The following is a 130,779-nucleotide window of genomic DNA, read 5'->3' as shown; positions in this document are numbered from 1 at the left end:
GTCAAGGATTCCCCTAGGCATAACCTATGACAAACCAAAACAACTAAAGAGAGCACTCCACGTAACGTAAGCCACATCGCAGTGAAAATGAAGATGATCCGCTAATTTCCCGTTTTGTTTGCACATGCAATATCTATCTATCAAAATAACATGTTTTTTCCTGAGGTTATCCATTGTAAGGATCTTATTTAGAGCCACCAGCTACTCAAAAAAGCTGCCTACGAAGGAGCTTGAGTCCGCCATACGCTCTTCCAAGGAAAGTGACTCCCCACAGAGCAAGTCAGAGAGCTAAAGAAGGACCCGACAATGAACAATCCTTTTTTGGAGGAGACCCACCACAGCCTATCTTCACTACCTCTTCTGGCAATGACTGAGTACAACACCTGAAAAAAAAAACATCCACAAAAGAAGCATACTTCGCACGAGCAATCCCAAATAAAACATGAAAAACTTCTTTAAGAGCTGTATCCCTACACCACATATCATGCTAAAATTTGGTCATAACTCCATCCCCTACCTCAAATTTAGAAAGGCCTAAAAATTTCTTTCACAACCCCATCCCAAATGCACCTGCATGTACTAAAAAGCACCAACCTCCTTATAAACTGCCAAACTTGGAGTCCATTGCAATTCTCCACCAAGCTTACCTCTTAATCACATAACGTCGTAACCATTTACCTAACAACCTTTTCCTTTTCTTCTTGGTTTTTTTTTGTTTTTTTTTTCTTCCCGGGCCTCAACACAGCGCCGTCTCCTTCTCAAGTGGTTCCCTTGGGTTTTCCCTCCGCCCTCCTCTTTCTTTCCGTCAGACCCAACCTCTCCTCCACCCCCTCCCTGCTCACTGTTGCCTTCTTCCTTGGATTTGCTGGGTTTTTCAGATCTAGTTTTCTAAAAACAAGATTTGCTTCTCCACGCCAATCTTGTCACCAGACTCGCCTTGCAACCTTTTTCCTCCGGCCTCTTCGCCCCTCGCTGCTGTTCTCCTCGTCTTCTTCGGGCTCCCATGTGTCGGCACGTAGCTTGTACACCCAAGCTAGATGTCCCTTGCTGCTCTCCAATGCGCCCCACCTGTACCCCCATCGGTCGCCCTGCTCCTTGTCGTTCTCCTCTGTGGCTCTTTCTGGTCTACATGCACCAGCGCGTGGCTTGCTCGCCCAGTTTAGGTTTTTATTTGTATTTCTGTTGTAATTTTTTTTTCCTGTTTTTCTTATTGTGTCTAGAATCTCGTTGTTTTATTTTGTGTGGGAGACCTTTTATTCTAGAGTTTTTGTTATGTTCTTAGCAGTGCCCTCCCCTCTTCGACCCCTGCAAGGGGATTGTTGTTTCCATTTCCTTAGTAGTGCCCGCGCCTCGACTCTCGCAAAGGGGTTATTGTTCTTGGCAGGTGGAAAGGCACTTTCGAAGGTCATGCCCCTGCCTTTCACTGTTTTGGTACTTTATCCACTTTATGCATCATAATCCTTTGACTTTATTCAAAGTAAAGAGGATCAAATTTTTTTTGATTTATTTGGAGTAAAAAACACTTGTGGCGTTGTTTTTTTAATTTGGGTTTATTATTGAGAGCCTACCCTTCTTGATCTTTCATTGTAACCTTGTTCCTTTGATGAATGAATATTATATTTACAAAATAATAATAATAATTAATATTTGCCGATCATTATCGTCATAATAGCCAATGTTGATGGGATCGGATCCTCTATAATTATTTGTTTGAATTTAAAAGAATTTGAACTTGTAATTATGAGAAACTACTTATATCACTCACCTGACCAAATGAGTAATTGAGTAATCAAATTTTTATTTAACCTAAGGAGTCTCAAAAATAGTCTACCAAATAAATAATGGTAGAAGATCGTAATATGATGATGACGGTATCAATAATGTCATTTTTTCAAACAAAATGTGATGCAATACGGCCATCTTGTCACATGAAAAATCTGTCCTTTTGCGTGTGGTCTCGAGACTTTGTGGCCAAGCATTAGTAGACATCATCATATCTTTCGTTGCTTCTATGCTTCTATACCAAATCCTTGGCCCATATCTCCGCCAAACCCTAATTAATGTCACTTTATGATAATTACAAAATATATATATATATATATATATATATATATCCAATCTTTTTCACATAATAACCCAACCGACCTTTTGTCTCACCGGCCTGAGCCGGAGTATCGTAACCCACAGAAGCTGAGGATCAAATGCCCCCGTCGAAAATTCCACGTTGAAAACGTTAATATAGCAGACCACCAATATTTAACCTAAAAATAAAAATAAATAAATAAAATGACAGTCACTAAAATTGAGGCCTATTAATACAGCCAAAGAAGACGTTACTAAAGCCTTAATTTAATAATAAGGTCATCACAATTATCCTCCTAAGTCCCAAACTTGCAAGCAATTTAGTCAACTAACAAAGATGTTAATTAAATAAATTTTATATCTAACGAATTTTGTGATAATTTTATTTAATTAACACCAACCTCATTTTATTATTATTTATTTTACTTCTTCTTTTCTTGATCAGATATTTTGTCTCCAAGAGATAATTCAATCGGCTGAGAATCACGTCTCGTGAAGCGAAGGTCACTAGTTCAAATTCCTCTTTCTTCTTGTGTGGACATATAAAAAAAAATTAAAATAAATATTTCCTAAAATAAAAATTGCAATCATAAATGCACCATAAGAATTTAAGTGGATATTTCCTAAAATAGAAGCCATTGTTGACGGGAACGTAGTTTGACTGTCTCCCTCTACAGTCCACACGCCAACCAATACACCATTTCTCTTTGACTCTCTCTATAAAACCCTCCGTTAGCTCTAATCAAAGAACCAAAACAAGCATTTCTGGAAATAGAGCTATCACCTATGGCTTCTTGTTCAACTTCAACCACCACACCTCTCACAACCGCCGATCAAGGTGGTGGCACGGCGATCTCGGCCGTCCATCCCGACATCATCCAGACCCACATCCTCACCCGACTTGATGGCCCCACTCTCGCCTCCGCGGCGTGCGCATCGTCCCACATGCACGCCCTCTCCACCGAAGAAAAACTCTGGCGGGACATCTGCGCCGCCACCTGGCCCTCCATTGACCACCCCCGTATCCGCCACGTCATCTCCTCGTTCCCATCCGGACACCGCTCCTTTTTCTCGGATTCATTTCCAGCCCTCGATCACCGCTCTCCGGCGCCGAAGAATCGGCCCCACCGTCCATCTCTCCCGTCGGAGTTAATTTCCGCAGTCGATATTCACTACAAGCACGAGCTTATCTTCTCCAAAGTCCAAGAGTCCGAAACCGAGACTGCCTGGTTCCTCTGCTCGCCTTTCCGGGTCGACCTACTTGACGAGAAAGAGTCCGTTCGAACGCCGATACGACACGTCGGAGAGGGCGAAGCGTGGCTCAAGAGCCTCGAGGAGAACTTGACCCTGACCTGGATCGTCATCGGCCCGTCCCGAAATTGCGCGGCAAACGTGTCCAGCCGGAGACCCGTGTCGGTGCAACGGCACTGGTTGACCGGGGAGATACAGGTCCGGTTCGCGACGATCATGGCTGGCGAAACGTCGTCGTCGTCGGAGTTGGTACAGTGCGGGGTGGTGGTCACGTGCGGGGGGAAGGTGGGAGGGGAGGTGCACGTGAGGGAGGTGAGCTTGCAGGTGGAGGACATGGAGGGGAAGCATATGAACGGGAGGGACAGTTTGGTAATTTTGCAGGCCGCCATGGAAAGCGGAAGGAGAAAGAAGGAGAGGACAGGTGAAGGGAAAGAGAGGTTCGAAGAGTTTTTAGAGATGAAGAGGGAGACAAGGAAGAGAAAGGAGAAGAGAGAGAGGGGTTTGGACATGCTTTTCATTTTCACTGGGGTTGCCATTTTCGTGGCCTTCTGGTCCTATGTTTTGTTCAGATAGGGAAGGGAAACCGTTAGTCCTACAGTTACTATACAGTTGAATATCAGTAGCACACAGCAGACGAAGAAAGAGAAAAGAAAAAGGGAAAGCCTTCATTATATGATTAAATTTATTCACAATTTATGATTGGATCAGGAAAAAGAAATAAAAAGTGCAATGCAATTGGAAGATTTTCTCACCATTGTATCTCATTTTTAATAAACCATTTTACTGGTTTATTTAATTTGAGTATTAATTTCATTATGGATTTTATTGTAAAAGGGATTTGAGTTTCCTACAATATGCCATAATTTTTTTTTTTGCCTTTTCTTTTTGGTTAGTTGCACGCTCCTTTACTGTGTCGAATCACATTCAAAGTACTGCCAAAATAAAAAAAAGAAAAAAAAAAAAAAAAGGCCAACATTAGAGGGTTTAAAATAGCTGGGCTAAGTTAAAAAAAATTACACTTCCTATGCCTTCCAACTAAAAAATATTAATCAAAATAGTACTGTGTAATCAGCGCAGAATAGAGCCTTATGTAGATTAGGCGGCCACCTAAAGACCTCAATTTTTTTTTTTTTTTTAAAAAAATCATTTCTTAAAAAAAAAAGGCCTTAATTACCATTAATACACTTTAATAAGGCACCAAATTATGGTAAAAATAAATTTAAGAAATGAATTAAAATTAAAAAAATGCTAAGAAGATATAAAAAGTCCCAAAAGTTATGAATGCCTTTATTACTAAAATTGAAGGCCTTAAGTTAAGTCTAAGGATGTGTTTGGGATTGCAATTTCGTAGACAATAAGTGCGATTGTAAACCAAATCGAAGAACATAAATCGTTTGGGAACTGCGTTTTTAAAAATTGCGATTTGAAAATGCTGAAAATCTGTTTTTTCAAATCACAGGTAAGATGGTGCTTTTTTGAAAACGCATAATTTTAAAGGTTAAACTGCGATTTTACCAAACGCTTAACTGCATTTTTAAAAATCACTTTTTTCAAATCGCACATTTTAAAATCTTATTTTAAATCGCACTTTCTGAAATCGCAAACCCAAACAGACCCTAACATTCAAAGACAAAATAGAATGAAAAAAATAAGTGTGAGGAAGATATGAAGTCTCAAAAGTCTGATTTTTGAGGCTTTAATTACTAAAATTAAATGTTTTTTTTTTTTTTATACGTCCACACAAGAGGGAAGAGAAGGATATTTGAGCTAGTGACTTTCGCTTCATGAAGCGTGATTCTTAGCCGATTAAGCTACCTCTTGAAAACAATTGAAGGCCTTAGCTTAAGTCTAACGTTCAAAATTTCTTGATAATAAGATGCTCATGCGGCGCTTAATTAAAATATTAATTTATATTATATATATCCAATCTTTTTCACATAATAACCCGACCGACCTTTTGTCTCACCGGCCTGAGCCGGAGTATCGTAACACGCAGAAGCTGGGGATCAATTAAGCTCGGCCTTAATTTAATAATAAGGTCATCACAATTATCCTCCCAAGTCCCAACTTGCAAGCAAGCAATTTAGTCAACTAATAAACATGTTAATTAAATAAATTTTATATCTAACGAATTTTGTGATAATTTTATTTAATGAACACCAACCTCATTTTTATTTATTATTCTTCTTCTTTACTCGGATATTATATATTTTATTATTGTTCAGCTTTAATATTTGAATTCCAACTCATTGGGATTATATTATTAACTCTTTTTCTTTTGCCTTCTCTTTGCTCTGGACAGGAATGCTAGTGACACAGGGAGAGAGCAGGCAAAATGTGTTATTCGTAATGAAAAGAAAGATTCAATGATTATGTATCACTTTTCTGTGCTTCCATGGTTGGATAAATTTTGTTTTATTGATGATGAAATGCGTGTTTCTGTTTCAACATGCTTGGACCTGTTTTATTTTTTTGGAACTTGTTAGCCGCTAAAATGATGTGCATTGCATTATCCTTTTATGTGTGCATTCATGTCAACATTTTCCTTTATCTTTAAAGGTATTGAATGTTAACTTTAAAGTAAAAACATGATTGTTCACAATTCACTCTTATTTATTGTAGATATGATTTAAACCTCAGAGTGAATTGTGTGATGCAGTGAAAGAGAAATTTTGTAGAATTTGAAAAATGCTATTTGCAAGGGATTGAAAGTAATTTTGGTCATTAATCTCTAGAAAGGGTGTATATGATCTGTTGTGTCACCTTATTGATCTTTGGGCTCCACCTTCCTAACTTCCCTTCCAAAATGTATACACTTTTTAGGAACACAAATTAATCTTTCTTTTACGTAAATTACGTGTAATATTATTTAATGAGTTTGAATTTGTTTTTAGATGGGCATTTGGCCAAATGGAATTGACGTCTTCCCCAAAGAGCCCGATACATTTGGAGGGTTGGTGTCTTTAATATTTTAGCTGCCAACAGCTACTGTTGACTAAAGTCAGGGGCGGATGCAAGGGAGGGCGAGCAGGGGCGCCGGCCCCTGCATGTTATTTTTTTAAAAAGAATTTATACGTCTAATTTAGGTCCATTAGCACTCTCGCCCCTACAAATTTAAGCTCAATCAATCGGTATAACCTTTTAAAAAAGGAAAAAATACACATAATCCCCTCAAACTACCACTCAATTGTCAATGTACCCCTAAATTACCAATTGTGTCAATGTCCCCCTCTTAAACTATCAAAAAATGTCAATGTCCCCCCTAAGACCAACAAAAAGACAAAAATGACCCTAATTTTTTTTTTGAATAAGACAAAAATGTCCTCATAAATTCAAAAAATTAAAACTAAAACTAAAAAACTTAAAAAATAATAAAAAAGAAATAAAAAAACTAAAAAAGAAATATTTTAAAAAAATTAAATAAAAAACGATTTTTTTTTTTAAAAAAAAAGAACAAATTTATTTAATTTTTTTTTTTAAAAAAAGCAAACAAAAAATAACTGAAATTTATTTTATTTATTTTTTTAAAAAAAAACAAATGAAAAAAAGAAAAAAGAAAAACCAGTTTTTATTAAATTAAAAAACAAAAAAGAAGAATTTTTTTTAAAGAAAAAAAAACGAAAAAACAAAAAATAACTGAAATTTATTTATTTAAAAAATAAATAAAAAGAAAAACCAGTTTTTATTAAATTAAAAAACGAAAATTTTTTAAGGAAAAAAAAAACGAAAAAACAAAAAATAACTGAAATTTATTTATTTCTAAAAAAAAAAAATGAAAAAAAAACCTGTTTTTATTAAATTTTTTTAAAAAAAAGAACAATTTTTTTTAAAAGAAAAAAAAAACGAAAAAAAACCTGAAAATTATTATTATTATTTTTTTTTAAAAAAAAAGGTCAAAAACAGTTTTAATTTTTTTTTGGAATAAATTTTTGTTATTTTATATGTTTTTAATAATTTTTTTTTTTAGTTTTTATTTTATTTTAATAATTTTATGAAGGGCATTTTTGTTATTAGGGGGACATTGACATTTTCTGATAGTTTAAGGGAGGAGATTGACATAATTGATAGTTGGAGGGATACATTGACAATGATGTGGTAGTTTGAGGGGGTTATGTATACTTTTCTCTTTAAAAAATTAAGTATTTGGGCTGATCTCTCATAAATCAAACACAAGTTATCCAAGTATCTAACCAAATTTTTTTACCTAGCTACAACCGTATAATATTCTAATTTTTACACCAATCTGAAAAGTGAAGACTGAAGCAACCAATGAAAGTTATGAAACAAACCTAAACCTTTTCATAATCTTATTTCTGTGAGCCTTTGCTGCTACCGTTATGCTGAAAATTGAAGAAAATTGCTCAAGAAATTGGTTGTTCAGCAGCTCCGCTCTTCTTCTTTGCCTGTTTGTATCGCTGAGCCTGGGCTAACTATGGTGATTGCCTGACTGCCGACCGGTGAGTTAAGTCTTTGAGTTTATGGAGATAATCTGATGGAGATGGAAGTACAGAAAAAGTACGGAGTCATGATGATACAGTCATAGAGAGTCGTGTAGTTTTTTTTTTTTTTTTTTTTTTTTTTTGAAAAAGGTGTTGTATTGGCGTACTGTTGTGCTGCCGATGCCTGTGCAAACTCTTGATTGATTAATGTTAAAAAGTTATATTTTTCATTTGTCATGTATCATCGGCAGTCAGACTCATTAAGAGTGGTTGAATATTGAATATATAAGTCATATTTTGTCTTGTTCACTTGTCAATTTGTAAGATGTGTCTCATTGTGTCAAATATATAAAATATTAAAACTTATCTTTTTGTTTAACACCATTACTCATACTGCCATACCCCACTCATCATACATCAATTAATTATTTTTTTTCTTTTCTTTTTGTGAGATTACAATTTACAAATATGTAAATGTGTGTAATTTTGTTTAATGGGTAATTATTTATGTTTAATTACAGATGTGGATTTTTTATTTTATTTTTTTATGTGTAGTCTTGTCTGTGTGTTGTAGATGTAGAGATTTAGTGATTATTTGAATAATCTTAATGTTGACTACTTGTGTTGTGTCATGAATTTAGAAATTTTTTTATGCTAACAATGTTTTGGATTATTTATTTTACATTTATGTGATTAGAAATAAATTTATTGACTATTATTTTTTATTATGATTGTTTTCTTATTCAAACAAGAACAACATTAGCATCTTTGGAGAAAGTTTTCTTCATACTTTAGGATTTTGTTAGTATCAATAAAGTTCAATAGATTTTTGCCACTTTCAAGTACGTTATTTGTTATTGTTTATGTGCTTTTATTAAGCTATTTTTTAAAAGTTGGTTAGATTAATAGTGAAAATTATATTGTAATAATTTAATTATAATATCATTGGAATATGTGTCATAAGTCATGAGTTTTTTTAGTGTAAAAACACTTAAAACTAATAGATAAATAAATTTTTAGGTTTCCGAAAAATCTTAGATTACATCATGGGCAAAGATAAATTATTTTATTATTAGGATAAATTCCTGGCTCCGCCTCTGACTAAAGTTTGTTCCTTTTAAGTTAGGATACTTCAAGGTCAGACAATAACACAACTAAGATTTGAGTTAAGAATGTTTGAATTTTATGAGTCCCAAAAATATAGCAAGATAAAGATCAAGAGATGTGTTTCCATGTATGAAATATATTTTAATAAATTACAGCCCATTAATCAACATTAGGGCAAAAATAAGAGCCCATTCGACCCTCTAAAGAATGAGAAATGATAGAAACTTTAGTTTGTAATAGATGTTTTATATGGTGATCTTACAACTAATGTAAATATTGTTATTCCCTTGCAGCCAGTTTCTTAGTTTGAAAATGAAACTGGGAAACGACCAACGTACCCAAGTTATTATTCTCTGCAGGTGCTTTTATGCTATGGGACATACACAAATCTGGAGCTTCTTGAACACTACGGGTTTCTACTAAACGAAAATTCAAACGACAAAGTTTTTATTCCCTTGGAACCTGAAATTTATTCCTCCAGTTCATGGCCAAAGGAGTCGTTGTATATTCATCAAAATGGAAGGCCATCCTTTTCCCTATTGCCGGCTCTGCGATTATGGGCAACTCCATCAAATAAGCGGAGATCTGTAGGACGCCTTGCTTATTCAGGTTCTCAACTCTCAAGAGATAATGAGATTCATGTTATGAAATGGATATCAAAGAAATGCAATGCCATTTTGAAGAATTTGCCAACATCAATTGAAGAAGACAGTTTGCTTCTAAGTTCCTTTGACGAAGTCCAAGATCTCCATACCATTTTGGAGCTCGGGAAGGTGTTGTCGGCTTCTAGGGAGATTTGGGCATTCTTAGATGCCAATAATTTGCTAAATGTAGATGGTATATTGATGAGTTAGTGTCATTGAAGATGGGTGTATATTGATGTATATTTGACGCACATTTTGATGGGCATTTTGATATAAGTATTTTGATATACAATTTGACGGGCATTTTGATATATACATTTTTTGAGATCTGGTGTATGAATTGAAGGCAGAATTTTTTCCCAAGTTGCTTAGAAGGCTTTGCTGTTTTTAGTAATTTTTATCTTCACATAACTTATGATTGAGCTAAGATAGCATAATGTTACTATTGGGGTACATGTTGTAATGTTAAATTCTCCTCCATGATTTGGAGTTTCATTAACATTTGAAAGCAGTTCTTTATTGGGTACATGTCAAAACTAATAGGATACCAAAAATTTGTTGATATCAATATTATTATCAAATGTTTTTCAGTTATATCTAGTGTAATACTATCTCATGTTATTTTATTGCTTAAGAGGTAGGAGATTACACTTTGTCCTATTTTACATGACTGCACTAACCCTAAATAGAATGGTTTAACATCTAGCAAAACCTTAAGGTAGTAAACTCTGCTTCAAGCTATTGTCGTTCATGTTACAATGTGCAAAATGGTCTCTCCCTTTTCCCCTTCTGTTTGCTTAGGGAAAAAAAAAAGTGTCAAATAACCAATAGCACCACTTATATCCCTCAACATGGAGAGAACATAGGTGCATAATGGATTGGACAGTGTGGCAAATGATTAATTGATTTTTACTATGTGCCAAATGATCAATAGCACCACGTATTCACCAGAGAATATTAGTAATAAAACAAGCTGTATACATTAGCTGAAATTCAAATATATCAAGTATTTGATGAGAATGGTAGGCAATAAGAAAGACGTCTTCTGGTACCTAGTCTTGCATCTCGCCAGGTTCTCTCACTGCAAACGTGAATCGCAACCTGCATTGGTAGCCAGCCTATCTGAAGTTGATTATGAACAATGCACTGATAGTAGTTCATGAGCTGATATGGAGACCACTCTAGGAACAAAACCTCTGCAGTTGATGAGAATAAACTTCAACCAACAAAAATGTAACAAATAACAGCTTCGAACAATCATATCTAAGTTAAACAAGAAACACATAATCATGACTCTTCTCTGAGCAGCTTCCTTGGCAAGAAGTCTCTCTTTGGCCTTAGTTTTAGCCTGAGATTTGGAACCCATGATTCCACCACCCCACTTTTTCCTGTACTCGTCATACTTATCATTGAAGTTGGCCTAGAATAGCAAAAAGAGAAAAAATAATGGAAGTTAAATTAAAACATCCAAAAACAGCTTCAATAGTTACACAAAATACACAAGACATGTAGTTCCGCATCACCTTGATAGCCTCTAAGATCTTGCTAAACTCCAACTTATCTTCATTTTTTACAGTGGCCACGCACAAAACTGATGCAGTTTTCTTGTGGACAACCTGTCAATAATGCAAGGAGTCGATTGCATTAAAATAGCCTGACTACCATTAATAGTATTCAGTTACCAACCATTGACACCCACATATATTAGATAATATTCAGTTGCGAACTACATATACCATTAATATAATTTTCAGTTACCACATATGAAATGCCTTTCAACTCCAAAATCTCCCCAAACACTTCATACAAACGGTAAGCACTGCCTAATCTTTCAAACTTTTAACACCATGATAGATGATGTTCAATACTTTGTAAAAGAAAACAAAATCTGGAACCTCAAAATCTGGTTTCTTTCCATTCTTCCAATTTACATTGATAGACAACATTTACAAGCCCAAGGGAGGGAGAGAGATGAGGATGGGATAGAACGCTTTTAATGCATATCCTGAGAACTCAAACAGAATTGATCTATGTCTAGCATTCAGCCTCCTCAAACCAATAACAACAAAAATTGAGAAATATAAAACGGAAAACATAAGGGTTGAAGCAGAAAAGAAACCAAACATATGGACATCACATGCAAAGCATTTCAATATTAAAATCCCCAAAATAAAGTGGAACAGAAATTGACGCTCACAACTCCAATTTTTGTAACATACTATTTTCCTCTATTGCCTATCAGACCTTATAACTATTGTTACTAAAATATAAATAACAGCCTTTAATGACAAATGCCACCTAGACTTCTTCAGCAGAATGGTGAATCTTACACACATTTACATCAGAAGAATGAACTCATTTGGAAAGGACTGCGAGCTACTAATATAATGTCATTAGCACATTATGATGGTATATATGTTGTGAATACATGATATTAATGTACTTTCCACGTTTTTGTATGAAATGCTCTCACATTTACAAATAGTAAGATGGTCCCGGGAATCATGGGTACTCAACTTATACCTTCTCTACTACCATCATGGTTAAGAAACACAATATGTATTTGTATTTTTACATAATCAAGGTTTCTGCTGCTTCTCCTTCGGCATGAATCTATCGAGATTAACTTCTATTTTCTTTCAATGCTTACAAAGTTTTGGACTACATTTAGAATACAAAGTCCCTGCGCCAGTTGCATGGGAAAAACAGCAAAAGATACCATAATATAGCCATACCGTGATGAAGTTCCCAGTGTTTTGACCATCTGCCCGCATATAGTTATTTGAAGAAGTACTGCTGATACTAGCAGGAACCTGCTTGGCAACATCTACTGGAACTGGTGGAGAAGCAGTAGCAGGTTTGGGCAGTTTCAGCATTAGTTGCAGCTGGTTTAGGAGCCTCTCCACTCCCAAACAGATAGCCCAATGAACTCTGTCCTCCATCGCTGCTAACTCCTCGCCCATGCTCTCCCAGATCTTATAAAAAGAACTCAAAAACCTGACATCCAAGCAAATAAAAAAGAAAAAAAAAAAAAAAAAAATTGGAATCCAGACCAAAATGTAAAGAAAATAACATAAATCGTGCCATTTCATGCATACACCATCCAGAAATCATGCCTCCTCATGCCATAACACAAATCATGCCATTTCATGCCTCCACTGTGTGAAGCAGACAAAAATTTCACCCCTTTTTCTTTGTAGCAACAGATCCGGCCAGAGAGAGAGAGAGAGAACCTGTTTTTTTAGCGTCGCCGGAGACAGATCCTGCCGCCAAATCTGCCGGAGAGGGAACGCCAGACGACAGAGGAGACCGACCGCCGAGAGGGACGGGGACTACCTGAGCTACGGTCGATGCAGAGCCGGAGAGAGAGAGGAAATTTGCCGGAGAGAAAGGAAATCTGCCGGAGAGGGAGAGAAGATCTGCCGGAGCGGGACGCCGGACGCCGAGAGGGACGGGCACTGTACGGAGGAGAAATTTCAGAGAGAGAGTGGGGCTGCGTTGGAGGATCATTTCCGTCCGACCGGTTTTCAAGCAACAAAAGAAAAATTGAGAAAAAGAAAAAAGAAAAAAGAAACAGCCTTTCAACGCCAGCTGTACTGCTGTTGTTGTGAGAAATGAATACGGCCTTTTAACGTCAGCTGTACTGCAGTTGTTGTGAGAAATAAATATACCCTTTCAACGTCAACTGTATTGCAGTTGTTATGAGAAATGAACGCCGTTATTGCGAGAAATGAATAGTAGGAATCATGAGCTCGTTTGGCAAATCGATTTCTGGTTTTGTTTTTGAGAATTGCTTTTGAGAACAAAAACAAAAAATCATTTTTTGTTGTTTTTTCGTTAAACAAGTGTTTGGCAAGTTGTTTTCGAAAATAGTTTTTGAAACAAAAAACAGTATCTAAAGCATTTGGACAATTGTTTTCAAAACAGTTTTCACTTAGGAAGAAAATAGAAAACTGTTTGGCGTTTTTATATATTTTTTGTTTTTTCCATTTATTGGGTGATTTCCAAATAGTATTTTGTCTAATTTATGTCATTAAATTTGTCTTCGTTTTATAGGAGTAGTGCTAAGAACCAATTTTTTGTCTTCTTTTTATCCCCTTAAAGTTGATGTTGCTTTCAAAATTATCATTGGCTCTGGGATTGATCACTATTAAATTTTGACCAAAAAAAAAAATAAAGATTTTTAGCATTACTCCCAACATACATTAGTACACAAATTGAGATAGTAGTAATTAATAAATTGAATTAGATTTTGGCAGAATGAATTTTCTATTGCATTCTGCCATTCTTATTTAGTATAAATAGATAATTACAGAGTATGTGATAAGTGTTAACAATACAATCGAGAAAGCTTTGATAGATACAGTTACTGCAATTGCAAAGATAAAATGCCATCTTATGCTATCTTCCTCTTTATCTCTATCTTCAATGCTTGTGTTGATAAGTCTTGAGGAGATAACTCTTGAAGAGTTCAAATTAATGCGATGACGTACACAAGCCGAATGTGTAGTTGTTGTGGAAAATTCTTCTGCATAATATTATGAAATTGGTGCCTTTGCTACAATATTTGAACCAAGCTAGTGTGGTACAAATGTTGCTGATGAAGATATCTCAGATGGAATTGCTGATGAGGTCCACAAGAGCATCCTGAACAAGCCAGCCTTCCAATGCCTCAAAAGAACCATGCAATTTGGCATATGCCTTCTCCAATATAGAGAACCAGATATATATATCTCATGCCAAGACCCACTCACCCTAGAAAGAGAATAAGAAAACCACAATATGCAGTCATATAAATGCTTGTCATATCAAGAAAACTAATTTTGATGCTTCAATACCTCATAAGACAGTATATACATTGAATCCATATATAGAAACAGTACACACTAAACTGCCTATTCCACAAGTGTCACAGTACAATCAACTACAATTTAAAACAATTAACCAAGTAAATAGCCCATCAATTATAACAACTTGTTTTAACTAGTCTAAACTACATCCTAAGAATAATGTAGATAACAGCAATACTAAAGATAGAAATAATAATAGTAATGACAATAACCACGATCCTAAAAATAATGTAATAGTTATAGTATCAGGCTAATCCAACTCTAAGCCCTTTGAACAAGAAAACCAACTGTGTATGTCACATTATTTACACATTCATGACCAATAGGTTCCTTCAACACTCCTATATTTATTGTCGTTGAATTCCTTCTAGGAGCAATCCCTTGGACCAAAGACATCTTCATCACTAAAACTCCACTGGACAATTTTTACCCAAATAAAAACAAGCAAAAGCAAATTACTAAGGAAAAATCAGAACCCAACAACAAAGAAATATACAGCAAACATGAGCATTACTGTTCACTGTCAGGATAAGGCTTTTTACATTCTCATTGCCATTCAAAATGAGAAGCACAAAAATCAGAAGCGTGGATTTAAAGCTACAACACCATACAACAAGTATTTTTTTTTTTTGGATGACAGAATTATTTATATATAAAACCAAACCAAGCTACAAGCACACCACTATAACCGGTTCAAACTACCAAAAGGGCAAAGAAAAGCTACAAACAGTCCCCTCAAAGCCCATACAACCAAGAACAAACTGCAGAATACAACCAATAAAATCTGCAGCAACAAACAAAATATACTTTCTAGTAAACCAACCCCTCAATCAGCTTCTATCCTCCCCGCCAACCACCAAAATCAAAACCCACATTCAATTAATCACCCACACCCACCGATTCCCTCTACTCTTTTCATGCAAATAACACCCACTTGTGATCAAATTGGTGTAAAAAGAGAGACCCATTTGCACAAACCATACACAAACCATGTCCCCTGTAGACCCATTCGCTCAAAATCATAGCCGACAACAGAAAAGCCGCGAGAACCCAGTTGGATTCTTCGGCTTTGTTGCCCAATTTGGCGTTCAACGACGCTGATTCGGGTCACGACTAGAGGGTTTCGCGTAGTTTAGGGAGCAAAGAAAAGGGTTGGAGAAATGGGGTTTTGTTGGTCTCGAAAGACCCAGAAAATCGGTGTAAGATTGCGTTTATGTAGATCAAGAACGAGCATAGGCGGCATGATTCACGGCACCAATATCATAAAATCAGATTATGTAGATCACGAAAATGAAGATGGAAAAGACAAACGAAAGTACCTTGTTGTGGGTGATTTGAGCTGAGAGAGAGATCTGTCGGCTCCGTCCCAAGGCATCTACGATGCAGTAAAGGTGGACGCGTGGTATGCAGTGGCGGAGTTGGAGATGAAGATGGGGTAGTATTTGTGCAGATGGAGAGTAATGGCGAAAGGAAGAAGCGAGCTCCTCCCCATTTTGGTGAATGAATGTTGAGGAAGAAGCGAAAGGAAAAAAAAAGAAGGCATCAGGAATCGAACGTCCAACCTGATGCATTATAGGAATACTGTGCACTTAAAAAGAAAACGATTTCACTTGTTTTCTCCGTGTGTTTTGATGACTGTAGATAAAAACATGAAATCTGTTTACGAAAACAGGTTCAAGTTGTTCTTTGATTTCGTGTTTTAGCTGTTTTCGTTTTCATCTATTTCGTGTTTCAAAACAGCTAACCAAACGCATTGCTACAGTGACAAAAACGGTTTTGCTTGTTTTGGAAACAAAAACTTGTTTCCAAAACAAGCAACCAAACAAGCTCCATTTCTCTAATATTTATTTAAAAAGGAAAACAATAAATAATTTTTTTTACAAACGGAGCCTATATTCTTTGACTACACATTTAAAAATAATTTGATCACAACGTCAGCTGTACTGTATTTGTTGTGAGAAATAAATACTGTTGTTTTGAGAAATGAATTGCTGGAATCATTTTTTTAATATTTATTTTAAAAAAAAAACAATAAATAATTTTTTTTTACAAACGGAGCCTATATTCTTTGACTACACATTTAAAAATAATTTGATCACAACGTCAGCTGTACTGTATTTGTTGTGAGAAATAAATACTGTTGTTTTGAGAAATGAATTGCTGGAATCATTTTTTTAATATTTATTTAAAAAGAAAAACAATAAATAATTTTTTTTACAAACGGAGCCTATATTCTCTGACTACACATTTAAAAATAATTTGATCACCGCCGGAAGCTGCTCAGAAAACAACATAAAAAGAAATCGCCAAAGTGCCAACAGATTAATTTTTTTTTTAAAATGATAGTTGCGTGAAATTAAGTGGATATTTCCTAAAAAATAGAAGCCATTGTTGACGCTTGCGTAGTTTGACTGTCTCCCTCTACGGTCCACACCAACCAATACACCATTTCTCTTTGACTCTCTCTATAAAACCCTCCGTTAGCTCTAAACAAAGAACCAAAACAAGCATTTCTGGAAATAGAGCTATCAGTTATGCCTTCTTGTTCAACCACCACACCTCCTCTCACAACCGCCGATCAAGGTGGTGGCACGGCGATCTCGGACGTCCATCCCGACATCATCCAGACCCACATCCTCACCCGACTTGACGGCCCCACTCTCGCCTCCTCGGCGTGCGCATCGTCCCACATGCACGCCCTCTCCACCGAAGAAAAACTCTGGCGGGACATCTGCACCGCCACCTGGCCCTCCATCGACCACCCCCGTATCCGCCACGTCATCTCCTCGTTCCCATCCGGACACCGCTCCTTCTTCTCGGATTCATTTCTAGCCCTCGATCACCGCTCTCCGGCGCCGAAGAATCGACCCCACCGTCCATCTCTCCCGTCGGAGCTAATTTCCGCCGTCGATATTCACTACAAGCACGAGCTTATCTTCTCCAAAGTCCAAGAGTCCGAAACCGAGACTGCCTCGTTCCTCTGCTCGCCTTTCCGGGTCGACCTACTTGACGAGAAAGAGTCCGTTCGAACGCCGATACGACACGTCGGAGAGGGCGAAGCGTGGCTCAAGAGCCTCGAGGAGAACTTGACCCTGACCTGGATCGTCATCGACCCGTCCCGAAATTGCGCGGCGAACGTGTCCAGCCAGAGACCCGTGTCGGTGCAACGGCACTGGTTGACCGGGGAGATACAGGTCCGGTTCGCGACGATCATGTCGGGCGAAATGTCGTCGTCGTCGGTGTTGGTACAGTGCGGGGTGGTGGTCACGTGCGGGGGGAAGGTGGGAGGGGAGGTGCACGTGGGGCAGGTAAGCTTGCAGGTGGAGGACATGGAGGGGAAGCATATGAACGGGAGGGACAGTTTGGTAATTTTGCAGGCCGCCATGGAAAGCGGGAGGAGAAAGAAGGAGAGGTCAGGTGAAGGGAAAGAGAGGTTCGAGGAGTTTTTGGAGATGCAGAGGGAGACGAAGAAGAGAAGGGCCGGCTCGATATATTTGATGGCCTTATGCGGCCTTAGGCCAGAAGATGTTTAAGTGAAATTTTATTTATATTTTAATATTAAATAAATATATTTATTTTTTAACATATCCACACAAGGAGCGGATGACTCGAACTAGCGACTTTCGCTTTATGAGGCATAATCTCCAGCCGATTGAACTACCCCTTAAAGACAATAAATATTTTTATTTTTATTTAAAAATAATTCTTCTCAGATTCAATATTATATTGTTAGTACAACCGTATGTATTTGTATGAGTCTTTGACTCAAGTTGAATGTACAATTTTAGGGTGGATGAATGTTGTAACGTTGTTTTATTGTATCAAAGAAAGTTCAACTTTCCTTAAAAAAAAAAAAAAAAAAAAAAATTATATTGCTAGTAATAAAATCTATATAATTTTATTTTTTGCTACATAATTTTATTATTCAATAAAAATTAAATTTTTCACATTTTCTTTTGATTATTGAAAATTTCTTCACAAAAGTTGAAGCACATCCGTGTTTGTATTTTTCTTTTAAGTACATAACAGTGATTTTTTTTTTTTTTTTTTGACAAAATTATCATATAAAGAGAGGAAAAAGAAAAGAAAATACCCCCAAATTGAATTAGTATCACCACTCCCCAGTCCCCAACCGATGAAAAAAGAAAAAGAAAAAAAAGAAGGATAAACGTGGCTGTTCAACAGCCATGCTTTGATTGCGTTCCCATCAATAATCAAAAGGATGACCAAAAAAATACAAAAGGAAAAGGTGTGACTGTGCGTGCTGCCTAGCCTGCCTTCACGAGAACATAAAATCTTGTGGAAGAAAGGTCTTGAAGACCTCTAAATATCAAAAAAGAAATCGAAAATAAATTGCAGATTTGACCTTGGGTATGAGAGATTGTCGAAGGAGGGGCAGAGATGAGGCGAGAGGTGGCTACGGCGATCTTGGATTCTTGGGCTTCTTATCATATGGCTGCTGGAGGAAATTGTAGAGCATTTCAATTAGTAGTTTTGGTAATTTGTTGGAGAGATTGTTCAAGTAGGATTTGTGTCTTTTTTTCTTTCAAGAAAAAAAAGTTCATATTTGTGGTTTTTGAGCCTTTTTTTTTTGGCCAACTTTGTGTTCTATCTTCTGATTCTTGATTGGGTTAAATATATGCTTCGATTCTGACTCTACAAATTATCACTTTTTGATTTTTGAGCCCCATCCGTCAATTTAAGCCGTCAATGCCAATGGAAACCGGGTCATGTGCACGGCACGTGACCCTTTTTGCCCAAAAACCCGAGAATGCCCTTCCCTCTACACACGGAAATTCTCATGGTGCCCTTTGAAATAATGCAATTAATTACTGAAATAAATAGCCAACTTAAAAATAGTTATTACAAGAATGTCATTCGGTAATAATGTGATTTGGATTTGGTTTTTTACTTTGGGTAGATCGTGGCTTTTTACATTGGTTATTTTCTAGGGTTACCGAACAGACTGTGTCGTGCCGACGAGGGGGTTGAAGATGGGATTGTGTCGACCAATTGTGCCTTACGATTGTGCCACTGACTGTGCCGGCCGACCGATTGTTATTTGTGAACCGACTGTGCCGACTAATTTGTGGAGAACGAACCGACGCGAGGGTGTCGATTTTTGGCCGATTTCTAGGTGCATTTCTTGCCCTTTTTTGGCCAGTTTCTGGGTGCATTTCTTGCCGGTGTTTTGCTGACTGAAGACGAGATGCTGGGTTTTTTTGCTGATTAAGTCTGGGTGGGTGACGAGTGTGTTGACTGTGCCAAGCCGAAGGAGGAACTGGGTGCCGAGGAATTTCCAAGCTGTTGCCGAGTGATTTCCAAGCTCCTCTTTCAGCGGGTTGCCCTGCCTTACCAAACCTACTAGCATTGTGAGTTTTTTAGACTGCCCAAACCCATGACAGTATGTATAATGCCTTTTATTTTGCCGTGTTGTTTGTTTATTGGGGTATTTTCAATACCAACATGTTCATGTGGGTGGGGTTGTCTTATTTGCTTGTTTGTTCAATTGGTTTGGTTGTAATAATGGTCCACTAATAATGTAGACATTGTTGACAATTGTTGTAGTGGATAGAGAGCTATGCCTCATGGTGGGTCACAATGACCCAAATTGTTTAGTGGTCCACTTCTGCAAATATTTAAATCACCTACTTTTAACTAAATAATTTCATATCTATGGCTGTTTTAGGGTACCTCTTCTCCTCCATAATATTAATACTGTTAATTAGGTATTTTAATAATGTTGTCTCTGTTGAGATCCTTAACTTAATGGGGCCACATTTCCTCCAACTTGTGTGTACTAACCAATGAAAGCATGCCAAATGAGGAACTTAAACCGAATTAGACTCAACTATCCTGAAACATAGAAACGTGTCAGATTCATATGGGAAATAGTATTTTCCAGTATACGATAGATTGGCAAGCTGTGATTTGTTGATAAAACTGAGGGATAATACCATAATTAATTTACCATAGAGTAATCATTGACACCATAAAACTTCAAGGGTTTATTCTTGATTGTTTTAAAATTTTAAAATTTCTGATCTTTTAAAATCAACATCGTTTTAAAATGTTAAATGATCGTTGAATAAAATGAAATAAAATCTTGATTGTTTTACAACATGCTTTAGTTTAGTGTATATTCTTTTTCTAGCTGAGTCACTTTGACCTACATATACAATATATTTATTGGTTTATTTACTCTTTTTTGTTGTGTAGATGGCTAGACGAGAGTTTTTGTTCGAGGTACATTATGGAGGGTACATTGATAGGAGGTTCACGAATACGTATGTTGGTGGAGATATTGATGTGTACAAAGAGGGTATTGAGCATGACAAGTTGTCATTTTCAATTGTTGAAGGTATTGCAAAAACTTATGGGTACAAATCTGGGGACTTAATTTACTACATACTGTCGGGTTGTACACTTAGAAATGGCTTGAAATTAATTACATCAAACTTTGATGTACATGAAATGGTTAAAGCCCACTTAGGTCTACCAATTGTGGAGTTATACATCAATTCATTTAGTGAGTCCATACCTGACATTGGTGAGGAGAATAGTGATGATGGTAATTGTGATGATGAGAAGGGGTATTCTATGATCGAGAGAGACGTTCATATTGGGATGAGGTGGATGAACCTGATCTGTTCGTTGAGAATAATGATGTTCTTGGGCCATCTATGGGGGGGGGGGGGGGGGGGGGGAGAGAAATTCTTTTGTAAGCACTCAATTCACCATTCATTTATATCTGTTGGTTTATTAATAATTTGGTATACCCTAATTAACAAGATTTTATAGACCCAGGGCAATGTTAACATAGTAAGAATGTATGGACCTCCTATAACAAGAAGTCGATCTTAGCCTCAAAGTAATGCTACTGTGAGTAATCAATACAATTGTTATTTTTGTTGAATTTTATTTCAATTGTTAGCTAACAACATTGCTTTAATTTGAATTTACAGTTTCAAGGTACTTTCAATACGGTGAGATTATATGGACCTCCCCAACCATCAACGTCTACTCTGTCATTAGGGTCTTATGAGGCTGGAGGGTATAATCAGGCATTAGGGTCATCTCAGGTAGGATGGTCTTCTCATCTAGTAGGGTCTTCATCAAGGCCTTTAACTAGATTGTAGAATATTGTCCCGACAGTGGAAAAGGCCATAGAAGTATTTGAGGCAAATCAGAGAAAGAGGAAGAACCCAAAAATGGAAAAAACATTAGGGCCTCAGTGGCTGATTTATTGTTGTGTTATAATAGTATGTTATTTGATATTTAAGTGATGAACAAGTTAGTTTTTGACTTAAGTGATGGATCACAACATGTTATTTGATGCTAAAATGATGGATTTGATATTTGATGCTTAAGTGATAGATATGGTATGTTATTTGATACCTAAGGTGATGAACAGGTTATTTGATGTTTGGTGCTTAAGTAATCATTCCTCATGTTATATTGGATATATATGTTATTCCTCATGTTGCTTTACAGGAAGGTACATAACATTCAAAACATACAAGTTTGAAATCACAAAAAGTAGTACAACTGTTTCCATAATTTCATTATAACATCAAGATAGTACCACTACTTCCACTATAACCACTAAAATAAAATACTAAAAGCAAAATGATTACTAATGTTGTAGCCCAAAACATCTTCCCATTATTTCAACCCAACCCCAACTCCCGCCGTAGTTGATCATAATATTCTTTGCATTTTCTTTCAATCAATTCCTTAACTCTGTCATTATCTGCAAGTCTTCTCTCTTTCATTTGTTGCAGATGTTCCGTTAATCTCTTCTCGTAAGCAAACATCTCCTTAAAAATCACAATCACCGGCTTTCTGCATTAAAAAAAAAAAAAGTAGGCAAAAATGTCATAAACTACTAACGATGAAATATAACACAAAGCTAAATTCAAAAATTACCTTATAGTTAATACATTCGTACAACTTTTTACCAGGATTGGACGTAGTCCAAGAGTTCCTAACACGTGCAGGAAATCCACAATAACATAACGGAGGACTACTTGACAAATCAATAGTCGTAGACATTTAGTAATGCACACACAAAATATTGCATGCAACATTTCATCAAACACCCATCAAACACCCATTCATGCATTTCATCAAACACCCAGTGTGGCATTACATCAAACACCTACTCTGCATCATCAAAATCCCATCAAACACCCATTCATGCATTTCATCAAACACCCATTGTGGCATTACATCAAACACCCACTTTGCATCACTAAAATCCCATCAAACACCCATTTATATGCATTTCATCAAACACCCATTGTGGCATTACATCAAACACCTACTTTGCATCACCAAAATCCCATCAAACACAAACTCATCAAACACCCATTCATGCATTTCATCAAACACCCATTGTGGCATTACACAAACTCACTCTGCATCACCAAAATCCCATCAAACACAAATCCATCAAACACCCGTTCATATGCATTTCATCAAACACCCATTGTGGCATTACATCAAATACTTACTCTGCATCACAAAAATCCCATCAAACACAAATCCATCAAAGACCCATTCATATGCATTTCATCAAACACCTATTCAAACAATGGGTATGAATAAAAGAAAGCAAAGAAAATGGACTATAGAGTAACCGGCGTGTGGGGGGCGAAGGCGAAGTCGACCGGAGTCGTCGGTTTCTTGCTGGGAGATGATTGGCAAGGTCTGCTGAAAATCGAGGGCGAGCGACGTCGCCAGCGTGTGGGGAGACAACATGCAGGGTCTGCCGAAAATGAGTGTGATGAAGACTATCGAGGTCGTCTTCAACATGTAGAAGTCGAGTTCCCATGGTTTTAGCCGTGGGAATTTCAGTGTGTAGATGGAGGGGCATTCTCGGGTTTTTGGGCTAAAAGGGTCACGTGCCATGCACATGACCTAGTTTCCGTTGGCATTGACGGCTTAAATGGACGGATGAGGCTAAAAAATAAAAAAGTGGTAGTTTGGGGGGCCAGAATCAAAGCATTGGTATTTTGGGGGGCAATCTGGAGAAAGAGTGGTAGTTTGGGAGACTAAGATATATTTAACCCTTGTTGATTTTTTGTGGGAGTGAGAATCTTCCAAAATAGAGATAATTAATGACTGTTTGTTTTAGTATTAATTGTTTGGTGTTTTTTGCATCTGAATTTTTTTATGGCGGTTTAAGAGACTCCTAAAGAAGAGATAAATAGGGGACAAAATAGATAATGAATTGTTTTTCCTCCTTTCCTCAATAGACTATAATTTTACCTTTGACAAATGTAATTTTTGGGGCCTTCTTCTTTGGGGGCCTTAGGCAACCGCTTAAGTCGCCTAAGGAAAGAGTCGACACTGATGAATAGAAAGGAGAAGAGAGAGAGGGCTTTGGACATGCTTTTCATTTTCACTGGGGTTGCCATTTTCGTGGCATTCTGGTCTTTTGTTTTGTTCAGATAGGGAAACCGTTAGTCTTACAGTTACTATGCAGTTGATATCAGTAGCACACAGCAAACGAAGAAGAGAAAAGGAAAAGGGAAAGCATTCATTATATGATTAAATTTATTCACAATTTTTGATTGGATCAGGAAAAAGAATTAATAAGTGCAATGCTATTGTAAGATTTTCTCTCCATTGTATCACAATTTACTAAACCATTTTACTGGTTTATTTAATTTGAGTATTAATTATATTATGGATTTTATTGTAAAAGGGGTTTGAGTTTACTACAATATGCCATAATTTTTTCTTTTGCCTTTTCTTTTTGGTTAGTTGCCTGCTCCTTTCTCGATTCCTCGTCAGAGCCCTCCCGGAGATGGTTTCCCTCTAGCTTTTCTAAGGCTAGGGGAGTTTTTTGACCCTCCATGGTGTGAACCAGTGGAGGTTAGATATCTCCTAGCCACTAGGGCTGTGGAGTTTTGTTTCCCCCGGCTTTTGCTTGTGATGGTTGGTGGTCCTCCTAGCCTTTGAGCTATGGAGTTTTTTTCTTTCCTTTTCTGTCTTGCTTTCTTTTTTAGTTTTTTTCTTATAGAAGCTTCACATGTAGTCGGTTGAGGGGAATGGACGTTCTTGGGTTGTCTCCGATGAAGGCATTTTGGCAGTGCTTTTTGGGTGATATTTTTTTGGAGCTAGATTTGTGGTCTCCGGCTAGTTTTCTTAAGACACACGCCCTTCTTTAGTGGTCGTCGGCTTCCTCTGGTCCGGTAGCATCAAGCCACGGCCGTGATGGGCTGTCCTGCTCGGTGCGTGGCCAGCACGCGCCAGGGCGTTCTCTCCCTGGATCCGTGGGTGAGGGACACGACCGTCGTTTTTTCGGTTGTGGTTTGGCGGAGTTTGGTGGCTCTGGGGGTCGTCCGCTGCTGGGAGGGTTTCTGAAGACGGTGAGTGGCTTGCACGCACTGGCTCCAGCGACGACGTCTCCCGACACTCTTTGCTTTGTGGTTTCTGTTTTGTGTTATTCCTTTGTTTCTCATGTCACAGTTTGCCTTGTATTGCTCAAATTTTGCTGGGATATCTGTTGGCTTAGCTTGGAGTTAGATCAGTCATCTTTTCTATTAGAGTGTGCGTTATTGTAAAGAGATGCTCAAAATGTTTGTTCTTGTAAGATTTGTGTACTGCCTATGCAGCTGTTTTTTAAGTCAGATTCTTCTAGTTTAGAGTGTAGGGAGTCTTGTACCTCTATTCTCAAGATGTATGCCTTCGGGCTTTTTCAACAATTTATAATAGCACATGCTATTTGTTAAAAAAAAAAGAAAAAAGAAAAAACTTGCCTGCTCCTTTACTGTATCGAATCACATTCAAAGTAATGCAAAAAAAAGAAAAAAAAAAAAAAAAAAAAAAAGGCCAAGATTAGAGGGTTTAAAATAGCTGGGCTAAGTTAAAAAATTAATTACACTTCCTATGGCTTCCAACTGCAAAATATTAATAAAAAAAAGTACTGTGTAATCAGAGTCGGCTGGAGCTATAGGCGGATTTGACGACCACTTAAGGTCCCCAATTAAAAAAGAAAAGAAAAGAAAAAGAAGAAAGGCTGATGAGTGCCAAATATTGTGTATTTGGACCCCTTGATTTACATTAGTTAGACCTTTAGCCTTATTATTTTCTGATGCTTTGGTTAATTTTTGTGTTTTTTATGTTTTGTAGGTCAATAAGTGAGAAATGACAAAATTCATGTGGAATTGCTTGGAAAATTTGGAAGTTCTGAAGAACTCGATCGATCGAATTTTGCCCGAAGTCGATCGATCGAATATTAATCGATCGATTGAAATTTCCCAGAACTTACTTTTGCAGAAGCGCTCCAGAACATCTAATCAGGAGCTTCTCCATGACAAAAAGCAGTTCTCCCTCTGATTTTCGCAGCAAAACACGCTGGTTTCGTGTTCTTGGTTGTCTCTAGCAAGAGAGGAACCCTAGAGGGGGCTAGAGGAGTCATTTTACATGGGTTTCTAGCCCTAATTTCCTTCTATAAAAGCCATAGCCATGCCTCCTTGTTGGAAAGTTCAGAGAACAGTAGCTAGGTTTAATTTCGTTCATTTCATAGTGTATTTCAGTAGCTTTTATTCTTAGACACTTTCTCTTTATAAAGCTTTTCTTTTATTTCCATGTTTGTTCTTCATTTTCTTGTGGTGTTCTTAGTCATGGAAGGCTAGTAACCATCAATTAAGGTTGATGATGAAACATTTCCATTGATGACACTCACACTCTTGTTATACTACTTGCACATTTGATGATATATCATATTTGTTGTTCAAGTTCCATTCATTTAAATGCTTTATCTTTTGCAATGAATGTGGTTGTTAGTAGATATAAGACATTTAATGTGTTTCAACCGATGGATACATTGTTTTATCGATTTGAATGATGATATCCATTGTGATTTGTTCATTGAATGGATACATTGGATAATTTGAATTCAAATGGGTACTCTTTGTGATTTATCTTTGAGTTGGATTCATTTAATGGTTCTAGAGTTTGTGGTTAAGACATTTGAATGACATCCAAAACTTAATGTTCTTTGGGTGTTCAAGTGGAAACCAAGAGTGTGAGTTGTTAGATTTGGTTTGGTAGATTCCTTAGCCTTAGTTCCTTTTAATTTGCATATTTAGTTTCATCTATTTTATTTAGTCTTTTACTCTTGAATCAATCCTCAAACTTTTGGAATTAGGTTAAAATGAAGTTGATTAAACAAGACACTAACATTTGACCATTTCCCTGTGGATTCGACCTCGCACTTGCACACACTATATTGCAAACGATTTGTGCGCTTGCGAGTACTCATTAAAACACACATCAAAGGCCTTAATTTCCATCAATACACTTTAATAAGGCCCCAAATTATGGTAAAAATAAATTTAAGAAATGCATTAAAATTAAAAAATGCTAAGAAGATATAAAAAGTCTCAAAAGTCATGAATGCCTTAATTATCAAAATTGAAGGCCTTAAGTTAAGTCCAACGTTCAAAAAAAATAGAATGAAAATAAATAAATGCTAAGAAGATATGGAAAGTCTCAAAAGTCTTACTTTTGAAGCCTTAATTACCAAAATTAAAGGCCTTAAGTTAAGTCTAATGTTCAAAGATAAAATATAATGAAAAAATAAAATAAAATAAATGCTTAGAAGATATGAAAAGTCTCAAAAGTCATGAATGCTTCAATTATCAAGATTGAATGCGTTAAGTTAAGTCCAACGTTCAAACTTCAAAGACAAAATACAATGAAAAAAAAAAAAAAAAAAGCTAAGAAGACGGAAATACCCTAAGTTTCCATTTCAAATTCTACTTTTTATAAGATCCTATCAAAAATCCTACTATGCAACTGAGATAACGTGACAATAAAAATTAGTATTTAAATCAACATTGCCTTATGAGAGCAAGACTCTAACCACTGAGCCAAGTAGGTAAGATTTATACCTGCCACATGGAGATTCCCTGGAGGAGCCCTTGCAGATAGACACAAAGAGAAATCGATAGTAATCGAAGTTGTCATCTTCTAGCTTTGCCACGCTTATCAATTACGTAAAAGTCTTATAGCAATTTATTAAATAACATTAATTACTCTTTTTTTTTTCTTTGTTAATTAAACGTCACCCCTTGATTCAAACATGTTAATTTATTTCTTGGTTAGATACATCCATTAATGAGCAGTCGCAATATATATATATATATATATATATATATATATATATCCTTTTCAAGCAAGTTGACCATGAGGGGGTTGCTTTGAATAAAAGGATCGATAGGAATGGTGCCTACTCTTTGAGACTAATCCTGCATAATTAGGCCAAGAATTTGAGCAAATTTTCAATAAGGGCCTTGAAATTAATTATGACACGGCTGTGTTTCAAAAATTGGGTCAGAAAATGTGACATGAGGATACCATTTGTACGTGTCATCATGCCCCATTTTCTCATTCAAAAATTATTTTATGCTGTTTATTTATTATTTTATAGGGAGGCTGTTTAATAATACAAAGGGTTGACTAGGTGTCTTGTAACAGAAGTGAGAGGTGAGTTGAAATACTTTTCGGATTAATTGTAGCAACTAGCTAGCTAGTTGGACTGGGAGAGAAAAATGTATGGGAAAAGTATCATCATCTCACCAAACACGCATAAACCGCAATGCATAAGGCGTTGCCCAACGAGGCATCTAGTCATGGGTGGAATTTGGCCAGCCATCTTACTCATCATCCATTATCCATCATCATCCATTATCCATCATCATCCATCATCACCCATGTCCCACAAAAACGATTTTTCCCACCGCCCAAAGAAATATAAATATGATTCAATTGGTTTCGTCGATCGCGCATTGGAATTGACCGAATTAAAAGCACTTTTTAAGGATAACAAATGTAAGGATAGAATACAGATTTTTGGACGATTAAACTAGCGACGAGTCGCCAATAAAATAAAAGTAAAAGCTATTGGGATGATGTACGTCGTCCGATAGGGCTAGCGAAAAACTTTTGATGCTTATGTCAAAAAAAACTACAAAAGTTAGTTTGAGGAAAAGTACCGTGTACTGCTTTTTTTTTTTTTATGAGATAGACTCTTTGTCCGACATGGTAACACCGGCGGCAATAGTAAGTGTGTTTGACAAAAGTTTTTAAGGTGAGTTTTTTGTTTTAAATAGTAATAAAAAGTAATTGAATGTTGTGATAAAAAATATAAATAATTTGTATGGAAAAGTGAAAAAGTTTTATTTTGTAGTATATTTTTTTTTTTAATTTTAATAGTAATAAAAAATTATTAATGTGATATAAAAAGTAAAAAGAGTTAGAACGTTTTGAAATTAACTTCTTTTTTTTTTTTTTTTTTTTTGAGAATTGAAAAATAAGAGGAGGAGAGGGGAAGAAGGTTGCCAAATAGAGCCGTTGGTTTTATTTCTTTATAACGCGTGACATACCATGTTAATTATAACACCCCAGAAAAATTTAGCTTTTTAAATAGAACCCAAAATAAATAAATAAATGAGATTAAAATTATTTTGTAAGATATAGTATAGCCCATGGGTTGTAAAGGCCCTTTCATTCAGACTAGTTTCTTGGCCTTTAATTATTCTGCTGACCCATTTATGTTAAGGCCATGGACAGCCGCATATAAAGCCCATGATTTAAAACATCATTTTATTTCCATCCACATGGAAAATAAAAGAAAACTCTAGAAAACAATTATATTTTTTTTCCCGACTTAGCCTTCAAACATAAGTCAAATTTTAATACCTCATTATACACGTAGCAGCAGCTCATCTTCTATCTGCCACTTTTCAATCTCCTTCCCACACGTTTCGGACATGCACAAGTTTTTGCAGAAATTTGCCAACGCACGACCACTTCTATTTCTTATTTTCTTTTTCTTCCCCTGCCTCGGCTTCTCCTTTCTAGTTCCTTCTTTTCCTTTCTTTTAAGAACACAACCGAGAGGAAGAGATGTGGGAGAGACTGAAAGAGGGAGAAGAAAGAGAGAGCCAGTGGGTGAGCCACCGGTTGGGGCGGACGGGAACGTTGGGCCGGTAGGCCACGGCTTGGCTTCGGCAAGGCCGCGGGGAGTCTGATTTTTGGTACTTTCTCAGTACCCAAACCAAGAGGAAACCGTTTTAGGTTAGTAGAATTCTCAAACATTGATTTTAAATTGATTGGGTTTGATTTTTCTGCAGGTTTTCAGATGGGTTTTGTTGGATATTTTTTTTTGTAAATGTTTAGATTTGGGTATTGTTTATGGAGAAATTTTTTTTTCCTTAGAGGCAGAATGGGTTTCGGGTAATGGGAAACAAAAATCTGGGTTGGTTTGGAGATGAAATCGGTTGGGTGTTGTTGATTAATTGAGAAAACTTTTTGCTTTATGAAGAATTTTTGGTAAAAAAAAAAAGAAAAAGGAAGACAATCAGGGGTTTATAATTTTTGGAATTGTTTTGAAGAAAATCTATGAGTAGGCTTCCAGGTATGAACCTTCTTGAGAATTTAATTTCTGGGTTTGTTTATCTCTGATAGTTTAATGGTTTTGAAAAAATAGATATGTACTAATGGTGAGAAAAGTGGGGTTTTTTTTTTGGTCTTGAATCTAGGTTGTGAAAATTATTCTGGAGTGTTTCTATAGGTAAACCCATTGGATATTTTTGGATGATGTGTGGGAGAATTATGTCAACTATTCTATGTTTTAGTGATGAAAATTGATATATGGTTTGTCCTGGATTTTGTTGAAATATTAAAGCTCCATTTTAAATCTGTCATAGGTATCTAAGATTGGTAGAATCTCTTTGGGGTTGATTTCTGTGGTTTTTCCAAATTGACACTGGGTGGGTGTTGATTTCTGTGGATTCTACGTCGGTTGATCTCACGAGTAAATTTATGGGTTGTTTTGATGACAAAATGAATGGTGTTTTATATTTTTTTTTTGTAATAACGGAATGTATAGACAAATTTAAGAAAAAGCAAAACTAAAACATGACTTAGTATGAGAGGGTATTTTATTCTGGTCGTCAATAAGTTCCTGACCTTATTAAAAAAAAAGAGATTATGGGCCATGTCAAGGTTGATATGTATAGCTACTGATTTGCTTTTAAATTAGCCAATATCTGCTGCATTTCTTGGTCCCTACTAATTTATTGTGCCTACTTCAAAATTTGTACCTTGAGGTGTTAATTTAATCTTCTACAGAGTATGTTAATTGAGCCTCTTAATGATGACAAAAAGATGTACAGATTTTAAGCTCCATTGGAAATTTGTCACTAAAGCCGTGTAGTTATTCTAGTCTAATAAACTAAAGATCATTGAGGAGGAATCTCAAATACAAATAGAAAATTTGAGAATTATTAGACATAGATGTAGAATTTATCTCCCTATGCTATTAAATGAACATCATTGGGTTGAACCCATTTTTAATATCATTAGCTTGCTTCTTTGTGCAAAAAATGGTTGCATGCCCGGATGACTACTACATTACCAGCATGCACTTAATGTGGTAGCAAGAACTGATAAACTAGGAGCAATGAATGACATTTTTTTTAGGTTTCATATGCCTAAGTTTCCATTATGTTTTTCTTACAAGTTTTATGTGTGCCAAGTTGGATTATCCTATTGAGTATCCTCTAAATATTTTTATGATCTACTCTAGGTAGATGTAACAAAGAATCCACTCAAGATCGCCAGGTAAGGGAACACAACTTTAAATCTCGGCGAAATTTTAAATAAAACCTTTTTAAAAGAAAAACGTAGGGAATTTTCAAAAGATTCTTTTACTTAAATATTATTTGTTCTATTATCTCAAGTATGAAATAATGAATATGCTACCTGTGAATCACATGGATGAATGAAGCTGACGATTATATGTTACGTGTGCACCATATGAATGAAGAGAATGATGTAATTATGATTTTCAAATATGTATATGATACATGTGCACCATGAAAATGAGGATGATGATGACTCTCAAAATCTATATGTGTTACATGTGCACTATATGAACAAGATGATGAAATTATGTTGAATATTTGTTTTATGTGCATCACACAAAGTTTTGTCCCACGGTACCATAATGCTGTGATCCGGATCTTATGATGATGAGTAGCGGGGCAACTACACCAAAAGTGTGGGGCTATCGGCCGGGGGGTCCTCACCTAGGGAACTTCCTAACCCGGCAGCTCTCCCCTATGACGACAGGATGCCTATGGGTCCTTCGGGATCAGTCCTTTGGACGAGCCCAACGTGCACCGCTAATGGTTAAAATGCGGAAGTGGGCCAGTGGTAGACAAAACTTACACACTATGAATGATGATTACATATGCATATTTATTATTAATGCTGATATTTCTATATGTGAACTCTGAAAATTCTAAGTATTTAAACTGAACCTTTTATACTACCTTGTACTATGTTGTGTTACTTACTGAGTTGTCAAACTCACCCTTTACCCCTACAACATTTTTCAGGATGCAATAATCAGAGTCATTTTTGGTAATGGCATAGACCTCGCTAAGAGCAATAGATTGTTGGGGGACTGATGTAACCTTTGTTTTGTACAGTATGTTTTCCTTTTGATATTTATAGCATTGTAAAGAGCTACTTTCATGTTCATATAATTTAAATAGAAGATGATTAAGATCTCCGTTTAAAAGAGGTGTCTCAATGTAAATGTGTTTTTAGGCTCAAGTTCGCGTTTCCTCTTATTTCCCAAAACGGGGGCGTGACAGTATGCTTATTAGGATGTGTTGTAGAGTAGTAAGTTAGGGAGCATTAATTACTCCACACCTTTAGTAGAGTAAACGTTTTTCAATTATAGTTTAATCTTTACGTGGAGTTGATTAATGTAAATTTAGGTGCTTTATAACTAAGTCCTAACGAAAGTGTTTTCATGTCGAGGTCGTCGTAATGGTTGACGTCCATTACGCGCTCATATCATGCATGTTAGGAAGATCCATATAGACTTTAATCATTTCATTGGTTGAGGATTGGATGAGATCAATACCCTAAATTTCCCTTAAATTTGTTTTCAAATTCTGCTTTCTTTTACCTTTATTGTTGTAGCTTCAATTCTACAACTTTTGCTTTTATTTTTACCTTTAAGTTAAGTTAAATACGTTCATTCGAATATCTCGTTACGTAAAACAACCCACAATCTCTGTGGTTCGATTACCCTTATTGTAGTACAATTGATTCGTACTATTGCGAGTGGTAAATTTATAAATTTAAAATCTACGTAGTCGATTAACGCACTATTACCATGCAAAAGTGTTCTTTATCCTCCTTGGTCCTTCCAACATCGTCTCGACGTGTCTTGTGACGAAAAAGGGACCTTGATGATTCTGGGTGGGTAGCTAGCCATATAATAATAGGCATGTTTTGGGGCACGTATTTTTAAGCTTTTTGTTAATAAATAAGAAATAAGAAATAAGAAATAGTTTTTATTTTTTAATTTTTTTAATTTTATATAATACATTAAAGCTTGAGAAATATATATATATATATGGGTTATGAAAATTGGTAATTTTCATCTGAGAAAGTCTTTTCCAAAAAAGGGAGCCTTGGAGTGACCATGACGAATCTACGTCAATAGCTGAAACCTTACCCAACTGAAAAGAATGATTAAAATAACCCAATCTACTATCTAAACAATTTTATTTTATTTTATTATTAATGTCAGGAAATAATTCTCAGTCGTAAAAGAGACATTTTGCTTTTCCATATTTTCTTTTTAGAAAAAAAGAAAAAAAAAAAGCAAAAGGACTACGACCACTAAACAATACAAAAGGAAGTAACAATCCAGGGACGGAAGGGGAGGCTAGCAGGGGTCATGCCCTTTTAATTTCTTAAAAAGGCTATGGCCCTTTTAATTTCTTAAAAAAAATAAAAATTAAAAAATATAAGGTAAAAATAAAAATTTAGCTTATTTGGCCCTTATCAAATTTTTTTTTTTGGCTATTGGCCTTGACACATAAGAACTTTTGGCTTCGTCCCTGTAACAATCCATTCAATAGCTTTGCCTCGAGAGAATCCTCAAGATGGAAGGAGGATGTGGGAATGCTGCTAGCGGTGCTGGTTGTAGCCGCCTAAAGTGAAAATTTGAATGTGTCATGAACGACACTCGAAAGGTTCTTAACTTTAAACTAGTTGCAGAATAAGCTATGAAGACTAATAAATATATCTATAAGTAGATAATAAGTGTCCACCTTAGACTGTGAGACAGATGACTACAAAGTCAAATTAGTCAATATATCCTACAGTCAAGATTTGGATCTAAATTCTTCTTTGCAACAAAAGGCTTTACCGAAAGAGAGCTAGAGGACCAAGGGTAAAGGTCAGATTTACCTGAAGAAAAAAAAGAGACTTTTGGCTCTTCAGTGTTCTTTTTCTTTTTTTATTTTTTTTAAAAAAATAAATAAAATGACTACAACAGCATAACAATACAAAAGAAGAAAGTTACAAAAACCAAATAAAAAAACCAACTAAATAACACTGCCCATGTAGAGTCCATTTAATGGCCTTGCCTCATAGTGGATAGACATATTAGACCGGTCCATGGAGAAGCAATTTTTTTTTTTTTTTTTTTTTTTTTTTTACATGTCCACACAAAAGGAAAAAGCCTTATCTAGAAACATAGTACGTGTATATATATATATATTTGCGATTTTATGAAATTATAATATAATCTGCAATTATTTTAATTAGATATCAACCTTTACTGAATGTATAAATAGTATACACTGATCTCCTTTAACGCACTAAATAAACTAACATCTTGTCATCAATATAAAAATATTGATTATAAATTAGCTAAAATATTTAATTACTGGGAAAAATTTCAATTTCTTTGAACTTTCATAACTTTTATAATTACCCCTCTAAAGTTCAAAAACTCTTAATTTAGTGTATTGATCTTTCAATTTTTTGCAATCTCACATCTCTCGTTAGGGTGAGGTTAATTAAGTCAAACTGTTAAATGGTAAAATGAAGCTCATACCTCTATAAACTTTATACAATAACAAAATTACACTTAAATTACAATAACATCAGTTAGAATTTAACAGAAAATCCTAACGGAAAGTGAGATTGATTTTTTCTTTAAAGTTCGATACACTAAATTGAGAGTTTTTGAATTTTGATAGGTAATTACAAGAGTGATGAAAATTGAGAGGGCTTAAAGTGAAGTTTTTGAACCCGGGGGTAATTGTAAAAATGATGAAAATTAAGGAAAGGTTAAGACTCCGTTTGTTTCGGCGTAAAATATTTTATGTCAGAAAATAATTTCAAGGAAATTATTTTTCAAGAATAAGTTTTCTGCTTAAAATATTTTTCGGCGTTTTCAATCATATGGATGTAACAAATATTTTTTTTTTTTTTTTATTTTTTTTTTCATTCAATCATACTAGCCTATAAAAATCAATTCTCATCCACAACATAAAATATCAATATAATATATATAAACAACATAATAATTTGAGTTCTAGTTGTGGTCTGGCTGAGGCTCATCAGTGGTCCGGTGGTGGCACGACGGTGGTCCAAGGGTTGCTGGGTGGTGGTCTAGGAGTGGCTCGGTGGAGGTTTGAGGGGTCTCAGCGGTAGTCTAAGATGGCTCGATGGTGGTCCGGGGTGGCTCGTTGATGATTCGACGGTGGCCTAATGCTTGCTTGTTGGTGGTCCATTAATGGTTCGAGAAGAAGAAACTCAAAACCCGAAAATAATTTAAATTTAAAGTAGAAATCATTTTTTGAAACTAAAGAAGTTTTTTTAGTAAAAAAAAAAAAAGAAAAAAGAAATACTAGAAACTTTACTTAATCTCTCTGAACTTCTATCACTTTTACAATATTTCAACGCACTCCCCAAAGTTAAAAAATACTCAATTTAGTATATAAAGCTTTAAATTTTTTGCGATCTCACCGGTCGTTAGGATTTTATGTAAAATTCTAATCAAGGATGTGGAATTGCCAAAATACCCTCCTTTTTTTTTTTTTTCCCTTCCTAAAAGGGAATGGTTTGATAATTTTATGAGCTTTACAAAGGTATGATGGTAATTTTACCCTTTAACTGTCTGATTTAACCTGATGAAATTATTATATTTTTAAAAAAATTTAGAATGCGCAGCATTTTCCTTTCAGAAACTATCTTCAAAAATCAAGGCCCACTCAACAAGTACTGACGGTCTCACGGGCATGTGAGCTTAATATTCCCTCAATATCAGCATGAGATCAAACGCAGATCCCACTTTATCCACAGAACTCCGACGTGGCACAATATCATTGAACTGCACCAGATCCATGCAATCTATCTGCCACAAAATATCCATCACATTCCACAAAGCCTACCACCATTGAATTACGATTTACATTTCTGAGCCGGTCAGTCTCTTCAGCTTCAGCAAAACCCTCCGACTGAAAATGGCTGCAACCTTTGCCACCGCATCAACCGTCGTAGGCCTGGGCAGCTCCTCCTTGTCATCACCTTCCCGGGTCTCCGCCGCCGCTAAGAGAACATGCCTCACTTCAGGTGTTGCTCCGATCCAAAGCTCTCCGGCCAGTCTTAGGCCATGTTGCTCATGATCGAAATCAATTCTTTTAGATATCTTAATCATTTGCATATATAACAAGAAAAGCAATTTCGGAATATGTTATTAATTAATTGTTTAGTTTTGTTTTAATTTCTGAAACTAATTAAAAAATTCTTTCTGAAAATAAAATTTTCACAGCAGTGTTTAAAAATGCGTTCTCAAATATGTATTAATTGGTTGCTATATATTTGGGACCTGATATGTAGAATATTTTAATTAAAAAAGAGCTAAAGTAAATTGTGAAGTAAGGATCAAACTAAAAACCTCTTATACTATTTTAAATTATCACTTAATTTAAGAGTTTAAGCAATTTTAAAAATAGAAATTTTAATTTTTAATTAAGTTGCAATGGTTCTTTTTTTTTTAAAAAAAAAAAAAAAAAAAATTGTAATAGCTATAACAGTTATTGTTATTATTACTAGAAAAAAATTTCACTTAACCCCCCGAACTTTCATCATTTTTATAATTCCCTTAAATTTAAAAAACTCTCGATTTAGTATATTGAACTTTTAATTTTTTGTAATATCACTTTTGTCGTTACGATTTGGAGTTAAATCAGTCAAAAGGTAAAATGGCCCTTATATCCACCGTAAAATTTATAAAATTACAAAATTACCTTTAAATTACAATTTTTTTTTTTTTAAAGGAGGTTATTTTGAAAATTCATCACTCAATCTTTTAAGATTTAACGGAAAATCCTAGCGGACGGTTGATATTGCAAATTTTTTTAAAACTTTGATACACTAATTTAATAGTTTTTGAACTTTAGAGGATTGATTGCAAAAGTGATAAAAATTTAGGGAGATTTACTGAAGTTTTCCATATTATTAGTGTATTTACTGTATAAATCGTTGATATATATAGCATTTATTTATTTATTTTTCTTAAGGTTTTGTGAGGTCCTCTGTGGGTGTTAGGAATCCTCTGAGGCAGGCTCGTGCTTCGGGAGGAAAGTTTACGTGGTAAGTAGTAGTGGGAGTGAAGTCTGATTTGGTTTTAACTGATCAAGACCGTTGGTTTTTGTTGATGATGGTGGTACTGATCACTGATGATGGTTGGCTTTTTGTTTGGGAAAGTTTTGAAAGAGATTGGCTGCGCAAGGATCTGAATGTTATAGGATTTGGGTTAATCGGATGGTTGGCGCCTTCCAGCGTACCTGCAATCGACGGCAAGAGTTTGACGGGTCTCTTCTTTGAAAGCATTGGAACCGAGCTCGCTCACTTCCCCACCCCTCCTGCTCTCACTTCTCAGTTCTGGTGAGTACCATTCCATTTAAACATCTTTCATTTTATTAATTAAAGCGATTTTATATGTTTCAATTTTTATTTTATTAATCAAGTGCACACCCAATTGATGTAAAAATGGAATGATGACTTTTAGGAATAATAAACAAACTAAACGACGGAATTATTCAATTCTTGAATCTTTTCCTACATACCAAATACGTCCTAATTCTTGCAATACCAAACGGTTGAGAAATTGCTACAAGCATTTTTAATTGTATAGTCTCTGATATGACAGTAAAAATTATCATTTGATAAAAAATTTAATGGTGATTCATCCAAAATTCAATAGTGATTTTGACTGTCATATCAAGAAGTATGAACTTGAGCATGCATGTAACATTTCTCTTAAGAGTTTAATCCCGATCGATTAATTAGTTGGATTTTGGATCAAGCTCTGTATGATAACTGCTGAGAAAACTTAATTAGTTTGTTTAAAGGTTTGGAGCCACAAATTTGCTGAAGAAACTAAACCCAAAACTTTCTAATATCCCAAAAGTGCAGTGAAAACTAAAACAATTTGATTTAGGGCAGGAGAAGAGTTTGCTTCGAAAGTGCTTTTCCTTTTTCTCTGTTTTCTGGTTGGGGCTTCGAACGTGTAAAGCCTTGAGGCAGCTAGCTTGGCCCAACTCGAATATTCCTGCATCCAAACGTGTCCTAATTCAAGCCCGACCCAGTTTGATCCAAAAATACTGGATCGGGCTTGAATGCTGTAGTATTTTCAAACTTGCTGGTAAGTGGTTAATGCCCAAAAATAGAAAGATTATAAAAGAGGTCCCACCGAGACTTGAACTCGGGTTACTGGATTCAGAGTCCAATGTCCTGACCACTAGACCATGGGACCGCTATGTTCGGATTATTTTATTTTAGAACTACTACTATTAAAGGCTCACAATGTTTTCTTTTTATTTTTTCGGGTAAATACCAACATTCCACAAGAACCTTAATGATTTTATATTCTTTTAAATAATATTTAAGAATAATGCTATTTAATAAAATATTATTATATAATTATCATAGAAAATATCAAGTATTTATTGTCATTGTCATGTTCTTGACACGTTATCTTAGTAGTATGTGTTTAATGTTTAAGGAGTGTTTGGTACACAACAATGTTGTATAATAATCATTTTTCTTACAGAAATGTCTTTTACACAACGGTTGCACAATTATTGTGTAAAAGACAAAAGACGTAGATTGGATTCTACGTGGGACTTATGTGGTGAGACCCACCACATGAAACCCACCCATATCTCTTGAATCTACATAACAGTTGTGCAGAAATCATATATCTTTCTCTTATGGGAAGTGATTCCTGTACACCAAGTGTACAACAAATGTACAACACCCCTTCACATGGGGTGGGTCCCACAGTGTGTGGAGCCCACCCCATGTGAAGGGGTGTTGTACATTTGTTGTAGGAGTGATGTACAACTATCATTATTCTTCTCTTATTGTTTGGGGGGTTTGAGCATGTGGGTTGGAAACGTGTTGTGTGCAGGTTGTGGTTGATTACGTGGCACCTCGGACTGTTCGTCGTGCTTACTTTTGGGCAAATTGGGTTCAAGGGAAGGACAGACAAATACTTTTGAAGCAACTTCTGTCTTTTGATGTACCCAATCCTGTCTAAAATCTATTATGACTTCAACTCCCTTTACCCTTTCTTCCCTCTGTTCATAAGAAAAACTGTCTATTGTTTCCAGGCTTCTAGCATATATGCATGCCTATTTGTACCTCTATCTTCTGCCCAGCACCCATGTTTTCTTTTTTTATTTTTTTTTATTTATTTTTTTTTCATTCCCGCTCAGTTCTCATTTGAATTCGGCAAAGAATGCTACTACTTTTATGCCTTTCAAAAGTGTTTTTTTTTTTTTTTCTTTTCTTTGAAAATGGATGGAGAAGGATGATTGAGACATAATTGATCAACAAAAGCAATACTTTACTTTTGAGTTTTGAACATCAAAGAAATAGGAAGACAAGAAGGAAGAGGTAAAACATCGATTTATTAAACCTAAATGTAATCAAAACTTTTTTTTTTTTTTTTTGTTCCTTTCATTGTAAACTTTCCAAAATATCATTAACGTAGGATTAACAATTTTTAACACGACACGAATCTAATATAAAATTAAAGGGGTTAAGGTTGATGAGAATGACCCATTTAATTAAATGAGTAAGATTATGATTGACATAAATAGTCTTATACATATACCTCGACACGACTTGAATCAGACATGTGACATTTAAAGCTGTCAAATTTTAACATTACCAACGAGTTTGACACATTTGGATCCTCTCCATTTGAAACGGAGAGGATCCTTGTCCGAGTTCAACACGAACCCAATACGTGAACATAAATTGTGATCCTAAAACGCAGCCCTCCGAAAATATAAATAAGAAACTCAAGTGCGGCCGAACGAAAGTATATACCATAAAGCAAAGAAAAATTGATGATATGAGATACCCCAGCCAATCCCTAAGATTGAGCCGGTTTAAGGGCCCCACCTCATGCTAAGAGATTGATTGAGTAAAGGAGTGAGATGCGTTGGCATCGATTAGACGGTTCACATTCATTACTCCCTACTTTAAGACTTCTCAAATCCATAGTTTGTAGGAAGAAGACATAAATAAAAGATTGCAGAGTCTACTTGTCTCGGGTAGGTGGGCAAGTTGTGTCAGAGCAGGTAGGTTTTGCAGCCTCCTTTCTTAGGGACGACAGCTCAAATTTCTAGCATATTACATGTTATGAAATAGTAATATGATAAAATCACGCTAGGTCATCAACAAATGTTAAACATATATAATTGTCTTAACAGCTTAGGCTGTCGCATCTATCTTCTCTTAGTCCTCTTGTCTAAATTCTAGCGTCGTCTTCTTTGTAAAATAGATGTTTTACATACAGAAAAATAAGTCGACTGCTTAATAAGTAAGTCACACGTGAAATAATGTTTTATGAAGTAAATCCATCATTTACAAAACATGTGAGTATGCTTCATTCAATCGGACTTCTCAACAAGAAAGGAAGACATAAAATCACACGGATATGCTCAAATGTACATATAATTGCATTTATATAACAAAGGTCACAACTCTCCTATGTTATCTATATATATATATATATATATATATATATATATATATATATATATATATCATTAACTCTCTTACAATGATGGTTGCGTGTCTTGCAGGACCTCTGATACAACTTCAGTGTTCTGGGTGGCCGGATGTACGTTGCACATAGCGCGATATCTAACTACTTGATCGATTGGGTCCAACCCCAGGTGACATCACTTAGCCTAGCGATACTAGCAAATGACGACCCCAACCTTGTAAGTAGTTGCACGGGTCAGAAATAACATTCATATCCAATGCACAATTTATCATCTTTAGTTCCAAAACTAAAGATCAAGCATTTTTCTTCCATTTCATTTATTCCATTTGAAAGCTACCTTCAACACCACTCATATACCCGGAAACGACATTCTCATACAACACAACAACTCACTCACTATGTTTATCAACTCCTCACTATTCATTTGGCACGCTACTCCTTCAAAGACTTTAGTTTTTTCAAGAAAAGTTGAGTTTCCGTGGAAAAGCTTCTCCCTCTTCTTTTACCCAACCACTACAATACACACACTATTATGAAAACAAAGGAAAGGCTGATGATTCTTACCCCTGGCCTTGAGCTCAAAGGATATCCCAAGTCACCTCTCTCTAGCTCTCTCTCTCTCTCTCTCTCTCTCTCTGTGTACGTGTTGTTGGATGAGTGTGAAATTTTGGACGCATCTAAATCGCATGCAAGAATGTTTACTTTCAAGCGGTTCATGTCTTGTTCAAACAGTAGTTTCAAATTATTTAAGAAATTGTGTCCTAAGTGACACGTTCGAACAATGTTCAAACATATTGACTTGTTCAAACAGGTTGTCTCATTCGAATGTGAAACCTTATCCAAAATTTTCCCAAGTGGTATAAACTTTTTTTCCTTGCATTCCGATCACATATCACCTAATCCCTTCTTAATCATCGACCCTAAACATTTTATTGCCCTAATCTTGCTTCTTCTAATTGTTATATTGTTTTGATTTATTTTCAATTACCACGTGTTTGGGCAGCGTGTCACATCTTAGGGTTAACCCATAATTGGGAAAGGACACAATAATATTAGATCTAATAAGAATATGATTTATGACATGGTATCACGCTATTACGGTCAAAATTTTGTTTTATTGTATCTAATGATGTATATGATGTCATGTCATTTAAACGTGGTGATACATTATTTAAACTTTTAAATGATGTGACAACATATATATCATTAGATCTATAAAATTTAATCTGATCAATCATAAAATAAATTATTTCGATTTCATATGAAATGGAAGAGGATCCTTACACTTTAACCAAAACGATTATTTTATTTTTATTTTTATAATTACTTTCCAATATGATTTAATGGATAAGTACATGAGTAAGAAAATAAGTCAGATATTTGGCATATGCATGTTGAAAAGACTAGGAAAGATAAATTGAATTGTATAATCTTAAAATGTTTATATTAGATGTATCATCGAATTTACTACATTTTGTTTTTAAATTGAGATGGCTGTTGACTTGAGTTGGGAATAATCTCCTTACTGAAAACTATACCAACAACTTGCTTCGTTGCGTGCTTCACATAAGCACACTTCTTGTATATTAGATGGACGAGGTATAGCAATTGTTTTTCTAACATGGCATGGCACCACCATAAATGTTAAATTATCAATTATTTTAAAAGTTTAAATTGATAAAAAAAAACTATTAATTTAATTATTTAATTAATATTTTAACACTTTTTTTTCACGTATGAAATCAAACAACACGTGTCATATTTTAATTGAAATATGAAGCAAATTGTGAGAGTAATGATTCAAACTCGCAACTTCTATTATGATATCATTTTAAATCACTACTTATCATAAAAACTTAAGTTGATAGAAAATGATTGATTTAATCATTTAATTAGTATTTTAACAATAAAAATACATCATTTAGGAAAAAAAAAAAAAATTGACAAAGAGTCTTACTGTACTAACATGCATGCAACACAAAATGCCTTAAATACACAATTTAATTACTCTATTATACTTAAAAGCAATTGGTGAGGGAGGCAGCTCAAGCATCATATCATAAAGGCTAGGACTAGGAGACAAGTTGGTGCATGTAAATATATAATATAATAGGTTGAATAATTCTTTTCAGCTTTTAAATCATTATGCAATCATACTTGACGCGGCAATTAAAGTTTAACAAAGATTAAAACGGGTTGGCCCAATTTCTCTGTCAAATTCATCTCTCACAAGGTCAGAAGGTTAGTTAACAAGTTCTTTTCACCCTCCTTCCCCCCTACCCTTTTTCTTTGTCAAATTAAGTACATAAAAAATCTAGTTTTTTTTTTTTTTTTCTTATTTTTTTTCCTCATTTTTTAATATTACGTTAAGCAAAATTTTTTATGGTATTCGAAATCGCGCCTTACAAGGCATGTTTTAAGAGTCGTTCATATGAGCAGAGCAGATACTGTTGCATCTCAAAAATTCCCCACTCAACGTGACGCTTTCACGACTCAAACCCCATGACCCTGTCTCTGATACCCATTATTGGATCGAACCTTTGACTATCTCATCTGAAAATCATTTGTTGTCTGGTGATGGAAGCCAAAAGCTTTTTATGGCATTCGAAATTGTGCAATGAAAGACATGTTCTTGAATAGACACTGTTGCACCCCCAGCAAAAATCACGTGTTTTTTTAATTAATGCTATTAATAAAGAGTAATATTTTTTAATTGACTATCATACAATTAGGATGACGTAAATTCGCTATCACATCATTAAATTATATGATCTTCATATAACTGTCTACTAATAAAGAGATGACCCTATATATTGCTTGACTCTAATACGAGTAATACTACATACTACACTACTATCTCATTATTATCTCGCTATAATAAATTATTTATGTGAGAAATTTTGGTCAATGGTTCTACTTGTATCCCATCCACGTTGTTTCCCTCACCCATGTAATGGAACGTGGGTTTCTCCCCTCCCGTTAGGCAGAAACAACAATGTGCTTACAGAATATTTAATTATTAGACAACACATTTTGTCGATAATCAAGTTATTCTCATTAATTAAAATACTAAAAGATATGCGGTGGCGAAAGCGAAAGAACATTCCAGGGGAGAGAGATTAGGAAGGGCAATCAATAATTAATAAAGAAGTATCTCAAAAAAAATAAAAAATAATAATAATAATTATAAAGAAAAAAAAAACATACGCAGAACCGAGTCAAGATTCTGACCGTCCATTCTATGGATCACATGCTACGTCCCTGATTGATTGCACTTTGGCTCACGTGTCTGCCACGTCCTCTTATCGTCTTTTAAAACCATTAACCCAACGAACAACGCTGAACATATCTCTCTCTCTCTCTCTCTCTCTCTCTCTCTTTCCATCACATTCTGCTTTTCGTTGTGTTTCTGTTTCCCTCTCAAGATTTCTGAAACAAAGCGAAGTCCTACCATTTCCAATCAAATCCTGTCCACATTCCATTTTTGACACTTCTTAAAAGGTCCTCAGATCTTTTAAAGACTGCCAAATGCTCCACCACAAGCAGAATCTTTGACAGCCACTTTTCTTCGCTAAACTCAAGACCAACAGTCCCAAACTTACCAAACATACGAAAAAGATCAGCATCGATGTACCCTCCATGAAACTTTTAATACCAACCCAAATCTTGAAAATCTTGAAAATCCCAGAATTGGGTCTTCAAGATTCTCAGTGAACATTCTAGTATAATTTTTGTTTTTTGGGTTTTTGTTTACCTATAATGTCTTGGCAAAACCACAACTTGGAGGGAAAGACAGGGAAGGTTTGCAAGATCAGAAAGCGAGGCTGTTCGTCGTCGTCGTCCTCTTCGTTGGTCCGTAAATACCGATTCAAGCGGGCGATTCTGGTCGGGAAGCGAGGCGGGTCGAGCACGCAGGTCCCTACGTGGAAGACTAGCGCGAGATCGAGATCGAGATCGCCTTCGTTGGCGATGGAAAACGCAGAGTTTCCCACTTCTAAAGGTGGCGGTGGTGGTGGGAGAGGGAAGGAAGTGTCGGTTTCTGCGAGGAAATTGGCGGCTACCTTATGGGAAATCAACGAGGTTCCTTCACGGCAAGAGAAGAAAGGCTTGGAGGTGGTTAAGGATCATAAGAAAGAGCTTACAAGCCGAGAGAGAGTGGCTAAATTATCCCACCAGTTGTCAGATCCATGTCGTAGTCCTATTTCAGAGGTTGGTTTCGTTTCACTTTTCGACTTAGATTTTAGATTTAGGAATTGGCATTAAGATTTTCATTTTTTTTTTTTTTTTTAAAAAAAAAAAATGGAGAAAATTCCACTGCAGGTTTACACTAATAAATGAGTGTCAGCTCGACCAGTGGAATTAACATTCAAATAAATTTTCTCTGCCATTCAGTTGGATCTTGTAGATGCATTAATTTTTCTTTGCTGGGGAAGTTTTGAAGTAACTCTTTGTTGTTTGTCTATTTGTCTATTTGTCGTAAACTGGGCAGAGGATGGAGGGATCTGGAGGTGGTAGTCACCAGAGAAGAAAATCAGCCATTTCTCAAAAGCTCCAGCTGACTGACTATTGTTTGGTTGGATTGGACTCCACCAGCAATGCTAGTTTGATAGAGGTAGAACAACTCTGTTCATTTATGGCATGTTGTGCGTCATTTTGAAAAGCCCCCCCTTTTTTTTATTAGGAGAAAATAAATACGAAAGTGACATAGATATCATGTTGACAGTCATTTTTCAAAGTCGGTCTCCAAACTTTTTCCTTTGAGTGGTCCATTTGACTAGATCTTCGCATTGTCATTTTCAACCGTTTTTTTTAGTGAAGTGGAAAAAGTAGCCGCGAGAGAGAGACAGAGACAGAGAAAGAGAGGGAGAGGAAATAGTTGATATCACCACCATTTCAATTTCTAAAGCTTTTTTTTTTTTTTTTTTTCCCTTTAATTTTCTCTGATTTTGTTGACATGTCCACGATATGTGTGCTATTTTTGAGCTTACTTTCAATATTTGTTATTTGTGAGGTACATGTATTGAATGTTGATGACATGTTAGAATAGTCTTTGGTTGTTGTTAGTAAGAAGGATATATGCTTCACAAATGCAGATGGAAAGCCATTCTCTGGGAAAGACTCATCATAACTATTGTTTAACTGCAATCCAGACTCGTTTAAAAGAGGTCAGCAATGGCTTAAACACATCTAAGGAGCTTCTGAAAGTTCTGAATCATGTATGGGGTCTTCAGGAGCAGCATTCATCAGGAATACCGGTCGTCTCGGCCCTGCGCATTGAGCTCGATCGAGCACGCAACCAGGTGGACCAGTTGATCCGCGAACAAAGGTCTAACCGCAATGAGATCGAGTACCTCATGAAACATTTTGCAGAAGAAAAGGCAGCCTGGAAGATCAAGGAAAGAGATAGGATTCTTAATGCCCTAGCATGCATGGCAGAAGAGCTTGAGGTTGAGAAGAAGCTAAGAAGACAGACAGAGAGATTGAACAAGAAGCTTGGTAAAGAACTTGCAGATACAAAAGCATCCCTGTCAAAGGCAATGAAGGAGGTTAGGAGGGAGAAGCGGGCAAAGGAGATTTTGGAGCAAATTTGTGATGAGTTAGCCAGAGGTATTGGTGAAGATAGGGCTCAAGTAGAAGAACTAAAGAGAGAGTCGGCAAAAGTTCGGGAAGAAGTGGAAAAGGAAAGGGAAATGCTTCAGGTGGCTGATGTTTTGCGCGAAGAGAGAGTCCAGATGAAGCTCTCAGAAGCTAAGTATCAATTTGAGGAGAAGAATGCTGCGGTAGAAAAGCTTAGAAATGAACTTGAGGTGTACTTGAAAACGAAAGTAGGTAAAGAAAATTCTGATGGGTCTCCAAAGTTTGAAAAGATCAAGGAGCTTGAGGCCTACTTGAAGAAGATCAATTTTGGGTCATCTCAAAATGCAGAGAAAGAAGAGGATGAAGGGGAAGTGGCAGATGGAGAAGACTCAGGTGAAAGCGATCTTCATTCCATTGAATTAAACATGGACAATACCAGCAAGAGCTATAAATGGTGTTATGTTCATGAAGATGATGCTCAAGATGATTCAATAAAGGTTTCAGTTGATAAAGAATCAAAAGGGAGGAAGTCTCTCTCTGAGAAAATTCAATGGGGAAGCATTTGCTTTAACAGGGGAGCTTCCAATGGGGACTTTGGTTCAAAAACTCGGGAAAATTCAGAAAGGTTTGATCAGGAAAGATTATCTGAGATGCTTTCACAAGCTCAAACACAAGATCATGATGATGAAATTAGAAGATCTAGATCTCTTTTGGGTCTTAGTGACCGCATTTTATCCGGTTCAAAAATAGCTTTTACAAGATCCTTGCCTTTACTAGATCCTGGAAATGATGCTTGGGAAAGTTCAATGGTGTTGCAGGGAGATGATTTGAAGCCTGAGGTAGCAGGAACAAGAGGCAAATGTCAGACTCAAAACTAGTTCAATACAATAAACATTTCTGGCTTAGTATTTTCTTCCCTCTGGCCTATGCATTGCTTGCGTCTTCTTGAAGGCATTCAAATCATCCTCATGGCTCAATGTCTCATTTGTTTGTCAGCTCGATGAATTGCCGATATATATATAAAAAGCAAAAATGTAAATATCATCTCATACGAATTAAGTTGTATGGACCCAGTTCAATTCATCTGTACAAAGCCTGCTATATCCCAAGGCTACCTGAATTTTGCAGTATGTTTTCATTTATAGTGTGTCCTGTGTAGCCTTGATTAGAGGAAAATTTTCTTTCTAATTAAGTTGGATGTTAATCAAAGGCATCTTTTATGTGTACAAGAAATTCATGAGCTTCTTTTGAGTGGTTAGAGAATGTTGATCTGGGGAATATGAAGATCTTTTCATTTATTTGAGAATTCGAGGGAAGAAAAGTAGACCTGTAGAGTGACCGATATTGATACTTGGAGAGTCTTTCAGCGAGATCATAATATAGTTTACTATCTGTTTAGACATCACTCAATCCAAAAAATTTTGAATTTATAGATTTTGCTCAATTATGCTATATTAATTACTCAGACTTGTAACTTTTTTTTTATAAAAAAAAAAAAAAAAAAAACATGGAACTCATTATTTTTACACTCACGCGTGTATATTCAAGACAAAGTCAGGAAGAAGTGATTCTTTAAGAAGAAGCATTTTCCTTTTCACTAAGCTGAATACATGAATACACATTTTAGGAGGATGCCAAGGGTATTCACATCCCTGCCAAGCAAATTTCTTTTCATTTTAACTAAAGAATATATATATATATATATATATATATATATATATATATATATATATATATATATATATATTTCTTTTTGCTTTCCAACAATCACATTTTTCAAAATTTGTCTTTTCTTGACTGTAATATTTTCAAAAAAAATTGACTTTTCCAAATGGATATATTTTAAAAAATTTGTCTTCTTCTAACTGTCATATTTTTCAAAATTTTTTTATTGTTTTTTTTTTTTTTCCTTGGTGGTCATTTTTTTTCTTCACAATTTGTCTGTTCTAATTTCTAACGGTCATATTTTTAAAATTTTATCTTTTTTTAACGGTCATATTTTTTAAAAAAATTCATCTTTTCCCAACTGTCATATACTTTCAATATATATAGAAAAGATAATTTCTTTTTCAATTTTCATTCATCGCAACCCAAATTTCTTTTTCATTCAATCTCTATTCTTCCTCAACTCAAGTTTCTTATTTATTTGCTTTTTCAAAAAAGAAAAGAAAAAAAAGAGCCCAATAATACGTATACATGTAGGCAGGTTGGACACCATGTGAAGGGTGGTATGGTATAGGCGTGAGGCGTGACATGCGGGTTGAAAAGATTTGTTAAATTATCATTCTTTTTGGTTCCCCAACAGTTAAATTGATAGTGTACTTCTTGTGATTGATCACCGCCACAAAGTGATTGCTCAACGGTAAGACGTTTGAGGGATGGAGTGAATTATTGTCGTTATAATGTTATGTAGAGTAGACCCTACAAATACTTGCTAGTGGATATGTTCGGTAAAGAATTTGTCGTGAATTCTTTGTTTGAATATAAATAAGAAATGATTGACGTGATATTGAGGTTGTGAAATGAGATTTGAATTTTTTTTTTTTTTTTTTTTTGAGAAGTAAAAACAAAGACAATTATTTGCCAAACAGGTAAACACTGTCATTGATTGCTGTCGAGTGAAAAGAATGAAAGACTTAGCAAATTGTAAGGGTCATTAATTGTAAAGGATTTGTGTTGGACCATCATTTTGAGGTCGTCGATCACTCCATAAATATGATTGGGTGGGGGGTTGGCTAACTACCTTCTTACCATTTGAGGGATGGTCAGCCACTTCCTTATCGGCTATGCTTTGAGTATGGTTGGAATGAGCTAACTGCCCTAAGGAAGTAGCTGACCTCCCGCTCAAAGGGTGAGAGGGTGATTAAACCACCTCAATCTCTTTTATGGGGTGGCCGACGAATTAACTTCTTTTAATTAATTTTTTTTAAAAAAAAATTCACTTAATTTTTCTGAACTTTCATCGCTTTTATAATCTCTTCCTAAAGTTTATTAACTCTAAATTTAGTGTATTAATCTTTCAATTTTTTATAATTTCATCTCTCACGTTAGGGTTTGAGATTAAATTAGACGATTAAAAGGTGAAATGACCCTTATACCCTTATAAACTTTATGAAATTAAAATTGAAGGAATTTGGATTGAGGTGACCCAAGGAGGTGTAGTGGGCGTGGTGAATGAATGAATGAGAGATGTTGGAATTTGAATTGAAGCAACCTCAGATTCAGCCAAACAAAAGGTGGGGAAGATGTTGGGGTAGAGTGTAGATATGCTACACAAATGCGTGCGAGCAGATACTTCTTCTGCCCATCGATGTCTCCTTTTTCTTTTGTCTATTTCCCAAGATCCCTGCCCCCAGGCCAATTGCCTTTGCCTTGCCCCCCTACCATTTTTCGTCTAGTCCATTTCCACCACTAATAATTGGGGGCCCTCACTTTTTGGGCAAATCATTTCTTCTTTCGTCTTGGGATTCCATCTTTAGCTTTGATTAATCCTCCATTATTTAAATTGACAGTTGATATAGAATTTATCTGGACCTAGATCCATAATAATTAGGGATCGGATTCCCTTCAATTTTAAAGAAATTTTTAATTTTTAATTTTTTTTTAAATCAAGCCGTTTTATTCATTGAATGGCGTGAAAAATGTCACATATTAAATATATGAAATGTTAACAATGGAACCAAAAAAAAAAAAAAAAGAATCATTCCAAAATGCCACTTTATGTCGTTTAAAAATTTTGAACAAAAAACTGTCTTTCGGTTTAATAAAAAAGAACCATCTCTTCAAAAGTTAAAAAAAAAAAAAAAAAAAAGCCTTTTGAAATGAATTTTTTTTTTTTGATTTTATTGTTAATATGTCGTATCTTTAATATGAAGCATTTTTAACGTCATTCAATGTAAAAAACGGCTTGATTTCAAAGAAAGGGGATCCTAATCCAATAATTAGTTGTCCAAATTGTTAACTTATATGGAATTCAATTGCCCAATAAATTTTGGGAGGTCGGCTACTAACTCAAGCAGCAAGGTCTCATATGACATAGGCTCTCTCACTTAGCAATCACCTAGCAATTAATTGGGCAACTAATTATTGTGTATACTAGATCTCAATCCGATCTACATGCACAAAGTGGATCCTTTTTATATAGGCTCATAATTGTTGTCCAAATAACTAGCAATTTAGACAATTAATTGCAGAAGATCCCGATTCATATTTGACACCCATCGACAGTTAAGAAAATTGATATAAAATTACAGGATTTTTCATAAAATTAAATTAAGATATTGATATACACTGTGCACTTATAATCACCACATAATATTTTCTTTTATCTTCTGCTGCATAGTTTTGCATGGTTTTATGCTCTCTCTTTTTCTTTTTCTTTTTGAAGTGCATGGTTTATTCTCACCCAAAGCATAGAAGGAAAATGTTTTAGGGTACACTCCCTTATAAATTTATGTCACAATCCATGTTTTAAGCAAGAAACTAATATGATAAATGCTGCTTTAATTTGTAATAAAAATTATAATATCCTTAACAATATTTGCCTTTTGATTTTATTAAATTATTTCTATGCTACGTTAGAGTAATTTTTATTATAGCATCGACAGGTTGTCAGACGTAAAGAATCAACTCCGACCAAAACAAACAAGAATTCAAATTGAGAGCAGAGGTTGTTTGTTCTATGAAAATTTACCGAGGATGATGAAATTGTGTACCATATTAACTGAGTGTAAGCCAAAGCAGTTTTGACAGATTGTCATCAATATGTGAACCCAATGAATAGACATCCATACAGAATCCAAGCATGCATGGCTACATTACTCTGTTTAGAGATTTTATTTTTTATTTTTTTTATTTTTTATTTTTTTGTGGAGACAAGATTTTAGTTTTTAAGGAACAAGATTAAAAAGATATAGTTGAAGCATGGAGCATAGCATCCTTTACTTTACAGTAGCATAGAAATCTACATATTAACTAAAATCAACTTTGTAAGACATTTTTATAACTGGACATTCACTAAATGATACAATTAATAGGAAAAAAAGAATATAAAATGTGATGTTCTTTTCTTAATGGACTGTTTGAGAACATACCTTAAGGTCTATTCATTGACCATTGTCCTTCAGTATTATGTTTATCAAATTCCATTTATTTTTCCAATGCTTTTGAAAGTCGATCACATCTTGAGAGGTCATTTACTTATAAAATGTTATTGAGAAATGATTGAGGGAGACCTTTAACTGGCCCCTCTCCCCCCATTTTTGAATATAAAAAAGAGGGAGAGGAGCCGGTTAAAGGTCTTCCTCAATCATTTCTCAATGTTATTTGGTTATAGAATCTTTGATTTTTTTAATATTTTTAAGTGGGTTAGAGAGATGATTTGGTCTTCTCGCCCACCCCTTATTCCATCTATAATTTGTTATTAGGCCACAAAAAGGAGCAACCCTTACATTGTAAAAGAAAATCAATTGGCAGCCACCCTCAAAACAAGAAAAATAAAAAGGACAAAGTGGCTTCCATCCTGTAAAATTTTCAATAGAAATCTCCTGTTAAAAACTGAGTGGACAAGATTGCTTCTAGTGAAAAAAATAAGTAGACAAAGTCCTCCAATTTTGCAATCTTGCCCATTCATTTTTTAACCAGAGAACTTCATTGAAACTTGTTGGAACAAGTGACTCATATTCTCTTGGGTATAGAGAGAAATACAAGAGTATTTTGAGGTTATTCATATCTATTCGTACAAAAGAATTTTGTAATAAATATGTTATGCTGTAACTCTAAATCATTATTGAAATAGTCGTACTTTCGTAAAGGTAGGCACATTGCCGAACCACGTAAATATGTGTCTTGATTTTCTCTTGCTCTCTCTCTTCGATTTTATATTATTCATCATTGTTAATTTGTTATGCACGGATAAAAAGAAAACTTTTACAGAATGTAAGCCAAATATAACTTGTAATAACACCAGAACAACATATGGTATGCAAGAAAAGGATTGTTTATGAAGGAAGACACAACATGGACCATAAGTCTGCCAACAGTAAAGAAGATGGTGTCAAAACTAGTGTCCTTCGATTGATGACAAGGCCTACATTTTGCAGAAGTGTACTAATTGCTGGCTGGTGAAAGTTATACAATTAACTAGCCTTCAGTTTTCTCTGATGCTGATGTGAAAGTAACTGGCTTTGTTGGATGGTCCCTCACAATCAAGCTTAGGACTTCTGGCCTTGAATAGTGTCCAACAACATCAAAATCAAATTTTGCCCGAGCTATTTCACCCAGATCTGCAACATTTTCACATCACCAGAATCAGAGGTCGACTATCAAACCAAAAACACAACTAAATGTACCAACCCACAAAAAAAAAAAAAAAATAATAATAATAATAATAAAATAAATAAAAAACACCACAGCTAATGTGATACACTCTCATTAATTAGTTATTTTGTTTAGTTGGTTCTGTAATCTTAAATTACCGTCCAAGTAGGAGTCTAGCAGTTTATCTAGTTATGGGAGTCTAGTTATCTGGTATATCCAGAATTTTACCATTAAGTAAAGAGAAATGATTCTTCTACATCTTTCATACACTTCTTACACACCTCAATAACCTCATCCTACATAACATCATTTTTTCATTTTAAATTTATGTCATTAAAAGGAGATATGATATGTTTACAACTTCTGAACAACTCTAACAATTTTTTATTTTTATTTTTAAAAAAATCAACCATTAGATATGTAGAACCCACATGTAAAAAATAGATCCAATGGTTAGTTTGAAAAAAAGTTGTTTGAGTTGTACAAAAGTTGTAAACGCATCATTTCTCCTAAAAATTGGTTGATAAAAATAGAAAATGAAAAAAGAACGTCACGTAGGATGAGGTGGGAGAGAGGTGTATGAAAGATGTAGGAGAATCATTTCTCCTAAGTAAAAGTAGTTATCTAGTTCTAGTATTTGGTAGCAGTGGTTTACCTTAATATCAAGTAGTCGTTGCAGGAGTAGGAGTCTTAATTACAGTTGTTATGGGACTCTTAGTTCCAAACGTGTATAAATGAGTGCAAGAGGAATAAATAAGTATCATCGAGTATTTTTCCAAAATTACAGCTTGCTGTATTAGGAGGCCCGGCTCCCTCAAAGAAGCCAACAACGTTATTTTTTCTTCATCTGTCTAGTGAAGCTATGCGTAAGAAGCAGGAAATTCTTGATGTGAGACACTCCTGTCTTTACATTTGGGAGAGAACATTCAAGGACCATATCAGGAGGGGGTTGGACACAGCTAGAGAGAGGACCAATTAATAATTCTACTGCCTGACTTCAGTCAGGACTTCAGCTGTAATTTTCAACAGCCATAATGACAGCCTATAGTTTTACCACAAAAGTGAGGTAAAATCAGATGGTGAAAAGAATCGGAACCATGTGAATTTCCAATGAGATGCACAAGTTGTGGTCCATCGAGAGCAATAATGTTGACACTGGTCACTGCACCGTCCAAAATGAGGATTTAAAACACTCCCCCCCTTTCAAAAGTCAATGAAAACCAACACTACAGCACGCAACTCACCCAAATACTGCTGAGCTGGTATCTCTAAAAAGCAGGCTGCACCTTCTCACTTGAAAAAGCTAAGGATTGGCTGAGATTTGCAAAAAAGGTGTTTTCTTTTCATGCCTTCGCATTTATATTTCATGTTAAATCATATTTCAACTAAAATATACGCACACATATTAACAGTATTTCACCTTAATTTTTTTTTTTTTCCCTTAGAAAGTACTTCTTAAAATGGGACAATTAACTCATGTAGATGCTAAGCAAGCAAAAAAATAAAATAAAGGAAAAAGGCTTGAAGTTCATAGCAAAGGCCATAATCCAAATTAATTTGACCCTTGAATGCAAGAGTATGCAAAAAGAAAATGAAAAGAGCAAATAAAAGCATAGCATACAACACTATAGATAGCTTCTTTAGGTCTTTCCGTTTGCATTCTAACACTCCATCTGGACGGAACACATTCTAGATGGTTGCTTTCGGTCTCTTACAGTTGCTTTCTTGGAATCAGTCTATGCAATGGTAGTTTTGTGACTAAATTTGTTTTCTTTATTTTTGTTGTCCCTTCAAACTATATAAACAATTTATCTCAGGAACCCATCAAATTGCTCAACCATATTGATTTCTCATGAATATTACTACAAAGAGAAACTACTATAATTCTGCAAAGACTTAAGAGACACCTTGAAAGTTAAGGAAAGTACATATAGTAGACAAGAGTGTCGAGATACCTAGATCTGCTGAGATGAGTGCCTCCCCGTCATAGTTGGGTCCTGCCAGAACAGTCCCTGAGGGTGATATAATGACACTGCCTCCAGCACAGACAACAGAATCTGGTGCGAGGCCCTCTTCTGTGCCTGAAAATTCATACTCTGAGGGAGGTGGGTAATCTTTCCTTCGACAGAATTGGTTGGCTGATAAAACAAAACATCCACCCTCAAGAGCGATGTGGGTCATTGATGCTTGCCATACCTCCCTGGCATCAGCCGTAGGTGCACAATATATTTCAATGCCTAAAAACAAAGACTACCATAAATCAAACCTAAATATATAAGATGATCTAAAACTAAACATCATGAAACAAAAAAAAAAAAAAGATATAATTTCCAAGCAGAAATCCCATGTATCATAATCATAATCATTATAGATAATCACATTTAGTATTCTCAACCAAAATTACTTAAGATGGCATTCAATCAATAAGAAGCAAATTCAAGGAGCTGGGGCACATAATTTAAGAACAGATATCAGATAATACTCATAATATAGGAAAGACTTTGCCAACAGAAAACTAATCAATTAAACAAAGTTTTTGTTAGGTTTTAGTGTGTTGGCAGTTTCTTGTGTCAAAACATGGTTTCTGGGTTGTAATATTTTAGGCCTTGGTTTAGGGATGAGTCGGTTTTATTTTGGTGCTGAAATTGAAGATTTGAAAGCTTCATTTGAAGCCTGTTCAAACAAAGGTATACATCAAGTTTCATACAAAAATCCGAGAGCCTAGTTTGTACTTTCGCTCGAAGCTCGTTTGAATGAAGTGTTGCATCAGGACTACCAAGAATTCGTTTGAACAAACTTAACTCTCGTTCAAATGAAGCAGCTGCAAAGTGTTTTAATCCTAAACCAACTTGACTTAAAAGCATGTGTTCTACCGATATAAGCCTAATAACCTACGATTTTCATAAGACCTAGAGCCTTTTATTCATTGTTCTTGGAGACAAACTTAAACAGTTTTGACCCTAAACCAATACACGTCATCTCCTTGTTCTTCATCAATTAAACTGTAGAAAAACCTTCAACTACCAGAGTTCTGGTCGCAGCGGACAAGGTTTGTTTGTGAAGGTGATCCTTGTAGAAAAAGGCCAGAAGTTTTGAAACTACTGCAATGGAATGTGTACGAGTCGTTTTTCGGGGTTTGCAAATTGGGTCTTGCGTTACAAAAGTTTTTTAAGTTGACTTATGTGTAACATAAACCTTCTATAGTGGATATCTTTGGGGTTGATTGGCCCCCAAATTGTTTTACTTTTGAAGAGTTCTTTCAAAGGTTTTCACTTTGTAACCAAATTCTTGTGTTGGTTTTATTTTACGTTTTATTGGATTGTAGTGACTTTAACTGTGATAATTGACTTAACCATTATTCTGTTTGATAATATGGTTTGTAACAACTTGGGTTCTAAAAAGAATTTTTTAGTTTTAATATAAAAACTATTAATATCTAACAAAAAAAAAAGTATACCGATATTGGAAATGAGAAATGAAGGTTTTAACTTTGACAAATCAAAAGTAACCATCACACAAGTATTGCTAACAAGGGCTTGTCTGACTAATTTTTTTTTGGTAAGATTAAGATTCACTAACAAAACAAAAACAAGATACACATGGAGGGGGTGGGGGACCTCAACAAGCTCACTAGTACAGTGTCACAGCTCTTCGAAGAGAGAAGGAATCAAGCTTGAAGCTTGAAGAAAGATAGTTGAGGAGTTGTGTGGTCGAACAGGAGGGTTACGTGGCTTCATCAGAACGTTGTAGTGGGCGGTCCAGCTAGGCATTCAGCTAGGCGTTCTAGAAGCCTCATGCGGTGCGTTTTGGGGTCCTAGGACGGCTGATGCGGTGCGTATCACTAACTAAGGACCTGCCGTTTATCCCTAGAGCTAGTCGTTTATGAGTCCTTAAGTACTGTCGTTTTAGTAGGGTTGGAAGTGCCATTGTAAGAGACACTATATAAGTCTCGCTTAGCACAGGATGAGGGCATCTGGAAAATTGGACTTGTTCCTTGGAGGGTGGCTCCTCGAATCTGCCGCTTATGTTTTCTTAAGGGATTTTCAGTATAATTACAGCATATTTTCTCTCCATTTTCTTCCTAATTTCCATCTAAATTCCATAAAAAACCCTAAACAGTAATCTACGTGTAACATAAAGATGATACAGTACCCAATAAAACAATTACAAAAAAAAAAATGAAAATGGGCCTAGTAAATGATCCAGTCCAGTAACTTCTTGACCCAAGGACCAAGAATGGGCTGCTAAAAAAGGAGGTTCTTGTAGCAAACCAGAAGATTGGCTGTTGGTAGGCACACCTGTGGTGGCAACAAGGAGTCCTAGTTGCCACAATGGGGAGGATTGCACTAAAATCAATTGAGTTAGAGTTGTCACAGAAGAAATCCACTCTGATGTCCGGTAAGTCCAACGGTTGGTACAGCAGACATCTATTCTTTGCAAACTTCATAGACAAAAAGGAGGCATCAACTATGGTGATCTGGGAGAGAGGTGAAAGAAGAAGGAAACCAACACAGAAGCCTCAGATTTGCTGCTTGGATGGGAAGATGTGTGGTTGTGGTGGTGCGTGGGACACATGTGGTGGGGGAGGGATGTGCAGGGCAGGGGTGGGGCTAAGGAGGGTGAGGCCCTGTGGGAGAAGCGTGTGGAAGGTGAAGGTGGACGTAGAGCAGTAGATCTACATCTTAAAAGATGTAGATCTTCCACCCTAGGCAGCGTGTGTGACTCATATGAGACGAAGCAGGGGAGGGAAAGATGGAGAAGAGGTCGGCTGGGGTGGGGGAGGGGGACATGGGCGAAGGCTGTGGGTGGGGAGCAGTAGATGTGGGTTACAAAACACAGAAAGGAAAAAAAAAAAGAAACTAGGGAGAAACAGGCGACAGGAAGAGGGGGTTGGAGAGGAGAGAGCCTCTTCCCTCCTCCCCAAGCACTCAAAGAGGAGGCCAGGGGAGATCTCACTTGGGAGATAGTACGCTTTCACATAGGAGATGGATGGTTTCTTAGCACCGATTATCGCAAACGGCCTGAGCTATTTAGCACTCTGGCAGACTGATGCTGGTCTCCGGAGTTGCACATCTCAGTTTTGGTGCCAATTTGAGCCAGCACAGTCAGGCAGACTGATGTTTCTCTCCAGAGATGCACATCCCAGCTTGGTGGCAATTTGAGCCAGCACAGTTGGGCCCTAGAAATATTTATTTGTCAATTTCATTAGTTAAGAGCATGAACACCTAGGACCTAGTTAGGATCCAACAAATGCATACACACACAGAGAGGAAGGGAGGAAGGAGGGGGGAATAAACACTAACTGGGCCACCAAGGTGGGCTACAACTTTCTTAAAATTCTTCAATTGCTCCTGGAATGATAACAATTTAGCTCTGCGAGATTCCACAAAACCAAAATACATAAATAAATAATCAAAATACGATATTACTCCCCAACCAATAAGAGGGAAAGAAATGGAAAAAGAAAAAGCAGGTTGAAAAAATGTTATACATATTTGTATTAATATGAATTGCAGTAAGGATCAAAGATTACTAACCTTTAGCATACATCGCTGTCCTTAGCAAAGGCATTCTGTTTTCCCAACAAATGGCAGCACCTATTTTTCCAATTGGAGTTTCAAAAACTGGAATTGTTGATCCATCTCCAAACCCCCAGATGATACGCTCCAATGCTGTTGGCATGACTTTCCGGTGCTTTCCCAGGTAACGACCTTGAGAATCAAAAAATAGAACAGTACAATAGAGTGTATATCCATCCCTCTCTATCACACCCATCACCAAATACACCTTATACTTTCCAGCCATTGCAGCTAACCGGTCAACTTCAGGACCTGCAATGTATCAAATATTTTAGTGAAAAGTGAGCATAATTAAACCTATACAGATTCAATATGAATTTAATTAGGCTCCCAAATGGCATTAACAATGAAAGTACAGGTAATTTCATCACACGTATAATTACTATTATTTTTAGTCAATAGATCTGCTGCAACTTGATAGTGTCCATTTGAGCTACTCAATACTTGCCCATTCCATGCAAGATCTGAATTCCAAATTATCATGATGTCAAAATGGGTTAATCTTACGTTGCATGCTGACGGTTAAAAAAATAAAAAATAAATAAAATTCTTAAGTTGCAACACATCAACAAAAAGATTCTCAAAAAAGGACGAAAAGTTCCACATATTTGCATTTTTTTCAGGTAATAATATATATAATGCTATTTTCGTCAGCCATACTGCATATTACATTTTTCTTAAGTAATATACTATTTACATCAACATGAGTATGATTTTGTAATGCATAAAATATTGTGGATGTAAGGCCCAGCCAGAAAGAAAGCCATGAACACCAGACTTGTTCTCCTAGTTGAAAAGATGCTGTAACTTAGTCTCCAAAATTTTGAAACATACATAGGATTTCATTTCAACTCTGATACGATTTTTTAAATTTATTCATATCTGTCTCTTAAACTAGTTTGAATCCAACCAATTCAGAAACTGCATTCTGGATGCAGTTTTAGGCGAAAAACCAAAGGATCCAAGTTGTTTCAGGATCTTTCACATATAAAAGATTTATCTGAATTGTGTTTCAACCGTATTGTTCACTAGTTGATTGCACTTGTATACATAGAGAATCGGTTACAAGAGTTTGAGATAGAGAAGGTTTCTATCTAGGAGGGTTTACAGAGAAATAGAATTACACTATAGGATAGACTTAATTTAAACCTATTATGATCTAATCAAATACAACCGGTTAGAGTTCTACTCTAAGTCTAACCGGTTTGTTTACAATTCAAAATTTAGAAGTTATCTCTTATCTTCAGTTGAAGATAAGAGACCTTTAGCACTAGGACTCTTTGACAAGAGTCCGGGTGCTTTAACATCCCCGCTCAAGGTCAATGGGGAAGCTTGCACGTTGAGCTTGGAGCTAAACCATGGAAACCGATTTGAAGCAATTGGTTTGGTTAGAACATCAACAATTTGCTCTTTGCTGGGAATGAATAGAATTTTTAGAGTTTTGGCAGCAACATGATCCCGAACAAAGTGGAAATCAATTTCCACATGTTTGGTTCTAGCATGGAAAACCAGACTGGCTACCAAGTTTGTGGCTCCAATATTATCACACCATAACTTTGGAGGAAAAGAAAGATGGACATCAAGATCTCGAAGAAGGTATTGAATCCACAGCAGTTCGGCATTGGCATTGGCAACGGACTTATACTCAGCTTCTGTACTCGATTTGGACATTGTCGGGTGTTTCTTAGAACTCCAAGAAATCAGGTTGGATCCCAAAAATACACAATATCCGCCAATAGACTTTCGATCATCGGGGCACCCGGCCCAATCCGCATCAGAAAAGACTTCAAGTGTAGATGTATTCGACCGAGTGAGTAGAAGACCATGAGAGACCGTGTGCTTTAGATAGCGTAGTATCCTTTTGACAGCTTGCCAATGAAGTTTAATGGGCATGTGCATAAATTGACACACTCGGTTTACTGCAAAGGCCAAGTCAGGGCGCGTGAGAGATAAATACTGCAGAGATCCCACGGTACTACGATAGAGCAAAGGACCATCCATAGAATCACCATCAAAAGCTGAGAGAGAACTTGAAGAAGACATTGGAGATGAAATTGGCTTAGCTTCAAGCATATTGGTACGCTTGAGGAGATCAAGAATGTAGCGTCTATGTGAGAGTAGAAGACTAGATTTCAGTGGAACAACTTCCACATCGAGGAAGTAGTTGAGTTTGCCAAGATCTTTGACTACAAAAGACATCTGAAGCTGCTGCAAAAGATCAGAGATAGATGCTGGAACAAAGGCAGTGATGATGATATCATCAACATAGACTAAAACAAACATAGTTAATGATGTAGTCCGTAAAAGAAAAAGAGATGAATCTGCCTTAGAACTAGTAAAACCCATATCATATAGTTTGGTGTTTAGTTGGGCAAACCAAGCTAGTGGGGCTTGTTTCAAGCCATAAAGGGCATTTTGTAGTTTACAAACATGATTCAGTAGACTTGGATGAGAGAATACGGGTGGCTGAGACATATATACTTCTTCATCGAGAAAACCATGTAGAAAGGCGTTTTGAATGTCAATTTGACGCATGTCCCAGCTGCGAGAGTAAGCCAAAGATAACACTGTCCAAATGGTTGTAGGTTTAACAACTGGGCTGAAGGTCTCTTCATAGTCTAGGCCAGCCTGATGATGAAAGCCTTTAGCTACAAGACGAGCTTTATGCCGTTCAATAGATACATCTGCCTTTCTCTTAACTTTGAACACCCACTTGCAGCCCACTAGGTTTGTAGCCTGTTGAGGAGGAACTAGAGTCCAAGTCTAATTCTAAAGAAGGGCATTAAATTCTGCCTGCATAGCTTGTCTCCATTCGGGTATTTTGACAGCATTGGAATAGCAAGTAGGTTATGCAAATTCGGAATCTTGGACAGCCAGTAGAGCCCGGGAGATAGGATACTTTATTCTGCCATCTGTGAAAACTCGGGGGAGCACAACTTGATTATGTGCACGGGTGACCATAGGGTGAATTCGAGTGGGAGCAGGACAGGGAGTGGCAAATAGGGAAATAGGTGAACTAGAGACTGAAGGAGAGGCTGAGGAGCTAGAGGCAACACTGGATGGAGAAGAAGCAGAACCGGAAGTAGGAGGAACAGTACTGGAAGAAGGAGTGGATTCTGTATACGGAAGTTGGAAATAATGCTTTGGCAAAGTTAATGAAGATGGTAAGGCAGTAGAGGAGGACTACAACTCGGGTTTAGACACTGAGGAAGGAGAGGAAAAAGGAAAGATTGATTCACGGAATACAACATCACGAGACTGGAAGTCAAATTTATGTTTATTGTAAGGACGAAGGTTGGGAACACATGCACAACCAAAGATTTTTAAAAACTCGTAATCGGGACTGCGATTAAAAAGTTTTTGAAAAGGAGATTTGTTTTGCAAAGTTGGTGTGGGAAGTCTATTAATGAGATAGCATGAAGTTTGGCAAGCCTCATCCCAGAAAGGTTTGGGAACATGACTTTCAGCAAGAAGAGCAAGTGTTGTATCAATAATATGTCGATGTTTGCGTTCGACATTGTAACAACCCACTCTCAATGACACAATATTGTCCGCTTTTGGCTCCTCAAACCAGACTTCCCAAGAGGTCACCCATCCTGGGATTGCTCTCGCAGAAGCACGCTTAACTGCGGAGTTCTGATAGGTTCATAACCATCACGGCTTTAAAACGCGTTGTGTTATAAATGGTGCATTTATACATATAACCACATCCTCATTCACAGGCGATGTGGGACGTCACAATCACCCCCTCTTTGGACCCAGCGTCCCCGCTGGCGTCCCTCATTGGGCTTGTGCACGCTCCCACCATCTCAGGCTTTAAAACGCGTTGTGTCATAAATGGTGCATTTATACATATAAGCACATCCTCATTCCCAGGCGATGTGGGATGTCACAGACACAACCTTGCTGTTGATGTGTGTGAGGACAAGACACACGATGCATGATGCCAAATTTATGAAAAAAGGTGTTGAGAGAACGAAATTCCCTACCCCAATTAGTTTGGACTTGTTGAATTTTAGTATTGAATAGACGTTCAACCATAAGAAGAAATTTATTGAAAACTGAGAAAACATCAAATTTGCATTGAATAGGAAATAACCAAGTGAATTTGCTAAAAGCATCAATAAATGTAACATAATATTTATTTCCATTTGATGAAACAACCGGGGAAGGACCCCAAACTTCAGAAAATAAAAGTTCTAAAGGGCAAGTAAAAATTGAACTGGAAGTCGGAAAAGGAAGCTGATGAGCCAGGCAGGAAACACAGGAAGCAGCTGACTTATTAGAGGAAACTGGAAGGGAAAACTTGGATATCACGTGCTTCACAGTGTGGAGAGCAGGATGACCCAAGCATTTGTGCCATTGCTCAGCAGAAGTCCTTTCACCAAGAAGAGCAGTAGGAGATGTGGAATTGGTGAGGGAGGGCAGCAGCTGATATAGGCCATGCTTAAGAGGACCCCGGTGGAGGATGGACTAGTCCTTGATAACAAAAAAGGAAGAATGAAACTCAAAAAATATAAAATTGTCATGAGCAAATTTACTGACAGAGAGTAAATTTTTACACATAGAAGGAACATGAAGTAAGTTTTTAAGAATAAAGGAACGACTTGGACACGAGATATGTGCAGAACCTATATGATTTATGGACAAACCTGTACCGTTTCCCACACGAATCTGGTCAGAACCCGTGTATGCATCTGAGGATATGGTGAGGTTGTTCAAGTCATGAGTGAGGTGGTGAGTAGCACCTAAGTCCGAGTACCAACTATCACCAGTAGGTAGATTGGGAGAGGAGTAAAAGGCCTGCAGTGGAGACTGAGAATCATTCTGACACGATTGATCAAATCGTTGGTAGTAGGTGTTGGCATAATGGCCAAGCTTGTTACAAATCTGGCAGATGGGTTTGGCGGAACTAGCGCCATGAGACTGCTGACCTCGGCCACGTCGGCCAAAGGAGGAACCACGTCCACCAGGCAAGGTGCTACGGTAGCCACGGCCATTGGGGAAACCATGACCACGGGCAACATTGAAGCTGCGGTCACGCTGGCCAGAATGGCTAGTGTTGCGAGCAGTTACATGAACAGTAGCATTGGAGAGATCAGTGGTGGCCATTTGCTGCTCGAGTCGTATCTCATGGGCCAGGAGAAGACCGTAAATGTCATTACGATAAATGGGATCGATGCGAGTAGTTACGGAGGTAACCAGGGGATCAAACTCAAATCCAAGACCGGCCAGCAGGAAGGAAACAGCCTCAAAATCATTGAGGGGTTGGCCATAGGCAGCAAGGGTGTCACTGAGAGTTTTCAGTTTATGAAAATAGTCGGTGACAGATGAATTACCTTTCTTCAAGGTAGCAAGATGGAAATGCACTTGCATGATGCGTGCATGAGCTTGGGAAGCAAACACCTTCTCCAGTAATTCCCATAGTGCACGAAAAGTGGTGTAGCCAACAGCATGGGATACATAAGAATCGGATAATGTTGAGACCAGGACGCTGACGATAAGCTGGTCTTTTTGGTACCATGAGAGGTAATCCGGGTTGGCAATCATAGCAGGAGAGCCAGGAGCAGTAGTGGGATTGACAATCAATTGAGCAGGAGCAGGAATCGTGCCGTCAATGAAGCCATAAACATCTTGACCGCGGAGATATGCCAGAAGATGAAACTGTCAGGCCATATAGCTGTCATTGGCTAGTTTGATTGAGGGAGAGTGGTTCATGTGCGGAATATTGAAGATTGGAGCAGATTGAGCAGAGTTAGAATCAGCGGTAACACTAGATTTGGCCATTGAACAATGAAAGGGAAAGGGAAAAAAAGATAGACGTTTAGTCTTTTATTGGCTTTGACACCATAAAAGATTTATTTGAATTGTGTTTCAACCGTATTGTTCACTGGTTGATTGCACTTGTACATAGAGAGAATCGGTTCCAAGAGTTTGAGATAGAGAAGGTTTCTATCTAGGAGAGTTTATAGAGAGATAGAATTACACTGTAGGATAGACTTAATTTAAACCTATTCTGATCTAATCAAATACAACCGGTTAGAGTTCTGCTCTAAGTCCAACCGATTTGTTTACAATTCAAAATTTAGAAGTTATCTCTTATCTTCAACTGAAGATAAGAGATCTTTAGCACTCGGACTCTTGTCAAAGAGTCCGGGTACTTTAACAACATATTACTAGCTGGCATACACCTTACTTGAAAGAGAATGATGACGCTTTTGACTGAAAAAATAAAAAGCTTTTCTTTCCTGGAACCATCGGTCATAAAATGCCATCAATTCATTGGAAAGTACCTAAATAGCCACAATTAAAATACAATGATATATCTCATCATATGTCATGCTGAGCACTAAAATCTCTTCAGGTTAGATATAAATGGAGATCAAAATTTCCTTAAGATAGAAAAATGCCCGTTTTAAAAAATAAAGTAAAGCATTGTCATATTATAATTGAGAATAACTTTTATAGGGACCTGGCATGAATCAGGTCCTTTGTGCTCTTCAATGAGAGACAGACACGTCAGCTATAACAACAAAACTGAGTTAACATGAAAATACCAGATATTTTTCTTCTCTTCAATGGTTCACTCATCACAAAATCCATATTCCCTCATTCAAGAGAAAAGAAATGCCACCACCCTCTCCACCACGAACAACAACCCCCTTGATCCTCCACCACTGCTCCCAACATCTGTAAGTTCTTAAATTTCTTGCCTTTCTCTCTCTACTTTCTCAATATGGTGGAGAGCTCTTGCCAGAAGTTCATCATCAGTGTGGACGAGTCCAAGCTCGTCAAGCATTTGGGTGGTAGTGGGCTCGCCATGCCGATCGAGATTGTGCCCTTTTGTTGGAAGTTCAAGGTGCAAAGGCTGCAGGCCCTGTTTGAGGACTTGGTTGCGTTGAGAAGCTCAAAACTTGCAGTGAAAACAACAAAACCTTTGTGACGGATAAAAGGAATTACATTGTGGACTTGTATTTCAAGAAGGATATCGGAGATTTGGAGGTTGTGAGCGATGAGATTTTGCAGCTCCCAGGTGTTGTGGAGCACGGCATGTTTCCTGACATGGTCATGGTGAACACGGTGATTGTGGCGGGGGAGCTCAGTGTCATGGTGAAGAACAAGTTATAATTGATTTTTATGATCATTATCTAACAATTTTATATCTAGGAGTATTGGAATTTTTGGTTTTATCGCGAAATTGGGGAAAAGAAGGTTAATAGGTGATTATTATAATAGGGAAAAAGGTCTTGGTTGCTAGTGTCATTTATTTGGTAGAATGGTCTCCACAAGTTTTGTTATTGTTTTGAGATAAAAGATTATCAAGAAAGAATTAGGAGTTCTGGATTTTGGTCACAGCTGAATGACAAGCCTTTCGAATGTTGGCTGTAACTCTCTTCTTAGAAATGAAATTCTACTTTATTGTCATATTTGAAGTTGTTGGTTTTATGGGTGCTGGAGTAACGGTGGAGGAACAAGGGGTTGTTGTTCGGTGGTAGCATGGGCGGGGCGTTTCTTTTCTCTTGAATGGTGGAATATGGATTTTGTGATGAGTGAACTGTTGAAGAGAAAAGAAAAAATCTTGTTTTTTCTTCTTAACTCACTTTTGTTGTTCCAGCTGACGTGTCTGTCTCTTATTGATGGGCACAAAGAACCTGATTTTTTCCAAGTCCCTATAGAAGTTATTCTCATTATAACAAGAAGAAAGAAACACAATCAGAAACTTTTTGTGTTGCACCCAAGAACAGCAAGTAATTATCTTAACTTCATCCAACTATACAATTAATTACAACCAATCATTAGATTGTTTAAGAAGTTATCCGATTATCTACAGTCGAACTTCCATTAGGTCAATTACAGGCCAAGCAATCAGGTGGCCTAGAACACTCCAAGTCCAGATTCTAACACAATAAATCCATCCAATCAGCACAAAATGAACACGAACACGGAGTCTTACCAGGTACATCGATGGCCGAAGCATGATACTTGCGGAACTCCTCTTTTCCCTTTGCTGTTCGGCTCCCAATGGTAACACCGAAATTGGAACCACGCGGATAGCCACCCACAAATGCTTCTGGAAACACTACCAGCTGGGCTCCGTACCCAGCCGCTTCAGCCAGCAACCTTTCAGCCTTATCTATACGTTCAATCAGAAATTAAAAAAACCAACATCTACACGATCATGTAAAACAAGCAACACAGTAGAAACCCAACAAAATTTCAGGTTCAAAACTATAGCTTAGAACAATCAAACAGATTGGAACAATAAAATTCTCTTAAACACACATGAAAAATAATAGAGAATCAATTAGCAGCATGGAATTATCCTCCGATTAGTTAATGGCTGATGGCACAGAGAAAAATACTAACAGAGCAGAAATCAATCACTGAAAGTTATACTCATCAATTTAATTAAATTCTAATAAATGGGTACACGATCATGTAAAACAAGCAACACAGTAGAAACCCAACAAAATTTCAGGTTCAAAAAACACAAGTGGGGAACCTAGAGTGGCAGGGGTGTCGTAGAAGACAGTGGAGGCCTGGACCACGGTGGCTCGGACCGTGGGTGCGGAGGAGTCGGCTCCCATGTCGACCTCCGCGAACACGGGGTCCGAGGGTACAAGCGCCATGTCTCTTTGGTCGTTTTGCTCTTCTGTCTGAGATTGGTTCAGTGAGCTTTATAACATTGTTCGTTGAACTTGGCTGTTTCGGAGGTTGGGCTTGTGCGGGATGTATCTATTGGATAAGTAACTTCATGCAAATTTGCCACGTGTTATTTAATTTTCGATTTTTTTTTTTTTTTTAGACCAAATTGCTTTTTATAATAAGTAATAATATATTTGTTTCGACGTAAAATATTTTTTAAAAGCATGTTTTTCTTTTATCTTTTAGTGTTTAATGAGACTGAAAATAATAGTTAAATTTAAAATATTTTTCGTTTGACAATTTTTATTTAATTTTAAAAAATAATTTAAATTTCCTAAATCATTCGGATCTAACACGGATCATGGAGTCAAATATTAAATATTACTTGATATTTTGGTGTGGCTGGATGTTCTAGTGCACATTCTACATTGTTCACCTACAAACAAAGAACTAGTTTATTATGTGCAGTGATGAGGAAAAAAGAACGGACCACTTAAGTGATCCCACGCATGGCCCTGCCTCAGTAAAAACCAAGACCACGTGGACTCAAAAAGGAAAATCATGGATTCATGGTCCGTACGAACAGTACAACGTGCCCTTCCCTCACGACCTACCCAAACCAAAGCAACCGAAAGGACGAAACGAAGAAAAGAGAGCTCTAGCGATAGAGAAACGAATAATCCAGCAACGGTGGAGGGGGTTTCGAATTCGAATTCCCGGGATTTCAGTTTCCGCGGATTCTGTTTTCCTCTAATGAAGTTGCTTAGACTCTATTAGCATCCCACACAGAGAGAGAGAGAGAGAGAGAGAGAGAGAGAGAGAGAGAGAGATGGAGGGGACTTCGAGAGAGAGGGAGATGGAGGGGGCTGAGAAAGAGAGAGAGATGGAGGGGACTTCGAGAGAGAGGGAGATGGAGGGGCCTGAGAGAGAGAGAGAGGTGGAGGGGGTTTCGAAGGAGGCGCAGATATCAATAGCGGCGTCGATGATGTTTCCGGGGTTTCGGTTCTCGCCGACGGACGAGGAATTGATTTCCTTCTACCTGACGAAGAAGATAGAGGGGTCTGAGAACAGCGTGGAAGTGATTTCCGAGATTGAAATTTGTAGACACGAGCCTTGGGACTTACCAGGTTGGTTTGTTACTTACTTTGGTCGAGAAAGCTATAGGAACAGATATCATACTACTCTCTTTCTTCTGTTTGTATTTTGTTCAAGAACCACGTTTTGTGTTTGCTTGGTGAGAATTGGAAAATATGTGGGATTTGTAGAGCTGACTTATCGTATTTTAGCATGCTGTATGCGTTGCGTTTGGTCGCTGAGAAAATAAAAGGAAGTAGAAAGAACTACAAGTTTTTTTTTTTTTTTTTTTTTTTTTTTTTTTTTTTAGTTTGGAACTTTTGAAAGTTTATTTAAAACTTCACTCTTTTATTGCTTTTACAATCGTACTCTTAACTTTAAGAAGCGTTAGTGTATCATTTTTTTTAAAAAAAATTTAATTTTACCACTCTATTAAAATTTTTTGTTAAATATTATCAGAATTGTTTTAAAATTTTTAAAATACTCAAGAATTAAGCGTTGTACCAGAGTTTGTAAAAATACTTCAAATTTTTTTATTTTATTTTATTTTATTTAAACAAAAAATCGGATATTTTGAAAATTTTGATCGAATTTAACGAAAAAATCCTAACGGAATGGTAAAATTAAAAAAAATTAAAAGATTGATACATTAAATTAATACTTTTTAAATAATTTTAAGAGTATGATTTTAAAAGTATTAAAAGATTAAAGACGGTAAATAAAGTTTTTTCTTTATTTATTCGTGAGACCCCAGAAAACATATACTAGCGTATTGTTTTGTTTGCCCTCAAACATATGCGGTACGTGAGATACAAACTGTGTAGTGTTACTTCTGTCTCAAAATCAAAGTTTTTATTTTTAAGATTTCTTTGAAGTGTTACGCGAACAAAGTATGCAAGTTGGTGTTGGTATTTTGTTTTTTTTTTGGCTAAAAGTCATCGACAACTTGCTTTTAGCGGTAAAACCTTTAATTTTTCTGAAAACAATAGATTTCTCATTCAAAGTTATGTAAATTTAGGCTGATTTATAGATAAAAATATTACAGTTATTTTCGTATATTTATATTTTGAGAGTCAAAGCTAGGAGTCTAAGATAGACTCTGGAAGATTTTAACTTGAAAAGTTTGGGAAATTAAATTAAGCCATTTATTACTCTGGCTGGGTTGGAACATAGTGACATTTGTGCTGCATGGGGTCTATCTATCAAGCACAAAAAAAGTGGAAAATAATACCAAGATAATATTAGACTCGAAAAAATCTATTACTTTTACATTTGTACCCTTTCCTCTTTGCTGGAATATAATTGGAGTAAAAATATACCACGAAAATTTTGGCCTTGTTTGCTCATGGCATCATGAGGTTCAATACTGGGATTTAATCACATAGTTGTCGACGTTCTCCATGTGATATCTAACGCTTTGCTGGGATGAACCAATAATCAAGGTTTTGCTCGGAAAGGGGAAAAAAAAAAGGACCTTTATTCAAGGTTTCATCCTCAAAATTTCACTGAGTTTGCTCTTCATAGACAAATTTTCATTGAAGTCTGGATTGCCAAAACATATTCAAATGATTTTGTGTTTTTTAAATATGAAGGGCAACATTGGTTGTCTTTTGTATAAATATGCAGTTCTGAAACGTGTTTACACATTTGTGTATGCTACTGTAATTCTCCTAAGAGAACAACTGTGTTTTACTTGGGCTTGGTTACTTATCAGTGCTGGGTTTTTGTAACCAGCCAAATCGGTTATGCAATCAGATAATGAATGGTTCTTCTTTTCTCCTCGTGGAAGAAAGTATCCAAATGGCTCACAAAGTAAGAGGGCAACTGAATTGGGTTATTGGAAAGCCACTGGGAAAGAACGAAATGTAAAGTCAGGTTCCAATGTAATAGGTACAAAGAGGACTCTAGTGTTCCACAGAGGCCGTGCACCAAAAGGGGAAAGGACGGAATGGATTATGCATGAATACTGCATGCCGGGGAATCTCCAGGTGACTTGTTATTATTGAGAATATATTCTTCTGCTAAGTATTTGATTGGAATTTACTTGTAAAAAAAAGATTTGATTGGAATTGTTATTTCAAAACATTTTGTATGGAAACGATGTCCCATCCTGCCTCATTCAACTGATATTTGCTGCATAAAACGGGGACAGAAATGGGGATGGATGCTTAGTATTACATATGCTCTTATGATTTTAGAATATTGGGAGAAAAAAATACCCTTTTGTATAAATACAAGCTATTTTTTTTTTTTTAGTATTTTATGATTAATGGTGCACAATATTAAATTGGTTTCTAAAAAAAAAATTAAAATTACATAAGATGTGGCACAGTGAGGCAAGATGGGGATACCACTCATCCACAAAAATGGGCGTGGAGAATGGATAGGGATATAGATTAACTTGATGAGAATGCATGGGAAATGTGATCGCTGAGTCTGTCTCACCCCATTGCCACCACTAACCTTACCTGGGGTGGTTTAATATATATGGATTTGTCGGAGGATCATAGCATTTTCATTGTGTGGGTCATGACTTCCAAGCATCAATTTAAGTCCACATCTGCTCCTAATTTACACACACTCACTCTGATGAGCCAAAAATGATCTTATCCCTCAATAGCAGGGTTTCATAGGTTGCTTCTACAGGATAACAATTTTTGCTTCTCCTTTTACATTTTTGTAGTAGTAATTAATGCTGCAACTTTTTACTGTTAGGCTATTGAGTGTAAAAGATTTAGCATGGGAAATATCATTGGATTTGAGGCAGCATTGCTGTGTTTTACCCTGCAGTAGCTCCCTCCCCCCTCCCTCTCAAGGTGGAACACTCGGACCATCTCCTAAAGTGAAGGACCTCAAGGAACTTCAAGTAGTTTGAAAAAGAAAAAGCATTTGTAGAAGCCATCCAATCAAAAAGTGCTCTCCGAAATGGAAGTTTTGGCTTCAAAACTGATTTCTCACACCTCTTAAAAGTGGAGCAATCCGCTCCTTCCAAATGCATCATGTAGCACACTTGAGGGATAGCCTTGCAAATCTGGCTTCGAGAGTGTCCTCCAAACTGTCATTAGCTTTCAGTGAAGCAGAAGCAGTAGCAGTAGTTTCTCCACGATATGCTACAACCAGAACTTTAAACTAGACTTTTTGTTTTTCAAAAAAGAAGGGGAAAAAACATCTTAATAAGTGTCTTAGTTTCTTGCCTTCTAATTTTAGATCTTATTTAACCCATTTTAGTCTAGGAGAGTCGATGAATTCTGAATCTCTAGCACTAAGGTCACTTGGAAGGGGCCCTCTGGATGTCAGCAGGGTTCTGTGGTTTTTCAATGCATGGATTGGTGCACAATGTCTGATTTTATTTCCAGCCTTAGAAACCTTGAAGCTTCATTAGATATCAATCATGTGAAAGAATGGAAATTTTGTAGTTGCCAGATGTAGGAAAATCCGCAAATGCTGAGTTATCAGATACCGCTGGAATATTGTGACAGAGGATCAGCACAAGAATTGGCAGAATTAGGTGTAATAGGGGCAATATCGCATGTGTGCATTAAAATGGGCATTACTTCAGCTACGAGTATTAGAATTGCGCATAATAAGACCCCAATCTAGAAAGCTCTTTTTGGCGCACACGCTGTGGCCACCTAACTATACTCTATGCTCATCGTTTTTGGGCTCAAAATCCACTGTTTTTCCCTCCTAATCAATGTTTTAAGTTATTTTTTGTCATTTTAAGAAATATTTCAGTTTACGTTTTAGTAGGGATTTTACTATCGGAGTTTGCCAGATTTTTGGCAAAATCCTTATTTTGATTCGCAGTTTGATTTTATGTAGTAATTAGAATTTTTGCTGTTTTTGGAAAAATTCGGGTTCCTCGTATTTAGTTCAACAATTCGAATTTTGAATAAGATTCAATATTTTCAGTTATTCTCTATTTTCTTGGGTGACTAGGGTTTGTTCTCAATCCTTTTTGATATCCTTACAACCTTCGATCCATAGTTTCCATTTGCTCCTACACTGTCAAGACAATCCTAAGTTATGTTCGGCGTCAGTGCCCTATAGCAATGTCATGGGGGTTGCAATATATTTCCAAATTCACGACATTCATAACCTAGTACAAAGAATCCATTGCTGTTGATGTTCCTGAATGTAGCATGCACGCCCAGAAATTAGGCATTGAAATGATCATAAGGATATTATATTAATTATAATTTTTTTGAGCATATATGTTTGCCTAAACAGTCTTGTTGGTTCAAGATCTTTCCTAGTGAAATATTGATTTTGTGACTCATACTGAAGTGGAGGAAAAGGAAAGGAAGGCAGAGAAAAGGGAAGGGGAAACTGTTTACTCTTTTCTTTAGTTGGGGAACTGAAGGGAAGGGCAGGGAAATTGAGGGATCATTTGTTTTGTTTCCTTTGAAGTTTGGAGGTCTCTCCTCTTTTGTTTATTCTCCGCCCGCACTATCTCCACTATCTCCTCTTCCTTGCTTTGACAATCAAACACCCGAAAGGAAAGTAGTTCCCTGCTTCCTTGCCATCTCTTCCCCTTCCTATTTCACCCTTCCCCCTCTCTTTCCCATTGTGGAGATCGTGTAAATCATACCATCTGCTGATTTGTTTCCCAACCACTGGGAATGAGAATTTCACTTTACATCTTTTTCTAATTTATTTCCTGCTGAAAATTATCAGCAGTGGGGCTTTAATTTTTGCTCGGTTAAGTGTATATTTTCCTTGCTGCAGTGTAATTTTTGCTTGGTATCTAATGAATGTGCACTTTCAGTTAACTAGTAGTAGTTAATTGTAAAATGTGTACATTTAAGCTTTGTTATGTTCTTTCTTGAGAAAGTTTACGTGAGTATTTGTTGAATCATCCCTTGTTTAGATGCAGGATTCTTTGGTTGTTTGTCGCCTCCGGAAGAACAGTGAGTTCCGCCCAAGTGATTCTTCACCCCGAGCTTCAATTCAAGGGCATTTGCCAACTTTGCCTAACAGTAATTATGCAGTCTCTGAAGCTGGTATCGACCAGTTGGGATTGTCCGAGGGGGACAGGGCAGTTGGTAGCAGTAATGATTCTTATTCCATTGAGCAGATTGATTCCACATCTGAATCTGAACAGAAACGAACAAATGATGTTACTCAGGCGGAAACTTCCAGTCACCAGAAGGTAGGTTTCATTTTGGCCAAACCCTTTGTTGAACCCTACATGGTGGTAGTCATTGACACATCTTTCACTAAGAGACATCTAATCCATCTTGTTCTTACATTGTAGGAAACTGCCATTGAAGAAGATTTTTATGCTGATATACTGAATGATGACATCATTAAGCTAGACGAATCTTGTCTATGTGCTTCTCCTAGATTCCTACCAATGGTGACTTGCATGTCTGAGGCTGATAGAAAAGCTCAAGAACCAATGCAAGCTATTGTTTCACAGGTGATTCCTTTACAAGGCACGGCGAATCGAAGAATCAACTTAAGAATGCGAGCATCAAGTATGTTTGCTGCGGAGACATCGGAATCTTTGGAAACCGGTAATGACAACAACTTTGTAGAGAAAGGTGAGCATCCAAACCCAGAGCAGTCACCAAAATGTGTGTTGGGTATACTCTCTCGCAGAACAAGCAATTGTAGGCGAGCATCTATACTTTTTGTTATTTTGACTTTACTAGCTTTGTTTCTGTCTTTGTTGGGAGGTTCCCGGCAAGCCAGAAGGATTACATATTCCACTGTGTATGGGCACTTTTGGCACCGGATGTAAAAATATCAGAATAATCAGATTGTGGGTCCTGAAACTAGTTAGCCTTTTCACTTGGCATATGTGTGAAAATACATGTAACACCCTCAAATTAAATTTAAACCTTCTAAATTAAATTGATAATTTATTTAAAGGAAATTTCATAAATAAGATCTGAGCAACGTGAGAACACATTACATGACTTGTTTAATCAATAATATGCATTACAAATCATTTTCCATAAACTATACTTTATATATCATCACAACAGTCTTAATCCAATATTTATGCTCCGTTTATTTCGACGTAAAATGGTTTCAAGAAAGTCATTTTTCAGGAAACCATATTCCGTCGAAAGCATTTTCTGGTGTTTGGCGCGTACGGAAAATCTCAAATATTTTTTTATATTTTTATTCAATTATATTAACTTATAAAAATCAATTTTTATTCACAACATAAAATATTAATGTAAAATAATATAAAAATCATCGATAACGAGATTCGGTCACTGACCGACAAGATTTTGACTATTTTTACCTGATTCCGGCTAATATAACAAGAATTCGAGATAAAGGCTGGAATCTGGACAGTTTCGTCGGAATCTGGGATAACCAGATTCCGGCAAATGTGGCCGGATCTGGCCAGAGAGGCCGGATCCCGACAGGCTGGCCAGATCCATCCGGCCAGCTGGCCGCTCTGGCCAGGGCCGGCCGGGATTCGGCCTCTCTGGCCAGCCGGCCGGAATCCGGCTCTCTGGCCAGATCCGGCCAGATCCAGATCCGCCCGGCCAGCCGGGATCCGGCCTCTCTTGCCAGATTCGGCCTGATGGCCGGAATTCGGCCTTTCTGGCCAGATCCGGTCAGATGGCCGGAATCCGGCTGGTCTGGCCAGATGGCCGGATTCCGGTCAGATTGGTCGCCGGAATCTGGCTGACCGGATTCCGTCGCCAGATTCCGGCGACATTAACCAGAGGTTGGATTCCGATACTGGCAATATTTCGATGGTGGTTGGCTACTTGAACGTGAAGGTCGACTGTGCCGTTTAAAATAGATCGACTGCGTCTGTCGCCTTCGGAAAATGAAAAATGATTTACGCTTTTAAAAAGAGTAAATCATTTTCCGAAATTTACTAAGCATTTTTGGTCAAACAGAAATCATTTTTCGGTTGACTATTATTTTCGCCCCTACCAAACACCGGAAAATGCCGAAATCATTTTCCAGAAATCATTTTTCGCCGAAACAAACGGAGCATTAATCACAAAAACATCCATTATTTTATTTCAATGCCCTTTTAAAATCCTAACCCATCATCAAGGAATTGGAAAAATAATCAAAAGTTGAGCAGGCAATCTCAGGGTTTAATTAGTCACAACCCTCCATTCAATGATGTTTCCATGAGAGCCATATTAAGGATTTGTAGCTGCATGACCAAAATATGTGCCTTAAATTCCAATGAAAAGATGCCAGTCTTAATCCAATATTACTCCACACATTTTCTTCATGTGCCCTTCTAAGAGCGAGTTCAGACAAATTTTCTCTTGTTCATGATGCATACAAAAAGAGGAGACAAACGTTTCTGTCATGGTGGAATATTATTGCTTGTAATCACTGTTTATCATTTATTTATTTATTATTATTATTATGATGATGATGTTAATTGAAAGAAAAAATGTATCCAATAATATAATAGTACTGGAGGAAGCAGTACCAAAATTTGGATGCTCTACTTTTCTATTGTCAAGGAAAAAGCGAAAGCTCTGTATCTGCCTATTTGCTCTACATATTCAGTGCACCTAAAAATGATCACGCCTTGAACGAGGCTATATGCTTCAGTACTATCTGTTTAGTGGAATTACAGTGCTAGCAGACTCTTTATTTCAATGTCATTTGTTTTTTAACATGCGGTAAATGGGGGGTACAACTTTTATTATAATTTTTTTTTTATTATTTTTCAAAAATTAACGTGATACTTAAGCACTAAAAAAATGGAGGCGATCATTCCCTAACGGCTACCTTCAGGCAGCCCAAAGGCGTGGCTCGACCACTACTTTTTATTTATTTTTTTCTTTTTGGTTTATTGTAAGTGGCATGTGTCACAATATAATCGGTGATAATGTGACACATGCATTAATGGATTCCATCAACATTTCTATTGGAAATGACCTTTTTTTTTTTTTTTTTTTTTGGCTTATCTCAAGGAGTGTTAAGTCACTTTTTAAACTACGATGAACAATTAATTTGTCACAATCTCGAACCATATGGACCAAATTAACAATTTTTTCTTATGCTCCGTTTGTTTCAACGTAAAATGGTTTCCGTCGTAAAATGGTTTCAGGGAAGTCATTTTTCTGGAAAATATTTTTCGCCGAAAGCATTTTTCGGTGTTTGGCGCGTACAGAAAATTACAAATATTTTTTATATTTTCATTCAAACATATTAACCTATAAAAATTAATTTTTATTCAAAACATATAAATATTAATATAAAATAATATAAAAATCATCGATAACGAGATTCCGTCACTGACCGACAAGATTCTGATCATTTTTACTTGATTTCGGTTAATACAGTCAAAATTCAAGATAATGGCCGGAATCCGGACAGTTTTGTCGGAATCTGGCCTCTCTGGCCAGAGCCGGCTGGGATCCGGCCAGAGCAGGCCGGCTCTCTGGCCAGACCGGCCGGATCCCGGCGATCTGGCCAGACCGACCGGATCCCGGCCAGATCCGGCTGGTCTGGCCAGAGAGCCGGCCGGCTCTGGCCAGAGAGGCCGGCCGGATCCCGGCGATCTGGTCGGATCTGGCCAGACCGACCGGATTCCGGCCATCTGGCCAGATCCGGCCAGATCTCCAGAATCCGGCCGGACTGGCCAGATCCGGCCAGATCGCCGGAATCCGGCCGGTCTGCCCAGATCCGGCCAGATCGCCGGAATCCGGCCAGATTGGTTGCCGGAATCTGGGTTGACCGGATTCCGGCGAAGGTGGCCGGATTCCGTCGCCAGATTCCGACGACATTATCCGGATGTTGTCGGAATTTGATACGGGCAAAATTTCGATGGTGGTCGGCTGCTTAAACGTGAAGGTCGACTGCGTTGTTTAAAATAAATCGACCGCGTTAGACGTCTTCGGAAAATGATTTACGCTTTTAAAAAGCGTAAATCATTTTCCGAAATTTACTAAGCATTTTTGGTCAAACAGAAATCATTTTCTAGTTGACTATTATTTTCGCCCCTACCAGACACCGGAAAATACCGAAATCATTTTCCAGAAATCATTTTACGCCGAAACAAACGGAGCATTAGTCTCGTACCAATTGACATGATAGTTTATGTGACACTTATTACGTTAACCACTAAAATATAGGCTCTCAGTTGATAGTCTATACGACAATTACTAAATTTACAAACTAATGTAATAATACTCTATATGACACTTATTACGTTAATCACTAAATTGTGAACTATAATGTAAAAATCAATGTGGCACTTATTTCTATAAAATTCAAACAGTTATTTGAATTGTCCAAAAACAAACAGGAATTTGATTTCTAGACAACACTATAACAACAAGTGCACAATACCCTCTCACATGGGGTGAACCCCAGTGTGTAGAGTCCATTCCATATGAAAGGGTGTTGTGCACTTGTTGTGGTGGTATTGTAAATTTATCATTTTCCAAACAAAAGGATACCTAGTAGAAAAAGCAAGCGGCCGCCAACGTGAAAAATGTGACACTTAATTCTTGCATGTTTTCGTAAGAGCTTCCATCTCATCATCATCCTAGTACAAGCTAGGATGGCCTTGGTCGAGTATCTGGCCCACGTCAAAATATGACTTGACATGATCTTGAATGGCTGCTGCCGTCCATGTGGAAAGCAGGAGTTTTTTTTTTCTTCTTCTCACTATCCGGTGCATGATATGACATATGGACCACATGGTGTGATATTGCGAAAAAAAGTAATAGTCACAGTGATTAAAAACCAATTTGGCGAAGGTCTTAATTGGGGTTGTTCTTCATTTTTTCCGATACAGGTTCGGAGGTCAGTCGGCCGCCATGGGAATTTTCTCATTGCTCTCGGCTGCTGCAAGAAGGTATGAGAAAAGTTCTAATATCTTGCATGCCCACATGTTTAGGAAACAGTCATTTCTCCAAAACTTAAACAATATGTTTAGGGAAAAGTAAAGGAAATGTCATTGGATTCTATTTTTGTTTGTAATTTATTTATTTATTTTTTTTGGGACATTTTATGCATTACTTTGCATGTGCTGTAACATTAGCATATATCGTGTGAGAATGTCACAGGATAGAAGGAAAAGTGGCACTAATCACCGGTGGAGCTAGTGGCATCGGCGAGTCAACGGCAAGACTGTTCTCGAAGCATGGAGCAAAAGTTGTGATTGCAGATATCCAAGATGACTTGGGTCACTCTGTATGCAAGGATCTAAACTCTCAATCCACGTCCTTCGTCCATTGCGATGTCACCAAGGAAAAAGACGTGGAAAACGCCGTTAACCTTGCCGTTTCCAAGTTTGGAAAACTGGACATTATGTTCAACAACGCCGGCATCGCCGGAGTAGCCAAAACCGACATCCGTGAAATTACCAAGGCTGAATTTGAGCAAGTCATTGGCATAAACCTCGTGGGTGTCTTCCTTGGCACCAAACACGCCGCTTGAGTGATGATCCCAGCTCGCCATGGCAGCATAATTACAACTGCTAGTGTGTGCTCAACTGTAGGAGGCACTGCATCGCATGGCTACACGAGCTCGAAGCATGGCGTGGTGGGATTGATGAGAAACACCGCTGTGGAGCTCGGACAGTTTGGCATTCGTGTGAATTGTGTGTCACCGTACGCAGTTCCCACGCCATTGGCAAAAGATTTCTTTAAGCTGGACGATGATGGAATTCATCGTGTTTATTCCAACCTTAAAGGTACAGTTCTCGAGGCAGAGGACGTGGCTAAAGCTGTTCTTTATCTTGGAAGTGATGAGTCGAATTACGTGAGTGGGCATAATCTTTTTGTAGATGGGGGCTTCACTATTGTAAATCCAGGCTTTTCAATGTATGCTTAATTCTAATAAATTAAATGAGATCGATTGAGCAGTTTATTTGATTTTAGATTATTTTACTAAAGGATCGTCAAATGCTCTCGGTCTATTTGTTTTAATCCAGAGAGTTAAGATTTAAATTACTCACATTCAAATATGCTCATGAATATGGGATACTGTTGACTGCTATGATCGATTAATGTAGTTTTGTATAATGGTGGACTCTTGGACCCATTCTCTCAAAATCCATTCTCTCAAAATCATTGAAGCCAAAACAGCCAGATTGAACTCCACTGATATGAAGTATGTATTTCCATAATGTTTCCCATCTCTTAGTTACTACTAGGTACTCCTTGGCACTTTCAAACTTTCAAGGCAAGAAATAAACCCCTGATGAACGACTCCCAATCAATTCCTCAATTTTGGCAGAAATCCGGCCATAATCAAATTAAGGCTTAGGAAACATCACTCTTTCTCAAACGATCACAAATCCATCTTATGCTCAAAAATAGTATATTAATCTTAGGGTTTAAAACAAAGGGTGTGCTACATACATACTATTTGACCCGATCATGCATGGGAAATAAGAGTGAAAGAGCAGGTTAGTGGCCAGTTATTTTGTAAGGAGGAAATTTATCAGTCTTAATCAAATATTAATCACAAAAACATCCATTATTTTATTTCAATGCCCTTTTAAAATCTTAATCCATCAAGGAAGGAAAAATAAGCAAAAATTGAGCAGACAATCTCAGGAATTAATTAGTTCCAACCCTCCATTCAATGATGTACTATATTGGTATAGTTCCCGGTATGGTGATATTTCTGCTCCTAATTAGCTTTCTGAGTGGCTCGGCTCGGTCCTTCGATGGATCGGGTCCTCGATAGCTTGGGTGGGTCCTCCTATGGCTCGAGTCAGTCCTCCAGGGAACTTGCAAAACAACAAAGACTCGTCGGGGGTTGGCCGACAATCCTTCCTCCAATGCTTAAATCATGCAAGTTGTAGGTGAGAGCTCAAAAAAAAGAAAAATTCCCCCCCAATACCTGGGCGAGTCATGTATTTATTGGCGTGTTAGATTGAGTGGGGATACTTTGCTGGAACAATACCTCCCAGATTTTTTGGGATTTTTGACCATCACGGTATGGGATGAACAATGATTCGGTACGATGTGCACAGTAACTTGGCATAGTGTTCAGACAAGACCTTAACTACTAAACCTTCATACTTGTCAGGCCATGTGTACTTTGTACTGCGAGTCTTGTTGATCGAATCGCTCTCTACTTTGAACAGCGCACACACCTAAATGTGAGTGCCCGATCAGTTCATCTCCAGTCTGGTCAGGCTTCTTGTACCTAGTCGGGTACAACTTGATCCTGGTCCAACTTAGGCATGGGGAATGATAATTCCCCATCTCTCCTTGAGCTGGTCGAAGTAAGATTTATTCCCAACATACTATTAGTCCAATATTATAGCTTAAGTACTATTAGTCCACACATTTTCTTCATGTGCCCTTCTAAGAGCAAGTTCAGACAAATTTTCTCTTTGTTCTTGCATACAAAAAGAGGAGACAAACGCTTATGTCATGGTGGAATATTGCTTATAATCACTGTTTATCATTTTTTATTATAGTTATTATTAGGGAAAAATATAATTTAGCTCTCCAAATTATTACCATTTCTTCGGATGGCCCATAAACTACTAAGACTTGCACTTTGACCCTCCAAACAACCAAAACCTTTGAAAAATGCCAACTTTTAGCGAAATATCCTCATAATACACATGCCACACGTCATTTTTCAATTAAAAATTAAAAAAATATTGCGATCAAGCGGAGGATGTACCGCTTCTTTCCGGCATTGTCGTTGGACGATGCACGCTTGAAACTCGACGAACTCATTCCCGCCTCTCCGAATGCGGACAGGACTAATTTCTTATCTTTCGATGTCTATGATATTGATCTTTCCAAGATTTTGAATGATTCAAATATGAATCGGAACTCGCCGAACCGGGCTATAAAATCGGTCATCACAACATTGCAAACGGACGGTGACCTGAGGGGTGTCCTGAAGATCGGGTCACGGTTGGGAAATAAAGCCACCCCAAACACCCACCTTTTTTAAAAAAATAAAAATAAAAATAAGAAATAAAGTTTTAGTTTATTTATTAATTTATTTTTTGAATTTTTATTAAAAAATGACACGTGACAGGGGTATTATGAGGATATCTGTAAAAATGAATATTTTTCAAAGATTTTGATAGTTTGAGGGGTCAGAGTGCAAACCTTAATAGTTTGAGAGGCCATCTGAAAAAAGAGTGATAGTTTAAAGACTATATTGTATTTTTTTCCTTATTATTATGATGATGATGATGTTTTTTTGAAAGAAAAAATCTATCAAATAATATGATAGTGGAGGGAGCAGTACCAAAATCTGGATTCTCTACTTTTCTATTGTCGAGGATAAAGCAAATGGTCTCTATCTACTTATCTGGTCTACATAAATATATTCAGTACACCAAAAAAGATCACGCCATGTTATAAAATTCTTGTGGTACACTGAATATGTAGAGCGATCAACGGATATAACTTTTATTATGAGTTATTTTACAAATTGACGTGATACTTAACTACTAAAAAAATAAAGTCGATCATTCCCAAACAGCTACCTTCAGGCTCCCCAAAGGTGTGGCTTCACCACTTTTTTTTTGAAGTGACGTATGTTACAATATGATTGGTGATAATGTGACACATGCATTAATGGATTCCATCAACATTTCTAACGGCAATGGCCCTTTTTTTTGTTCTTTGTTGTTTATCTCAAGGAATGTTAAGTCACTTTTTAAATTGCGATGAGCGATTAGTTTGTCACAACTTCAAACTGTATGAACCAAATTAACAATTTTTCCTTAGTTTCGTACAAATTGACTTGATAGTTTATGTGACACTTATTACGTTAGCCACTAAAATATAGGCTCACAACTGATAGTATATATGACAATTATTATATTTACAAACTAACGTAATAATGCTCTATATGACACTTATTACGTTAATCACAAAATTGTAAACTATAATGTAAAAGGCAATGTGATGCTTATTTCTATAAAATCAGACGATTACTTGAATTTGCCCAAATACAAAAATACATAGTAGAAAAAGCAACCGGCCGGCCAACATGAAAAATGTGACACTTATTTCTTACATGTTTTCGCAAGAGCTTCCATCTCATCATCATCCTCGTACAAGCTACGATGGTGATTGGTGGCCTTGGTCGTGCTTCTGGCCCTCGTCAACATATGACTTTACATGATCTTGAATGGCCGCTGCCGTCCATGTGGAAAGCAGTAATTTTTTTTTACTCACTATTCGGTGCTTGATATGACACATGTTGTGACATTGCGTCTATAAAAAGTTATAATGAGAGTGATTAAAAACCAATTTGGAGGTCTTAATTGGGGTTGTTCTTCATTTTTTCCGATACAGGTTCGGAGATCAGTCGGCCGCCATGGGAAGTTTCTCATTGCTCTCGGCTGCTGCAAGAAGGTATGAGAAAAGTTCTAATATCTTGCCTGCCCACATGCATTTCATGGCAGCAAATTTGTGAAACAAGAATTACATTAAGTAAATAAATGGAAAAATAATCGATTATTGCGCTCAATTGCATGCATACAGAAAAAGATCATATGTAGTTGTAATTGTAATTGTATAGAGACTCTGTAAAACAAATTGACAAAATCTGGACAGATCAATGATGATACGATAACCTGGCCGACAAGGAAAAAGCTTTAGGAAACAGTCATTTCTCCATAACTTAAACAATATGTTTAGGGACATTCTATGCATTACTTTGCATGTGCTGTAACATTAGCATATATCATGTGAGAATGTCACAGGCTAGAAGGAAAAGTAGCACTAATCACCGGTGGGGCTAGTGGCATCGGCGAGTCAACGGCAAGACTCTTCTCAAAGCATGGAGCAAAAGTTGTGATTGCAGATATCCAAGATGACTTGGGTCATTCTGTATGCAAAGATCTGAACTTTCAATCCACGTCCTTCGTCCATTGTGATGTCACCAAGGAAAAAGATGTGGAAAACGCCGTTAACCTTGCCGTTTCCAAGTTCGGAAAACTGGACATTATGTTCAACAACGCTGGCATTGGCGGAGTAGCCAAAACCGACATCCGTGAAATTACCAAGGCTGAATTTGAGCAAGTCATTGGCGTAAACCTCGTGGGTGTCTTCCTCGGCACCAAACATGCCGCCCGTGTGATGATCCCAGCTCGCCAGGGTAGCATAATTACAACTGCTAGCACGGCCTCGACTGTAGGAGGTTCTACACCACATGGCTACACGAGCTCGAAACATGGTGTGGTGGGATTGATGAGAAACACCGCTGTAGAGCTCGGACAGTTTGGCATTCGTGTAAATTGTGTGTCGCCGCATTTGGTTGCCACGCCGTTAACAAAAGATTTCTATAAGCTGGACGATGATGGAATTCATCGTGTTTATTCCAACCTTAAAGGTACGGTTCTCAAGGTAGAGGATGTGGCTGAGGCTGTTCTTTATCTTGGAAGTGATGAGTCGAAGTACGTGAGTGGGCATAATCTTTTTGTAGATGGGGGCTTCACCATTGTAAATCCAGGCTTTTCAATGTATGCTTAATTCTAATAAATTAAATGAGATCGATTGAGCAGTTTATTTGATTTGAGATTATTTTACTAAAGGATCGTCAAATGCTCTCAGTCTATTTGTCTTGATCCAGAGAGTTAAGATTTAAATTACTCAGTCAAATGCTCATGAATATGGGATACTGTTGACTGCTATGATTAATGTAGTTTTGTATGACGGTGGACTCTTGGACCCCCATCGGTTAGAGGCCGACCAGCTAGATTAAACTAAAACCCATTCTCTCAAAATCATTGAAGCCAAAACAGCTAGATTGAACTCCACTGATCAATATGAACTATGATGGAGGTTAGGCATCACTACTAGCTCTTAATCTTGCTATATGCACTACTAATTTTGAAATGGGAGGAAAGTAAAAGAGACATAGTTAGTACTAATGGGCCTAAAAAATGAAGTTTAACATAGTATCAAAGCAGAGGTCTTGAGTTCGAACCCAGTCTTTTTCATTTACCTCCCATTTCAATTAAATATTTCTCGTGTTGGGCCTCAGGAGTTTGAATCCACACTTAATTGAGCGGGAGTGTTAAATTTTGATTAAATGATTAAATTTATCTATTCTTATCAACTTAAACTTTTGGGATAAATGGTAATTTAACATTAAACAGTACGTTAAAAAGCTGTTAAAGAAAACTTATTGAATCACCCTATGAATTCTGAATCTTTATCAAATTACTACTTGATTTTTATTTTTATCCTTCTTGCTCATTGAAGTTGTTCTCGTTAAATCAATTATTGCGCTCAATTGCAGGCATAAAATGATATTTGTGTATATTGGGACAAGAGTTAAAATCACTCAAGAGACAAGAGTTACAAGATAATAAATTAGATTTATTATTGTTAATGTAAAAGTACTATAAGAGACTTGTAACGTTTAGACTATTTTCTCTATAAATAGAGTCTTGTATACAATAAAATAAATCAAGAAAAGATGTAACAAATAAAAAGCTTTGATGTATAGACGTAGATTATAGGTCGAATCAACCATCTTAATTTTATGTCTCTCTTTCTTCCTCTCAACTCTTTTATATATTATCTTTTCTTACGGTGTAGATCGGTCACTTGGGTTTTCAATTTCATCTAACACGGCTTCACGCTCCACCGTTCGATCAATTACTTTTTTATGCAACTCATACCATTGACAGATCGGCAGGTACTTTTCTTGACTCAGAACAACAATCCAAAATCAATTGTGAAGCAACATGTCACGTGAAAAATGTATAATTCATAAGTAAATGACAAGTCTCGTGAAATCAATAATAGATGATAGTGATGTACGTTTACTGTAAATTTTAAAAGAAACCAACTTTCGTGATAAATGTGTGACCACTACTATTAGGGCACGGTACTAGTGACAACAAATTCCGTCTATATAAGTATGTTACTTTGAAGGAGAGATTAAAAGGCAATTTGATTAAGGTACTTGGGGTTCATCTTTTATATTCATTTTTTTTTTCCCGGTGGAGCTAGGTTCGGAGATCAGTCGGCCGGCCATGGGAAGTGTCTCCTTAGTCTCGGCTGCTGCAAGAAGGTGAGAGAAAAGTTCTAATATATATATCTTGCACGCCCACATGATTTCATGGCAGCAAATTTGTGAAATCATAATTATATTAAGTAAATAAATGGACAAAATTAAACAGTATGTTAAAAAGTTAAACAAAATTATTGAATCACTCTATGAATTTTGATTTTGTTGTGCAACAAATTTAGTAAACCTTCATTTTTTTTTTTCAATATAAACTCCAACACATTATATATTTATTCTATTCTGTACTTCAATAAGATTAATTTTCAATGATTTTTTTTTTTTATTGCTTTTTATCACCATGGTTTTCTTCCCCTCAAATGGATCCAAACAAGCAAACCAAACCAATAAAATGGATCCAAATACCCAAACCCTGAAAATCCACACTAGTGTCGAAGCTCGTATTTGGCCTTGTTCTTGAGATCAACATCCATGGTGATAGCATATGTCGAAGGTCGAAGGAAATGTCATTGGAATCCCACAAGGATAAAATGGGTAGAATTAGGTCAAATTAGTCACGTGCCACGCACGTGACCAGTTTTCCGTCCAAGAAGACAGAATCTCCAAAGGGAGTGTCTACTTCTTATTAAATTGGTAATTTAGATGACCATATCATATGAGTTGTCAATATCATATGAGTTGTCAGTTTATAGTGCCACATCACAAATGCTTGTTAATTTAGGGACTAAATAATATTTAACCCTAAACTATTTTTCTTTTTTGCTTTTTTGGACATTTCATGCAATGCTTTTTGTGTGTATATATATATATATCGTGTGAAAATGTCACAGGCTAGAAGGAAAAGTAGCACTAATCACCGGTGGGGCTAGCGGCATTGGTGAGTCAACAGCAAGACTTTTCTCGAAGCATGGAGCAAAAGTTGTGATTGCAGATATCCAAGATGACTTGGGTCACTCTGTATGCAAAGATCTAAACTCTCAATCCACGTCCTTCGTCCATTGTGATGTTACCAAGGAAAAAGATGTGGAAAACGCCGTTAACCTTTCTGTTTCCAAATTCGGAAAGCTGGACATTATGTTCAACAACGCTGGCATCGCTGGAGTAGCCAAAACGAACATCCTTGAAATTACCAAGGCTGAATTTGAGCAAGTCGTTGGCATAAACCTCGTGGGTGTCTTCCTCGGCACCAAACACGCCGCTCGAGTGATGATCCCAGCTCGCCATGGCAGCATAATTACAACTGCTAGTGTGTGCTCAACTGTAGGAGGCTCTGCATCGCATGGCTACACGAGCTCGAAGCATGGCGTGGTGGGATTGATGAGAAACACCGCTGTGGAGCTCGGACAGTTTGGCATTCGTGTGAATTGTGTATCACCGTACGTAGTTCCCACGCCATTAGCAAAAGATTTCTTTAGGCTGGACGATGATGGAATTCATCGTGTTTATTCCAACCTTAAAGGTACAGTTCTCAAGGCAGAGGACGTGGCTAAAGCTGTTCTTTATCTTGGAAGTGATGAGTCGAATTACGTGAGTGGGCATAATCTTTTTGTAGATGGGGGTTTCACCATTGTAAATCCAGGCTTTTCAATGTATGCTTAATTCTAATAAATTAAATGAGATCGATTTAGCAGTTTTATTTGATTTTAGATTATTTTACTAAAGGATCGTCAAATGCTCTCGGTCTATTTGTTTTAATGCAGAGAGTTAAGATTTAAATTACTCACAGTCAAATATGCTCATGAATATGGGATACTGTTGACTGCTATGATCGATTAATGTAGTTTTGTATAATGGTGGACTCTTGGACCCCCATCGGTTAGAGGCCGACCAGCTAGATTGAACTAAACCCATTCTCTCAAAATCATTGAAGCCAAAACAGCCAGATTACACTCCACTGATATGAAGTATGTGTTTCCATAATGTTTCCCATCTCTTAGTTACTACTACGTACTCCTTGGCACTTTCAAACTTTCAAGGCAAGAAATAAACCCCTGATGAACGACTCCCAATCAATTCCTCAATTTTGGCAGAAATCCGGCCATAATCAATTTAAGGCGTAGGAAACATCACTCTTTCTCAAACGATCACAAATCCATCTTATCCTCAAAATTAGTATATTAATCTTAGGATTTAAAACAAAGGGTGTACTACATACATACTATTTGACCCGATCATGCATGGGAAATAAGAGAGAAAGAGCAGGTTAGTGGCCAGTTATTTTGTAAGGAGGAAATTTATCAGTCTTAATCAAATATTAATCACAAAAACATCCATTATTTTATTTCAATGCCCTTTTAAAATCTTAATCCATCAAGGAAGGAAAAATAAGCAAAAATTGAGCAGACAATCTCAGGAATTAATTAGTTCCAACCCTTCATTCAATGATGTACTATGTTGGTATAGTTCCCGGTATGGTGATATTTCTGCTCCTAATTAGCTTTCTGAGTGGCTCAGCTCGGTCCTTCGATGGATCGGGTCCTCGATAGCTTGGGTGGGTCCTCCTATGGCTCGAGTCAGTCCTCCAGGGAACTTGCAAAACAACAAAGACTCGTCGGGGGTTGGCCGACAATCCTTCCTCCAATGCTTAAATCATGCAAGTTGTAGGTGAGAGCTCAAAAAAAAAGAAAAATTCCCCCCCAATACCTGGGGGAGTCATGTATTTATTGGCGTGTTAGAATGAGTGGGGATACTTTGCTGGAACAATACGTCCCAGATTTTTTGGGATTTCTGACCATCACGGTATGGGATGAACAATGATTCGGTACGATGTGCACAGTAACTTGGCATAGTGTTTAGACAAGACCTTAACTACTAAACCTTCATATTTGTCAGGCCATGTGTACTTTGTACTGCGAGTCTTGTTGATCGGATCGCTCTCTACTTTGAACAGCGCACACACCTAAATGTGAGTGCCCGATCAGTTCATCTCCAGTCTGGTCAGGCTTCTTATGCCTAGTCAGGTACAACTTGATCCTGGTCCAACTTAGGCATGGGGAATGATAATTCCCCATCTCTCCTTGAGCTGGTTGGAGTAAGATTTATTCCCAACATACTATTAGTCCAATATTATAGCTTAAGTACTATTAGTCCACACATTTTCTTCATGTGCCCTTCTAAGAGCAAGTTCAGACAAATTTTCTCTTTGTTCTTGCATACAAAAAGAGGAGACAAACGCTTATGTCATGGTGGAATATTGCTTATAATTACTGTTTATCATTTTTTATTATAGTTATTATTAGGGAAAAATATAATTTAGCTCTCCAAATTATTACCATTTCTTTGGATGGCCCATAAACTACTAAGACTTGCACTTTGACCCTCCAAACAACCAAAACCTTTGAAAAATCCCAACTTTTAGCGAAATATCCTCATAATACACATGCCACACGTCATTTTTCAATTAAAAATTAAAAAAATATTGCGATCAAACGGAGGATGTACCGCTTCTTTCCGGCATTGTCGTTGGACGATGCACGCCTGAAACTCGACGAACTCATTCCCGCCTCTCCGAATGCGGATATGACTAATTTCTTATCTTTCGATGTCTATGATATTGATCTTTCCAAGATTATGAATGATTCCAATATGAATCGGAACTCGCCGAACCGGGCTATAAAATCGGTCATCACAACATTGCAAACGGACGGTGACCTGAGGAGTGTCCTGAAGATTGGGTCACGGTTGGGAAATAAAGCCACCCCAAACACCCACCTTTTTTTAAAAAATAAAAATAAGAAATAAGAAATAAAGTTTTAGTTTATTTATTAATTTATTTTTTGAATTTTAATTAAAAAATGACACGTGACAGGGGTATTATGAGGATATCTGTAAAAATGAATATTTTTCAAAGATTTTGATAGTTTGAAGGGTCAGAGTGCAAACCTTAATAGTTTGAGATGCCATTTGAAAAAAGAGTGATAGTTTAAGGACTATATTGTATTTTTTCCTTATTATTATGATGATGATGATGTTTTTTTGAAAGAAAAAATCTATCAAATAATATGATAGTGGAGGGAGCAGTACCAAAATCTGGATTCTCTACTTTTCTATTGTCAAGGATAAAGCGAATGGTCTCTATCTACTTATATGGTCTACATAAATATATTCAATACACCAAAAAAGATCACGCCATGTTGTAAAATTCTTGTGGTACACTGAATATGTAGAGCGATCAACATATATAACTTTTATTATGAGTTATTTTACAAATTGACGTGATACTTAACTACTAAAAAAATAAAGTCGATCATTCCCAAACAGCTACCTTCTGGCTCCCCAAAGGTGTGGCTTCACCACTTTTGTCTTTTTTTTTTTTAAGTGACATATGTCACAATATGATTGGTGATAATGTGACACATGCATTAATGGATTCCATCAACATTTCTAACGGCAATGACCCTTTTTTTTTTTCTTCGTTGCTTATCTCAAGGTATGTTAAGTCACTTTTTAAATTGTGATGAGCGATTAGTTTGTCACAACTTCAAACTGTATGAACTAAATTAACAATTTTTCCTTAGTTTCATACAAATTGACTTGACAGTTTATGTGACACTTATTACATTAGCCACTAAAATATAGGCTCACAACTGATAGTCTATATGACAATTACTATATTTACAAACTAACGTAATAATGCTCTATATGACACTTATTACGTTAATCACTAAATTGTAAACTATAGTGTAAAAGGCAATGTGATACTTATTTCTATAAAATCAGACGATTACTTGAATTTGCCCAAATACAAAAATACATAGTAGAAAAAGCAACCGGCCGGCCAACATGAAAAATGTGACACTTATTTCTTACATGTTTTTGCAAGAGCTTCCATCTCATCATCATCCTAGTACAAGCTACGATGGTGATTGGTGGCCTTGGTCTCGCGAAATCAATAATAGATGATTGATCAATTGTGGATCACGCTTTACTTTTAACAAAGATAGTGAGGTTTACTGTAAATTTTAAAAGAAACCAAGCTAGCTAGTACAGAAAGCAACCAACTCTCGTGATAAATGTGTGACCGGCCACTACTATTAGGGCACAGTACTAGTGACAACAAATTCCGTCCATATAAGTTTGTTACTTTGAAGGAGAGATTAAAAGGCAATTTGATTAAGGTACTTGGGGTTCATCTTATATATTCATTTTTTTTTTTTTTTTTGCCGGTGGAGCTAGGTTCGGAGATCAGTCGGCCGGCCATGGGAAGTGTCTCCTTAGTCTCGGCTGCTGCAAGAAGGTGAGAGAAAAGTTCTAATATCTTGCACGCCCACATGATTTCATGGCAGCAAATTTGTGAAATCATAATTATATTAAGTAAATAAATGGACAAAATTAAACAGTATGTTAAAAAGTTAAACAAAATTTTGATTTTGATTTTGTTGTGCAACAAATTATCTGAAGAATAATCATAATTTTGATTTTGTTGTGCAACAAATTTAGTAAACCTTCATTTTCTTTCAATATAAACTCCATCACATTATATATTTATTCTATTCTGTACTTCAATAATATTAATTTTCAATGATTTTTTTTTTTTATTGCTTTTTATAACCATGGTTTTCTTCCCCTCAAATGGATCCAAACCAGCAAACCAAACCAATAAAATGGATCCAAATACCCAAACCATGAAAATCCACACTAGTGTCGAAGGTCGTATTTGGCCTTGTTTTTGAGATCAACATCCATGGTGATAGCATATGTAGAAGGTAGAAGGAAATGTCATTGAAATCCCATAAGAATAAAATGGGTAGAATTAGGTCAAATTGGTCACGTGCCACGCACGTGACCAGTTTTGCGTCTAAGAAGACGGAATCTCTTAAGGGAGTGTCTACTTCATATTAAATTGATAGTTTAGATGACCATATCATGTGAGTTGTCAGTTTAGGGGCTAAATAATATTTAACCCTAAACTATTTTTCTTTATTGCTTCTTTAGACATTTCATGCATTGCTTTGTGTGCTATAACATTAGCATATATATATCATGTGAAAATGTCACAGGCTAGAAGGAAAAGTAGCACTAATCACCGGTGGGGCTAGCGGCATTGGCGAGTCAACGGCAAGACTCTTCTCGAAGCATGGAGCAAAAGTTGTGATTGCAGATATCCAAGATGACTTGGGTCACTCTGTATGCAAAGATCTAAACTCTCAATCCACGTCCTTCGTCCATTGCGATGTCACCAAGGAAAAAGATGTGGAAAACGCCGTTAACCTTACCGTTTTCAAATTCGGAAAGCTGGACATTATGTTCAACAACGCCGGCATCGCTGGAGTAGCCAAAACGAACATCCTTGAAATTGCCAAGGCTGAATTTGAGCAAGTCATTGGCATAAACCTCGTGGGTGTCTTCCTCGGCACGAAACATGCCGCCCGTGTGATGATCCCAGCTCGCCATGGCAGCATAATTACAACTGCTAGCGCCGCCTCAACTGTAGGAGGCTCTGCATCGCATGGCTACACAAGCTCAAAGCATGGCGTGGTGGGATTGATGAGAAACACCGCTGTGGAGCTCGGACAGTTTGGCATTCGAGTGAATTGTGTGTCACCGTACGTGGTTCCCACGCCGTTGGCAAAAGATTTCTATAAGCTGGACAATGATGGAATTCATCGTGCTTATTCCAACCTTAAAGGTAAGGTTCTTGAGGCAGAGGATGTGGCTGAAGCTGTTCTTTATCTTGGAAGTGATGAGTCGAAGTACGTAAGTGGACATAATCTTTTGGTAGATGGGGGCTTCACCATTGAAAATTCAGGCTTTTCGATGTATGCTTAATTCTAATAAATTAAATGAGACCGATCGAGCAGTTTACTTGATTTTAAATTATTTTACTAAAGGATTGATAAGCATCTTGCTTCTACAATATGAATTTCTTCTCCCTCCTGATTTAAGCATCAAAGCTAGTCCCGCCGACAGACTTTTAGCAAGCTCTTTTGATGCATTAATTTCTCCTTTCTCCTCTAGGCATTCTTGATCAGTATCTCGGAAAGTAGTTAACAATATCAATATATAATATCATTAGTTACCATAGTTTTATATAATACAATAGGCCAATGTTTCAGAAATCATGAAAGTACCAATTAATACACAAATTTTATATAAAACAAACATTTTAAGCTTTTAAAATAACATGACAAACTTTGTTTAATTTTTCTTATACTGAATTAATGAAAATTAAAATAAAAATAAGTTTATATAGGTTTAGCTCATCTTATATATTATAACTGAGTCAATTTAAACAACTACAAATTAATGCGATTTTAGGTGTGCTCCAACATCTGTTTATTATAGTTATTGTTGTTTGAAATGATAATAATTGTTGGCAAACAATTATACTTGCTATTTAACATGCAGTTCCCTCTCAGAAAAGATCTAGAGGAAGTTGATTTTTCCTTTTCTCATAAGATGCAAAGTGCACTCATCACTTTATTTTAGTCATTTTTGTTTATAATGACAATGGCTCTGTTTGTTATATATATTATCTTTTTTGTTTTCTAGCTATTTTCAAAATAAAAAGAATAAGGTAACTAAAAACATAAAACCCTCACAAAAACATTGAAAATTGTTTTTACTTTCATGTCACATCAAAACACTCTTTTAAACTAAAAAAAAAAAACATTCTTGCATTCACATCATTGATGAGAAAAACTTGAACAATACATGCAGGTACGTATTACAATGTAATTAATAGACTAAAGGGCTTCCTCCAAGTGAAGTAGTGAACCACCTCATCCATGAAAGAATGCGCATTATTTGCTAGTTTATGAACTGCACCATTTACTTTCCTATGGACGTGCATGAGACATAACCCGGTGTTGTAAAGAATTCAAAACTACTCTAGCTAATATCGTCAACTAATTGGCCATATCAACACCAATTTGTGTTCCACTTTTTGTAATGCTTGCAGTGCTTTTAGAGCATCTTCTCCTAGTTCCACCTTTTGCCACCCCATGCCAACTCTCTAGTGAAAATTACAAACCCTTAAAGCTGCTATGAATTTTGCAATGGCCTGATCATTAATATTATATTTTGGAGCCTGTAACGTTGCCAACATCTCCCACAAAGGATCCTTCGCAATCACACCTATGCCCATCTTCCTATTTAATTCATCTATTGCGAGCTTTCCAACTATGGTTCGCCACTCGACCTCCTTCGATCACACTGCTCCTTCGGTCGGTCTTAGGCATCTTTGTACTCATTAAGGGATTCCATTGCTTTTCGCACAAGTTGGCTCCGGTGGTAAAAATCACCCCATGGATCAATGAGTTTCTTCGGAACCACATGTTTCGTGCTACCATTGCCATAACTTCAGAGTCATCCTTATCCAATATGCTCTGAAGGCCATCCATAATTCGGATGAACTCTACATTCTCCACGTGATTCTTTTGAAGCTTCCGACCACGCATACTCCACACATCTCTTGCCGACGGGAAACTCCAAAGGCCAAACCCCGTTGTTTCCTCCTCCAACTCTCATATCGGTCATAGTGGATCTATCACAACTATTCTTTTAAAAAAATTTGCTTTTGTAGGCAATGCATTATTACCGGCCATCCATTTGAAAACTTTAACGACATTGGCAGTCTCCATCTTTCATATTTCTTGCATAAGAACACTCCCCTCTGTCATATCTTGCTGATAGGCACTTTTTACAGTAAAATCACCACTTCTTGTGTACCTCCAAATCTGTTGATCTTTGCCATTAAAGGAGCTGATGGAGATCTGACCAATTAAAACTGTTGTTTCCTCCACAAATACTTTTTTTAATCCAAGAGATATTCCACCACTTATGCTCCGTTTGTTTCGATGTAAAATGATTTTTGAAAAATAATTTCGGTATTTTATGGTGTTTGGTATAAAATGATTTGAAGAACAGAGGAAAATTTTCCTTGATACAAAAAGTAGTGAATGCCGTAGCATTATATACAAGGCTGCAGTGTTCTGCAAGGTATGAACAGCTAGACAATCCCACAAAATATGGGATTGTCAATTACATGAGTATTAGACAAGTATATTGACTACTTATGAGAATTACGATCTTGTATTCAAATAAGGTTGAATATCTTTCCCTGTTTGCATTGATTTAGTGTAAGCTCCAGCACCTTCCTTTTCTACTTCACCTTGGTCTACACTTCTTTCCTTTTTCGCTGCTGTATTACCATGGCTGTCTGGACTGAATATGGCACAATCTTCTCTTGCTGTTTTGAGTATTATTCCAGGATCATCATTACTTGTGACAGTTGTGCGTGATCCTATATGGGCTGTATCACTTTTCTTAACAGCCCCCCGCAAGCTGATGATGGGTAGCACCATAAGCTTGGATTTCAAGAAGACAAACCGAGGAAAGGAGAGGCTCTTAGTGAAGATATCTGCAACTTGATCATGAGTGGAAATAAACTTGACAGTAATATCATGATTAACAACTTTTTCCCTTACAAAATGGTAATCAACTTCAATATGTTTAGTTCTAGCATGAAAAATTGGATTGGAGGCTAGAGCAAGGGCACTAATATTATCACACCAAATTACTGGCACCGAGGGGAGAGGGATACGTAGCTCTTTGAAAAGCATTCTTAACCAATATAATTCAGCAGTTGTGATAGCTAGGGAGCGGTACTCAGCTTCAGTGCTTGATCGAGACACGATTGATTGTTTCTTGGCACTCCAAGAGACAAGAGATTGACCGAGATAAACAGCAAAGCCTGAGGTAGATCTTCTATCATCTGGACTTCATGCCCAGTCAGAATCACAGTACACTTGGAGCTGAAGACTACCCTTGGTATAGAACAAACCATCCTCCACTGTACCCTTGAGATAGCGTAGGACCCGTTTTGCAAAGGCCCAATGAGTGGAAGTAGGAGAGTGGAGATGTTGGCATAATTGATTTACGGAGAAGCCAATTTCAGGTCTAGTAAGAGTGCAATATTGAAATGCACCCACCACATGTCGATAAAGGCTAGGATCTGATAACTGTTCACCATCAAATTGGGACAACTTTGCACCACTTCCACATGGGGATTTAGCAGGCTTGGCACCATCCATATGAACCCGTGACAGCAGGTCTGCAATGTACTTGGATTGACTGAGATGTAGTCCTTGAGAGGTTCGTGTGACCTGAATACCCAAGAAGAAGGATAGACATCCCAAATCCTTGAGAGGAAACTCTTGCTGCAAGTGATAAATTAGTGCACTAATAACATTGGAGTGGGTGCCTGTCACAATTATATCATCAACATAGATGAGCACGAACAATTTAATAGCACCACAATGATATAGGAACAAAGATGTATCAACTAGAGATGCGATGAAGCCTAGTTCCAATAGAAAAACAGAAAGTCGATGAAACCACGCTCTAGGAGCTTGTTTCAAGCCATAGATAGCTTTGTGTAGCTTACATACAAAATCAGGATGCTGCTTGTCAATGAAACCTGGTGGTTGCTCCATGAAAACTTCTTCTGCCAAAAAGCCATGTAAGAAGGCATTGGAAACATCCAATTGCCTTATTGGCCAATCGAATTGGACAGCCAAAGCCAATATAATACGGATAGTAGAAGGTTTGATGACTGGACTGAAAGTTTCCGTGTAATCTAGCCCACTTAACTGCTCAAACCCTTTTGCCACCAACCGAGCTTTGAATCTCTCAACCGATCCATCAGGTTTTTGTTTAATCTTGTAGACCCATTTGTTATGAATAACATTATGGGACGAAGGTCTAGGACAAAGAGACCATGTGTGGTTGGAGATCAATGCATCAAATTCCTGTTGCATAGCATCCTGCCACCGAGGATCAGTGGCAGCCTGGCGATATGAACTGGGTTCAACCTCTCTAAGGACAGTGTGCAGAACAATAAGAGGGTATTTGGTGGAAGAGAACATCTTATAATCAGGGAAGGACTTTGGCTGAAGTGAACCAGTTTGTGACCGAGTTATCATATGATGAGAGGGAGCAACTGAAATTTGGTTTGGATTACCGGCAGGGGCGAGGGAAGGCTCAGTATGAGGTACAGAGGGAAATTCTGTAGAAACTGGTGCATCAAAGTTTAATCTGGGTGCAGCTGAATTGGACTCTGCCAGAATTGTGTCTTGAGGAGTTGCAGAAATAAATTCTGCAGATAGAGGGCTACCAAAATCTTCATGTGGAGAGGGAGTTGTGGTATGTGATGTTGGGGATGAGGGGACAATGTGAGATTGTGTGTTGGTTTCAGTAGTAGACCCAGAAACAGAATTTGTATTAGGAGGAATTACAACAATATGAGGGAAAGAATGACTTACGGGTATGGTCAAGGAAGCCTCATTGCAAGTAGGCAGTTTGGAGGACATTGTGGAAGCAGCTTTCTCCTTGGCTGGAAAGGAATTCTCATCAAATATGACATGTCGAGATAGATAGACCTTGTTGGCAAGAGGATCGAGGCACTTGTACCCTGCATAATGATACCCTAAGAAAATGCATGACTTGGATCGATATTCCAATTTATGTTTGTTGTAAGGCCTAAGCAAGGGATAACACTTGCAGCCAAAGACACGCATAGATTGGTAATTAGGATCCTTGCCATGGAGTTTAGTAAAGGGGGAGACATTATCAAGGGTAGGAGTAGGAAGCCTATTGATTATATGGACAACAGTTAAGAAAGCATCTACCCAAAACCTGTTTGATAAATGGGAGTGAGCCAAAAGGGTGAGACCGGTTTCTAAAATATGTCTTAATTTTCTTTCAGCCAAACCGTTTTGTTGAGAAGTGTATGGACATGATTTTCTATGTATTATCCCATGTTTATTAAGAAAAGCTTGGAACTGCAGTGAAGTGTATTCCCCTCCTCCATCAGATTGGAGTTGTTTGATGTTAGAGGAAAATTGATTTTCAGCAAGCTGTTTGAACTTAATAAAACTGTTAAAGACTTCAGATTTATGAACCAGAGGATAAAACCAAGTGTATCGCGAGTAATCGTCTATGAATATTATATAGAATTTGTAGCCACTCACGGATTGCACAAGGGATGTCCATACATCACTATGAATTAACTGCAGAGGTTGGGTAGAGACACGAGTGGACAAAGAAAATGGCTGCCTCTTACTTTTACCAAGTTGACATGAATTGCAAATAACTTCTTTATTGAAATTTTGACAAGAAACAGGAAGTTGAAATTCTTGAATAACTCTAGAAACAACATCAGTCCTAGGGTGACCTAATCTAAAGTGCCATCCCAAAGTAGATGTTTTTATTCCAAACATAGCAGAAAAAGCTTGGAGATATTTGGGAGAATTCCTTGGCAACCTTATTGGATAGAGCCCATTCTCACTTCTGCCCTCCAGTAGGGTGACATGAGTCTTGAGGTCCTTGATAAAGAAATGAGTAGATGTCAGTATAAAGTAACAGAAATTGTCTGCACAAAATTTCTGAATTGATAACAAATTGGCTGAAGCTGTAGGACAATGCAAAACATTATGAAGATGAAATTTATAATGAAGAGTAGAGAGAGTAGTTGAACCCGTATTTTCTATGGCAAGACCAGCACCATTGCCAACAGCCATTGTGTCCTCTTGGTGGAAAGGTTGCTTAATTGACAGGTTTTCGAGTTCATTGGTGATATGCGCATTTGCTCCACTATCAGCATACCACTGGTCATCATACACAGCATTGCTTTGTGCCACCATAGCTGCAAATTGAGGTGGAGGGTGGCGTCCTTGATAGGAGTAGTCCATGCGATGAAAGCAATCAAGTGCCTGGTGACTAGTTTTTCCGCAAATCTGACATGGAGGACGAGTTTCAGAATTATTAAAGAAATTACTAGGTGATATGGCCTCAGACCTGTTGTTGACATTAGTGCTGAAATTCTGTCTTGGTGCAGCAGATCGGAAAGGAGCACGTTGGCCAAAAAAGCCAGAGGATGGCTTTGAGTTGAAAGGCCGAGAAGTGGGCTTCCATTGCTGCTTGTTCTTTGGATGAGATTGTTGTGGTGTTTTCTGTGCGACTAGTGCAAAGCTAGAGATATCCGTTGCAGCAGATTGGTGTTGGCTTGCATCAGATTGTTGTTGATTAATCAACATTTCATGATTCAAAAGCTCATTTTGGAAATCATCAAATTTTAGTGGCTTGATTTGAGTAGTAAAGGAGACAACAGTGACAAAAGCATTGAAAGAAGAATTCAAACCACCAATGACATATGAGATGAGATCATCATCATTAATAGTTTTACCTACAGCAGCCAGTTGATCCGCCAATGATTTAGCAAACTGGAGATACTCAGTACATGTCTTAGAACCTTGACTAAGACTCTGCAGTTGACGCTTGATATGAGCTATGCGAGATGTTGATTGAGAGGCAAAGCGATTCGAGAGAGCAGACCAAACCTGCTTTGATGTGTTGAGTCCATACACAGTGGACAGCACTTTATCTGTGAGTGTGACATTAATCCAACTCAACAGAAACTGATCTCTCTTAGTCCAGAGAATATAGTCTGGATTGAGGGTTTTCTGGTCTTTATCATCAACCAGAAATTGTGGTGGACATGGCTCAAAGCCATCCACAATACCCATTAAATCATAGGTACGTAATGCTGGCATAAATTGAGTTTGCCATTGTAAATAATTGGAGCTACCTTCGAGCTTGGTAAAGCTACCTTGGGAGATATTGGGGAGAGCAAAACAAGGAAGAGCAGAGGAAGAGCTTGAAGCCATAGGATCGAATTTGGGCGTAGGCCTTTGAGGCTCTGATACCATAAAATGATTTGAAGAACAGAGGAAAATTTTCCTTGATACAAAAAGTAGTGAATGCCGTAGCATTATATACAAGGCTGCAGTGTTCTGCAAGGTATGAACAGCTGGACAATCCCACAAAATATGGGATTGTCAATTACATGAGTATTAGACAAGTATATTGACTACTTATGAGAATTACGATCTTGTATTCAAATAAGGTTGAATATCTTTCCCTGTTTGCACTGATTTAGTGTAAGCTCCAGCACCTTCCTTTTCTACTTCACCTTGGTTTGCACTTCTTTCCTTTTTCGCTGCTGTATTACCATGGCTGTCTGGACTGAATATGGCACAATCTTCTCTTGCTGTTTTGAGTATTATTCCAGGATCATCATTACTTGTGACAGTTGTGCGTGATCCTATATGGGCTGTATCACTTTCCTTAACATGGTAGAGGCGAAAATAATAGTCAACGGAAATCATTTTCAGTTTGACCGTAAAACCTTCTTTAATTTTTGGGAAACGATTTACGGTTTTGAAAACCGTAAATCGTTTTCCGAAATTAAACTCTTCGTCTTTTCACGCACGTTTGATATTCGATTGCCGAAATCCGGCAATAATCGGTCGTTGAAATCTAGTCGGCACTGGAATCCGGCGACATCCGGTCATCGTCACTGGAGCCGGCAAACCAGATTTCGGCCATGGTCAGAAGCCGGCCGGATCTGGCCGAAATCCGACCGGCTCTTGCCAGATCCGTCCATTGATCCGGCCAAATCTGGCCAAAATGGCTGGGATTCGGCTAGATCTAGATGGATCCAACCATTTATCCGGTCGGATTCGGTCAAAATTATCGGAATCCGGCCGGATCTGGTCAAAATGGCTAGAATCCGGCCGAACCTGCTCGCCGGAATCCGGCAACGGCAACTAGACATTGCCGGATTCCAGCGACAGTCGCCAGACTTTGATTTTCGTCTTTCGTAATTTTTTCGTGCGAGCCAAACGTTGAAAAATATTTTCGAGAAAATTATTTTTTCTGAAAATGATTTCGCCGAAAATATTTTACGATGAAAATTATTTTACGTCGAAACAAACGGAGCATTAGTATCTTAATTTGCTGACAGCGATTCAGGATTCTGTAACACTCTCCGGCGCCGCTTTGCTGACAACGCCTTGTTAAAATGTTCCAAGCGGCGGAATCCCTATCCTTCTAGCCATTTTGATGACCCCATTTTAGCCCAATTTACCCAATGTATCTTTTGCGTCATTGTCCATATGTCTCTACCAAAATTTCAGCATGATCGAATTAATATCTCTGGACATTGCTTTTGGAAGCTTTAGCAAGCTCATTGTGTAGATAGGAATAGCATGAACCGTCGCTTTCAGCAAAATCTATTTCCCTGCTCGAGATAAAAATTTTCCATTCCCATTGGTCGTTGGACTCCAAATTATGTCTTTAACATTTTTGAAAGTCCACATCCGTGATTTTTCAACCATTGCAGGCAACCCAAATATTTGTAGAAATTTTTGGTAGGTTGAACTCTCGAAAGTGCAGTTAATATTCTTCATGGCTTTTCCTCGCTGGTATTTTTGCTGAAGAAAATAGACATCTTCTCCTTATTCAATTTCTACTCCGAAGCATGCTCGTAGGGGTCGAGCACTTGCCGATAAACTTTTAGGCTTCAAAAATATTGCAGCAAAGGGAATGCGGAGTTCTCTGTTGGAAAGAGAAAGTTGTGGGACAGTTAAGAAATTGGGATGAAAGTAAGAAAATGGGGACAAGAATTGAACCGGAAAGGATCCGGTTGGTACAAAAGTAAGGGTAAATTTGTCTTTTAATATTTTTTTGGACAAACTTGACCTTATCTTTGTGCTAACCGGCTAACCGAACCGGAGAGGATCAAAATGCAGAAAATTGACGGAGAATTTGGGATGAAAATGTATAAAACTACTTTTTCAAATTGCAGGTAATGAAGTGTTTTTTTAAAAACGCATAATTTTAAAAGGCTAACTTACGATTTTAAATGTCAAACTGTGATTTTGTTAAACACTTAACTGTATTTTAAAAAAATTATTTTTTTAAATCGTACATTTTAAAATTGCTATTTTTAAATTGCACTTATTAAAATCACAAACACAAACGGAACTTATCTTTCCATATTATCAAAATTTTAAAAAAGAAAAAGTTACTTATTAAAAAAAAAAAAAAAAAAAGTATAAAAGTTTACCCCTCTCTCTCTCTCTCTCTCTCTGAACAATATGCAATGCCTTTATTATTAACTTATGCTTCCAAATTAGCACACAAAATTAAAAACCCCCCAAATAATAAACCTTCAAGGAATCCAACGTCTTATACAACTCCATTCGCCAAACTCAATGCTTTCCTTGTGGCGGAAAAGGACGGAAAAAAACCTGCGACATCTACAACTCGGAGAACAAGTTCGAAGAAAAAGCCGATCATGTGTTTAGGGTTTTCTTGCCAACACCGATCTGTGAGTCCTAGCGTGGTTTTGATTTCACATTTGTGTTGCTCATCGCTCGTTGATCATGAGTTTGTGTTCTGTTTCGTCGCTCAGAGCATGCTGGAAGAGAAATGAAATTAGTGTTTGAATCTTCTCTGAGCTAATTTTATGGGTTTTCCTTTAATCCAAAAAAGGGAATCGAATTAGTTGAGCTCAATTTTAATAGTTTCGATGTAGTTGAGCTTACGACCAGAGCGGAAAGGAAATTCTGTTTTTTCTTTTGTGGGTTTGTTGTTTTCCCGGCAATCAAACTGGGTGCTAGAGTTTTAGGGTTGAATTGCTTTGCTTTCATTCTAATTGCTTATTTGTTGGGTTTATTTGTGTGTTTATTTTTTGGTTTTAGTTCAATCTTCGTGCAATATATTGTGAGAGATACTTTAGATCCTGGAACTAAATTTCTTGAATTTAACTATTTCGAATTTTGCTGCATCTATCTTATGAAAATTTGAATTTTATTGTTCTCTTTTTTGGCTGCACTTCATGTTAACGTTTAACATTTTTTGGTTGCTAAGAAATGGAAGGACTAGAATTGAATTTAGAATTTCGAATCTTGGGAGTTCTTTTGGACATTCACAATTTCTAAAGGGTACTCCATGTGGCTATGAGGTTAACTTGAGCTTATGGAAATTAAAACAATATAGGATAGTTTTCTTTGTTTCCAAATTTGAGGTTTTTGTTATGCAAGATGTAATTGAATGGCGAGTGTAATACAGTGGTTTTTATTGTACTTTATAAATGTTGAACAGGTTTTGTGAGAGCTGCTTGTAATGATGTCAAGACCCATGCTGCTCGTTTTTCTGTTGATTATGCTCATAATCACTTCTCAATTTGAGTGGAAACAACAACTTGTGATTGACCTTGACCCAACTCCGGCCATCTCAAAGAAGCAGCACCAAATTTCAAAGAGGGAAGAAGCTGTAAAAGAGAAGGTAAAAAGGCTTTCTCATTTCCTGTTATGCATGCCACGTTCCTTAAATTGGTTAGTGAGTGAAGATGTTGGTTATGTGAACTTCTGTATCTCAAATACGGATCAGTAGTCAGTTGTGATGCTTTCAAACGTATGCCTGCATATGCTACATGATCATTAGTGTGCTGGTTGCTATTTCTTAGAACTGCATACTTCTTTTTTGAATTTGGTTACTTTATTAATGTTGCAATGTCTGCATCTCCTATTTGAGTAGTTAAGCTTTTGATTTGGCTTTTAATTTGTATTCCCACTGTCTCAGAATAAAGGGGAATTTGCAAATGGGAAACATTTTCTGAAATGTCCCTAGTTGGGCCTAGAAAGGTTGGTTCAAATTTAAGGGTAATATAAGAAATTAAAGAACTAAATTCTTTTATTTTTTTTAAATTCGGATATCCTTGAGACAGCAGCCCTATACTACCCCCCCCCCCCCCCACAAAGAGTGCTGCTTTTATGCAATCATTCAAAATTGAGTAAGTCAAGTTAGAAATTTGACATTGTTAGTTTTTTTTTTTGTCAATGACATATTGATACAGTTTTCTTCCCTCAAGAATGTAGATATATAATGTCCTGAAGATACTTGGGGGTGGTTTATATGGTTTAAGGAAACATAATGCAACTATTTCTTGGGTACAATGTGTCTGCGAAGCTGGATGCAAGTGGCGTTTTGCTCTTTAAATGTAATTTTACTTCAATTCTTTATTCAATTAACAAATCCCTACAAAACCTATAGAATTGACCTTTCTTAAAGACTAGAAAGTACAGTGGATTTGAATGAAGGAAAAAAAATGTTTAGTATCACATCAAGCAGGAGAAGGGAGATAGGACCTAAAACAGGGAGCCTTTTTGTTCTTCTGCTGTTTTTGTGTGTGTGTGTGTATATATATATATACATTGGGGTCTAGCTGCCAGGTCAATCTCTTTTCGGTAGACTGATCCGTATATATATATATAAACTTAACAATATTTCCGAACAATTGTCTCTACAGAATCCTCAGTTTTTTGACTTGCTAATTTCCAAGACTAAAAAAATAAAGGATAAAGGATTTACAGCCCCCTTCCCTACAAACAGAATCTTCTATGTTGTGGCCTGCATTTTTGTAAAAAATGTAATAACTTGCTGATAGGTGTTGTATGTGTAAGCGAAATGGAGAGATTGTAGATTGTTTGTTTCTCCACTTCTCAACTGCTATGGAGTTATGGCCTTCTGTCTTTGTCTTTTTTGGTGGGAGATGGATTATCCTAAGTCAGTGCTTGCTCTGCTTTGATGGTGGTGAAGGAAACCCACTTCATTCAGGAATTTAGTTTGGAATGTGGTGCCCTTTTGTCTCTTGTTGAATATAAGGCGGGAGAGAAATAGATGGACTTTTGAGGGACAAGAGCTTTCTATTGGTAGAATTAAGTCTGCTCTTGTGTGATTGCCATTTTTTGGATGTTAGATGGAAGTAGTCCATAGGGGGGCGCTGGGGGGGCTAGTGCGTTCCCTGTCTATCATGATATATGCAGTTGTTAGTTCTTGGGGTCCGTGGGATGTAGACTTAAAGGTTTTTGACAGCCCCACCTTTGATGATTTATGAGCCAGTTTTTTCCAAATAACCTTGGCATTTGATATAGTGTCATGTATTTAATGAGTAACAGTTAGTGATTTAGATAAACTATATTAATGTGGTTCTATTTTATAATGCAATTGGTTTGGCTCCTTAATGTTTCCGAGAGGTCATGTACGTTGCTATTGCTTATCTCACTAAACAGAGAACAGTCAGCATCATGGCTGCTGACATTTATTTCATTGAATTAGTTCTCAAATTATGTTTGGTATCTGACGATTTATTCGAAAATTTCTTTTTAAATCAATGTTGAAATTCTTTTCTGCCTCTTTTTTCCACATTGAAGGGAAGCATAATTTGCTGGTTAGGTGTTGTTGATCCTTTACTGACAAAGGTTTTGGTTGGGAGCTAATAGAGCCGAAGCAAATATTGGCTGTGGATGCCTGAACCATCACGATTGTTTTAACATCAACAACTGCTATAATAGTGGTGATTTTAATCTTCTAACCCATTTTATACAATTATAGCATTAAAATAGCAAATTTTTTAATCATATGATATAAATATTAATACGAGGAAGTGGAGAAACTTGCCAATGTTTTGGAGTCACGGATTTTATGCTTAAACAACATAATGGATTGTGAATTTGTTTATTTTCAAGCATTATTTTTGGTTAGGTAGTTCTTGGGAATTATCCTACAGGTCCATTAAAGAAGCTATTAATGCATATAGTTTGGGAGAAAAGAATGCATTGGCGAGTTCAGTTCAGGGTACTTACGAAAATTGGCCTGGCTTATGTGAAATGCTGCCTACCCCATTACACAATGACAACTATCAACAAATTTTTGGCCAAGTATCATGCTATTGTTGATAGTCTCATCTCAAACCTAGATTTCCAGTAAAGCAATGGGGGTGAGGGGGGTAGCCGGTTCTGATCGGGTGGGCGCTTTACAACAGATATACTAATATTCTTGTTTTTTTGTTATGAATAAGTAATCAATATTATTACTAACAAAACATCAAAAGTACAGACAACGTTCCACAAAAGCGAAAAACACAACACACCAGAGCAAGAAAAAGCTCTGTTACATCAAAACCGAAATCAACAAAAACTGTTGTTAAACCAGTACAGAAACATCTATGTTCCAATTTTGACAAATGTTGACATTCTCCCTGTTCTTCTTAAATTTGCCTTTGCCTGAAATCCGGGAGTGAACCTCCCAGAAGATCATCCTAAGGATCTGCTCCTCACTAACATTCTTGTTGCTCATTTCAATCTACTCCCTGATTTGTTTTTGTCACCATTTTCTTACTCCTTTTCAAATGAGTCTGCAATTGTATATCGGGGAGTTCTATTGTGCCTTGTCACTTGTCAGTCATGTAGTCTTTGTTCAGCTTTGATGAATTCGTTTCTGATTTATGTCTTTCACTTGGCGCAGGTCATTTTATCACAAGAGAAGCACATTCATCGGCTAAATGAACTTGTGCGGAGTCTCCGAGAACAATTGCAGCTGTGCAGACACAATAATGAGACTACAAACGGCAATGAAAGCCCTTTGACTGAACATGTTATTGAGCTTGAACGACAGCAGATCCTGGAAAACTAGAGTTCTTGTTGACATTTACCGTATATCTCCAAAAATTGTATAACCACTCTTTCTTCCTCGAGGTTTTGTATTTAAGGGTCACCTTTGTTTGGTGTCACACTGATTAATATCTTTGTAATTAGTATAAAGTAAAAATTGGGTAGAAAATTTGAGCCAGATGGCAACCTAACCTGTTGCTGAGATATGAAACCCTATTATGTAAGTGCATTTATTGGATCAACCTAAAAGGGTTGCAAACAAAACATGAGATGTACACTATATTGCTATTCAATTATTGGAAAAAAAAAAAATATTATTCATTTGCAATGGTAACCAACTTCAACCTCTGCAATTGATGGTTGCATGAAAAGAAAAAACTGCAATCAGGGTGATCAATCATTAGAAGCATTACGCAAATTTCTTACAAATTAGTCTCTAAAAGTGACGTGTCATTATTATGTGAGAGAAACTTGTTTTTTTTAGTAGGGTTAAATAGCCTATACACCCCTGTGCTTTACGACTTTTATTTTTTGCCTCCTTAATTTTACTTTTTATCAAATTTGGTACCTGTGGTATATAAAAATATGGAAATGGTACCTTCGACCAATTTTTCGTCTAAAACTAACGTTCAGCCACGTCATCTTACAGGTATCGGCGTACATGCGCGAACCTGTCCCCGTGGCACACCTCAGCACTGACATGGCTACCATTTATTTTTTTTATTATTTTTATTATTATTATTTTAATAATTTCTTATATATATATATAAAAAAAAAAAATTATGGGGTGGCTGAGCCACCCTCAAGGTACCATTTCTGATACTTATTCAAACTGTAGGGGGCACATTATGAAACTTATAAAACCACAGGGGTATATATTGGAGAAAAAAAAATTGTGTTCAAGTAACAAACATTTGGTCATTTTTTGGGTTATATCAATTGGTCACGCATATAATTTTGTGTTTCCAATTGTTACACATGACTGATTGTGTTTTGTTTTTTCTTTTCTTTTCTTTTTATGAAGGGTTCAATTCTTGTCAACATGTTATTCTGATACATGACATGCATACATGTTACTTTTGGTTCAAAACAGGCATACCAAATATACCAAATATTATTTGTGTATAAAATACCATTTGTGATATAATTACAAAACTAAAGTACCATTTCTGGTACTTATTAAAACCACATGGGGCACATTATGAAATATATAAAAGCACAGGGGTATATATTGGAAAAAAAAAATTACAGTTTTAATTTTAAGTTTTTTTTTTCTTAAAAAAATAAATAAATAAATAAATAAAAATTCTAGGGGTGGCTCAGCCACCTCCAGACCGGCCGGTCTGGGGGTGGTTTGGCCACCCCCGTGGCCCATGGGGGTGGTTTGGCCACCCCCAAGGGCCAAAGTGAAAAAAATAATAATTAGGTTTTGGCCCTTAGGGGTGGCCGAACCACCCCCATGGGCCACAGGGGTGGTTCGACCACCCCTAGATCGGCTAGTCTGGAGGTGGTCGAGCCACCCCCAGGCCAAAACCTAATTTTTTATTATTATTATTATTATTATTATTATTATTTCACTTTGGCCTTTGGGGGTGGCCGAACCACCCCCTTGGCCAAAATGGGGGTGGCCGGCCACCCCCATGTGGTCAGCCACCCCTAGATTTTTTTTTATTATTTTTTTTTTTTAAGAAAAAAAAAAAACCTTAAAATTAAAGACCACAAATTTTTTTTTCAATATATACCCCTGTGGTTTTATAAATTTCATGATGTGCCCCATGTGGTTTTAATAAGTACCAGAAATTGTACTTTAATTTTGTAATTATATCACAAATGGTATTTTATACACAAATAATATTTGGTATATATATATTTTTTTTTGTTACAAATATTTGGTATATTTAGTATGCCTGTTTTGAACCAAAAGTAACATGTATGTCTATCGTATCAAAATAACATGTTGACAAGAATTGAACCCTTCATAAAAAAACAAAAAACAAAACACAATTAGTTATGTGTAACAATTGGAAACACAAAATTATATGCGTGGCCAATTGATATAACCCAAAAAAATGACCAAATGTTTGTTACTTAAACACAAATTTTTTTTCCAATATATACCCATGTGGTTTTATAAATTTCATGATGTGCCCTATGTGGTTTGAATAAATATCATAATTGAACCCTTAATAAAAAAAATAAATTAATAAAAAACAAAAAACAAAACACATTCAGTCATATGTAACAATTAGAAACATAAAATTATATGCGTGGCCAATTGATATAACCCAAAAAATGACCAAATGCTTGTTACTTAAACACATTTTTTTTCTCTTCTAATATATACCCCTGTGGTGTTATAAATTTCATGATGTGCCCCCTGTGGTTTGAATAAGTATCAGAAATGGTACCTTGAGGGTGACTTAGCCACCCCCTTGGCCAAAATAGGGGTGGCAGCCACCCCATAATTTTTATTTTATTTTATATATATATATATATATAATAAATCATTAAAATGATAAAAAAAAAAATGGTAGCCACGTCAACGCTGAGGTGTGCAACGGGGACAGGTGTCGTGCATGTACGCCGACACCTGTAGGATGACGTGGCTGGACGTTAGTTTTGAACGGAAAATCAGACGGAAGTATCATTTCCGTCTTTTCATATACCACATGTACCAAATTTAATAAAAAGTAAAACTGAGGAGGCGAAAAATAAAGGTCGTAAAGCACAGGGGGCAAATAGGTATTTAACCCTTTTTAATAACATGTGCTTCTTACAAGTTTTTTTAATAGTTTAAAATATACATTTCACTTTTAGAGATTGATTTGTAAAAATTTCCTACAAACTCGAACATTTTTGTCTTGGAAGTATGGCCATGTCAATTATATGACTTTTATCTCATCATCTGTAACTCCATGCCAACCACCAAAAAAAAAAAAAAAAGTCCTAAATTAGCTTGGTGGATTGTAAGTTAGGGGTGGGCGTCGGTTCGGTAGGCGGTTAAGTCGGTTAATTCGGTCGGTTAACCGACTTTTGTCGGAATGTAGTCGGTGAATTTATTTCGGTTAAGTCGGTTAAGCGGTTAATAGGCGGTCGGTTAAGTCGGTTAAGCGGTTAATAGGCGGTCGGTTTAGTCGGTAAAGCGGTTAATAGGCGGTCGGTTAAGTCGGTAAGGCGATTAATAGGCGGTCGATTAAATCGGTTAACATTCGGTTAAAATGGGTAATGAAACGACGTCGTTTTGATTTTTTTAAAGGAAAAAAAAATGATCATACGTTTCGTTCTTACTAAAACGACGTCGTTTCGTTTTATGTCGGTTCGGTTAATCGGTCGGAATAGAATTTGGTTCGGTTCGGCTCGGTTCGGCTGCCGATCCGGCTTTCGGAATAAAATTTTATACCGACTACCGAACCGAAATTAGTCGGTTTAAGTCAGTAGGCGGTCGATGTCAGTTCGGTAAGCGGTTGGTAGGCGGTAGGTGGATAATTTGCCTACCCCTATTGTAAGTGCCTATTTTACATTGCTTTTTTTTTTTTTACCAAGTGAGATTAGGTTTATATAAGTGGCTAAACAAAGTTGTAATCATAATTGTTTTGGGGGGTATATGCTAGATTGGATTAACACTTTTCCTGTGATGTGACAATGCATGGTAACTCAATAACTTGGCTTCTCAGAATCATCTTATCACTAATGGAAACTAGCAGTCACCTGTGAAGGATTTAGCTGAGAATTGATGTGTGAACTATGGAGGTTCGGGGGTGTATTAGGTTGGTTAGGCAGACGGACCACTGGAGCGGGAGTGACAATGTTGTCTCCTGTAACATTCCTCCCTCTAGTAATTGGCATTCAATCTTTGTCATAAAAACTGCAGAGTAATGCTACATATCATCCATTTATCCTCATTTTATCTTCTCAAAATTGATGTGGCTCTTAAAATCATCATTGAATTTATGATAGATCATTATTAGATTTTGATCCAATGGTAATTTTAAGAGCCACGTCAATTTTAGGGGGACAAAATGAGGGCAAATTGATGACATGTAGCATTACTCTTTTAGCATTCTTGGCTTAGGGTTTCAGGGGCCTCCAATTGGACTTCTTTTGAGGGAATTTAGGGTCGTTGAGGTCACACAACCAACGTATGAATATTGCCTTCTGTAAATATTGGGGATGTTTCAGGCATGGGAATCTGTTGTTTGACCTGGCTGGAGAAGGGATCAACCGTGGTGTGTCCCTTTGGGACGTAGGTGCATCCTGGCATTGAGCTAGGACCTACCATGGACCTGACCATCGGTCCCTTAATTCTCTAATCGGTCCACTAGTTAACGAGCTCTTTAATAAGTGGGCTTCTACCGTCTTTTGAGTTACAAAAGGCCTTGACCGCATATTCTTGGGGTGGGCAGGTATTAAAGGCCCATCAGGCCTGGGTACATCAGTATCCCCATAGTTTCTTGGGTCAACTTGTAAATAAGTTGACCCATGGGAACTATGAATTTTACTTTGATATTTGGGTTTCAGGGGCCTATTGGGCCAACACGTGACACATTAGGGGGCCCAATGGGATTAGGTACACCAATAGCCCCTCAATTTCCAAAGTCAACTTGTAAAAATGTTGACCCGTAGAAACTTTGACTTTTATTGGAACTATGGCTGTAAATGAGCCGAGCTTGAGCAAATAGTGCATGTGCAAACTTGGCTCATTTAAATTTATCATAACCCGAGTCGAGCTCGAACTCATTTATCACAAGCTCGAGCTGAGCTTGATCTCATATATCACGAGCTCGAGCCAAGTTTGTGCTCATGACAAGTTTTAAAAATTAAGCTCGGTTCGACTAAATGAGCTCGAGCTGATAATAACAAGTTTTAAAAATTAAGCTCGGCTCAGCTAAGTTTATTGTAAGTTATATAGTTTATTTAACATACAAAAAATAGGGGTGAGCTCATTTAAAAATGGGTAAATATATAATAAATCTCTGAGTTGACGTGCAATTTGAAAATGGTCCCTCACTTTTTAATTTGGCCACCATGGGGGTGGCTTAGCAACTCCCTTGGCCAGTCTGGGGTGGCCGAACCACCTCCTGGTTCGGCCACCCAGTGCATTTTTATTTTTTATTTTCTGCCATGGGGTGGTCGAACCACCCCCCATGGGGTGGTCGAACCACCCCCCATGGGGTGGTCATGGGGGGTGGTTCGACCACCTCAAACCGGGCAAGGGAGTTGCTGAGCCACCCCACCTTCTTCTTCTTCTTTTTCTTTTCTTTTTTTCCTTTTTATTTTATTTTATTATTTTTAAATAAAATTATTAAAAAATTAAGGAAATATTGAAACGACGTCATTTTTAGACTTAGTTGTTGATGCTAACCAATGGCGGACCTAGGCTTTTAAAAATGGAGGGGCCAAATTGAAAAGAAAAAAAATAAAAGGGGCAAAATTAAAAAAATTAAAAAATTAAGGGGTAAAATTTTAATTTTTTTTTTTTTTTTTTTGGAAAAAATTTTTTTTTAGGGGAAAATTTTGGGGCTTGGGGGGGCCAGGGCCCCCCCTAGCCTCCATGTAGGACCGCCCCTGATGCTAACATGACCAAACAGTGACTCAGCCAAACAGAGTTAACAAAATTGGATGGAAAATGGACGAAAAGACCCAATTCAAAAACACAAAAAAGTTAAAGAGTAAATGTTTAAAATTAAAAAGTGAGAGACCATTTTCAAAATCTGGCGTCGACTCAGGAATTTATTATACATTTACCCTTTAAAAATTAATATTACATTATATAACATATAAACAATATATATTTATATTGTAGGTTAAACAAACTATATAACTTAAAATAATAATAATAAACTATATACAATTAATATGTGTGTGTGTGTGTGTGTGTGTGTGTGTGTGCGCGCGCGCGTTAATCGAGTCGAGCCGAGTTTATATGAATTTGTATCGTTTAATAATTAAACTTAATTTTGGTTCACAAACGGCTCATTTAATAATCGATTCTAGTACGAGTTGAGTTTAGTTGAGCTGATTTCGAGTAAGCTCACAAATAGCTCAGCTCATTTACACCCCTAACTAGAACATTCGGGCTTCGGGGCCAATTGGGGCAACATGTGACCCATTAAAGGGTAGGATAGGGTTGGTTACAACATATAGTAACTTGGAATATATAACCATTTAAGTGTGGCATGGTGGTATTGGTATCTTCTCACCTTTCTTTAGAGGGTTAGTTTAAAGCTCAATAGGACTTTCAAATAACAACCTTGGTAGGTCGTATGAAGTTCGTGTCTTTCTAGAACTTATGATTTACTTATTTCAAAATTAATAGTTCTGTTGAAAAAAAAAAAAAAACTACTAATGTTCAACTATATATTTTTGGTTGACGCTCTGAAATTTATGCTAAAACTATTTTCTACATATTACTTGCTTCACACTGAAAATTATTAGTATTTTCCAATGGATTTTCAAACCAATTTCTATGTGTAATGTTTAATGGACTCTAGTGTGGTTATTTTTCTTGTGAATCCATATTGTTAAAGTACGATTAAAATCATTATTAGATGCATATGTGTGATAGATCACTATTAGATTTTAATGATGATTTTAAAAGCTAGCCACATCAATTTTGGGATGACTCAAGGAGGCCAGGACATGGGTCTTCCTTATAGCATTTCTCTTTCAATCTCTTTGAGATAAGTGATGATTTAACATGGTATCGGAATAAAGATCATGAGTTCGACTGCACACAAAATAGCCCATGCATAATAATCAAATTTGACTATTATAGGTTATGTGGATATTCTGTTGAACATGCTCTAAATAAAGTTGATTTCGAGAACAAGAAAGTTTCTCTAATTAGTTCTGTTTGACATATATAATGCATCCAAACAAAAATAAATAAAAACGTATTTTTATGTATACATACAAGTTAAATTAGGGAAACAATCGGAACTTCTTAGTGATATGATAGATATTTACAGAAAAATGTGGTCATGGTTTGTTGCTTGTCCGAGTTTCCAGCTTGAGAATGGTCAAACATTGCTTCCTAAGTTTGGATTTCATCAACCATAATTAAATATATATAACTTCAAACTTGGCTGACTTTTCTATTCAAATAGCTAATTAATAAGTCATAAAAATAAAAGTCAATATTCAAATCTATATAATAAATGATAATTTAGCCCAAGCCGAAATCAGTTAAGTCAAAATTAGAGGAGAGTATTGCATAAAGTGAAAATATCTGAATTTTTAGAAATATTGTTTTCATTTTTCTTTTTCTTTTGACCGGGTATTATTAAAATATTAATTAAATGATTAAATGTACAATTCTTTTTAACTTAAGCGGGAAAAGAAATACAATTACTGCCGAACTTTGACTCAAATTCATCTTCCATTTCAGTTAAATATTCCAAGTATTAAGCCCCCACTAGCTTGTTAAGAAAAAGTTTTTTTTTTTTTTTGTTGTTGAACAAACTGGCAATGCTAGCAAATTTCATTACTAGAATAAAGATCTCTGTGAATTGAGATACAGAATCCCCACACACAAAGCCAGGAAACATCCTGACTTAATGCAGCTACCAAAACAATAAAACAAGCATTACAAGAACAATCACTTGAGCATCTCCTTACAATAAAACACATCAAATCTAAAGAAAGGAGGGTCGATCTAGCTCCCAAGCCATCTAAATGCTCAAGTAAAATCTGATCATTACAATGGTAGACTGTGAAAAGAGAACAGAATATACAAAATGACATGAAAACCACCAAGCAACCAGCATAAGGAAAATTGTTGCCAGAGCCGGCGCGTATGAACCACGCGCCCTCTCCGGGAAACCTCCAAGCAGCAAACAGCCTCCATAACCACGATCCTCACCAGCCAAGACCGGAATATACAAGCCGTGATCCACACACGCTGGTCCAAGGAGGAAAACTCCCCGGCGCGTGCAGGCCACGCGCCGGTTAGGATAGAGAAACACGGCCACATCATGAACCTATCGGACCGGAGCACACCGTCAACCACCACAGGGAGGCGCGTGTCAATAAAAACCCAGTCAAAGGGCACAGATCTAGCACCAAGAAAAAAACACCCAAAGCAAGCACAGCTAGATAAGCTTCACCGGAGACACACCCACAACCAGGCATCCCTACAAACCAGAAACAGAGAGGTCTTTTGCCAAAATAAACAACAAAAGAAAAGAAAACAGAAAAACAACTCCATAGCCAAAGCTAGGAGAAAAGCCATCCTCCACCAGAACAAGCTAGGAGGAACAAAACTCACAAACAACCCTAATGGCTGAGGGAAAGCCTAGCCTCCATTGGGGCAAGACCAGGGAGGAAACAAAACGCCCTTACCCAATAGGGGTGTAAATCCGGGCCGGTTATAACCGGACCAGAACCGAATCCGGGTACTAACCAGGCCCGAAAAACCGGTAATCGGGTACCCGGTCCCGGGTTCTTGATTTCACAAGACCCAGTTATACCCGGAAACTCGGGACCGGGTCTTATACTTAATTAAATAAAAAAATTAAAAAAAAAAAAAACTCCTTTTGCAGTTTTGCTTCGTCCCTGGCTCCTTGCACCATAAAATATTTTGCAGTTTTTATTTTTTTATTTTATTTTGCCTCCCTCAATCACAAATACTGGCTCCGCCCTTGTATACCTAGGTTTTGATACGATTTAAACTTGACATAAGAATAAGAATCGTAACCCGTAATGTGGTGTAGTTTGTTGTTAGTTAACTTGGGTATAAAAGGTAAGTATCACACCATTCGAACTGCTATTCAAATTAGGAAATCAGCTAATTTTTCGGCAACTTATAATAGGGAGTACGTGTTCTCCTGTTCCTTCGGCATAGCAATATTGCCACCGATACGTACTTGAATCTCAGCATAAATATTATTAATGTGATGACTCATGCACGATCTTATTGCTAATTTATCAGCCTTCAGAGCAGCAGGTGATCGATGATCGAGGTTGATGAGGCATGATTAATTACCATAAAACAAGCAGGAAAGCTATCTCCTAATGCAATTAATAAGTTGCCTGAAAATCAATGGCCCTATAAATTAAACGGACAGGGTACGGTGCTACCATCGATCCTACATTTAGAATCTATCTGGCTACAGTTGCCACTTAATCTATTTCCTCTTCCCCTATTAAATCTTCTTTAATTACAGCAACTGCATTTAATTAGATTTTAATTTTAAATAAAATTACTAAATGGGAAAATATAGATTATATATATATCATGTTAAATTTGACCGGCGCTGCTTGAAAGCTTGAATTTTCATGTACATGCACTTTAGTGCGTAAGATAGATGATGTCCTAATTTAAGTCTCAGAAGACAATGTTAATTAGTATTAAAGTATTAATTAAATTTAATTAATTTAATTAAAAGGGGAGTTTGTGCCTCATTGATTAAAGTGAAGTTTGCGTCCGGCCACACGTGAAGAAAAGTGCCAAAGTATTTTTTTAAATAATTAAATTTACTCATTTATCTTATCAACTTAAACTTTTGGAATATAGTAATGTATAAAGAGGACTTATTTTCTCATTTAGTATTCCAAAAATGAATATGACTTTTAAAACCATCACATTATATGCATGTGTGTGATAGATCACTATTAGATTTTGATCTAATGATGATTTTAAAAGCTAGTCATATCAATTTTGAGAGGACTCAATGAGGTATAGGTTAATTATTTGCATATTCTATTGAAAATGCTCTAAATAAAGTTGATTTTGAGAAGGAGAAAGTTCTTTAGTTCTGTTTGACATATATAACGTATCCAAACCAAAATAAATAAAAACATTTTTATGTATACATACTAGTTAACTTAAGGAAACAATCGGAACTTCTTAGTGATAAGATAGATATTTACAGAAAAATGTAGTCATGGTTTGTTGCCTTGTCCGAGTTTTCCAGCTTGAGAATGGTCAAACATTGCTTCCTAAGTTTGGATTTCATCAACCATAATTATATATATATATATATATATATATATATATATATATATATAACTTCAAACTTGGCTGAATTTTCTATTCAAATAGCTAATTAATTAGTCATAAAAATAAAAGTCAATATTCAAATCTATATAATAAATGATAATTTAGCCTTTGAAGCCAAAATCAGTTGGTCAAAATTAAAGGAGAATATTGAATAAAGTGAAAATATCTGAATTTTTAGAAATGTTGTTTTCATTTTTCTTTTTCATTTGGTTGGATATTATTAAAATATTAATTAAATGATTAAGTTTATAATTCTTATTAACTTAACTTTTGAGAAAAGAAGTATGATTATAGCCGAACTCCGACTCAAATTCATCTTCCATTTCAATTAATTAAATATTTCAAGTATTAAGCCCCTGGGCACTAGCTAGCTTGTTAAGAGAAAATTTAAGTTTACACGTGAATAAAAATACTAAAATATTAAATAAATAATTAAATTCACCATATTTTATTAACTTAAACTTTTAAAACAAATAATAATTTAAGATGCCTATACAAAACAAACCGGAGTACTCATTGACTAAGAATATACATTAATTACTATGGTTTAGTTTCTTCCTACCTATATATGAGCAACTCCATCGGCATTTTTCACCGTAACCTCAGTTAATTCATTTACAATCATTAATGTAGTAAATTAAATTCAATCATCAATTTACACTTTATAGTAAATGTACTCTCTCCCTTCAATTCAATCCAATTCATTCTTCTCTTTCTCTCTCTGGCTAGTTTCTGCTCACCTTCCATTCCTACCCATAATTAAGAATTGACACGCAGATCTCTCTCTCTCTCTCTCTCTCTCTCTCTCAAGCTCCAGTACTATTTAATGGTATTAGAAGTACTCCAGCACCAACGAGAATGCGAAACCTTTGTCGATGGAGGGATAGCTTGTCGATGGAGGGATAGCTGGCTAGGTACGTACGTTATCAGAGTCCTTAGCAAATCTACGTCCAGTAGTTTTATATTATATTATATATATAGTATTCTTATTTGCTAAGCCTTTTAGCATTGCCAATACTATTTCATTGATTTTCTCAAGAATTGATCGAAACTGTGTTAAATCACAGAGTAATACTCTCCATCTCTTTGCTCCAGACAGGTAAAGTGTTTTAGGAAACAAATTTAAGGTTGTTTTTGGAACATCAAGCATGAGCCGACGAGAGAATAGTCCGGATCCCCAAATGGAGTTGGAGCTGAACTTGTCACCACCAAGGGTAAACTCGCCAGTTGAGTCGCCAAATGTTTCCACTTTTTCTTCTTCGGATATGTCGGTTGATCAGGGCTCGGGCTCATGCGTTTCGTCGGAGACTGTGTACTGCCCGACCAACCACCCGGTAGTCACGTCGATGATGCTCGTAGGTTGTCCTCGATGCCTCATGTACGTCATGTTGTCCGACGACGTAGATCCGAAATGCCCGAAATGCAAGAGCACCGTCCTGCTGGATTTCCTCAAAGAAGAAAACACTAACAAGACAAGGAACTGAACAGAAGGTCATATATGCTTGCTTAATTTGGCCGTTTCCTTTTCCTTTTTTTCTCTTTAATTAATGTTGATCTTTTCTTAATTTCTTCTGTTTTTTTTTTTATTATTATTTTGAGGGTTTTCTGTCGTCTATAAAATATTATTCTTCGTTTTTTTTTTTTTTTTTTTTTTTTTTTGTGAATTTTGATCGCCTATATATATAAGACGAAGGGAATAAACAGACCAAATGTTGACCTTCTGTTCGCACAACTCTGTAGGATGACATAATATTGTTCAATAAAACTAGATTGTGAATTTTCTGTTTATTTAATTTCCTCATCTTGTCTGCAGCCACTAGCCTGATAAGCTTAGGGCATGTTTTGCTAACAATTGTTTTTTTTTTATTATATTTTATTATTTTTTTAAAACCATGTTTGGGCTTCTTTTTTTTGAATTAAAATTCTACTTAAAGCTAGTAACTTTTATCCAACTTTTTTTTTTTTTAACTTTGTCTCAAATTTTCTAAACCATTTAAACATAATTTCAAACAATAAATTTTTTCGGTATTCACAATTTTAAATATAATAAAAAATAATAGAATATAATACAAAAAAATCACACATCCAGACAAACCCTTATATTTTCTTCCCTATATATAATTAAAGAATATTCTCCCCTCTTTGTATTCTTAATATTTTGAGTATTGCAACTTCTAGGAAGATGCTTCTAGTGGCAATGAGGTTGTCATTGTTTGTCCCCAAATGATATACTAAGGTCCATTTGTGCTTGCTATTTCTAAACGTATGATTTAAAAATAGTGATCGACTTTAAAACGTGTAATTTTTAAAACTCAGTTGAGCGTTTGACTAAATTACCGTTTGACATTTAAAATCTTAATTTATCTTTTACAAGCTTGCGTTTTTAAGAAAACATAACTTTGCCTGAAATTTGAAAATACAAATTTTTATATTTTTTCAAATTGTAATTATTTAAAAACTCACTCTCAAACCATATATTTTTTGCAATTTAATTTAAAACCACACTTTTAGCTTGCAAAATCGCAGCGCCAAACACTCTTTAAAGAAAAGTAAAGAAGAATAGGTACCTATCTACCCAAAAAAATAAATAAAATAAATAAAAACATAAAAGAAAGAGAGAAAGAAGTAAAGATGGAGTGTGGACAACCTCATTTTTATTTTATTTTATTTTTTGGGTCTTATATATATATATATATATATAGTCTTGACACTTACTTTTTTTTGGGTCATTCGATCTTATAAAATTATTGAGTTCATGACACGTATTGTATCAGAATATATGGAGTAGTATGTTACTAACCTAAGTTCATAAAGGAATAATTTAGGTTCTTAGAGGGAACCTAGACCTTTAATGTCGTTAAAGGGACCTTAAGCCTCACAACACTAGTGTTGATTGACTAAATAATTCTCTGCCACTTTATTGCAAAACTTATGCTTAAATAGAATTACAACCGACTTAGAATTAGGTTTGGAGTAGGAGACATAAGTTCCCATATAAGGAAGCCTCTTGCAATTCCAATTAGGACTAAGACTCTTATTAAGGAAATAAAAGATACTACCTTACATGGAAAGAAATAAACTTGCATGGAAAGAAATAACATAGATACTTCTCTCAATATCTTGAGAGAGTTGGGCCAAAAATATTAATAAATCTATGGTAAATCTAGGATAAATTTAGGGTCCAACCATAGTGGCTGGGGCACAAGGTGCATTGATATATATTATTAGGGACTTCGATATATACGTACCAATTAAAATAAGGAATAATTGCACTACTGGTCCTTGGGGTATGCCATAATTACGAATTACTCCATATGGCTTAAGAAGTTCATGGAATGTCATTGTGGTAAACTATAATTACAAATCGATCTCTGAAGTCAAATTTTGTTAAAAAATTTGACAGATTCTATTAAATGCCACATCAAACCAATAAGATGTCGACACATGTCCATCTGAATAAAAAATACAAATTTATTAAAAAATAAATAAATAAACTTATTTTAAAACAAAAAAAAACAAAAAACAAAAAAGGGAAGGGGTGGCCAGGGGTGGCGCGCAACCACTCCCAGTGGCCTAAGGCCACCCCTGGACCTTCTAGGGGTGGCTCGATGGCCACCCCCAAAGGTGGCCGAGGGTGGCGCACGGCCACCCCCAGAGGTGGCCAGGGGTGGCTCCTGGCCGGCCCAGCCACCCCTTCCTTCTTTTTTTTTTTTTTAATTTTTGTTTTTTTTTTTTTTAAAAAAAAAAAAAAGTAGAATGGAAATACATTCAGAATGAAGTCTGATTGCGATTCAAGATACCATATGATCATTATGATGGACAAAAAAGTTTACAAAAAAAAAAAAAAAAAAAAACCACATAAAATAGAACAAGATCCTTTCCAGTACTGTAGACAAGCGTCAAAATGCTCCAATTCTTGTAGTGCCATTTCAGATCAAATATACAGAATCCTCTCCGTTTGAAGATCTTGCCTCCTTGAACCGTAGAAGATCCAAATTCCATAAAATGCGGGAGCTCCGGCATACCCAGCTAGGTCCAATTTTAGGAAAACATGGTACGCTACCAGTCTACTCAAATTAATTTTTCTGAAACGAGCAGGATGACAGCACATGCATTAACAAAATCGGCCCGGTCCAATTTTAGGAAAACATGGTAGGCAGGGGCGGAGCCACGTTGAGGCTTGGGGGGGCTTGGGCCCCCCCAAGCCTCAAGGTTCTCCCCCAAAAAAAAAAAAAATTTAAAAAAAATTTTAAAAAAATTAAAATTTTACCCTAAAATTTATTATTTTTTCAAATTTTGGCCCCCCCAAATTTTTTTTTTTCAATTTGGCCCCCCCAACTTTGGGGGGCTGGCTCCGCCCCTGATGGTAGGCTACCAGTCTACTCAAGTTAATTTTTCTGGAACGAGCAGGATGACAGCACATTAACAAAATTGGCCCTACTTACAGGAAAAAAAAAACAAAAAACAAAACAAAATCGGCCCTACTTGCTATCATCAAGTTGATCAATTTTGTCACAATTTATGAGGATCTAATTATCACAAGTAGCCAATAATTAAGCAGAGAAGGGATATGTCGGAAACCTTTTTTTTTTTTTTTAAACAATTCATTCAATCTTATAAATGAGAATAGAAATAGAGATGATCCAAATAATTAGAATATAGGGACAATTTGTTCCATAATTACAATATTACTGATAAAAGGATGAATGTCTTCCAACCAACTAAGATCATTGCATGCACTTGTACAAGGGTTAATTCTGGAGTAGGTACAAATATGCAAGATATGGGCATGGGCGATGGTCTCTAAAACAAGTGATAAAGTTTCATGGCACTAACACAAACGATAGTTCCTAGAGCAGGAACAAAGATACGTGGTGCGGGCAAACCCACGTAGCCTAGAAGTGATCCTAGAGACAACGGCACATAAGATTGACGAAACAGCTTCCGTTTGAGAGAGAGTGTAGAAATGTGGTGAGATGGAATCACGCGTGAGGGGGAGATTGTTGAGTTTACACATTTGAGTGTAAAAAGAGTGCATCCCACATCGGAAAAGTGTTACAAATTTGAGTGGTTAATATAACATAGTTGAGCTCAAACTTATAAGTTTAATTGGATTGAGTGTACATTGTCTCAACATACTATATTATGAACTCACTAAAAAACTCCTCAAAGTATCAATCTTCCTAATATTAAGTTTTGTAATGCCGCAAAGTGCAGAGAATTAGAAAAAATATTCTCTTTTATCATTCATTTTATTTTGTGTGAGAGTAAGATTTGGGCGTACGATGACTTTAGGGTTTGAGTGGTTTTTTTCTTGATTAAAACTTTTTGTACTCCGGCCATCTTTTGATAATAAATATCTCCTAGCTGTCTCTACTTCAAATGTAGGTTTATCAAGTTGAACCACACAAATTTTAATGTATATAGGTCCTACGTAATTGAGTTTTTTTTTTTTTTTTTTCGGAACTTTGAAATCCTAAAATTATGATGTTGCAATACAATGAATCAATCACCTTGAGCTATAAATTACTAGTCGGTGCACATATGCTTTTCTTTTCTTGCTTAAATTTTGGACCAACCTACTTTGAAGGGTAACTGAAGGCTAGCTTGGGAGTACAGCAGTGGACTTCCCGGCATTTCGTTTTTAAGGGATTAATTGCAGGATGGCCAAGTATGGTACCTACAGCTTCATCGATCAATATATATATATGGTTATGAAATATATACTAAAAAATAGTTTGAAAGACAACGTACCACTGTAAGAGTAAACATTAAGAAATTTAGTACTTAAATTAATGCTCCATTTGTTTCGGAGTAAAATGATTTCTGTATTTTTCGGTGTTTGGTGGGGGCGAAAACAATAATAACTGAAAAATGATTTCTGTTTGACCAAAATTACTTAGTAAATTTCAAAAAATGATTTACGCTTTTTAAAAGTGTAAATCATTTTTTGAAGACAGCAGGCGCATTCACTACAAAAATTTGGTCAATTTGCCACTTGCATTTCGACACGTGTACGGACACTATACACGTGTCGATCAGGTTGCCACGTGTAAATAGCCACGCGTGCGACTCGTGTTAGATCAGAAAGTGACTAACTGCACATTTTGACACGCGTATCTTAATACACGTGTCCAACTGTCAGACACGTGTATGAAGACACACGTGTCTATTTTGTGTTTTTTTTTTAAAAAAAAAAAATAAATTGTATTTTTTATTTAATTTAATTTTTTATTTAATTCTTTAATTGTATTTTTAAATTAAATTAAAAAAACAATTAAAGAATTAAATAAAAAATACAATTTGATTTTTTTTTTTTCAATTTGTTTTTCAATTTAAATTTTCTTATTTCTGACCATAAATAACGCTATATTTATTTTACCCAAAAATATCACAAAATCAAATTACACAAACTAATAATTAATAACGTATTTGTTAACTACGCAAATCTTTACAAACAAAAAATAATTACAAAAAATAAACATATTCGTTAATAACAAAAAATAATTACACAAAATATCTACAAATTCGAAGGGCGTCCCTGCGGAGCACGAGGTACCGTCCCAGGCGTGTTCTCGCCAACCGGCAATTGCTGCGCAAGGGATGGTGTAGCAGGCGAAGGTGTAGCGACAGGGGAGTGCTGGCTCAGCCGTCGTCCAATAGGTGACAACGTACCAACCGTTGTCGCATTACCTGCAAGTAATATAGACAATTAAAGTATGTAATATTACTTGCAAAATTAAAGGGGTAATGAAAACAAATTGAAATTAATTTTGTCCTATACACAATATAAATCATATCTACAGATGCACTACTAACAGACGACGTACTACCTACGTTTGCAGGTGAAGACTGAGCACCAAGACATGGTTGTGATACTCCCATTGAGGACATGAAGACCTCGAATTGTCGCATGCGCTGCTCCATGGCGTCAAACTGTCGTATGCGCTGCTCCAACGCGTTATTCCTCTCTCGCTCAGCCCATAGCTCCGCTTGGATTTCTTCCATCTTCTGGGCGTGTTCGGCCCAATCCTGAGACGTGCTCTCAGATGGTCCCCCCTGTGAGCGAGGCCTGTATGAGAAACATGTCCTCCGAACAGGAGTAACGTTCGGCCCAACCTGCCGAACCTTCCCCGCGTACTCAGGCCTCCCAACCGCCTGTTCGTACGCGTCGTTTGGTGCCCAACGCAAAGTGTCTGCTGAGACGCTCTGCGTGGCGGCTGGATCACTGGATAAACTCTGCGTCATCCTCTCCTGTACGTCGTCAACATGAAATACTCATATATTGAATAATGACATATCACACACATAATTTAGAAATATTAGTAAAATAGATCAGTAGCATACGCATAAGACCCCGTGTACGTTCATTCAAGTAAGTGCCGTCCTTCCTTGGGTCTTCACGAATGACGCGGCACGAGTGAGGGGCGTGCCAAATATACATGTCTGTCGTCATCCAGTTGAAATATATAACAAACAGAGAGCGAGAAAATAGTGTAAAGAAAAAGAAAAACAATTAGCAACAAATATGGAAAACATAAACATATATTTGTTCATACCTCCTCGTGATTAAATCTGGCATAACTTTTGGATCATGTACAATGGGGAAGGTCATTCTGCTCCCGCAGCCTCTTCATCCGTTCAGAGGTCGCCTACACATTGAACATAAAGATAAAAATGTAAGCATTGACACACTTAAAGTAGTAATAAAATTAAATGAACTGTTATTAAAAAATCACAACATATTTTTGTCATACAATTAAAGACCTACATACCCTTTTTTGCTCAATGCACCAATCGCTCAGTAGGAACTCTACATCTTCTGCGTCATACTTCGCAAAAGCATTGTCCGGTACTCTCGCACGTATAATCTCGGGCGTGTCACCATCTTGAATATCTAGCTTGGTTTTGAACCTCGACTTCCACAAGCGGTGCTTACGACCAATATCATTCCACGCTTCCTATTGTGCCTTGCACTTGTCTATTGATACAGGTAGATAGAACTCCTTCTGCACATTCAATTTAAGCATTAGTTTAAAAACTTCAAGACAAACTTAATCTTAAGTTTAATTCAAATAAATAAATAAATTAGATTCATAAACATACCATCAGCGCGTCCCACATAGCCTGCTTAATCTGCTTATCTACCTTTGCCCATTCGTCATGCATATGTATGTAGGACCCGCTCTTGATAAGCATGCCCTCAGCCCGCCTAAAACAATTGCAGGCTCATCCTACAGGTTGTAGAGCAACATTGTACTGCAACACAACCTTTTTCCCCCTCGGGAGCACCCAATTTCTCTCTGGGTCCTTAATCACCTCATAATATATGGTTCCGTCTGGGTTGTACTCTAATGAAAAAAAATATACAACATTTAATTGGTTAACACTAAAAAACATAATTATATCAACAAATTGTAAATTCAATTTATTTTTCTTTCAAACTTAATATTTATTTTTGGTAACATGATATGAGTTTGAAGGATGTCTAAATATGTACTTACCCATCAACCGAATCTGGTCAATCTGTATGTGCTGGGTCGCTGGGTCGCCTGCGACCTCCTCGCCAACCCCTCCCGCTGGTGGAGGCTGCTGATCATCATCTGAAAGCATATCCTGGGGGCTATCGGGGGCCAACTGATCGATACCCAACATCGCAACGTCCCCCTCATAGAGAATCTGGCACCCCCCTAAATCTGGCATCTGACTCTCATCGGAAAGTGGTACCTAGCTCTCTCTAGATATCGGCACCTGGCTCTCCCCAGATAAAGGCACCTGGCTCTCTCCAGGCCCCAGGCCCTGACTCGCAGCCGATGCTGGCATCTGTCTCAACCCTATAATTTGGCCCTGCATCGCTGCCTGTGCTGGCATCTGTCACAACCCCACAGCTGGCATCTGCATCTCACTGGTCTGTGGAAAAGGAAACCTATCATCCTATGTCTCACTATTAGATCCACATGCCATAAGTCCAGTATATGTATACGGAAAGTACGGCGCATAACCATGTGGCCCCATCCCCTCTCGCACCCACCATCGAGCCACGTTACCTGGTGGGGTGAACCCTATCTGAGATAATGTCGGCAGCTCCGAATATGGAGAACTGGAATATCCAGCTGTGCTGGTCTGCCCGTGATCTGACGTGGGCACGGCCACCGTACCTGGCAACAATGGTCTATAAGCGGCATCTGGGTGGTGTGGCCACGCCGCAGTATATAATGCCGTCGAATCTGTGGGCGTGGTCATGGGGGGCACGGGTGGGCGGGGTGCCCGATATGCACAAGGAGGGGATCTCTGGTCCATCGATACCTGCGAACAAATGTAGACAAATTAATTAAAATTTGTATTTTATATATTATTAATGAATATGCAAATTATACAATGAAATTTATGCAAATAAAAAAAAGTGTATTGGAGTTTTTGTCTTTTTTTTAGGGTTAGGGTTTTTGTTTTGTTTTAAGGGTTTAAGGTTTTTTTTTTTTTTTTTTTAAAAAAAAAAATGGGTTTTGGGTTTTTTTTTTTTAAAAGGGTTTTGGGTTTTGGGTTTAGGGCTTAGGGTTAGGGTTTTACGATTTTACAATTATAGGGTTTTTTTTTTAGGGTTTAGGGTTTTTTGGTTTTTTTTAGGGTTTAAGGTTAGGGTTTTAGTTTTTCCTTAAGGGTTTAGAGTTTTTGATTTTTTTAATTAAGGCTTTAGGATTTTTTTTTTTGGGTTTAGGGTTTAGGGTTTAGGGTTAGGGTTTAGTTTTTTTCTTAAGGGTTTAGAGTTCTTGTTTTGTTTTAGGGTTAGGGTTTTAGTTTTTTCTTAAGGGTTTAGAGCTTTTGTCTTTTATTTTAGGGTTAGGGTGTTTGTTTTGTTTTAAGGGTTTAAGGTTTTTATTTTTATTTTTTTAAAAAAAATGGGTTTAGGGTGTTTTTTTTTAAAGGGTTTATTGTTACGGGTTTAGGGTTTAGGGCTTAGGATTAGGGTCAGGGTTTTACGGTTATGGTTTTAGGATTTAGTGTTTAGGGTTAGGGTGTTAGGGTTTTTTTTTTAAAAAAAAGGGTTTAGGGTTAGAGTTTTTGTTTTGTTATAGGGTTTGGGCTTTAGAGTTAGGGTTTTGCTTTTTGTAGAGGGTTTAGGATTTAGGGTTTACTGTTAGGGTGTTTGTTTTTTTTAGGGGTTTAGGGTTTAGGGTTAAGGTTTTTGTTTTTTTTTAAAGGGTTTTTTTTTCATTAATTATTGATTTTAATTTTGGTTGAAATTGTCGGATATGGTCATTTTATTATAAAATGATATGGAGTTTGTTCTAAAATGGTTTTTGTAAGAAATTACCAAAAAGGATTTCTTCAATTTTATTTTTCTCTCTATAGCCAAAAATGTTGAAATAGTACGATATACTTGTTTCAATTTTATTTTAAACAATTCCATAATTTTATTTTTAAAAAGTGATTTTGTATATGAGGACCATTTTTATGAGTCATTTTTTCATATTTCGGTTTTTTAGAATTCCCAAAAACCAAAATATGATAATTGCCAAAAATGATAATAACAACACAAATTTGTAAATGGTAAAATATATCACCAAAAAACATAAAACTGTACGCATGCATATTTCCCATGCATAATAACCAACCACAGCAAAACCAAAAAAATGACACAACAATATATATACAAATACAGTAAAATGTATGAAATTTATTATAGCCAAAAAATGAAGGAAAAAAAATTTGAAAATTACTCACAATCCTGTACTCTGTGGTGTAATATATGGTTCTTGTATTTTTTGTACCTGCATTTTTTGGGAGGAAAAAATTAATACTAACAGAAAAAATTAAAAACAAAAACAAACGTTACATATATACAGAGAGGGAGAGAGAGAGAGAGAGACATAGAGATACAGAGAGAGTGGCAGAGAAAGATAGGGAGAGAGCGAGAGAAAGAGAGAGAGAGAGAGAGAGAGAGAGAGATAGAAAGAGATAGGGAGAGATACGCAGAGAGAGATAGGTAGAGAGAGAGAGAGAGAGAGAGAGAAAAAAAAAAAAAAAGGGCCAGAGAGGGTACTAAACCCTTACCCTAAGTGGTGGCCGGCCAGAGTTTAGACAGGTAGAGAGAGATAGAGAGAGAAAGGTAGAGAGAGAGAGAGAGAGCGAGATATTAGAGAGAGAGAGAGAGCGAGAACCGAGCAGAGAGCTGGAGAGAGGGCGTGTCACAGGCGGGAAGGGCGGACGCGTGGTGGCCGGTGAGGCTGTGATGGAGAGGGAGAGAGAGAAAACTTAGAAATGGGTAGCTACCCATTTCGAAAATATATATATGTTTTATAAAATAATATATTATTTGAATTTTAAATAATTTATATATATATATATATATATATATATATATATATATATATATATATATATATATATATATATATATATATATATATATATATATATATATATATCGCAGTATCCGGCCAGGTGGCGCGCGGGAGAACACCCACGCAGCTGTTCTGGCCAAACAATTGGACACGTGTACTAAGTACACGTGTCCAATCAAGGACGTGGTATTTGCCACGTCCCCAATGGGCGACGTGTATTTAAAATACACGTCGCCCATTGTAGTATTTGTATTTAATAAAAAAATTATATTATATATATATAAAATTTAACCACGTAAACCAAAATACAAACTCATGCAGCCCTAAGTGTATATACTGTACATATAGCTAAACCCTAAGCTCTAAAACTAAATCGTAAACTATAAATTAAAACTAAACCCCAACCCTAAAATTAAACCCTAACACTAAGTATATATACTATATTAAACTCTAAATTAAAACTAAAACCTAACCATAAAATTAAACCTTAACCCTAAGTGCATATACTATATATAACTATAAACCATAATCCTGAGTGTACGTACTATATATAGTCATAAACCCTAACCCTAACCCTAAAAGTATATACTATATATATATAGCTATAAACCATAACCCTAAGTGTATGTACTATATATATAGCTATAAACTATAACCCTAAGTATATGTACTATATATAGCCATAAACCCTAACCCTAAGTGTATATGGCTATATATATATATATATCATTTTTATTCCCTTTTTTTTTTTGGAAATTTAATATTGTATTTATAAAACCCACATATAGTACATAATTCAATGATCGATTTACACATCTCTTGTACAAACATGGATAAGAGATGTGTAAGAGAATGAAATTAAACATTTCTCTTTAAAGAATGAGAAAAATCAACATTTAGCTTTTTAATTTTTAATTTTTGAATTGTTTGAGGAGATTCTCTCTTTAACTTGATTGAATAAAATTCGACTTAAATGCCGTAAAAAAACTATAAGATATACACTATAGTTTTTTTCATTTTTCTAACTGTTTAAATTTAATATCACAATCTTTCTCATACAAAATTAGAATAAATATACTGTAGTTTTTTGTAACAGCACATAAGCCAAATTTATTCGAATTTCTATAATATCGAAACAATCTAATTATAATCAATCTAGGATTTAATGTTATATTTAAAAGTGTACAATAATGACAAGTGAAAAATATATTGACATTATTATTCATAAAATGTAAAATCAATTAAATTATAACCCATAGCCCTAAGTATAGATATTATATATACCTATAAACCCTAAAACCCCTAACCCTAAGTGTATATACTATATATAGCGATAAACTCTAACCCTAAGTATATATACTATATATAGCTATAAACCCTAACCCTAAGTGTATATATTATATATATCGATAAACCCTAACCCTAAGTATATATACTATATATAGCTATAAATCCTAACCCTAAGTGTATATACTATATATAGCCATAAACCCTAACCCTAAGTGTATGTACTATATATAGCCATTGACCTAAGTGTATATACTATATATAGCTATAAACCCTAAGTGTAAATACTATATATAGCTATAAACCCTAATCCTAAGTTTATATACTATATACTATATCGATAACCCTAATCCTAAGTTTAACCCTAAGTATATATACTATATATAGCTATAAATCCTAACCCTAAGTGTATATACTATATATAGCCATAAACCCTAACCCTAAGTGTATGTACTATATATAGCCATAAACCCTAACCCTAAGTGTATGTACTATATATAGCTATTGACCTAAGTGTATATACTATATATAGCTATAAACCCTAAGTGTAAATACTATATATAGCTATAAACCCTAATCCTAAGTTTATATACTATATATATCGATAAACCCTAACCCTAAGTATATATACTATATGTAGCTATAAACCCTAACCCTAAGTGTATGTACTATATAAGGGACTAAACCATAAGTATTTAATTTATTATGTAGCACGGAACCCTCAAAATAATTGCATTTACTATATATAGCCATAAATAGCAAGGTTAGGGTATATATATACAAGTCATTATAAATGTATATAGTTTCTAAACCGTTTACATGCATGCATATCTATATATATAGTGTTAATTATAGGTTTTTTTAACTTTGTTATGTTTTAATTTTTAATTTTTTTTAAACATAGATGGTGTACAAAACTAAACCCTAATTTGAACTATTTGGTTTAATTATATATATATAGCACCAAATTTGGTTTAATTATGCATATAGTACAATATGTAAATTAGGTTAGGGTTTACGTACTTATCAGTATACCATATATATATAAATAAGGAACTCAACATGTAAACTCCAAGTATAGAATTTACATATAGCATATAGCCTTAAAACCTAACCTTATGTGTATATGCTATGTACACCGTAATTATATATATATATATATATATATATATATATATATATATAGCACAAATTTAAGATTATAATATATAGTTAATAAAATAAGGAGTTTTTTTTTTAAAAAAAAAATGAATACAAAACACATTTTTTTTATATATATATATTTGGAAAAAAATAACAGTTGGCCACGTGTATTTATTACACGTGGCAACATATAGACGCGTGTAAAAATACACGCGTCCAATTGGACACATGAATTTAATACACGTGTCCAGGTAGACGCGTGTATAAAATACACGTATCCAATTGGACGCGTGGATTAATACACGCGTCTACCTGGACACGTGTATTTTATACACGCGGCCAATTGGGTTTTTTATACCACTAGCCACGTTGTCAGAAAGACACGTGGCTAGTTGGACGCGTGTCTACAGTAACCAATACTGTAGACACGCGGCCAATTGTGGTTTTTTTTTTTTTGTAGTGATTCAACCCTCTTTTAAACGACGCAGCTAACCTTCACGACGTTTAAGCAGTCGACCACCACCGAAATCTCGTCGGTGTCGAAATCTGGCCACCTTCGCGGGAATTCGGTCAGCCCTAATTCTGGCAACAAAACTGGTTGTATTCCGGCCAGATGGCCGGAATCTGGCTAGAATGGCCAAATTCCTGTAGTTTTGGCCAGATTCCGGCCATTTTCCGGAATCCAACCACTTTCACCAGAATTTGACCACTTTCTCTGGAATCCGGCAAATCGAGATTCCAACGAATCTGTTCGAATTTCGGCCTTTATCTCAGATTCTGATTATAGTAGCCTGAATCCGGTAAGAGTGGCAGGACGCCTGTCGGTCAGTAACGGAATCTCGTCATCGGTGATTTTTATATTATTTTATATTAATATTTATATGTTCTGAATAAAATTGATTTTTATAAGTTAATATGATTGAATGAAAATATATAAAAAAAAAAAAAAAAAAAAAATATTTGTGATTTTTCGTACGCGCCAAACACCGAAAAATGCTTTCGGTGAAAAATATTTTCTTAAAAAATGACCTCTCTGAAACCATTTTACGACTGAAACTATTTTATATCGAAACAACCGAAGTATAATTTTCTTTATAATTATAAATTTATAATTGATTATGTAATAAGTGATGGGCCCGTTACAATGGCATGCAGCTGATCAGTTGTGTCCTTTGGGGTACCCGTACGTCCAACCACTCACAACAGCGAGTATGCGAATCAAAATGAACGACATGAATATTTAAATGGCTTTCTTTTTTTCTTGGGGTGGTTCTCCCGCAGCCCACAATCCTACAGGATTTATAACAATTATTTCAGTTAAAGTAATCATTTTCTTTCACAGACAATAATTTTAACATTTTTTTTTTTTATTTTTTTTTTTTTGTATATAAGTACAAGATGAAAAGAACATAAATTAAGAAATTAAGAAAGGTGAAAGATGATTTCTTTCCAAACCCAGGTAGGAGAGGATTCAGCTAAAGAAGACAAAATGAAAATACAGCTAAAATAAAGTCTAATTATGGTTGGGGAAATAATAGACTTGTCGTCTCTGTTCATCTTTTAATAATATAATAATATATTATATAAATGAAAATAAAAAAATAAAAAAGGATAAATGAAAAAAAAAAATATATAATATATTATTATATTATTAAAAGATGAACAGAGAGGACATTCCTTATGATTCAAGATATCACGTAATGGACACAAAAGACAAAAGTTTACAAGAGACCGACATAAAATTGTCTCCTTCAACGGAGAGAATCCAAATGCCAAAAAAGGCGGGAGCTCTGGCATATCCAGCTTGGTCCAATTTTAGGATAACGTGGTACGCTACCAGTCTACTCAAATTAAATTTTCTTAAACGAGCAGGATGACAGCACATTAACAAAATCGGCCCAGCACATTAACATCAAGTTGATCAATTTTGTCACAATTTATGAGGATCTAATTATCACAAGTAGCCAGTACTAAAGGAGAGTAGGAATATGTCGGAAATCTAATTTTAATCTTCCTTTTTTTTTTTTTTTTTTTTTATGAGGATCTAACTACTTGTTTCTGACTGGGCGGATTTTGTTTGTTTTTTTATTTTTTATTTTACTCGTAAGTAGGGCCATTTTTGGTGTTATTTGGTAAATAAATGTACAGAACAAAGTAGTAGATTGTTAATGTTAAAATTAGTAAAAAGTAATGATGTAATATAAGTAAAAAAAAAATTGTATAAAAAAATGAAAAAAATTTATATTGTAGTTAATTTTTTTTATTTAAATAGTAAAAAG

The 130,779-nt window shown here is 36.5% G+C and overlaps 11 protein-coding genes, 1 long non-coding RNA gene, 1 other non-coding gene and 2 pseudogenes across 14 annotated transcripts; 11 read left to right on the top strand and 4 right to left on the bottom strand.

Annotated features, from left to right (window-relative positions):
- Window positions 1-2,823: 2,823 nt before the first annotated feature.
- LOC133878241 (F-box protein At2g27310-like) lies at window positions 2,824-4,084 on the top strand. The gene has a single exon (XM_062316773.1). The coding sequence runs from the start codon at window positions 2,869-2,871 to the stop codon at window positions 3,904-3,906; it is 1,038 nt and encodes a 345-aa protein (XP_062172757.1). The 5' UTR covers window positions 2,824-2,868; the 3' UTR covers window positions 3,907-4,084.
- Window positions 4,085-10,418: 6,334 nt separating this feature from the next.
- Window positions 10,419-13,108, bottom strand: LOC133877036 (uncharacterized). Its single transcript, XM_062315266.1, has 4 exons — window positions 12,757-13,108; window positions 12,259-12,520; window positions 11,047-11,139; window positions 10,419-10,943 (listed from the first exon to the last, which is right to left on the bottom strand). Exons 2-4 carry the CDS (start codon window positions 12,484-12,486, stop codon window positions 10,656-10,658), a joined length of 609 nt encoding a protein of 202 aa, XP_062171250.1. The 5' UTR covers window positions 12,487-12,520; window positions 12,757-13,108; the 3' UTR covers window positions 10,419-10,655.
- Window positions 13,109-16,856: 3,748 nt separating this feature from the next.
- On the top strand, window positions 16,857-17,958 carry LOC133877524 (F-box protein At2g27310-like). The gene has a single exon (XM_062315859.1). The coding sequence runs from the start codon at window positions 16,908-16,910 to the stop codon at window positions 17,904-17,906; it is 999 nt and encodes a 332-aa protein (XP_062171843.1). The 5' UTR covers window positions 16,857-16,907; the 3' UTR covers window positions 17,907-17,958.
- Window positions 17,959-29,078: 11,120 nt separating this feature from the next.
- On the top strand, window positions 29,079-31,980 carry LOC133877098 (uncharacterized). Its single transcript, XR_009901654.1, has 3 exons — window positions 29,079-29,468; window positions 30,982-31,016; window positions 31,796-31,980. It is a non-coding gene; the product is annotated as an uncharacterized LOC133877098 (long non-coding RNA).
- Window positions 31,981-35,660: 3,680 nt separating this feature from the next.
- On the top strand, window positions 35,661-38,929 carry LOC133878600 (photosystem I subunit O). Its single transcript, XM_062317166.1, has 4 exons — window positions 35,661-35,846; window positions 36,797-36,869; window positions 36,984-37,163; window positions 38,692-38,929. Exons 1-4 carry the CDS (start codon window positions 35,738-35,740, stop codon window positions 38,780-38,782), a joined length of 453 nt encoding a protein of 150 aa, XP_062173150.1. The 5' UTR covers window positions 35,661-35,737; the 3' UTR covers window positions 38,783-38,929.
- Window positions 37,963-38,034, bottom strand: TRNAQ-CUG (transfer RNA glutamine (anticodon CUG)). The gene has a single exon. It is a non-coding gene; the product is annotated as a tRNA-Gln (tRNA).
- A 4,489-nt stretch (window positions 38,930-43,418) lies between the features above and the next one.
- LOC133878691 (uncharacterized protein At5g41620) lies at window positions 43,419-47,112 on the top strand. 2 transcript variants are annotated; one of them, XM_062317280.1, is made up of 3 exons: window positions 43,419-44,511; window positions 44,792-44,914; window positions 45,453-47,112. In XM_062317280.1, the coding sequence occupies exons 1-3, from the start codon at window positions 44,062-44,064 to the stop codon at window positions 46,755-46,757; spliced, it is 1,878 nt and encodes a 625-aa protein (XP_062173264.1). In that variant the 5' UTR covers window positions 43,419-44,061; the 3' UTR covers window positions 46,758-47,112. The 2 variants fall into 2 exon arrangements, with proteins under 2 accessions (XP_062173264.1, XP_062173263.1); XM_062317279.1 differs by having other exon boundaries at window positions 43,420-44,511; window positions 45,396-47,112.
- Window positions 47,113-51,817: 4,705 nt separating this feature from the next.
- Window positions 51,818-66,478, bottom strand: LOC133877442 (bifunctional nitrilase/nitrile hydratase NIT4B). The gene is made up of 5 exons (XM_062315749.1): window positions 66,280-66,478; window positions 65,731-65,910; window positions 57,735-58,028; window positions 54,153-54,434; window positions 51,818-52,163 (listed from the first exon to the last, which is right to left on the bottom strand). Exons 1-5 carry the CDS (start codon window positions 66,404-66,406, stop codon window positions 52,021-52,023), a joined length of 1,026 nt encoding a protein of 341 aa, XP_062171733.1. The 5' UTR covers window positions 66,407-66,478; the 3' UTR covers window positions 51,818-52,020.
- Window positions 66,479-66,955: 477 nt separating this feature from the next.
- Window positions 66,956-73,341, top strand: LOC133878593 (NAC domain-containing protein 40-like). The gene is made up of 4 exons (XM_062317162.1): window positions 66,956-67,549; window positions 69,231-69,484; window positions 72,373-72,648; window positions 72,754-73,341. Exons 1-4 carry the CDS (start codon window positions 67,252-67,254, stop codon window positions 73,240-73,242), a joined length of 1,317 nt encoding a protein of 438 aa, XP_062173146.1. The 5' UTR covers window positions 66,956-67,251; the 3' UTR covers window positions 73,243-73,341.
- A 3,851-nt stretch (window positions 73,342-77,192) lies between these two features.
- On the top strand, window positions 77,193-78,313 carry LOC133878599 (borneol dehydrogenase, mitochondrial-like; annotated as a pseudogene).
- A 3,205-nt stretch (window positions 78,314-81,518) lies between these two features.
- LOC133878595 (borneol dehydrogenase, mitochondrial-like) lies at window positions 81,519-82,967 on the top strand. The gene is made up of 3 exons (XM_062317163.1): window positions 81,519-81,647; window positions 81,743-81,802; window positions 82,153-82,967. Exons 2-3 carry the CDS (start codon window positions 81,765-81,767, stop codon window positions 82,919-82,921), a joined length of 807 nt encoding a protein of 268 aa, XP_062173147.1. The 5' UTR covers window positions 81,519-81,647; window positions 81,743-81,764; the 3' UTR covers window positions 82,922-82,967.
- Window positions 82,968-84,351: 1,384 nt separating this feature from the next.
- LOC133878596 (borneol dehydrogenase, mitochondrial-like) lies at window positions 84,352-86,064 on the top strand. Its single transcript, XM_062317164.1, has 2 exons — window positions 84,352-84,473; window positions 85,259-86,064. The coding sequence occupies exons 1-2, from the start codon at window positions 84,436-84,438 to the stop codon at window positions 86,025-86,027; spliced, it is 807 nt and encodes a 268-aa protein (XP_062173148.1). The 5' UTR covers window positions 84,352-84,435; the 3' UTR covers window positions 86,028-86,064.
- A 3,476-nt stretch (window positions 86,065-89,540) lies between these two features.
- On the top strand, window positions 89,541-91,220 carry LOC133878597 (borneol dehydrogenase, mitochondrial-like). Its single transcript, XM_062317165.1, has 2 exons — window positions 89,541-89,664; window positions 90,428-91,220. Exons 1-2 carry the CDS (start codon window positions 89,627-89,629, stop codon window positions 91,194-91,196), a joined length of 807 nt encoding a protein of 268 aa, XP_062173149.1. The 5' UTR covers window positions 89,541-89,626; the 3' UTR covers window positions 91,197-91,220.
- A 6,274-nt stretch (window positions 91,221-97,494) lies between these two features.
- LOC133878724 (small nucleolar RNA Z247) lies at window positions 97,495-97,609 on the bottom strand (annotated as a pseudogene).
- A 2,799-nt stretch (window positions 97,610-100,408) lies between these two features.
- Window positions 100,409-105,008, top strand: LOC133878601 (uncharacterized). The gene is made up of 3 exons (XM_062317167.1): window positions 100,409-100,602; window positions 101,379-101,561; window positions 104,583-105,008. Exons 2-3 carry the CDS (start codon window positions 101,400-101,402, stop codon window positions 104,748-104,750), a joined length of 330 nt encoding a protein of 109 aa, XP_062173151.1. The 5' UTR covers window positions 100,409-100,602; window positions 101,379-101,399; the 3' UTR covers window positions 104,751-105,008.
- Window positions 105,009-130,779: the final 25,771 nt, after the last annotated feature.

Source organism: Alnus glutinosa, chromosome 9, assembly GCF_958979055.1.
Source record: "Alnus glutinosa chromosome 9, dhAlnGlut1.1, whole genome shotgun sequence".
Lineage (NCBI taxonomy): Eukaryota > Viridiplantae > Streptophyta > Magnoliopsida > Fagales > Betulaceae > Alnus > Alnus glutinosa.
This window is presented reverse-complemented; position numbering and strand designations above follow the sequence as displayed.

Excerpts from the sequence above, each read along its gene's own strand:
- LOC133878241 (XM_062316773.1), top strand. The coding sequence starts at position 2,869 with ATGGCTTCTTGTTCAACTTCAACCACCACACCTCTCACAACCGCCGAT.
- LOC133877036 (XM_062315266.1), bottom strand. The coding sequence starts at position 12,486 with ATGGGCGAGGAGTTAGCAGCGATGGAGGACAGAGTTCATTGGGCTATC. Across the intron at positions 11,140-12,258 it reads ACACTGGGAACTTCATCACG|GTTGTCCACAAGAAAACTGC; the intron begins GTATGGCTATAT and ends CATTATTGACAG. Across the intron at positions 10,944-11,046 it reads AGATCTTAGAGGCTATCAAG|GCCAACTTCAATGATAAGTA; the intron begins GTGATGCGGAAC and ends TTGCTATTCTAG.
- LOC133877524 (XM_062315859.1), top strand. The coding sequence starts at position 16,908 with ATGCCTTCTTGTTCAACCACCACACCTCCTCTCACAACCGCCGATCAA.
- LOC133878600 (XM_062317166.1), top strand. The coding sequence starts at position 35,738 with ATGGCTGCAACCTTTGCCACCGCATCAACCGTCGTAGGCCTGGGCAGC. Across the intron at positions 35,847-36,796 it reads GAGAACATGCCTCACTTCAG|GTTTTGTGAGGTCCTCTGTG; the intron begins GTGTTGCTCCGA and ends ATTTTTCTTAAG. Across the intron at positions 37,164-38,691 it reads GCTCTCACTTCTCAGTTCTG|GTTGTGGTTGATTACGTGGC; the intron begins GTGAGTACCATT and ends TGTTGTGTGCAG.
- LOC133878691 (XM_062317279.1), top strand. The coding sequence starts at position 44,062 with ATGTCTTGGCAAAACCACAACTTGGAGGGAAAGACAGGGAAGGTTTGC. Across the intron at positions 44,512-44,791 it reads GTCGTAGTCCTATTTCAGAG|AGGATGGAGGGATCTGGAGG; the intron begins GTTGGTTTCGTT and ends TAAACTGGGCAG. Across the intron at positions 44,915-45,395 it reads GCAATGCTAGTTTGATAGAG|ATGGAAAGCCATTCTCTGGG; the intron begins GTAGAACAACTC and ends TCACAAATGCAG.
- LOC133877442 (XM_062315749.1), bottom strand. The coding sequence starts at position 66,406 with ATGGCGCTTGTACCCTCGGACCCCGTGTTCGCGGAGGTCGACATGGGA. Across the intron at positions 65,911-66,279 it reads CGACACCCCTGCCACTCTAG|ATAAGGCTGAAAGGTTGCTG; the intron begins GTTCCCCACTTG and ends TTGAACGTATAG. Across the intron at positions 52,164-54,152 it reads ACTCATCTCAGCAGATCTAG|ATCTGGGTGAAATAGCTCGG; the intron begins GTATCTCGACAC and ends AAAATGTTGCAG.
- LOC133878593 (XM_062317162.1), top strand. The coding sequence starts at position 67,252 with ATGGAGGGGACTTCGAGAGAGAGGGAGATGGAGGGGGCTGAGAAAGAG. Across the intron at positions 67,550-69,230 it reads CGAGCCTTGGGACTTACCAG|CCAAATCGGTTATGCAATCA; the intron begins GTTGGTTTGTTA and ends TTTTGTAACCAG. Across the intron at positions 69,485-72,372 it reads GCATGCCGGGGAATCTCCAG|GATTCTTTGGTTGTTTGTCG; the intron begins GTGACTTGTTAT and ends GTTTAGATGCAG.
- LOC133878595 (XM_062317163.1), top strand. The coding sequence starts at position 81,765 with ATGGGAAGTTTCTCATTGCTCTCGGCTGCTGCAAGAAG. Across the intron at positions 81,803-82,152 it reads CTCTCGGCTGCTGCAAGAAG|GCTAGAAGGAAAAGTAGCAC; the intron begins GTATGAGAAAAG and ends AGAATGTCACAG.
- LOC133878596 (XM_062317164.1), top strand. The coding sequence starts at position 84,436 with ATGGGAAGTGTCTCCTTAGTCTCGGCTGCTGCAAGAAG. Across the intron at positions 84,474-85,258 it reads GTCTCGGCTGCTGCAAGAAG|GCTAGAAGGAAAAGTAGCAC; the intron begins GTGAGAGAAAAG and ends AAAATGTCACAG.
- LOC133878597 (XM_062317165.1), top strand. The coding sequence starts at position 89,627 with ATGGGAAGTGTCTCCTTAGTCTCGGCTGCTGCAAGAAG. Across the intron at positions 89,665-90,427 it reads GTCTCGGCTGCTGCAAGAAG|GCTAGAAGGAAAAGTAGCAC; the intron begins GTGAGAGAAAAG and ends AAAATGTCACAG.
- LOC133878601 (XM_062317167.1), top strand. The coding sequence starts at position 101,400 with ATGATGTCAAGACCCATGCTGCTCGTTTTTCTGTTGATTATGCTCATA. Across the intron at positions 101,562-104,582 it reads AAGAAGCTGTAAAAGAGAAG|GTCATTTTATCACAAGAGAA; the intron begins GTAAAAAGGCTT and ends CACTTGGCGCAG.